The sequence below is a fragment of the Tachyglossus aculeatus genome, chromosome 5 (genome assembly GCF_015852505.1).
Source record: "Tachyglossus aculeatus isolate mTacAcu1 chromosome 5, mTacAcu1.pri, whole genome shotgun sequence".
Lineage (NCBI taxonomy): Eukaryota > Metazoa > Chordata > Mammalia > Monotremata > Tachyglossidae > Tachyglossus > Tachyglossus aculeatus.
The window spans coordinates 30,418,763-30,562,941 of record NC_052070.1 but is presented as its reverse complement, the minus strand read 5'-3'; the positions used below and the strand labels follow the sequence as shown (position 1 = coordinate 30,562,941).

General features: G+C 43.8%; 1 non-coding gene across 1 annotated transcript; it reads right to left on the bottom strand.

Annotated features, from left to right (window-relative positions):
* Positions 1–98,680: 98,680 nt before the first annotated feature.
* LOC119929164 lies at positions 98,681–98,818 on the bottom strand. Its single transcript, XR_005451302.1, has one exon. It is a non-coding gene; the product is annotated as a small nucleolar RNA SNORA7 (small nucleolar RNA).
* Positions 98,819–144,179: the final 45,361 nt, after the last annotated feature.

Here is a 144,179-nt window from a genome sequence, read left to right as displayed (position 1 = left end):
CAAGAACTGAACCTTGGGGAACCCCCACAGTAAGGGGATGGGAGGGGGAGGAGGAGCCTGCAAAAGAGACTGAGAATGAACGACCGGAGAGATAAGAGGAGAACCAGGAGAGGATGGAGTCTGTGAAGCCAAGGTTGGATAGCGTGTTGAGGAGAAGGGGGTGGTCCACAGTGTCGAGGGCAGCTGAGAGGTCGAGGAGGATTAGGATAGAGTATGAGCCATTGGATTTGGCAAGCAGGAGGTCATTGGTGACCTTTGAGAGGGCAGTTTCCGTGGAATGTAGGGGACGGAAGCCAGACTGGAGGGGGTCGAGGAGAGAGTTGGTGTTGAGGAATTAGAGGCAGCACGTGTAGACGACTCGTTCAAGGAGTTTGGAAAGGAATGGTATGAGGGAGATGGGACGATAACTAGAAGGTGAGGTGGGGTCAAGAAAGGGTTTTTTTAGGATGGGAGAGGCATGTGTATGTTTGAAGGCAGAGGGGAAGGAACCAGTGGAGAGTGAGCGGTTGAAGATGGAAGTTAAGGAGGGGAGAAGGGACAGAGTGAGAGATTTCATGAGATGAGAAGGGATGGGGTCAGAAGCAGAGGTGGCCGGAGTAGCACTTGAGAGGAGGGAGGAGAGCTCCTCTGAGGATACTGCTGAGAAGGATGGGAGAGTAGCAGAGAGTGTTGAGAGCCGGGGGGTTGGGAAGGGGGGGGAGTGACTTTGGGGAGGTCGGACCTGATGGATTTAATCCTCGGCCACTAACCTTCTCACTGTGCCTCGTTCTCACCTGTCGCACTGTCGACCCCCAGCCCACGTCCTCCCCCTGGCCTGGAATGCCCTCCCTCCTCACATCCACCAAGCTAGCTCTCTTCCTCCCTTCTGAGAGCTCACCTCCTCCAGGAGGCCTTCCCAGACTGAGCCTCCTCCTTCCTCTCCCCCTCCTCCCCCTTTCCATCCCCCCACCTTACCTCCTTCCCCTCCCCACAGCACCTGTATATGGGTATATATGTATATATGTTTGTACATATTTATTACTCTATTTTACTTGTACATATTTATTCTATTTATTTTGTTAATATGTTTTGTTTTGTTGTCTGTCTCCCCCTTCTAGACTGTGAACCTGCTGTTGGGTAGGGACCGTCTCTATATGTTGCCAACTTGTAGTTCCCAAGCGCTAAGTACAGTGCTTTGCACACAGTAAGCACTCAATAAATATGACAATCAATGAATGAATGAACACATATTTAGATGCTTATTATATCCCTATGGCTGAGAATTTAATAATAATGATGGTATTTGTTAAGTGCTTACTATGTGCCAAACATTGTTCTAAGCATTTATTTAGGAGGAATACAATTATACAATTTACTGAGAAGTTAGTGTAAATGCTCCACCTCTCCTCATGCCTAAAGATTTCCTTGAAGACATTCAATTGGCAGGAAACCTTCGAAGTCAGGGGATCGATGGTTAAGGCAGGAGGGGCTACAAACTTTTCCCGCTGCAAATTGAGTTGGAGTTTGCAAGTATTCCATGATTTTAAAAGATGACCAGGAAAACCACACATTCACTGTATTTTAGATCCAACTCCAGAAGACCAGCTTCACAACACCAGAGCAATAGACATATCTCTTTGCTATATCTACTTTGATTGTGAGCCCCATGTTTTGCCAGGGACTTTGTCCAACCTGATCAACTTGTAATAATAATAATGATAGCAATGGTATTTGTTAAGTGCTTACTTTAAGGTAATTGCATTGGACATAGTCCCTGTCTCACTCTGGGCTCACAGTCTTAATCCTAAATCACTTTACTTTTCTGACCCTCAGTTACCTCATCTGTAAAATGTGGATTTGGATTGCTCACAGAACCGGGACAAAGTCTACCCCAATTTGCTTATATCCACCCCAGTGCTTAGTACAGTGCCTGGCACATGATAAAGCTTAACAAATACCATTATTATGATTTTACAGTTAAGGTAACTGAGGCACAAGTAAGTTAAGTGACTTGCCCAAGGTCACACAACAGACAAGTGGTGGAGGTGGGATGAGAACCAAGGTCCTTCTGATTTCCAGGCCTGGTCTCTACCCACTAGGCAATCTCACTTCCCCGACCTCTTAGAACAGTGCTTGACACAGAGTAGATAAAAATAATAATAATAATGTTATTTATTAAGTGCTTACTATGTGCAAATCACTGTTCTAAATGCTGGGGAGGTTACAAGGTGATCAGGTTGTCCCATGGGGGGCTCAGAGTCTTAATCCCTATTTTGCAGATGAGGTAACTGAGGCACAGAGAAGTGAAATGCCTTGCCCAAAGTCACACAGCTGACAAGTGGTGGAGCCTGGATTTGAACCCATGATCTCTGACTCCAATGCCCATGATCTTCCCACTGAGCCATGCTGCTTCTCTAAGTAGATGCTTAACAAATACCATAATTATTGTGAATCATTGGTGTGCCTGGATATAGATCTGTACAATGTAAGTAGTGTGTCAATTCTCTCTTGTACTGATGGATGCACTGCAGGTTTGTACGAGACAGAGAGAATAAATCTCATTGTTCTACCTAGCCATGTGTTACAGGAAATACCTGGAATGCCCCACTTTTCCTCAACTCCCACTCCCTTCTGCATCACTCTGACTCACCCTCTTTGCTCTTCCCCCCCCCCAACCCCTCACCTCCCACTTATGTATATATCTGTAATTATATTTATTCATATTGATGCTTTTTTACTTGTACCGATCTCTGTCTCCAACCCCCAGACTGTGAACTTGTTGTGGGCAGGGATTGCCTATTGCTGTATTATACTTTCCCAGTGTTTAGCACTGTGCTTTGTGCACACAGTAAGCGCTCAATAAATACGACTGAGTGAATGAATACCTGCTCTTCAATGCATGTGTGTGAGCGTGTGTGTGCGCATGTGTGGGCGTGTGTGTGTTAAATGAAATCAAAACTGAATGAAATTCAATTTGTTGTCTACACATTGGGGGAAATAAAGGGTATTTCCAATTTCTTTACATGATGTCATAGTGCAGACCACTGTACTAAGTCCTGGGGAAAAAAATACATAGGTGGAAATTAAAAAGTCCCCATTTCTTGGGGAACTCCCATTCTAAAAATTAAAAGGGGGAAGAGAACTGGTGAAAGATCCATTAGGAGAGTTGAAGTGACAGACACAGAAGGAGGGATAAAAAAGACACTAAGATAACATGAAGACATGAACAGATATATAAAATTAAAACAAAGGTCAGTAGGAAACGGGGCAGGAGGATCAGAATGTCAGGCTCCTCACGGCTCAGAGTCCACTTTCACAATTGCAGCCACAGTGACTGTTACTGCAGCAGGTACTATAGTCTTTCTGGGGTTTTGTGAAGCTGGCATCAAGCTGTGGCCACTTGGTTCTACCACGGCATGACAGGAACAGGGACCCTAGAAATCATGATGTGGGATCACATATTCCTGGTGGATTCGCTCAGATGTCTGGTATAAAAAAGTTACACTGTGCAGGATTCAGCCAAGACTGAAAACTTCACAACCCCATTTAAAAAAAAAAAGACTTTGAACTTCTAGCAAACTTGGGTTGGGGAACTGTCTTCCAATCACAAATGACACGAGTATGTCTAGGCTCCAGGAATTACTGTAAATAAGCTGCTGCTGGAAGGAACTAGAATAATCGCTGATGGAAAGAAAGCACTCCAGGGCATCCTTTACGATACTTATTCGATATGATTCTCTTGGGGAAAACAAACTTGCCAATAAACATTTGATTAAAAAAAAGTGGTAATTGCATTTCCGTCAAACAAGCAGCTCCAGTAGTCCAAGTCCCAAAACACTAGCGGCACCGCAACAGCAGTTTTCTTTCATCTGATGGTCCAGGAGAGTGGCTTGTTGTGTATATGTCTCTCCATGCTTCTGTCTGAAGAGACATTTGTGAGCTTGCACAAGTTGTGGGAAGTGGCCTGTGTGGCTATTTCGAATAATAGAGCAAGTGCTCACTATGATGGATAGCTTCTGGACTGTAAGCTCGTTGTGGGCAGGGAATGTGTCTGCTTATTGTTGTGTTGTACTTCCCCAAGCACTTAGTACAGAGCTCTGCTCACAGAAAGCTCTCAATAAATACGATTGAATGAAAAAATGTTCTTCTGATTATTGTGACCTCTTGTTATATACCTTAATTTCACCTCCAATAATAATGATAATTATGGTACTTGTTAAGTGCTTACTATGTGCCAAGCATTGTTCTAAGCACTGGGGTGGATACAAGGTAATCAGGTTGTCCCAAGTGGGACTAACAGTCTTAATCCCCATTTTACAGATGAAGTAGCTGAGGCACAGAGAAGTTAAGTGACTTGCCCAAGATGACACAGCAGACAAGCGGTGGAGCCGGGATTAGAACCCATGACCTCTGACTCCCGAGCCTGTGCTCTTTCCACTGTCACACTGCTTCTCCCCTCCCCCTCTAACAAGGATGCTAAAAATATAAATTATGAAATGTGAAAACATTTTGAGTATTTTAATATGAATGCATGGATGTCCTTTGTTTTTGAAGAGATATTACTGATGATGACAGCCTAGCCACACAGGTGGATATAGTTGAAGAGATTAATAAGGACTGGCATGTCTTTCTGCACTGCATGAAAGGAAAGCTAGCTCCTTGCTGAGCTCATATGTTTGTCATATGCAAGGCCTGTCTCTTATGAACCTTCCTGCCTCTTAGCATCTGCTAAATACCTACATGAGGCCTTCGTTTCAGAGAGCAACCTCCGTTTGAAGATTCATTTCCAGTCTGGTCTGCTGTTGTGGTCTCCCTGCAGTTCACTGTTCTGTCACATTGTTTGACTGTTTGTTTCACTCCTATGTAATCTGTTTATTCTGCCCTTGGGCCCACCCCCTTTCAGTTCCCCACATTTCTTTGGTACCATATTATCATCCATTTTCTTATCATGGACCATCCAGTAAAGCTGTGTTGCTTCGAACATTGTTCTAAGCCGGTGCTGATTGTGTTTCAGGTTTTCATTGATGGAAATTCTGTCCTGCCTTTTGAGGTTCAGTATGGTTTGTAGGGGGGGGTCACTGGTAAAACAGCTCAAGTAGCAGCATGACCTAGTGGAGGTAAGCTCATTGTGGGGAGGAAATGTGTCTGTTTATTATTATAGTGTACTCTCTCAAATGCTTAGTACAGTACTTTGCACACAGTAAGTACCAAATAAATACGATTGAATGAATGAATGAATGAATGAATGAATGAATGAAAGAACATGGACATGGGAATCTGAGGACCATGAACACTAATCCTAACTCTGCCCTTTGCCTGCTGTATATTTTTGGGCAAGTTGCTTAACTTCTCTGGGCCTCAGTTTCCTCATCTGTAAAGTAGGAATTCATTACCTGTTCTTCCTCCTATCTAAATTGTGAGCCCCATTATGGAACAGGAATCATTCCCAACCCACTTAACTTGTCTCTATCCCAGTGCTTAGAACACTGCTTGAGGTATGGTAAGCATTCGATTTCCCAATTTTGCCCCACTTTGTCAATCTGCTGGTTCCATCCTGGTCTTTTGAATTCTGTTTTCTACTTCTTTCTCTTTTGGTGTTTTGTTGGTCAGTGCACTGCCCAGGTAGAAAGGTTGGTGACAGAGTTGAGTCCAGGGTCATAGGGAAGCAATGTGGCTCAGTGGAAAGAGCACGGGCTTAGGAGTCAGAGGTCATGGGTTCAAATTCCGGCTCTGCCACTTGTCAGCTGTGTGACTTTGGGCAAGTCACTTAACTTCTCTGTGCCTCAGTTACCTCATCAGTAAAAAGGGGATTAAGATTGTGAGCCACACATGGGGCAACTTGATCACCTTCTATCCTCCCAAGCACTTAGAACAGTGCTTTACACATAGTAAGTGCTTAACAAATACCAAAATTATTATTATTATTATCAATGGGAATTTTGGCTATGAATAGCATTTCCCCCTGCAGATGTGTACTCACTTTCAATTTTCTGCAGACTTAGTTCACAGAGCTGTGTTGAATCACAAAGCAATTTTTGATCACGTCCCTGTCGTATGTGACCGTGCATAGATATTGACATAGAGGAGTTTCTGCCCCATTGTATCTCAGACTTTTGATGACAAGTAACATATTGAGTTGGGTGAGTTTCCTAGTGAGTAAGAAGAGTCTTATGACTCCAGCTTCCAGGTCCCTTGATACATGCTCCTGCACTGTGGCCTAAAATAAGTGAAACAGGACAGGATCTACCATACAGCCCTGTTTCACCCCATGATGTGGTAGGGGAAGGGAAGACCTGCCCAGCTCTGATCAATTATATTTATTGAGCACTAATTGTGTGCACAGCTTTGAAGCAACCATACTGGCATGTGTCAGCCTATGAATCTTAGGGAATTGCTCAGTACACACAGCTGAAACTCCTAAACAGTTGCCGGTTCCCTGGTCTGTTGATAGTGTCAAACATTGTTGTACAGTCACAAGATGCACTACAGAGATCTTCAAATTGTTCCTTACACTTTTTTTTTTCTGTCTATCATGTTGCAAAGATCAAATCTGCTCTGCTGTGTCTGACCATCCAAGTTTACCAAGAGGCATAAATGACTGTCAGGTGATCCTATGCCTATCTTTGATGTGAGAATTCTTTGCTAACATTATTACAGCTTGTGTCCCACCAATGGAAAGCAACAAAGAAGAAAAAGAAAAATGTTATGAGGCTATGGATAGGTCCTTTGTGTCATCTGAGAAGCAGCATGGCCTAGTGGAAAGAGTGTGGGCTGGGAATCAGAGGACCTAGGTTCTAATCCTGGTTCTGCCAATTGTTTACTATGTGACCTTGGGCAAATCACAACTTTTCTGTGCCTCAGTTTTCTCAACTGTAAAATGGAGATCAAATACTTGTTTCCCCTCCTACTTAGACTGTGAGTCCCATGTGGAACAGAGACGGTCTCCTACATGATTTACTTATTTCTACCCCAATGCTTAGAACAACGCTAGACACGCAGATAGTGCTTAAAAATGCCTAATAATAATCATGTCAAGGAACAGCTTAATGCACAGATGGGTAGTATTGCTGAAACATGGAAAAAATTTCAGAACTCAAAGGATTGTAAAGGCTACTAACAATGACTTAATTATGCTGAGCAAATACACAAACATCAGCTCACAATCAATTCTATCTTCTAGTGTTCAAATCAGGGAAAGACTGAACAGTGTTGCTTCCAGAGTGGGCAGTGGGGGTTGGCACGGGGGTGCGGCAGGGAGACAATGAACAGAAGACAGCAGTGGTGGAGTGAAACGTAGTCATTGCAACTTTGCCCTCCTGCACTCCCTCAGCTCCCCACCTCTGTGGCTAAGGAACTCTGTCTGCCACCGATGTGATCTGTGCACACAGAGGTAGGCATTAAACTTGTTGCTCTGCCTCTCCGGATGCCCTACACATGAAGAAAGCACCTGGTAATTGCAACCCAGCCTCCCTGAGGGCAAAAGTCATTCCTGGGCCTCCTTGGCCTCTCTCTTCCATCACAACTAAGACAAATGTCGGCTCTGCACACCTTTGGGTCTCCCAGTATAGTTGAGGAACTATCTGCCTGCCCCTGGCACACTCTGGGCAGGATGGGCTGAGTATAAAAGCCGCTGCTTTGCCTTCTCGGCCCATCACCACCCCTAGAGCAGAACATATCATCCGGCATTTGCAACCTCCCAGCCCTGCATGCTCTCAGCCGCCCTCACAGTGGTAGATTAAATTGTTTTCCCTCCTTGCCACCCAGGCCTAGCACCAACTCCCCTCCGTGCCATCTAGGAGACCCCATCCTCTCCCGATTTCCACCATCGAGTAGTAATGAGAACATGAGGTCTCAGAGAACCTCTGGAAAGCTGGTGGTTATGTAGCTATTGCTGTGGACCCTGAATCGCCAGGAGAAATTCTGCTCATTCATTCATTCATTCAATCGTATTTATTGAGCGCTTACTGTGTGCAGAGCACTGTACTAAGCGCTTGGGAAGTACAAGTTGGCAACATATGGAGACGGTCCCTGCCCAACAGTGGGCTCAAAGTCTAGAAGGGGGAGACAGGGAACAAAACAAAACATATTAACAAAATAAAATAAATAGAATTAACATGTACAAATAAAATAGAGTAATAACTACGTACAAACATATATACATATATACAGTCGCTGTGGGGAGGGAAAGGAGGTAAGGTTGGGGGAATGGGGAGGGGGAACAGAGGGAGAGGAAGGAGGGGGCTCAGTCTGGGAAGGCCTCCTGGAGGAGGCCTGAGTCATATGCTCCCTGAGTCATAACTCCTCAATGACTTTGGTTTGTATTTGGCATATTATCAATTTGTCCTTGTCCCTAATGCTGTTTTATTCATTCATTCATTCAATCATATTTAAGTGCTTACTGTGTGCAGAGCACTGTACTAAGCACTTGGGAAATACAAGTCGGCAACATATAGAGACAGTCCCTACCCAACAACGGGCTCACAGTCTAGAAGGGGGAGACAGACAACAAAACAAAAACACGTAGACAGGTGTCATCAGAACAAATTTAATTAAAGCTAAATGCACATCATTAACAAAATAAATAGAATAGTAAATATGTACAAGTAAAATAAATAGGGTAATAAATCTGTGCAAACATATATACAGGTGCTGTGGGGAGGGGAAGGAGGTAGGGCGGGGGGATGGGGAGGAGGAGAGGAAAAAGGGGGCTCAGTCTGGGAAGGCCTCACCCCCAGTGTGTCAGTCTTCAGGCCTCACTACCCCCACCCCAGGTGAAGAAGAGTCGCTTGAGATCCGTGAGACACAGTGCCACCACTACTTAGCCTACCTCACTGTGGGCAGGGAATGTATCTGTTATATTGCTATATTGTACTTTCCCAAACACTTAGCCCTGTGCTCTGCACACAGTAAATGCTCAGTAAATACAATTGACTGACTACAGATCCCCCTCATACACACACATGGAAATCTACAGTCTCATCCTCATATCATTTGAAAGGACATAATAATAATGATAACAATAATGATAGTGATATTTGTGGTATTTTCTAGGTGGTTATTATGTGCCAAGCACTGGGGTAGATAATAAAAATAAGGGGTTCAGAGAGAGTCCCTTTCCCACTTGGGGATCCCAGTCTAAGGTCAGAGAGAACAGAGATCTTATCCTCAATTTTACATAAGAGGAAATTAAAACACAGAGAAATTGTGACTTGCCCAAGGTCATACAGCAGACAAGTGGTGGTGTCATGATTAAAACAAAGGTCCTCTGATTTCCAGGCCCATGCTCTTTCCAGTAGGTCATGCAGCTGCTCTTTAAACTAAGTTAATCTTAAATAAATACTAGGCAGGGCCTACTAAACCTGCAACCTGGGATACCTGCCTTCAAAACGCTGCCTTTCAATCCTGGTAAAATATTAAATCCACAATAAGGATTCAGATTCAAGGGTTCCAAAAAAAAAACCTGAGTTTCCCTTGAGAATCTAGAGATAGGTTTGAGAAACTAAAAGTGCTTCCTTATTTAATCTGTACTGTTCAATGCGTCATTCGAAGCTGTCGAGATGACTGTACGAGCCCAAGAGATAAACTGAGGGATGGATGTGACAGAAGGAGGAGATATGAAGAAATAGGTGCGACCGTTCTGAATTGGAGGGCTGCAAATCAATGCCGGGAGCCATTAATACAGCCCAGATTTCATGGCCTGAAGCGTAAACTGCTCCTTGTTATTCTAAATCAAAAAACGATCTACAACAGCAATTTCTAACCCCACATGAAATATCCACTAGGCTCTACCACTCCAAAGCCTATCATTAAAAGAAACTACTGACAAGTCTCTGCCCTCCAACTTTTCCAACTGGGTATTAAATGAAAAATACAAAAGACTTTTCAAATTACACATGGTCAGTAGGGGTACATTCGGAATTCTGGCATCTGGCTGTCCAGAAAAGGCAACTGGTAAGCTCAAAACTCCCCTTTTCAGAGCCAAAAACCACCTTGGGCACATGGGAAATTGTACACTTCTAGCTCCATCCCACAGGTGTCATATCACTCATCTCTTCGGGCCACTGCACACATTGGCTATGTTATGCTATTAAGCAAAGGCTCAAGCTAAAAGCTTCATATCTGGACTTCAAAAGACATGGCAGAACCATGATAGAAGCCTTTCGTTGCCTGCTGAGATCCCTGTCTTTGTTTGGTCTGGGCCTCTTTCTGGACTGACCATATTTGTACTGTCTTTCTCTCCTCCTCTAGATTGTGAGCTCGCGGTGGCCAGGAAATGTGACTGTTTATTGTTAGAATATACTCTCCCAAGTACTTAATACAGTGCCTTGCACACAGTAAGCACAACAATGAATGAATGAGTGTCCACATACAAGCAGGTCTGCCTTGCTTTCCTGATTCTGACCTTCTGTCCAAGAATGGCATCCCAGTATGTTCCACTTTGTTTATATTAGTTGGATAGGTGAACCCCAATTTTTTTTTTAAAAAAAGCAGATTCATATAAGATTTTTTGTTCTAGGCTTCTGGACTGCAGGGACCATGTCTACTCATCCTACACTCTTCCAAATTCTTAGTACAGTCCTTGGCTCTCAGTAAATGTTCAATGAAAAGCAGCATGGCTCAGTGGAAAGATCATGGGCTTGGGTGTCAGAGGTCATGGGTCCTAATCCCGGTTCTGTTGCTTGTCAGCTGTGTGACTTTGGGCAAGTCACTTAACTTCTCTGTGCCTCAGTTACCTCATCTGTAAAATGGGGATGAAGACTGTGAGACCCATGTGGGACAACCTGATCACCTTGCATCCCCCCAGCACTTAGAACAGTGCTTTGCACATAGTAAGTGCTGAACAAATATCATTATTATTATTATTATCATTAATAAATTCCATTGACTGATTGAGAAAATTAGTCTCTACCTTATATCTCCAACTACTATTTCATCACTTCTGTACCACCTAAGCACTTAAGTACATAAAAGTCCCTCTAAATTGCAAACTCTCTGAGGGCAGGGATAAGGAATGATGTCTACTAATCAAATTGTACTATCTGAAGCACTTGATAAAAGTATTCCAGCAGAGAAGGTGTTTCGAGTATATTCTATTGATTTTTTCCACTAAAAGCTTCAATTGCTCAAAGGTTTATACTGAACACTTACTGTGGTCTGAGCACTATACCCATCTTCCCATCCAAATTCTCTCCCCCAACTAATTGTCCCATCACTCAAGACACCACCACTATCCCCTTGTCTCATGAAGCCCAGAACTGTGGTATTATTTTTTGATTCACATTTCTCCTTCAATCCTCATATTTAGTCAGTCACCAAATCCTGCTTGTTCTAGCTTCACAACATCTCTAGATTCTTCCTTTATATACAAACTGCTCTGCACAGAGTAAGCACTCAATAAATGATTGAATGAATGAATGAATGAATGAACTGCTACCATGCTGGTCCAGGCACTTGTCATTTCCTGCCTTAACTACTTATTACCCTGAATCGGTCAATCCATTAATGGCATTTAGTGAGCACTTACTATGTCATATAGGTACTCCATTCAATCAAATGAAGACTAATCCAGAGTTAGTGGATACATTCCCTGTCTATAAAAAGCTCATGGTTTAGAGAAGTCAAACAATCAATCATATTTATTAAGCACCTACTGTGTGCAGAGCACTGTATTAAGTGCTTGGGAGAGTATAATTACAACAGCTGGTAAGCACATTCCCGGACCCAAACAGATTAACAGTCTAAAGGGGGAGATGGACATTCATCATACGAATATATTGGGTATATGCATGTAAGTGTCATGGGGCTGAGGGAGGGGTGAAAAAGGGTGAAAATCCAAGTTCGAGGGTGACAAAGAATGCAGTGGGAGAAGAGGAAATGAGGGCTTAGTCGGGGAAGCCCATTTGGAGGAGATGTGGTTTTAATAAGGTTTTGAAGGTGGGGAGAGTGATTATCTGACAGATATGAAGATGGAGGGCTTTTCAGGCCACAGGCAAGATGTGAGTGAGAGGCTGGTGGCAAGATTGCTAGCTAGCTAGATAGATGGGAAGCAGCATGGCCTAGTGTCAAGAGAACAGGCTTGGGAGTCAGAGGATGTGAGTTCTAATCCTGGCTCTGCCCTAATCCAGTTCTTCTGCTTGTTAGATGTGTGACCTTGGGCAAGTCACTTCACTTCTCTGTGCCTCAGTTACCTCATATGTAAAATGGGGATTAAGCCTGTGAGCCCCACGTGGACAACCTGATCACTTTGAATCCTCCTCAGCACTTAGAAGAGTGCTTAACAAATACCATTATTATTATCATTGTCTACTGTGTGAACTTGGACAAGTCCCTTAACTTATCTATGCCTCAGTTATCTCATCTGTAAAATGGGGACTAAGACTGTGAGCCCCATGTGGGGCAGGGATTTTGTCCAACCTGATTACCTTGTATCTACCTCAGCACTCAGAACAGTGCTTGGCACATAGTAAGTGCCTAACATACCGTAATTATTGTTGTTGTTAGACAAGATCGAGGCACAGTGAGTAGGATGGTGTTAGAGGAGGAAAGTGTGAAGGCTAAGTTGTAGTAGGAAATCAGGGAGATAAAGTAGGAGGGGGCAAGTGATAGAGTGCTTTAAAGACAATAGTAAGAAGTTTCTGTGATGTGGAGGTGGATGGGCAACCACTGAAGGTTCTTGAGATAGATTAGGTATTTAAATGTATTACTGATGGGGATATGGGAAATTATAAAGTAAATACTTAGGTTCTGTGGGGCTGGGAGTACTTTAAGTTCTTAAAGACTACAGATCCAAGGGCATAGGGAACATAGAAGGAAGGATGAATAGGAGAAATGAGGTCCTAGTCAATCAGAGAAAGCTTCATGGAGGAGGTGTGATTTTAATAGGGCTTTGAAGGTGAGGAGTGAAGTGGTCTGTCAAATATGAGGGGGTAATGAGTTCCAAGTCAGAGGGAGGAAATGGGAAAGAAGTTGAAGGTGAGACAGACAAGATCCTCTAGACTCTAAGCTCCTCTTGACTGTAAGCTCACTGTGGGCTGGGAATGTGTCTGTTACATCGTACTCTCCCAAGTTCTTATTACAGTGCTTTCTGCACACAGTAACTGCTCAAGAAATATGATTGATTAATTGATTGATTAATTGATTGATCTAAGTATAGTAAATAGTTTGGCACTGCAGGAGTGATATGTGCAGGCTGGATTGTACTAGGAAATCAGCAAGGTAAGATAAATGGGAGAGATCACTGAGTAACAAAGAAAGTGGTAGGAGTTTCTTTTTGATATGGAAGTTGATGGGCAAAAATTAGAGGTTTTGAGGGGCTGGGCTGATGTGGATTGAGCCCCTTTTTAAAAAGAACATGACCTGGTTAGTAGAGAGAAATATGGAGAGGGGAGGGGATAGGAGGCAAGAAGTTCAACAAAAAAGTATGTAGCAGAATAGAGCTTGGATGAGTTTGGTAGCCATTTGGGTGATGAGAAGGGTACATTCTGGAGATGTTAAGAAGGTATAACAAAGGATTTGGTTACAGATTGAATGTGTGGGCTGAATGAGAGAGATGAGTTGAGGATAATGCCAACGTTATGAGCATGTGAGATGAAGGGTTGTGGTGTTGTCTACAGTAATGTAAAGGGGTGGAAGGACAGGGTTTCTGTGGAAAGATGACAAGTTTTGTTTTGGATGTGTTGAATTTGAAGTATTTGTGAGATATCCAAGAAGAAATGTTCTAAAGGTAGGAAGAAATGTCCTGTCCTGGCTGAAATGCTAGATTTGTGAATAATCCATGTAAAGGTGGTAGAGTTGAAGCCATGTGATTGAATGAGTTCTTCAAACAGTTGGTTGTAGAAAATAGAAGGGAACCCGGAACTGAGCCTTGAGGGACTCCCACAGTTAGAGGGTGGGAGGCAGAGGAGGAGCTTGTGAAAGAGATTGAGAAGGAGCAACCATTGTGCAAGGAGGAGAACCAGCAGAGGAGAGTGTCAAGGTTAGATGATGTTTTCAGGAGAAGGGGATGGTCCCCAGTCTTGAAGGCAGCTAAAAGGGAAAGTAGGATTAAGATTTAATTCTCCTGTAGACTCTCTTCTCTGCAGTCCATACTTAACTCTGCTGCCTGGGTCATTTTTCTAAAAGATTGTACTTCACACATCACCACACTTCTCAAAAACTCCAGTGGATGCCTAACCATCTCCATAGCCAACAAAAACGCCAATCAATCACCTCTCCCACTACAACCCACCTACACACTTCGCTCCTCTCACACCCAACTCCTCTGTGTGCTTCGAGCTCATTGTTCTTGCCATCCACCCATTGTTCTCACCCTCCCTCCTCCCTAGAACTACCCCTTTATATCCAAACTACCATTCTCCTTATATCAAAGCCCTACCAGAATAATTTCCCTTCCAGGAAGCTTAACAAAGCTCTTATCTCCCCCACCCTATTTTCCCTCCACATTTCCTATAACTGCAGAAGAGTGACAGATGTCCTTGAAATTCTAGAGCTGGGGATCTCCAATCAGCTAGACTGAAGAACTCCTCCTATCTGGGCAAGTGACATTATGAGGGGCTGTGACTGGTTTTATTGTCCCTGGATGGAGTATGGATTCAAAACATTCATCCACTGAGAATGGTGAGCAATTCAGGGTCAAGGGGAGGACGGGGTTTGAGCTGCAGAACAAGGAAGCAGGCCAGGAGCCAGGAAGAAGAATCTAATAATAATAATGATGGTATTTGTTAAGCACTTACTTTGTGCAAAACACTGTTCTAAGTGCTGTATAATAATAATGATGGCATTTGTTACGTACTTACTATGTGTCAGGCACTGTTCTAAGCACCGGTGGGGGGGATACAAGGCAATCAGGTTATCCCAAATGAGGCTCACAGTCTTAATCCCCATTTTATAGAGGAGGTAACAGGCACAGAGAAGTGACTTGCCCAACATCACACAGCTGACAAGTGGCAGAGCCAGGATTTGAACCCATGACCTCTGACTCCGAAGCCCAGGCTCCTTCTACTGAGCCATGAATTTACTCACTGAGCATGCTGTTAACACTCTGGAAGGGGGCTCAAGCTCAAGGAGGCTGGAAAATATTTTTTGGGACATCTGATGAATATTAATCGATAACAGTGCTTTGCACATAGTAAGTGCTTAACAAATACCATCATAATTATTATTAATAAAAAAATTAATGATATTTATTGAACCATTGAAGCCTCGTGGATAGATCATGGGCCTGCGAGTCAGGAGGACTTCAGCTCTAATCCCAGCTGTGTCACTTGCCTGCTCTGAGAGCTTGGGCAAGTCACTTTACTTCTCTCTGCCTCAGTTACTTCATCTGCAAAATGGGGATGAAGACTGAGAGTCCCATGTGGGACAGGGACTGTGTCCAACCTGATTAGTGTATATATACCCCAGTACTTAGTACAGTGCCTAGCACATAGTAAGTACTTAAAAATACCATTAAAATCAAATGACCACAGTGTACTGTTTTAAGCACTTGGAAGAGTACCATATAGTAAGTAGACATAATCCCTGCCCTCAAGAAGCTTACAATATAGAGAAAGAGACAGAAAGGGGAAGCAACTGAGTAAAATAATAATAATAATGAAATCAGTTAAGCATTTGCTAAGTGCTCAGGACGATTCTAAACATTAGGATAGATACAAGTTAATTAGGTTGGATGCAATCCCTGTCCCACATGGGGTTCAAAACTTTAATCCCCTTTTTACAGATGAGGTAATTGAGGCCCAGAGAAGTGAAGTGACTTGCCCAAGGTCACAGAGCAGACAAGAATGGGATTAGAACCCATGACTTTCTAACTCCTAGGCCTGTGCTCTATCCACTATGCCATGCTGCTTCCAAAGATATGTGTGTAAGCGTGGAGGTGTCCAGGGGTGGAATAAGCACTTATTGTTTAGGCAACATGGACTCAAATACCTAGGTGATATGGAAGGTAGGGAAAATTGGGTGGGGAGATGAGAGATTAATCAGAGAAAGCTTCCTGAAGGAGATAGAATTTTAGTAGGGCTTTAAAGATGGGGAGAGTAGCGATCTTCCAGATATGAAGGGGTGGGAGTTCCGGGAAGGAGGGTGGGCATGACAAAAAGGTCAATGGAGAGAGACATGAGAAAAAGAAGAGACTTTCATTTTATAATGCAGTTAGTGGATTCTTTATGAGATCCAGGATGCTGGACCAAATAACCTGGCAAAGCCTTTTCTATCCCCAAGACTTTTTTATGCCTGAGGAAGGAAGGGCAGGATTGAGGGAAATCTCAAAAGGAAGCAAGCTGGCTGAGAAGGTAGAGCTTACAGACCACTGCTGCAGAGAGCTCCACCTCGGGGATAGAGCAGCCCAAGGTGGAGCAGCCATTGGAAGAAGGGTTCTCCTCTTGACAAAGATCTCAATGACGGGAGGCAGGTTCTACCATAGAAGGAGTCCCTGGGTAGACAAATGAAATTAGTTTTTAAAGATCTGTCTTGACCTGGACTCAAGACAGATGGGAGTGTTGGTCACCCATTGGGCTATTCAGTACACTTCCTCTTAGTGGTCATATGGCTCTGACAGGTGAACCCATTTTTGAAAATGAAGAAGATACAGACACATGTTTGGTGGTTGACAGAAAAGGATGAGATCAAATTATAGCCGATGTATTTGCAACTGGGTTGGAGTATGAGTTATTTTGGTATGAACCAAAATAGAACAACTGCACTCTAGAGAAATGAGAAAGGCCTGTTTTCCCCACAAGATGTTTTTCCCTCAATGGAGCTTAAACATAATTTTTTTCTTCCAACCAAAGCAGTTGTATTTATATAGAGTTGTCATACAGGGTCTGTTTCCTTTGGTTCTCCTATGAATACAAAATTACAAATGTTGTTGTCAAGCCATTCACATTTTCACAGTATGCAGCCAGTTTTTCGAACAGAGAATACTTAATTAATTTACTGATTAATGTGAGCGGGTTTTATGCTACTGCCATTTGACAGCTGTTTTGACAAAACTACCTTCCTCATTACAGAATTTCTACTTGTGAAAGGAAGCCGACCATAGTAAATGGGCTTATTGAATTATCCAACTCACTAATTATAAGTATAAAATGATTCAACCTGATATAATTTGATCAGGAAAAATCATTTATCTTTAGTAACTGTGTTAAATTGGATATTATTCTGCTAGATAGGTGCAATTTTGCAAGTGTCTGTAGTTGGGGAACTTTTTTTAATTTAGTTGAACACTGAGTTATGGCCTATTTTCTGATATTCACTTTGCTACCAAAAAGGTTAGTTACTGAGTAATTGCTCCACTGAGCCCAATTCGCTTATCGTTTAAGATGCCACACTTGGCTGTTTCAGAACAAAACACCACATAGGGGTGGATTATTTGCTATACCATTTAGTAAAGAACCAATTCTGAATTTATTTCCACCTTTTCATAAATTAATGGAACCACATTCAAACTCTTTCTGTCCAAGCCCAAGATATTTTAATTCAGAGCTGGGCACGTGTATTATCATGGAAATGCATTATTAGGGACCCCATCCCCAACCAGTGGAAAGGTTGAGATGTTCCATTCAATGAGAAAGCTTGTTATTAAGTTGTAATGAAGAACTCAACTTCAACGCAACTTTACAATTTATGGAGAGCTACTTGCTCCTGCCTAATCTTCTTTTGCGATTATCTTTGTGATCTGAAGAGTTAACCCTTACCCATTGAATCTATACCAGACCTTTGAACCAAAAATGCATATTACATGAGTGAGAATTAAATTCACAAATATCCTCACTGTTTAGTATTTCCTGACTGCCAGTTTCCTTGCTACCCTAAGATGTGGATTCCCCTTGTACGCTGGCCAGATTGTGCTCAGGTCTAAGTCAATCAATGGTATTTATTAAGTGAAGTGACTTGTCCAAGGTCACCCAGCAGGCCAGTGGCGGAGCCACACTGCTTCTCTAGATATATGGATCAAAATTGTGTCCAGGTTTTGTTCTATCTGATCTGACACTGACCTAATTCTAAAATGAAGAATAAAATCAGATAGGATTACGCTGGATTGAAATAAGGAAAAAAAAATAGTTCATCTTTTTCACAAATTATCCAATGCAATGCCTCTTCTTTTATTGAAAATATATCTGGTAAAATAGGCCAGGGAACAATTGTAGAGGGTAGCAGATGAGACACATTTCCTGTCTCCTCCTACAAAGTTATCTTACTCAAAAACAGTAAGCATTTATTTTATTTGTACATATTCTATTTATTTTATTAATATGTTTTGTTTTGTTGTCTGTCTCCCCCTTCTAGACTGTGAGCCCACTGTTGGGTAGGGATTGTCTCTATATGTTGCCAACTTGTACTTCCCAAGCACTTAGTACAGTGCTCTGCACACAGTAAGCGCTCAATAAATATGATTGAACGAATACAGAGTGCTATAACACCTCCCTCTTAGACTGTGAGCTCCCAAATGACACAGGAACTGCATCTGATCTGGTGATCTTGTCTCTACCTCAGCACTCCTATAGCGCTTGGTACATGATAAGCATTGTACAGGAACACTCTGGGCATGTCACTCTCCTCCTCAAAAATCTCCAGTGGCTGCCTGTCAACCTATGAATCAAGCAAAAACTCCTCACTCTCGGCTTCAAGGCACTCCATCACCTCACCCCCTCCTACCTCACCTCCCTTCTCCCCTTCTACAGCCCAGCCCACACCCTCTGCTTATTTTGACAGTTTGGACACCTGTCTACACGTTTTGTTTTGTTGTCCATCTCCCCCTTTTAGACTGTGAGCCTGTTGTTGGGTAGGGACCGTCTCTATTTGTTGCCAACTTGTACTTCCCAAGCGCTTAGTACAGTGCTCTGCACACAGTAAGTGTTCAATAAATACGATTGATTGAATGAATGAATGAATGAATTAGGAAATTGCACAATTATGAGACGCAGCATGGCATTGTGGATAGAGCACAGGCCTTGGAATCAGAAGGTCATGGGTTCTAATTCCGGCTCCTCCATGAGTCTGCTGTGTGACTGAGGGCAAGTCATTACACCCTCTCTGTGCCTCAGTTACCTCATCTGTAAAATAGAGATTGAGGCTGTGAGCCCCATGTGCAACAGTGACTGTGTCCAACTGAATTTAAGTTACCTCAGTTACCTCGTCTGTAAAATAGAGATTAAGACTGTGAGCCCCATGGGGAACAACCTGATTCCCTTGTCTCTACCTCAGTGCTTGGCACATAGTAAGCACTTTAATTCCATAATTATTATTTTTAATTATTATTTGCTTGTATCCACCCCAGCACTTAGCACAGTGCCTGGCACAGGGTAAGCATTTAATAAATACCATTATTATTATTATCATTATCATCACTTGGGAGAGTTCAATAGAGTACCTTGAATCTAGATACTATCCCTGTCCTCAAGGAAATTATCCTCCAGTATTCATAATGCATGTCCCTTATAGGCCCACGCATAAATTGAATTTATTATTCAAAGTGTTTCATAAAAATCTGCTGTGTGGCCCTGGGCTAAGGCCTCAACTACCTCATCTGTAAAATGGGAATAAAATGCCTGTTCTCCCATCCTCCTTGACTGTGATCCCCATGCCGGGCAGGAATTGTGTCCTATGTGATTATCTTGTATCTTCCCCTGAGCTTGGGAACATTGGAAGCACTTATTATCACTACTAATACTAATTTTAATGTTATGAGGCTAGTACCAGCCAATGGATTCCAGTTGTAACCAGGTATAGCCAGTATGCCTACTGTCATGCTAGAGTCTCCTGTAAACTTGTTATGGGCAGGGATCTTTTCTGCTAATTTGGTTGTATTGTACTCTCCAAGCCACGTTGTAGTGTTCTGCATATAGTAACTGCTCACTAAATGCTATTGACTGATTCACTGATTGTCAGAGAAAGGAGTCCTTACATTACCTGATGTCTGTGGTTAGGATTCAGTGGCCTCAGACAAAATAAGCGCTCAATAAATACGATTGAATGAATGAGCTAAACTGTGCATAAATCAATCGATTATTAGAGTAGTTACTGAACTCTTTCTCTGTGCACAATTGTATCATGCACTTGGAAGGATGCAGTTGGGTTAGCAGACATGATCCCTATCAACAAGGAGCTTCCAAACTGTGAATCAAGGGAATGGATCCACAGGAGTAGGTGGTCATGGGAGAAATAAAGCATCCCTGTCAATCATCTTACTCCACTGAGTCAAGCCCTAGTGCCCTCCTTTCTCCCAACCATCACTTTTGGGACACAAGGGGAGCAAGTGTGGAATGTTCCCTGCCTCCTCTTCTTGCCAAATATCCTGCCCTTCCCTGGAGGCTGCTGCCCTTGGGGAGGGAGGGAGGGGGTGGTTGCTGACTGTCCTATCTCTGGACCTCCAGGTAACAAATAGAGTAGGATTCTGATTTAAATGCCTTTTCCTTTCTCTTGAATACTACTCCCTATCTCCCCCAGGATCCTGTTTGCATTTCTGTTGGTGTCTCGGGTGCAAACACTTTTCTGGGGTCCTTTCCCCTCTTCTCTCAGGGTGTCTAAGGTCCTGCTTTCATCTTCTCTGAATTGTTCTCAAAGTATCTTTCGATTCCAAGGCAGATCTGCTGTCTTTCAACTTGATCACTTCACCCCTTGGGGTTATAAGAATAATAATAATGATTATAATTGTGCTGTTTGTTAAGCACTTACTGTGTGTCAAGCACTGTTCTAAGCTCTGGGGTAACTACAAGTTGTTCAGGTTGGACACAGTCCCCGTCCCACAATGGGCTCACAGTCTTAATCCCCATTTTTTCTCATTGGGGTAATTGAGGACCAGAGAAGTGAAGTGACTTGCGCCAAGTCACACAGCAGACACAAAGTCACACAGTAGTGGGGATGGGATTAGAATCCATGATCTTCCAGGCCCGTGCTCTATCCACTACATCATGCTGCTTCTCGGAATCTCTCTCTCTGGGCTCCTCATCTCTGGACCCCCATGTGGAGAACCTTTTTTCCCTGCCACCTGGCCATGCAGAATCACATCCCCAAAATTCAAGCCCCCAAGTGGCCCAGGGACTCTAGCCTTACCAGAACTCCTCTTCCCAGTATTTCCCTGTGATTGGCCGTTCTCAGGGTAAACACACCTCATAAATCTCTAGCACTAGCTCCACTGAACCTCCACTCAGGGAGGAGGTTCATGGAAGTGAGTTAGCCTCCTCTACTAACAATGTCTAGTTTCTCCTCCCCACTCCGTCTCAGGGTGGGGCTAGTTGTGTGATTGTCATGCCTGGCCCGGTGGAGGTTTCTGATCGAAGAACCAACTTGGGCATTCTGTGAAGTGGAATGCTCAGCAGAAATCCTAAAATAGAGCTGGATAGTTTGGGCAGCAAAAGACCATTAGCTCATTGTGAACAGGGAATGTGTCTGTTATACTGTACTCTCCCAAGAGCTCAGTATAGTGCTCTGCACACATTAATAATCATAATAATAATAATGGCATTTATTAAGCACTTACTATGTGCAAAGCACTGCTCTAAGCGCTGCGGAGGTTACAAGGTGATCAGGTTGTCCCTCGGGGGGGCTCACAGTCTTAATCCCCATTTTACAGATGAGGTAACTGAGGCACAGAGAAGTTAAGTGACTTGCCCAAAGTCACAATAAATATGATTGACAGATAGAACACTATGCTAAACCCTTGGTAAAGCACATTATATCAGAGTTGGTAGTCACTTTAGGCAGCAAACTACCCAGTGGAGGCTACTAAGGCTAATTTCCGATTTGCGGCACTGTGCCATATATATCTTGGCCATAAATGGGTCCTGTTCATTAAAGAAAAAATTCCATTTGATGCACCTCACAAGCACTGCAGCCCTGCTTTCTATATCTTAATCACTGTGCCTTATGTCCCAGTAGGTACATGACTGACAGGGGAGAGAAAAGCATGAACACTGCTGAGAAAATCAGTAGCCCAAAGTCAATTCTTTCACCAAGTCCTTGGTACTGATGTCTCAAGACTAAGGCTCAACCATCATATTCATCAGGAGAGTCTGTCAACAATCTCTGAGTATGTACAAAGCGAGAATTCAACATTAGTAATAAGTGAACAATAGTGCTAGAACCATCTAAAATCTGGTCCTAGAGATAAAAGATTTAGTCACGTTAACCCAAAACCTGAGTTAGCCAGCCAAATCTTAAGCAAAAGCATAAAAATATTGTGTTATGAACATCTACAATTGTTTACACTGATGCATACACACTCTCTCTGCACACACATACACACACACACACCACGGCCATGTTCCCACTCCCCACCCCCTAATCTGTGTTGGAGACAGCACCCATGTGCCTTTCTGTTATTTGGGAGGCAAAAGATAGTGCTAGTGATTATGATGTGACTGGCATATTGGCTAAAAAGTAACTTAGTGCTACTTACTTTTCAATCCTTTCAGATGCACTCTCCATTTTTTCCTCAATGCTACTCATTCATTTATCAAACTCTACCATGTTCATGAGGTTAACAGATTTGGAATACAGAGGAGGAACTTATCTGTCTACCTGCTCTACTGTATTCTCCTGAGTACTTAGAACAGTGCTCTGCAAACATAAAGCACTCAGAGAAAATTGATTGATTGCATAGCATTCTCTTTATTTGCTAGCTGTAGTTTTGCGGGTGCTAAAATGATTACAAAGCACTTGTGATTTAGATGCAGATTCACCTTCAAAGTCTACCTCTGGGCACTTGGTATTCACCCTACAGCACTCCTGTACATATCTATAATTTATTTATATTAAATAGCTGTTTCCTCTCTAGACTGCAAGTTCATTGTGGGCAGGGAGTGTGACTACCAATTCTGTTGTGTTGTACTCTCCTCAGGTCTTAGTACAGTGCTCTGCACACAATAAGCACTCAATATATACCACTGAATGACTGACTGATTGGTGCAGGTGTAGAGGCATCCATTGGTCACATACTTAGCTGGATTTGGGAACCCAGAGACTAAGGACTACCTGACTGTGAATTCAGCATGAAAGAGGCTGTGCTCCGATGAGCAGAGGGCTCTCCAAAAGAAGCCAGACCCAATATTGGTCTCTCTCAACTGACCATCAGATAGTCTAGTCTCAGTCAACGTGACTGTATGAATTCCATTTCCAGTTAGTTGAAAAGTAGCACTGGCTGTCTTCTGTGGGGATGTTTGCCATTGTAATCATTCAGTAGTATCCTGACCTTCTGTGATGCAATGGCTGTTTTTTCTACCTGTTAATTGATTTTCTCTTTGTTAATAATAATGATAATAATAGTGGTGTTTGTTAAGCACTTACTATGTGCCAGGTACTGTACTAAGGGCTGGTGTGGATACAAGCAAATTGGGTTGGACACAGTTCTTGTCCCACATGGGCTCCCAGTCTAGAGCCCCATTTTACAGATGAGGTAACTGAGGCATAGAGAAGTTAAGTGACTTGCCCAAGTTCACACAGCAGACAAGTGGCAGGGTCAGGATTAGACCCATGACCTTTGTTGTCACACTTCAAGATTAAGATTCATGAGGTGCAGCTGTGGTGAACCCGGTTTGAGTTTGGTGAGACAGGCAATGTTGAGAGCATTTTTCTAGCCCCTTTCCCATTTGTGGAAGCAATCTAATCCTATATAGGATTGTTCAGAAACCCAAGGAGTCAGTCAATGCCACTCTTGCTTCTTTGTGATTGGATGATCAATATTCTGCACCTCCTAATTGCATAAAATGAGTGTTTATAGGGAAAAGATCATATAGAAAGGTTTCTGATTTTGAAGTTATTCTCATCAAACCAGTCCTAGTGCTTTGTTCCCTCTGGCTTTAAACCTGTCTGATTGAGTTAGATGGGATTTTTTGTACCAACAGCACTACTCCAATTCTGTAGTGGTGTCCCTTGCAAATTTCTTTGTTCTCCAGGAGTTTGACATGCAGCTTCAGGAGAGTTTTGGATGACACTCTGTGTTGCATTGGCTGTATCATCAGTGAACTGAACAATGAACAGTATTTTTTGAATGCCTTCTGTGTGCAGAGCACTGTACAAACCCCTTGGGATAGTACAATAAAATTAATAGATATGACTCTTGCCCTTGATGATTTTACAATCTGGATGGGGAACCATGAAAGAGGTTACAGCTAGGAATAAGAAGAAAAGTGGAAATACAGATGAGTGAGTGCTTAAGAAGGAGATGAACAAAAGTGTTTTAGGGGATTGTGAGTATACGCTTCTGGTTGGCATATAGATTTGGGGTGATAAATGAGAAAACAGAAATGGAAAGAAGGAATAATTGACAGGGGCAGGCCTTCTGGAGATATGAGATTTCAGAATCAGTCAGTAGTATTTACTGAGCACTTACTATGTTTAAAGCACTCTACTAAGCACTTGAGAGAGTACAATATAACAGAGTTGGTAAACACATTCCCTGCCTACATCGAGTTTACAGTCTAGAGAGGGAGACCGACATTAATATAGATAAATAAGTTATGGATATATACCTGACTCCTGTGGGGCTGATGGAGGGGTGAACAAAGGGTGCAAGTACAAGGGTGACGCAGCAGGGAGTGAGAGAAGAAGAAATGACGGTTTATTTGATGAAGGCCTCTTGGAGGAGATATGCTACTAATAAGGCTTTCAAGGTGAGGGGAGTAATTGTCTGTTGGATATGAAGGGGGAGGGAGTTCCAGCCCAAAGGCAAGATGTGGGTGAGCTGTCAGTGGTGAGATAGATGAGATAGAGGTACAGTGAGTAGTTTGGCATTAGAGGAGTGATGAGTGTGGGCCAGGTTGTATGAGAAAATGAGGGACAAGGGGGAAATGAGGGTAGGAAGAGACAAGGTGATTTAGTGCTTTGAATTAATCAATTAGTAATATTTACTGAGTACTTACTGTGTGCAGATCACTGTAGTAAGCACTTGGGAGAGTACAATAGAAAAGCAATGTGGCTTAGTGGAAAGAGCACGGGCTTGGGGGTCAGAGGATGTGGACACTAATCCCTACTCCACCACTTGTCAGCTATATGACCTTGGGCAAGTCACTTAACTTCTCTGTGCCTCAGTTACCTCATCTGTAAAATGGGGATTAACTGTATGAGCCCCACGTGAGACAACCTGATTACCCTGTATCTACCCCAGTGCTAAGAACAGTGCTTGGCACATAGTAAGCACTTAAATACCATAATTGTTATTATTATTATTATCACAGAGTGTGCAGAGACATTACCTATCCACAATGAGCTTACATTCTAGAAGGATAGACAGAAATTGCTATGAATAAAGAAAGTACGCTATATAAAAATGATCCAGGCAGCAGAGTGAATTTATGGATTGAAATGGGGAGAGACAGGAGGCAGGGAGGTTAGCAAGGAGGCTGATGCAGTAATCAAAGCAGGATAATAATAATAATAGTAATGATGGCATTTGTTAAGGGCTTACTATGTACAAAGCACAGTTCTAAGAGCTGATAGAAATGCTCAGATTAACATGGTAGCAGTTTATATGGAGAGGTAAGAGCAGATGTTTGTGATGTTGTGATGGCTGAACAACAGAATTTAGTAAGAGATTCATTCATTCATTCAATCCTATTTATTGAGTGCTTTCTGTGTGCAGAGCACTGTACTAAGCACTTGGGAAGTACAAGTTGGCAACATAGAGAGACGGTCCCTACCCAACAGCGGGCTCACAGTCTAGAAATGTGTGGCTTGAATTATGAGACATGCATCAAGGACAATGCCAAGGTTATGGGCTTTTGAAACAGGGAGGAAGATGGTGCCATCTACAGTGATGGGAAAGTCAGGGGAAGGACAGGGTTTGGGTGGGAATATGAGGAGTTCTGTTTTGGACATTTTAAGTTGGAGGTGTCAGTGGGACATTCAAGTACAGATTTCCTGAAGGTAAGGGAAATATGAGAGTGGAAAGGAAAAAAAGGTCAGGGCTGGAGATGCAGATTTGAGAATCATCTGTGTAGAAATGGAAGATGAAACCATGGGAGCAAATGAGTTCTCCAAAGGAGTGGATGTAGATGGAGAACAGAAAGGGACCCAGAATTTAGCCTTGAGGGGCTTCCACAGTGAGAAGATGGGAGGACCCTTCAAAAAAGAATGAGATGAGCAGCCAGACAGATAGGAGGAGAACCAGGAGAGGACAGTGTCAGGGAAGTCAAGATTGGCTAATATTTCCAGGAGAATTGATAGGGTCAATGGTAGTTGGGTGGGTCAAGGAGGATTAGGATGGAGTAGAGGCCATTGGATTTGCCAAGAAGGAGACCATCAGTGATCCTGGTGTGGTTCTATTTTGGTGGAGTGAATGGGGTAGAAGACAGATTGGAGGAGAAGAAGTGGAGGCAACAGTTATAGACAACTCGCTCAAGGAGTTTAGAGAGAAATGTTAGGACGGAAATAGGGTGATACCTGAAGGGAATCAAGGGGTTAAGGGAGGTATTTTTAGGATAGGGTCTGCTAATTCAGTTGTACTGCATTCTCCCCAGCTCTTATTACAATGCTCTTCACATAGTAAGTGCTCGATAAACTGCTGATGAGCATGTTTGAAAGCAGTGGGGAAGAACCCTTTGGAGAGTGAGCAGTTGAAACGGTGTTCACAGAGTGAAGGAGAAAGGAAGCAAGTGTTTCGATAAGGTACACAGGGATGGGGTCAAAGGTGCAGGCAGAGGGTGTGGATTTTGAGAGGAGATGGGAAATCGCTTGAGGTCCTGCTGGGAAAGATGAGAGAATCAAAGGAGGGGCAGGAGGGGGAGACTGGAGAGGATGATAGGAGATTTTAGGAAGATTTAGCTTAATGGTGATCTTCAGAAGGGCTTTGATGAGAAAAGGGCTAAAAGTTCAGAAAAAGTCAGGAAATTAGTAGAGCACTCTATGAAGACTTCAGCCTTTCTGTTGGGCAGTGATAGAGTCTTTTTTTGGTATTTGTGCCAGACACTGTACTAAGTGCTGGGGTAGATACAAGCTAAACAGGTTGGACTCAGTCCATGTCCCGTATGAGAGTCATAGTCTTAATCTCCATTTTACACATGAGGTAACTGAGGCACAGTGAAGGTCAGTGACTGGTCCAAAGTCAGCGGACAAGTGGCAGAGTTGGGATTAGAATCCCGGTCCTTCTGATTCCCAGGTCCATGCTCTAGACCTTGGATGCTGCCAAGACATGTTTATCTTAGTCTGCAAGCTCAGAGAATGAGCTGATAGCTCTGTAAACTCTGAGTAGGGCATGAGGAAAGTCTAAAAGCAATAAGCACAGATTCTCTCCTCATTTTATCATGACCGTGAGAAAATGGATGAGGCCTTGGGATTACAAGCTACACAAACACACTCTGCAAGGGCAGGCAACACACCAAACAATGACTGACTCCAAACACTCCAACAGGGATTCCATGCATATCGAGCACGGCTTCAAATCTTTGAGGGGAAAGCTTGGAAATATGGAGGGGCAACTTATGCCTTTAAAAATTGCCAAGCAGAGGGTCACAACTAGTACCCGGGGGAAACTTTACCATGTCCAGAAACTAGTGATTCAGAAGAGCTCGGGGCAAACAGATAAAATAAAGGTTAAAAAACTCACAAAACTTAGAACTCTGAAGCCTGTGCAGTTGCATATTAATGATGACATCTGTTATCTACTGCCTAGAGTTGCCTTAACCATGGAAAGTTACATAACCGCTATCGAGGGATTAAAAAAGGCGCCCATTAATTTGTGATGGCAGCAATTAGCAGAGAGGATGTAACCCTTACTAGCATTCAAGCTGTCAGTTTCTGGCCATTTTTCATTTGGATTCTTCCTAAACTTGCACTGCTATTTACTTAAATTATCATATTCAAGCAGAAATAAGATTTCTTTATTGGGAGATATTCATCACTCCCCTCCTCCCTACCCTGCTCCAAATTCAAGCATCACAACAAGCCCTAGGAAAGATTTCTGATTCACCATTGACCATTCCTCCAAACCATCATTCCAATGTGTCTGCAGCAACCAGAAAGACCAGGCATTATCCAGAACCAATCCAACACTGCTATTGTTAGAGAGCTTATTGTGTGCAGAGTACTATACTAAGCACTTGAGAGAGTATGAAACAATTGATAAATAAATCAGTGACTCAATTAATGATATTTATTGAGAGTTTACTAGGTGCAGTGCACTGAACTAAGTACTTAGGACCTGGGTTCTGATGCTGGCTCCAAGTTACTATCACCATCATTATCATTCTTACATTTGTTAAGTGCTTACTAAGTGTTAAGCAGTGTTCTAAGCACTGGGGTAAATGCAAGTTAATCAGGTTGGACACAGGCACTTGTGTACTGTGTGACCTTGGGCACATAACTTTTCTGTGCCTCAGATTCCACATCTGCAAAATAGGGATTAAATTTTATACTTTCCTACTTAGCCTGGAAGTCCCATGTGGAACAGCGACCATGTAATAATAATAATAATGATAATAATAATAATAATATTTGTTAAGCACTTACTATGTGCCAGGCACTGATCTAAGCACTGGGGTAGATACAAGGTAATCAGGTTGTCCCATATGGGGCTCACAGTCTTAATCCCCATTTTACAGATAAGGGAACTGAGGCACAGAGAAAACAAGTGACTTGCCCAAAGTCACACAGCTGACAAGTGGCAGAACCGGGATTAGAACCAATGACCTCTGACTCCAAAGGCTATGCTCTTTCCACTAAGCCATACTACTTCCCTAACAGATTATTTTGCATATTGTACAAACAGATTATCTTGTACCTACCTGTTAACTGTATGAGGAGCACTGTGGTCTTGTGGAAATGGCACAGAACTAGGAGTCAGATGATTTGGGTTCTAATCCTGGCTCTGCACATTGCTTGCTGTGTGACCTTGGGAAAGTCACTTTGTTTCTTTGTGCCTCAGTCTCCTCATCTGTAAAATAGGATTTAATTACTTTCTTCTCCCCTTCTACTTAGACTGTGAGCCCCACGTGAGACAGGAGCTATGTCTGTCACAATTAACTTGTATCTACCCCAGTGTTAAGAACAGTACTAGTGCTTGGCACAAATTAAGTGCTTAATAAATACAATAATAAAATAATTATAGAAAACCACATTTTACCTACAACTGCAACAAACTGCTATCTGACCCTCTCCACATATACTAGAAAGGGCAAAATACACCAGGCACAGAGAAGGGTGATCAAAATAACCAGGGGATGGAGAAGCCTCCATTTAGGTATGGTTTTATGAAGCACTGTACTAAATTATCTGCGTTAGTACAGAGTCCCTGTACTAATGCTGTACTGTACTATACTAATACTGTACTGAACCTGTACTAAGGTTCTTCAATAAAACTCACAGTGAGTTTGGACATGATTAAGCTTTACAAATTCATAAAGGCCAGTGATGGGACAATCATAAATTTATTCTCTACATCCCACAGGACCAGGATAAGAGGAGCAAACATTGAAGTTGAGAAGTTAAAAACCAACAAAAGCAAACACTTCCCCTGGAGGGTGGTAAATACATGGCATTTGTTAATTCAGGAAGATGTGCAGGTCAGAAATTCCCAGTGGATTCCAGAGGAATATGGAATATAACTGCCAATCCATCCTGATTATCTTGTCTGTAAGCCAGCCCTTAGTACACTGCATGCTATATACTAAGCGCTTTCCAAATACCATTATTAATTAAATATGGATAATTTCAAGGATAAGTGTTCTACAGTTACTGGAAGGACAGTTGGGGTAGAAAGGGGAAAGTTACAGGTATTGGATGGTCCTTTCTTGACTGTGAAGTTTCAACCTCACCTGCTTTAATTCTGCCAGAAGCAGCACGTCCTAGTGGTAAGAACATGGGCTTGGAAGTCAGAGGATGTGGTTCTAACCCCAGCTTTGACACAGTTCTGCTGTGTGACCTTGGGTAAATCACTTCACTTCTCTGTCTCTCAATTACCTCATCCCTAAAACGAGGATTAAGACTGAGCCCCACGTGGGATGGGGACTGTGTCCAACCTGATTATCATCTATCTACCCCAGCACTTATAACAGTGCGTGGCACATAGTAAGTGCTTAATGTAATAATTCACATTATTATTCCACTCAACAACAACACTTCCCCAACTTTATTGACTTTCATACCCATTGCCTGCAGTAGCTGTTCCAGACACTTAACTCCATCTTCAACCCCAGGTGCTCTCTAACTCTAACCCCCTAACACTTTCCCCTATTGCCCTGGCCACATACTTTGTTGATAAAATAGAATGAAATCAGGCTTCATTTCCCCAAAATCCCTGCTGCTTCTCTCCAATTCCTCCTGCCACCTGTACCCTCTTTGACTCTCCCATCTTTCCAAATAGGATCTTAAGAGGAAATCTCACACCTCTTCTCTCTTCACTCATTTTATCTCCCAACTACTACTCCACTCCAAGCTCCTTGAGCAAGTTTTTTTTTTTTTTTACACCCATTGCCTCCTCTTTGTGTCCCCCAATTCTCTCCTTGTTCACCTCCAATCTGGTTTCTGCCCCTTTCACCCCACAGAAACTGCTCTAAGAACCCAAAGACTTTCTTCTTGAAAGTTTCAATGACTTCTACTCCATCTTAAATTTCCTTGACCCCTCAGCTTCCTTAGGCATTGTGGATTATCCCCTTCTCCTGGAAACATTATCCAACCTTGGCTTTACAGACACTGTCCTCCTATCTCCCTGACCACTCCTAAGTCTCTTTCACAGTCTTCTCCTCTGTTTCCCACCCTCTGACAGTAGAGGGGTGGTGGTGGTTGGTGGAGAGGGGGGGTCCCTCAAAAACTCAGTTCTGGCTTCCCTTCTATTCTGCAACTGCAGCCACTCTCTTGGATAACTCATTCACTCCCATGGCTTCAACTACCATCTCTACATGGATTTACCTCTTCAGCCCTGATCTACCTCCTTTCCTGCAGTCACGGACATCTCTATCTAGATGTCTCCTAAACACTATAAACTAAACATGACCAAAGCAGAACTCCTCATCTTCCATCTCAAGCCCCCATGCTTCTTCTATTTCTCCATCACTGTAGATAACACCACAATCCTTCCCATCTCAAAAGCCTGTAACCATAGCATTATCCTCAACTCATCTCCCTCATTTAACCAATATAGTCTATCTGTCACTAAATCCTGTAAGTTCTACCATCACGACATGGCTAAAATCTGCCTTTTCTTCTCCATCCAAACTGCTACCTTGATGATCCAAGAACTTATCATAGCCTACCATTACTACTGAATCAACCTCCTTGCTAACTTTCCTGCCTCCAGTCTCTCCCCATTCTGGCCTACACTTCACTCTGCTGCCTGAAACACTAAAAAAATTCAGTCCACATTTCCTCCCTCCTCAGGATCCTTCAATGATTTCCCATTCACCTCTGCATCAAATCCAACAGAAACTCCTTACCACAGCCTTTCAAGCCTCAATCAACTCACCGCCCCCCCCATCTACATCACCTTGCCGATTTCCCACTACAACCCATTCTGCATAATTTCTTTCCTCCAACACCAGTTTATTCACTATATTTCAGTATCATCCATTTCACCACCAATCTCCTGCCCGTATCCTCCTTCTGACCTGGAATTTTCAGCGCTTCTGTAAGTGACAGACCACCACTCTCTCCATCTTCAAAGCCTGATTAAAATCACATCTCCACCAAGAGGTGTTCTCTAATTAAGCACCCCCTCTCCCTTCTGCACTGTCTATGCATTTTGATCTGACCCCTTTTAGCAATGGATATTCGCCCCAATTCTTAATAAGATACTCGGTTCACCCAAGGTTGGGGCTATTCAAGAAGCCATTTCCTCCAGCTTGTAACCAACACACACCCACCCACCCACCCCAGTCCACAGGAAGACTGGACACCACCAGTGCTGCCTCCTCAGCCCTTGAGACTACCCCATAGTTACCCTTCATTTTGTTGATGTTTGAGACATTCCTTTCCATTTCTGCATGTCTCTCTTCTGTTCTTGCTCCCCTTTATTTCCTATGCTCCTTTATCCTCCTACACTGGACACTCCTTTCATCAACTTCAACGCAAGTATATTTCTTCACATCTTTATCTGAGTCTCATTCTCTTCCAACACCTCTCCCTTAACATGTCCTTCTCCATCCTGATGGTCTCCAGTGGCATTTTTCTCAATTCTGGTCAGAAAGCAATTCCTTTTAATCTATCAATGTTTTTTAGTGAGCACTTTACTGAGCACAATACAGCAGAATTAGCAGACACATTTCCTGCCCAGAACAACTTACAGTCCAGAAAGAATGTGTCCACCAATTTATATTTTTATATTGTACTCTCCCAAGTGCTTAGGACAATGCTCAGCACACAGTGAGTGCTCAATAAGTACAATTGATTTGCACTTTCCTTCTTTACTGAGTCTGGTACATGACCTCAAAGGGCTGCAAAAGAAATAAAAAAAAATCTACTAAATTCCAGGTGGTATCCATTAACCACAAGAAAAGGCTATGCCACCATTATGATCCCAGTCTCTAGATGCCTAAGCAAATCTTCTAGGAATGGAAGGGAACTCTGTGAGTTTAAGATTGGATTTAGGTTGATGGTTTCTTCTTGGAGTCAGCCCCCTTGAGTTCAGGACTGAGTAATCAAACTACTGCATGCATTCATGCTTGAAAGCACAACAGGAAAAGAAGAGCATTTCTTATAATGCCCTGGGACCTTTTCAGTTCAAGGTGCAAAATACCACCCAAATTCCTAGAGCACTTATCCAGGAACTTTTGCAAACCAATGTTGTCAGCAGCTGCAAAGAAAAACAAATCATTACCTGCTGGACCACTTTTGGAGACATTCACCATCAAGGCTGCATTTGCTGCTTTCCAATCTCAAGGGTATGGACTTCTATGAAGGTGGGGGACCAGGACACCTGATGAATACCTTCAAAGGCTGAAGAAGCAGAAAGTTAGCCACAGGACATCAGCAAAAAAGGAATCTGCATTAACAGTTCTGTCAGCAAAAACTCTGTACTGTACTGACAGACATAAACATGGTGTTTTTGCTCTGGTTTCATTTTAGTGGTACCTCCTTGAGATCAGGCATTGTCTCCATTTCTGGATCTACCAAGCTCACCAGAAGTACTAAATAGACTTGCTTTCTAGTAGGAATCACATAGGATGCAAGAATTCTCCGAATATGCAGGCCTAGTTGAAAAATGGAATCAGAGAAGGACTGTACATCCAATTTTCCCCACACTGCTACTTCAGCATTTCCACTGGGTACTCACCCCTATTCGTTCATTCAATTGTATTTATTGAAGGCTTACTCTGTGCAGAGAATTGTACTAAGGACTTGGGAAACTACAATATAGCAATAAAGATGATAGAACCCTTTGGATATAGATCTTTAATCTCTATTGCTTCCCCTCACTGTAAATTATTATACTGTCACCTTTGATTGACTGTCATCTCCTCAAAGGCAAGGACTGGGTCTCCAGTGCTATTTTATAATAATAACTGTGGCATTTGTTAAGCATTTTACTATGTGCCAGGCTCTGTACTAAGTGCTGGGGTGAAGGCAAGGAGGCCAGGTTGGACACAGTGCCAGTCTTATATAGGGCTCACAGTCTTAATCTCCATTTTATGTATGAGGCACAGAGAAGTGGTTTGCCCAAGGTCATATAGCTGACAAGTGGTGGGGTCAGAATTAGAATCCAGGTCCTTCTGATTCCCAGGCCTATGCTCTACCCACTAGTCCATACAGCTTCTCAGTACTTAGTACAGTGCTCTACCCAGATTTAGTAGTCAATAAATACTATTGATTAATTGACCTACTTGTTCCAGATTTTAATATGGATCTGAATTTTTAGAACTCTTGGAAAGAACAAGCCTCTTCAATTTCAGCTCTGAAAGTAAATAGCTTGTTTCCTTCTTCAAAGCTGTGGAGAGCATCTGTTATTCTGCATTCAAGTAGGAGCTCCACTACGCACAGCTGGAAGAGCTGAGCCCGTCTGGCTTATTTGTCTGACGGTTTAATAAAGGATGCTTTATGAACTTAAAGCAATTCTTATAACACCGGAGTATGGAGCAGACAGAAATCTGCTTTCTCTCATTGAGGGCTGCTGTCAGACTTGCAAACCGGCTCCAAGAGTTCCAAAAGGGCTCAATTTGGACATCCAGGCAGCTAGAACCAAACTTGCCTCTAGAGGAACTTCATGAGCCTTAGGTGTAGGCATAAAGCCATGTGACCCTCCAAACTCTCTCCAAGAAACTCCAATGATTTCTTTCTTGCTCCAAGTGTCACTTTCACAGCATTGCACTTACCCCAGTCCTCCCTTTGAAATCCTTATCATCTGTCTCTACTAACCACTCCAATTAGTAGTCTTAGTATCTACTGCCCCTCAAGCTACTTCTCCAACTTTCTGAACAATTTTGATCCCTTTCTTAAACTCCTTCTCCCTTTATCCATCCCTACATCGATCCTTAGGAATTTCAATATCAATATGGATATTCCTGACAACTCTTCCCTGTCTGCTTTCTCTCACGCCTCAACTCCAGTGACTTCCTGCTCCATCCCACCTCATCCAATCACCAACTTGGGCACACACAAGATTTCATCATCTCTAATCACTGTCCAATCTCTACCCTCATCAACTCTGAAATTCCTCTGACCTCAACCTCCACACCCACATTCTCTCCCCCACAGATGTTCCCCACAAATTCATTCAATCATATTTATTGAGTGCCTACTGTGTGCAGAGCACTGTACTAAGTGCTTGGGAAGTGCATGTCAGCAACATATAGAGATGGTCCCTACCCAACAACGGGCCCACAAATCTATCCTGTTCTCCAACAGAGACCCCCAATCTTTTGACCCCCCCCTCCAAATTTCTAGTCATTGTGCCCCCTTTAGACTCCATACCCACATTACCCTCTCTTGATTCACAAAGTAACTCCCTCAACACCATCCTCTCAGTGGAACTCACTCCCCTGTCCCTCTAATCAAATACCACCAAACTACAGTCCTGGATCACCTCCATAGTACACTTTCTTCACTCTGTGCTCAAGCTGTGAAGTGCTGTTTGCAGAAATCCAGATAACATGCTGATCTCAGCCATTACAAGCATCCTCACCTGTTTTTATTCTGTACTTTCCTCCACCTAGCAACATTACTTCTCCATCCTTATTGACTCTCATGCCCTTCACCAACACCAACTGATTCAGACATTTAACTCATCCTCAAACTCACCTACACCCCTACATTTTTCCCCTAATGACCCAGTCATGTACTTTATTGATAAAATTGAAACCATCAGGCATGATCTCCCCAGAATCACCCATGCTCCTCTCCAGTCTTTCCCTTTTTGTGCATCCTCTTTGACTCTCTCATCTTTCCCAGAAGTATCTCAAAAGTAGTTCTCTTGCCTCATCTCAAAATCTAATCTGGAGCCGGGATTAGAACCCATGATCTCTGACTCCCAAGCCCATGCCCTTTCCACTAAGCCACGCTGCTCTATCATACTGAAGGGTCTGGTCAACCAACCAGGACTCGAGGGATTACTTATCAAATCTGGCTTCTCTGAATTCAACAAAATCCTTAGGGTAACCTTCAACAGAATGGTCAGGACAGAGTTGAAAGTGCCTGGCCCACGCCTTTCTTATGAACAGAAAGCAGCGATCTAGCTGAAGGCTACAGGGACACCTCCATAGCAAAGAGATAAGTTTGATGGGCAGCGATTGAAGGAGAGTTTACTTTCCTTTACCAGTAGCTTAACACAGGCTATTCTAGGAAAGGCAGTCTTGATAGTCTTCTGCACATTAGGCAGAAACTCCTCACCCTCGGCTTCAAGGCTCTCCATCACCTCGCCCCCTCCTACCTCACCTCCCTTCTCTCCTTCTACAGCCCACCCCGCACCCTCCGCTCCTCTGCAGCTAATCTCCTCACCATGCCTCATTCTCTCCTGTCCCACCATCGACCCCCGGCCCACGTCCTCCCCCGGGCCTGGAATGCCCTCCCTCTGCCCATCCGCCAAGCTAGTTCTCTTCCTCCCTTCAAGGCCCTACTGAGAGCTCACATCCTTCAGGAGGCCTTCCCAGACTGAGCCCCTTCCTTCCTCTCCCCGTCTCCATCCCCTCATCTTACCTCCTTCCCTTCCCCACAACACCTGTATATATGTATATATGTTTGTACATATTTATTACTCTATTTATTTATTTATTTTACTTGTGCATATCTTTTCTATTTATTTTATTTTGTTAGTATGTTTGGTTTTGTTCTCTGTCTCCCCCTTCTAGACTGTGAGCCCACTGTTGGGTAGGGACTGTCTCTATATGTTGCCAACTTGTACTTCCCAAGCGCTTACTACAGTGCTCTGCACACAGTAAGCACTCAATAAATACGATTGATTGATTGAGCAGACAGATTCTGTATGAGACAAATGTGTTAGTGATAGGGTGACAATGGCAATCACATATCCATCTTTTCACAAGCATGAGCAGGTTGCCACAACCGATTGTGTCATCTTCTATAACCTCTGCATATAGAAAATGCCAAACAAAGGAATTTGGATGTGATGATTAAACAAACTGAAGTTGATCGTAATGCATTCAATCTTAGAAGTCGCTTAAAAAAATAATAATGGATGCAAAAATAACCATCTCAAATGTGAGGGTGTTTTCACAATGTCTGAAGGGCTAAAAGGAGCAGAGATGACAGCTATTTATCTTAAAGCTCCACCTCCACAGCCAATTCCATTTAAAGCTTAATGATGTTCTCTCCAAAACGAAGAACTCTGAAGAAAAAAGAGTGATGCTATCCTCTTGTTTTCTCCATTGCAGACGTTTGTGACTTTGCAGCAGTTTCTAGGAATACAGGAGGGCTGAGATCTTGAGATGCATCAAATTACTTTTGGAAATAATGACTTGTTGCCATGGAAACCTATAACCCCATAGCATACAGTCGTTATTGCCAGATCTCATCTCAAGCCCAAAATGACCAACATCAGAGATGTTAAAACAGCAGCTTGGATGCCAGGATCAGGATAAACCTCAAAGTCCTGTTTTTTCTTCAAACTTAAATAAACTGCCATGGAATGAATAACTTTTGATCTTTCCTGCGAGTTATTTCAGAGAATCCCATCAGCTATGGACATTTTTTTATTTTTACATAACCGATATGTAGATCTGCCCACCCATCTGAAATATATACAGGTCTCGCCTACTGATTTTTTCGGGGGGTGGATGGGCCATTTCCTGTGAAGCCAATAAACTCAGTGAAACATGAAGTTGGGTCCATGCACGAGGTTGCTGTTCATTCATTCAATCATATTTATTGAGCACTTACTGTGTGCAGAGCACTGTACTAAGCACTTGGGAAGTACAACTTGGCAACAGAGACGGTCCCTACCCAACAACGGGCTCAAAGTCTAGAAGGGGGAGACAGACAACAAAACAAAACACGTAGACAGGTGTCCAAGTCATCAGAACAAATAGAATTACAGCTATATGCACATCATTAACAAAACGAATAGAATAGTAAATATGTACAAGTAAAACAGTCTAATAAATCTATTCAACTATAAATCTATAAATCTATAAACTAAAAATCTATTTAAATCTATTTAAAGAATTTGTTTATTAAGTAGTAGTGCTGTTGAAGAGGAGGAAGATGCTCGTCTTCCCAGCACCAGCTCGTCATGTGAGAAACTAATTCCTGGAGAGAGAAAGTAGTCGGTGTCTATCTGGCACACAAAGATATGAGCAGTGGGGCAGTTGATTGTCTTGTCTTATGCTGTCAAGTGGTCTCCAACCCATACAGCAACTCCAAGGACATATCTCTCCCAGAACAGCCCACTTCCATCTGCAATAATTCTGGTAGTGAATCCTTAGAGTTTTCTTGGTAAAAATATGGAAGTGGTTTACCACTGCCTTCTTCTGCAGTCACCTTGAGTTTCCACCCTCAACTCTCTCCCACACCACTGCTGCCCAGCGCAGGGGAGTTTTGATTTGTAGCTGATTGCCTTCCACTCACTAGCCACTGGCCACACTAGGAATGGAATGGATATGCCTCTGCTTGACTCTCCCTCCCGTAGTCATACTGGTAGAGTACTGGAAATCAATTGTATTTATTGAGCGCTTACTATGTGCAGAGCACTGTACTAAGCACTTGGGAAGTACAAATTGGCAACATATAGAGACAGTCCCTACCCAACAGTGGGCTCACAGTCTAAAAGACTCTCCAGGTGTAATCCTGAGAAGGGTCAGTTGATTGTAGGGGAAACCCATTCTGACCTTCCTAATCAGGAACCATAATTCTTCCCATCCACCTTCTCCACTAGACAAGTTAAGCCAGATTCATCAGTGGAGAAGCAGAGTTGTCAGTCAGTTAGTCAATAGTATTTACTGAGCTCTTACTGTGTAGAAAGTACCATACTAAGTGCTTGGGAGAGTATAACAGACATGCTCCTTTCCTACAACAAGCTTACAGTCTAAAGGACTCCCTTTAAAGTCATGACAGAGATGCATCAGCAGAGAAGCTAATCTCAGTTGAGATGTGCTATTATTCCCGTTTTTGCAAGTGTCCCTAATCAACATAATTGGGGAAGTATTTTGTTGTATCAGGAAGTGACTTAAGAGTTCAATTTAATCAAAGTTTTTGGTCTAAGCAGGTTGCCTAAGTTCCTTTAATGGAGAATGTGAAGCTGTCAGAAATTAAACTTGGGAATCCTAGATAGCTAAAAGGCATGATGAGGTCTGGATCATGAGCATGGACAGTGGAGATGGGTTTGTGGAGAAGCCAGAGAGGGAACCCTGGGCAAGTGACTTAATTTATCTGGGCCTCAGTTACCTCATCTATAAAATGGGGATTAAGAATGTGAGCCTCATGTGGGACATGGACTGTGCTCAACCTGATTATCTTGTCTCTACCCCAGCACTTAGAACCATTCCTGGCACATAGAAAGCTTAACAAATACCATTAATTTAAAAAAAAAACCCAACAGTCAAACGAACAAAAAGACTGCCCTCCCCTTCCCGGAGAGCATTGTCAGGGTAACGGTACTCCTCCTATTTCAGTCTAATGAGCCTGCTGAGCCAGAGTCGAGGTTACCTAGTCACACCTGCACTCCAATCCATATGTCACTCTGCTGCCTCGATCATTTTCCTACAAAAAAATGTAGGAAACATAGACATGTTTCCCCATTCATCAAGAAACTCCAGTGGTTGCCCATCGACTGCCACATCAAACAAAAACTCTTCACCATTGGCTATAAAGCACTCAATCACCGTGCCCCCTCCTTGCTACTCAACTACTACAACCCAGCAGGCACATTTCACTCCTCTAATGCTAACTTTCTCACTGTGCCACTATCTCATCTATCTCGCTGCCGACCCCTTGCCCACCTCCCTCCTCTGGCCTGGAACGCCATCCTCAAATTTGACCGTCAATTACTCTTCCTGCCTTCAAAGCTTTATTGAGGGCACATCTCCTCCAAGAGGCCTTCTCTGACTAAGGCCCACTTTCTTCTTCTCCCACTCCCCTTCTGCACTGCCCTGACATGCTCTCTTTGTTCATCACCCCTCACATACCCATAGCATTTATGTACATATCTGTAATTTATTTATATAATAAATTATATATTATATATAATATATATGTAGAATATATATTATATATTAACCGGTGTTGATACAATGCCTGTCTCTCCCCCTGCCCCCAGACTGCTAGCTCACTTGCCCAAAGTCACACAGCTGACAAGTGGCAGAGCCGGGATTAGAACCTCTGAGTCCCAAGTCCATGCTTTCCACTGAGCCATGCAGCTTCTCTTGTACACAGCAAACACTCAAATACAATTGAAGGAATGAATATTGACCATCAATGATATGAGGCTGTCAGCAGGGGGCTCTTAAGGTCTACACCTTGAGTGACTCCTGGAGGACAGCCTCCATAAACACACACACACACACACACACACACACACACACACACTCCCCCAACATTGTAAGCAGAGTACGTGTCTACCAACTCTGTTATACTGTATTCTCCAAAGTGCTTAATACAGTGTTCTGCACACAGTAAGTGCTCAGTAAACACCACTGACACACATAGGCACATATTCATTCAATTGTATTTACTGAGCACTTACTGCATGCAGAGCACTGTACTAAGCACTTGGGAAAGTACAATTCAACAAAAAACGGTGACATTCCCTGCCACACATAACGGTACTCTCTCAGTGCACACTACAGCACTCTATGAACAGTGAGCACTTAGCAAACACTATTACTACTAAATAAAGCGTGGCATAGGAAAGGGAGCCACACACTCCTTCCTGGGTCTGATGAGAACCCAGGTGTTGGATCCCTTTACAACCGGCTCACTCAATACACAAGTCCCTAAACCTTCCTTACCTCATGCTATAGCCCACCGGCAGCAGGCAAACAATTTGCAAGTGAAGAGAGTTTGTAGATTATGCGAATGCAAGACTTCTGATTAATCTTTTAGGAATTCTTGGAAGCCCCTATCTCAGTGATCACATGCTAAATCTGGCAAATTGGGCTCTGTAGCACCATTCCAAATGGAGTAATTTATTGGAGAAACAATTTCCATGACAATCGGACCCATGCTGCACCTCCAGGACCAGCTCACTCTGGCCTCAGACCTCCCAGCTGCAAATGATTCTGTTTCTTGGCGGCTGGGATGGCCCTGAAGCTGCTTTGGGCCTCGGATGGTGCTGGCAGGCGTGGAAGAGTGTGGAGAGGGTAGGAGAGGTAGGGCTAGCACTTGGGGCCTTGCAGCAGACAGAGTGAAACCTGGGGACAGAAGCTCTGAGTTTCAGTGGAAGCCCATATTATCTCTGCTTGTACCACCCACTCCAGCTACTACTCCATCAGTGAAATCATAGCTATTGAGTACTTACTGTGCGCAGAGCACACTTGGGAGAGTACTCCATAACAATGAACAGACACATTCCTTGCCCACAATGAGCTTACAGTGTAGTGTCATCTACCGACCCCCAGACCTCCTCCTTCAACTTTCTGAAACATTCTGATCCCTTTCCTACATCCCCTCTCTCTTTATCCAACCCTACGTTGATCTTTGGGGACCGCAATACCCCTGTGGATGTTCCCAACAACGTTCCCACTGCCCACTTCTTCTCACTCTTCAACTCCAATGACCTTCCGCTCCACCCCACTTCTTCCACTCACCAACTTGAGCACATATTTCATCTCATTACCTCTAGTCACTGTACAATCTCTACCCTCACCAACTCTGCAATCCCTCTATCAAACCACAACCTCACCTGCCTTCTCTCCCACATATTCCCTCCCCATGAATCTGTCCTGTTCCTCCACAAAGACCCCCAATCTTTTAAGCACCAATTTTCTAAAGTTGTCATGCCCCATTTGCTCTCCATCCTCAAACTACCTTCCCATGATCTAGTGGCTAGAACATGGGCCTGGGAATCAGAAGGACCTGGGTTCTAATCCTAGCTCTGCCACTTGTCTGCTGTGTGAATTTAGGCAAATCACTTCACTTCTCTGTGCCTCAGTTACCTCATCTACTCCTGGCTCCGCTACTTGTCTGCTGTGTGACCTCAGACAAGCTACTTAACTTTCTGTGCCTGTGTCCTCATATGTAAAATGGGGAATAAAACTGTGAGCCCCTCGTGGGACATAACTGTCCCAGTGCTTACCACAAAGTAAGTGCTTAACAAATACCATCATTATTATTATTACAAAATGGGGATTAAGTTCACATGGGACATGGACACTGTCCAACCTGATTTGCTGGTATCCACCCCAGTGCTTAAATACAGTGCCTTGCACATAGTAAGTGCTTAAATGTCACAATTATTATAATGATAATAACCTCAACACCACCCTTTCAGTTGAACTCAGGTCCCTTGCTTCCCTGTCTCTCCAGTCTCATTTGACTAATCTGCAGCCCAGAATCACCTCTACAGTACATTTCCTCTGCTCCTGTGCTCATGCTTGTGGAGTGCTACTATTGGAATCTAGACACCTGCCTGACCTCATCTATCTCAAATTCATCATGTGATTTAATTCATCCCGTGCTTTAATTCATCCCTCCCCTCCACCCAGCAGCACTATTCCTCCATCCTTATTAACTCTCAGGCTCATTGCCCACACCAGTTTTTCCAAGTTTTAACTCCCTCTTCAAACCCCCTCTCCATCTCATTCCCCTAATGACCTAGCCATATACTTTATTAATAAAATTTAAACCATCAAGTTTGATCTCCCTAAAATATCCCTTGTCCCTCTCCCTTCTGCAACACCTTGACTTGCTCCCCTTTTTCACCACCATCCCCCACCCAAAGCCCCACTGCACTTAGGTTCATATCCATAATTTATATATTTATAAGAATGCCTGCCTCCCCTTCTAGATCATAAGCTCACTGTGGGCAGGGAACATGCTGATCGAAGCACTCATCATATCCCACCTTGACTACTGCATCACAGTCTTCTTGCTGAGTACCCTACTTCCTGTTTCTCCCCATTCCAGTCCATACTTCACTGTACTGTCAGGGTCATTTTTCTACAAAAACGTTCAGTCAATATTTTCCCTCTCCTCAAGAACCTCCAGTGGTTGCCCATCCACCTCCATGACAAACTCCTTATCACGGGCTATAAAGCACTCAATCATCTAGCACACTCCTCTCTTACTTCCCTAATTCCTACTTCACACTTCACTCCTCAAATGTCAAGTTTATTTCAATCTCAAACAACCCCTCACCCACATCCTGCCTCTGGCCTAGAACTATCTCCCCTGTTATATCTGACAGACAAACACTCTCTCCACCTTCAAAGTCTTACTTAATCACATCTCCTTCAAGAGGCATTATTCAATTCAGCCCTCTTTCCCTGCTGCTTCTCCCTTCTTTGACTATCAATGAAGGGGACTGTATTCCTTTAAGGAGGCCTCACATTTGTCCAGTGGTTTTATGGGACTTGGAATTCCAACAGCTTCAGGACAATCCCAAGGCTTTTTCCCCTGATGCCCTGCAGATAGCAATCTGTCATGTGTGTTTGCAATAAATAGTAGTGTGGCCTAGTGGATAGAGCACCGGCGTGGGAGTCAAAAGGACCTGGGGTCTAATGCCAGTTCCATCACTTGTCATTTGTGTGACCTTGGGCAAGTCACAACTTATCTGTACCTCAGTTATCTCATCAGTAAAATGGGGACTAATGCTGTGAGCCCCATGTGGGACATGAACAGTGTCCAACTGGATTAGCTCATATCTCCCTCAGGGCTTAAAACAGTAGTTGACCTATAGTATCAGCTGCTTTGCACATAGTAAGGACTTAATAAATGCCATTATTATTATTAACAAATACCATCATCATTATTATTGCTACTGCTGCTACCACTACAAGTACTACTACTACTGCTATTAGTACTACTATACTAGTAGTACTACTACTACTGCTGCTGTTACTATTACATCATAAAGTTCCAAACCCTAGGACATACCCTTGCTGATCAACCAATAGCTTCAGAGAAGCAATGTGGCTTAGTGGAAAGAGCCTGGGCTTGGAAGTCAGAGGTTATGGGTTCTAATCCCAACTCCACCACTTGTCAGCTGTGTGACTTTGGGCAAGTCACTTAACTTCTCTGGACCTCAGTTACCTCATCTGTCAAATGGGGATGAAAACTGTGAGCCCCACGTGGGACAACCTGATCACCTTGTATCAATCCCAGCGCTTAGAACAGTGCTAGGCACATAGTAAATGCTTAACAAATACCATCATTATTATCATTATAATTTACTGAACACCTACTTAGTGCATGGCACTGTACTAAACAACTGGGAGAGGATAACAGAAGTACTATGTTTCCTGCCCTTAGGGACCTTTAGTCTAATGGTGTAGACAAAAAAATATATATAGCACTCCCTGCTAAAATCTACAGCACCTCATTTCATGTTTAAAGTGTCACTCTTTAACAAATGACTCCTCAGTTCCAAACAACCACTACCCTTTATAGTTCTGCTAAAAAAAGCTATCACTGTCTGATTGCCAAATTAAAAACATCTCTCCAAAGCCTACTCAAAGTCCGTAACAGAGGGAGGGAAAGTTCAGGTTAACATTGCCTTTCTCCTTTCCAAATCTCTCCCTGCCTTGACAGGCTTCTTTCTTTTCAGCCATTTATAAATAAACCATTCTAGCATTGTGCTATTACATTTCATAAAGAGCAAAAAGAATGCATTATAGATATGGTCAGGACAAGTTAGAGACATTCCCTATCACGTTCAGTTGATTTCAGAGATATCTTAAATTAAAGCCATTAAAGATTTATTAAGCCACATGTGCATCTCCCTGTTGGTCCTGAGAGAATAATTCAATAGTTTGGAGTTGCCAAAATGGCTGTTTCATGTCTAAGCCAGGATGCTTTTGGACTGGTGCCCAAGTTTCCTTTTTATTCTGAAAAAGGAAGGCTTCTCCCTCCAGCGGTGGGGAGAGTGAAATCCATGAACAAACGTCGATCCTGGGTAAAACAGAGATGCCCAGACCAGCAAGCTCTACAGGTACCACTTCAAAGGAGTGGCAGCCATCTGACGCTGTACCAGAATAGGTTGTATATGTCCTGGGAGTGAAATGGAAGTTTCTAAGATCAGGAACTGAACCAATCTTTATCGGTTTCTAGGTTTATAGCTCCCTGACTTGTTGGGTAGGCATTAGACTCAGAAGCGTTCACTTCATGTGATTGAAATTTGGGTGGCATGGTTGTCCACTACTGAGTTTGGGCTGAATCTACTGACTTTCCTATGTCCAATGCAATCCAAAGAAGATGTGTCATCACAAGCTTGTGGCAGGACCCAATCAAAAGCTCTGTAAAGGCTGGGGAGCTACACCAGATTCCCAATCCAGATAATGACCAAGATTAGGATTTAATCAATACTACTAACTGGAAAGAATGACAACAAAAATATCAATCCTGGGGTATTCAAGATGTCACAGAGATTCCAAGCTTAAGGGCCAAGCTTAATGATCTCATTAGCAGACTTTAGTCACCTTTGGTTTGTTGCATCCTGTCTTTAGCTCCTTTCTAGTCTGTAAAATCCTTGCGGGCAGGGAATGTGACTACCAACTTTGTTGTATTCTCCATAGTGCTTAGTACAGTGCTCTGCACACAATAAGCACTCAGTAAATACTACTGATTAAGATAGTGCTTGTGGAAGTGGCTGAAAAATGGATTCAGATTAAAATGGAAATTCTCACTCTATCGGGTATGATCAGCCCTTTCACTCTATTAGACATGCTCACCCTAGCTTCCCTTTTAGTTCGGGTAGAGCTTAAGCAGTGAGAAATACAAGAGGAATTATTCTTATGGTGTGTCTTGGAAAACAGGAAATATCACCAAACACAGCATCATAGAAAGCCTTAACAGAATTTCCTCTCCCTAAAGAGACCTCACCCATTTCCCCATTCGCCCCCACTAACCGGGAGGAAAAAGGGAGGAACTTTCGCACTATTGTCAGGGAGTCAGTCTCCTCCCAAAATGTGCCAATAGCTTCTGGGAAGTGTAGGAAGCCAGCCCTTTTGCCCCATGGGATTTGAAGTCCCCACTTGCTTCCTTAGAACTCTTTTGCCAGGCCTGTTTTGAGTGGCTATGAAGCTTATCATTTCAGTAGTGATTTTGTCGTCTCACAGAGTTCACACACTCAGGGAATTTCTTGGCAACACTGACCTGAATATACGACCAATGAATTCTGTTACCAAGGCAGTGCACTGTTAAGTGGTAGTAGTATTTATTAAGTGCTTACTGTGTGCAAAGCACTGCACTAAGTACTAGGAAAGAATGCACAGGTGGTAATGAGGCATGATACCTGTCCTCAAGGGGGTCTAATCTTCTAGATCAAGACCTAACACATAAGACATATCCAGGTTTTTATGGAAATTCATTAACGACACAAATACATCATACTCAACAACAAATGGTCGGGCGATACAACCAACAGTGAGCTTTGGTATGCAGTAAGCTCACCAGCATTAAATGATGCTGAGAGCAATACAGCTTTCCTGAAATGGGAGGAGAATGGATGATAGCAGCTGCTGTATGGTGAACTGGAAGGAGGCAGATGCAAGCCGATGTGGAAAAATTAAAAAAAAATTTTTTTTAAAAGTCAGCATGGTTTTCACAGTGAGAAATAGCAATGGACTGCTAGTAGACCATGACATCAGATAGTCCAGCCTAGTAAGCCGCAATCAAATGAGCAGTAGTGTGGCCTAGTGGATAGAGTCAGAAGGACCTGGGTTCTAATCCTGACTGCCACTTGTCTGTCGTGTGACCTTGGTCAAGTCACTTATTTCTTTGCCCCTCAGTTGCCACCTCTGCAAAATTGGGATTTAGATTGTGAGCCCCATGTGGGACATGGACTGTGTGCAACCTGATTAGCTTGTATCTACTCCAGTACATAGTACAGTGCCTGGAACCTAGTAAGCACTTAACAAACACCATTCAAGAAAAAAAAAAAAATCAGGAGAAAAGCAAAGACTGAAGACCAGGCTGCCACGAGGCAAGCTCAGAGACAATAATTGGATCAGCATGGGACACAACCATCAGCACAGGAGGATCAATCTTCAAGGGCAAGCTAGTCACACATTGATCTTTTCAGCCTCACTCACATTTCTTCAATATTTTCCGCTTTGAATGTAAAAGACAATTATATATACCTGAATTGTAAACATAGTTATCATAATCATGATAATAATAATATTTGCTAAATACTATGTGTAAAGAACTGTATAGAGAAGCAGCATGGCTCAGTGGAAAGAGCCTGGGCTTGGGAGTCAGAGGTCGTGGGTTCTAATCCCAGCTCCACCACTTGTCAGGTGTCAGAGTTTGGGCAAGTCACTTCACCTCTCTGTGCTCAGTTACCTCATCTGTCAAATGGCGATTTAGACTTTAAGCACCATGTGGGACAACCTGATCACCTTGCATCCCCCCCAGTGCTTAGGACAGTGCTTTGCATATAGTAAGCGCTAAACAAATACCATCATCATTATTATTATTAAAGACTGAGGTTGATATGGTTATCAATGAATAAATCATATCTATTGGACACTTACTGTGTGCAGACTGTACTAAGCTCTCAGGAGAGTAAAATATAACAGAGCTGGAAGACACATTCCCTGCCCACAGCAAACTCACAGTGTAGAGGGGGAGACAGATACCAACACAAACTACAGATATGTATATAAGTGCTGTGGAACGGATGGAGGGGTGAAGACTGATCCCCATGTGGGACAACCTAATTGCCTTGTATCTACCGTGGCGCTTAGAACAGGGCTTGGCACATAGTAAGTGCTTAAGAAATACCAACATTATTATTATTATTATTATTATTATTAAATGGAGCAAATCCAAGTGCAAGGGTGAGGCAGAGGGGAGTGGGAGAAGAGGAAATGATGACTCAGGGAAGGCCTCTTGGAGGAGATGTGTCTTCAAAAAGTCTTTGAAGGTGAGCAGAGTACTCATCTGTCAGGTATGAATATGGAGGACATTCAGGCCAGAGGTAGGATGTAGGCAAGAGGTCAGCAGTGAGATAGATGAGATCAAGGTAAAGTGAGTAGGATGGCATTAAAGAAACAAAGTGTGTGAGCTAGATTTTAATAAGAAATCAGGGAGATAAAGTAGGAGGGGCAAGGTGACTAAGTGCTTTAAAGTGTTTAATGCAGAGGGTCATCTATCTCTCATCCACTTCCTGCCTCTGGCCTGGAATGCCATCCCTTTTCATATCTAATAGACAATTACTCTCCTCACCTTCAAAGCCTTATTAAAGCTACATCTCCTCCAAGAAGCCTTCCCTGACTAAACCCTCATTTCCCTTTTCCCCACTCCCTTCTGCATCACCCTGACTTGCTCCCTTTATTCACCACTCCCTCCCCTCAGCCCCACAACACTAATGTATATATTTGTAATTTATTTATATTAATGTCTATCTCGCCCTCTAGATAGTTCATTTTGGGCAGGAAATGTGTCTGGTATATTGTTGAACTTTCCCAAGTGCTTAGTACAGTGCTCTGCACATAATAAGAGCTCAATAAATATGATTGATTGATGCGGATGGGCAACCCCTGGAGGTTCTTGAGGAGTAGGGAAAAACATGGACCGAACGTTTTTGTAGAAATATGATCAAGGCAGCAAAGTGAAGTATCGACTGGAGTGGAGAGATACAGGAGGCAGGAAGGTCAGCAATGAGGCTGACGCAATAATCAAGGTGGGCTAGAATATGTTCTTGGAATAAAGTGGTAGCTGCTTGGATGGTGAGAAAAGGGTAGAGTTTAAAGATTTATAAAGGTTGAACCAACAGGAACTGGTGATAGATTACGTGGGTTGAATGAGAAAGAGATGAACCAAGGATAACAATGAGGTTACAGGCTTGTGTGACCAGGAGGATGGTGGTGTTATCAATCAATTGTATTTATTGAGCACTTACTGTGTGCAGAGCACTGTACTAAGCGCTTGGGAAGTACAAGTTGGCAACATATAGAGACAGTCCCTACCCAACAGTGGGCTCACAGTCTAGAAGGGGGAGACAGAGAACAAAACCAAACATATTAACAAAATAAAATAGAATAGATATGTACAAGATAGAGTAATAAATATGTACAAACATATATACATATATACAGGTGCTGTGGGGAAGAGGAGGAGGTAAGATGGGGGGGATGGAGAGGGGGACGAGTGGGAGAGGAAGGAAGGGGCTCAGTCTGGGAAGGCCTCCTGGAGGAAGTGAGCTCTCAGTAGGGCCTTGAAGGGAGGAAGAGAGCTAGCTTGGTGGATGGGCAGAGGGAGGGCATTCCAGGCCCGGGGGATGACGTGGGCGGGGGGTCGATGGCGGGACAGGTGAGAACGAGGCACGGTGAGGAGATTAGCGGCAGAGGAGCGGAGGGTGCGGGCTGGGCTGTAGAAGGAGGGAAGGGAGGTGAGGTAGGAGGGGGCGAGGTAATGGACAGCCTTGAAGCCGAGGGTGAGGAGTCAAGTTCCCAACACTTGAGTCACCGGCAGTGTGATGGGGAAGACACCACCTCCATTAATGGATGAAACTGGGGCTTCACAGCATATTCTTTGTTGGTGATGAGGTTGATGCAAGCCTGAACTCGAGCATGAGCACCTTCTCCAAGTACTTCTTACAGTGACAGGAAAATCAGGGTAGACAGGGTTTGAGTGGGAAGATATGAGCTCTCTCTGAGGAGGGGTAGGCGCAGAGGGAGAGGGAGGTGGGAATTTCCATGAGTCTTGGGAGGAAGATTGAATGAATGAATCCATACTGACCACAGACACACAGGTTTTTCTCTGCTGTTCCAACAAATTGTCCCAGGCTCTGAACCAGTGACTGCAGCAGGAGAACCAGGAAAACATTTTCCCTCCACTGACTTGGCTCATTTTCCCAGGCTGATCCCCGTGGCAGGTGGGGAGAGAAGCCACTACTGCCACCCCACCACCAGTGCCACACTTGGGACAATGGGAGGGGCTGGACTTTCCCAGCAGGATATGGAGAGCTTTGGAGGGTTTGTGCTGCCCAAAGTGTTTCTCCCCACAGGGAAAGCAGAGGAGATGGAATGAGATGGTTTATGTTTGTTTTCTTTTTATTTAAACAACTGACCAACAAAAAAGACCCCTGGGGCCAGCAGAGGTCCAGGACAGGGGCAAGAGGAGTACTGTGGACATTGCCCAGCCTACTGGGGCCACGTTTGGGAGGCGGGTACTACACTGATGTCTGACTGCATCATATGACAGGAGGGTAAGGGGTAGGCAGTGCCATGTTGGGTCATAGTTCAACCCCGTCACCTCAGAATTACTGGAATTGATAGGCCACCCAGACACATTTGTTAGCCAACTAAACGCCTATTATACAAATCAGATTCAATGTGATCATATCAGGCACAATCCTTATCTCATGAGGATCACAGTCTAAGGTAGAGAGCAAAGATGTATTGAATCTCCATTTTACAGGTGAGGGAACCGAGGCACAGAAAAGTAACTTGCCCAAGGTCACACAGCAAGCAAGTAGCAGAGCTGGGATTAGAACCCAGGTCCCCTTACTCCCAGGTCCACGCTCTCTCTACTGAGCCTCAGTGCGTCTCACTAGGCCATGCTGTTTCTGTGCAGAGCAAACCTGATCTTTGCAGCATGGCATATAAGCAAAATCGGACAAGAGAGTATGGGTCCTGCAAAGGACTTTTTAGCCAAACTCACATGCAGGGGGGTGATCCGTCGGCTCTCCCGCCTGAGCCAGGAAGGGTAAGTCTAACAGCCCAGATCTCAGACTTAGCTTTGCACTGTCCCTTTCCCAGAAGCGGGCTGGCTGTTAGCAGTGTGAAATCATACTTGGATGTAGTTCCAAAGATGTTAAATATTGACCAGTCAAAAGACCAAAATAGACAGCCAGTACCCATGGGCTTGACAGGCGCTAGGTTTAGTTGAAAACTATTAGGCAGTAGAAAATTCAGAGGATGAAGTTATTGAAGGAATAATCACCCCAGCGCAGGAAGATGATGGCTCAGGGCCAGATCAAGGGTGGGAAATTAGAAGATATCAATATTTACCACAGAAGATAATTTAAGTTTTCTATGCTGTATAGGAAAAACCTTTTAAATATTAACAAAGAACAGGATCAAAATTGTCTGCATCAATAGGAAGTCCACCATCATCCATACTGCTAGGTAATTTGGCAAGGGGGAAAACCAAGAATAACAATGTGATTCCATGTCTCTTGATGAATGCTGACGTCCAAACACACATGGATGTTTTCCAGCTACTTTTTCTTTCTCTTGTTATACTGTATTCATTCATACTTTTTGAGCATTTACTGTGTGCACATCACTGTACTAAGTGCTTGTGAGAGTACAATACAACAATAAACAGACACATTCCCTGCACACAACAAGCTTATATTGTATTCTCCCAAGTGCTTAGTATAGTGCTCTGCACACAGTAAGTGCTCAGTAAATATGATCAATTGATTGATTCTCTGTGCCTGATTTCAAGGTGTTGCGGGTGCACAGTGTGACAAAACAATTCTAAAAATCCCAGGCGACAGTCTGTAAAGAAGTCCCAGTAAAAGTCCAAGTCACTGGGTGGAGAGGAGGCAGAGAGCATGGCTTAACTACCAGTTCTGGAATGTGCAAGCTCCTTGTGAGGTCACCCTCGGGCTTGGTGGCTGACTGGTAAATTGGGCAAGTTATTCTTCTCTTGCAGGCTCCAGATCACCCACCATCTGACTGAGACTGTGAGCCCCACATGGGACAGAGACTGTGTCCAACCTGATTTTCTTGCATACACCACAGCACTTAGTACAGCGCCTTGCACATAGTAAGTGCTTAACAAATACCACAATTATTATTATCATCTGTCTTGAAAGCAGGGTACCAATGATCACTGATACATCAAGAAGCACTGATAAGCTCACTCCTGCCCGACTCACTAGTTTTCATTTCCCCCTGGAGTGTCCCAGCTCAGCTGGGGTGGCCCTGACTCTGTTTAGATCCTGTAAGACCTGGTAACACCAGATTTCAGGGCTTGGGCTGACAGCAGGCTACCTTGCCCAGGGTCTACTGCCTTTCACTTGGGGCTCTCTTTGTCCTGGAGAATGCAGGGAGCTAGTTGCAAAAATCAATGGGACTAGGACTGGAAATGAGCTCCAAGGGCATGGCTCTACCTGGTCTTTCCTCCCCTCTCCTCCAGCAAACAAACTCTGCAGAGGGAGGAAATTTAGAAAGACTTCCATGCTCACTCAGCATCAGAGGGAGCGGGACTTGGAGGCAGGTGGCAAGGACTGACATCTGATGCCAGCACTACTCCATCCACTTTGATGTGGCTCATGTCCAGTGGCCACTTTGGGAAGGTATATTTCAGACATCATCTTCCTCGTTTTTCAAGTGGTAGCCATATTGGTAGACTCAAGGGTGTGACTGACTTCTGAACAGGTGGCTCAAGACATGCATCTCTGGGAGGGAAATTGCTCTCCTGGCCCCAGAGTGGCAACACTTAGAGCCCCTGAATTAATCCTAGCACTGCCTGACCTCCAGCCTGGATTCTGCCTTTGGGAAATATTCTCTTCTTTTGGACTAAAAACTTCTCCTGGGTTTCTCAGACCTTTGGTTCTATAGCCCATGCTATGCCAAGTTTCCTTGCCCAATTCTGTGCCCAAGTAGGAATCACATGCGACAGAGGAACATTCATTTTTACAGAGCTACTTCTGTTGATCCTCTCCAAATTCTGGAAGTGCAGGAGGGCAAGTTGTTGTTCTCATTTTAAACATAGAAATCTAAAGTACATGCTGGCCACACATGTTAGTGGCAGAGACAGGAATGGAAAGTCCCTGACTTGGAGGTTAATATTCTGTAGCTGCTTCCATATGAACAAAAATTGAAATGCACAAACAGGAATGTAAATAGTCATTTATGCTGGGAACCTCTCAGGGTTTCAACTAGATAGCATTTTACTCACCCATCATTTAGTGCAGTGCTCTGCACACATTAAAAGCACAATAAATACAGTTGACTGACTAATCCCCAAACAATCAATTGGATTTATTGAAGCTTACTGTACTAAATGCTCAGGAGAGTACAATTCAACAGAGTGGGTAAACGTGTTCCCAGACCACAAGGAGCTTACAGTTTAGATGGGAAGAGGAGAATATAAATATAAAATATGAATCACACATATGTATGTAAATGCTGTGGAGCTGAGGGTGGGATAAATATCAAGTGCTTAAAGGGTATAAATCCAAGTACCAGGGTGGCACAGAAGGGAAAGGGAGTGTGGGAAGTGAGGGCTTATTTGGGGAAGGTTTAGGAGATGTGATATTAGTAAGACTTTGAAGGTGGAGAGAGTGATGGTCTATTGGATATGAAGGGGGAAAAGAATTCCAGACCAGAGGCAGGACATGGGCAAGTGGTCAAGGATGACATGATCAGATCAAGGTGCAGAGAAATTTCTGGCATTAGACGCTTGAGGTGAGGGGACTGGGTTGTAGTACAAAATCAGGAAGGAAAGATAGGAGGAGGTAAGCTGACTGACTACTTTAAAGTCAATGGTAAAGAGTTTCTGTTTGATGTGCAGATGGATGGACAACCACTGAAAGTCCTAATGGAGTGGAGAGGTGCAGACAGAATTTTTTTTAGAAAAATGATTAGAGAGAAGTATGGACTGGAGTGGGGAGAGTCAGTCAGTCCATCAGTCAATCATATTTATTGAGAGCTTACTGTCTGCAGAACACTATACTAAGCACTTGGGAGAGTACAATGTTGTGGTGAGCCCACAACAAGCTGCCTTATTAGTGACTGTGATCCCATGAACAGCAACAAGGAAGAGACTCGCAAAGGCACTGATATGCTCTACTCGAGGCAGGTGATTGTGGGCCTTTGGAGGTGGAGCATAGAGGGAGGCGTGGCCTTCCTCCCTTCCCCCCATTCTACCCAGTAACAGACCTGGACCAATCAGTGACTGTCACATAGAGCCACAAATGAGACACCTAAGGCAGATAAAAGGCCGTTGTTTTGAATCGTGAGGAGGCACACACAGAGGGACAGCAGCACGCAGAGTAATAATAATGATAATAATAATAATAATAATAATGGTATTTGTTAAGCGCTTACTATGTGCAAAGCACTGTTCTAAGCGCTGGGGAGGATACAAGGTGATCAGGTTGTCCCACGTGGGACTCACAATCTTAAACCCCATTTTACAGATGAGGTAACTGAGGCCCAGAGAAGTTAAGTGACTTGCCCAGAGTCACACAGCTGAGAAGCAGCAGAGCCGGGATTTGAACCCATGACCTCTGACTCCCAAACCCGTGCTCTTTCCACTGAGCCATGCTGCTTGGCATTTGGTAAGCACTTACTATGTGCAAAGCACTGTTTTAAGCGCTGGGGAGGATATAAAGTGATCAGGTTGTCCCATGTGGGGCTCACAGTCTTAATCCCCATTTTACAGATGAGATAACAGGCACAGAGAAGTTAAGTGACTTCCCCAAAGTCACATAGCTGACAAATGGCAGAGCCAGGATTTCAACCCGTGCCCTCTGACCCCCAAGCCCATGCTCTTTCCATTGAGCCACGCTGCTTCTCTAAGTAGTTAGCTGACACACTCAGAAGCCGCAAAAGGCAACAGAACTTGGAAGCTTAAAGAAGCAGCACTGGCAGAACAGGCTCCTTTGACCACGGACTGGTATTGGACCCTTAGTGGAATGAGTGAGTGTGTGTATGTGTCACTCCCTTGAACGCTGGTAAAACTAAGTAAAAAACTTTTCACAATAACCTTGGTGATCAGAGGTGTTGTTTGGCTTCTACTGCACGTCACCGAGGCTCCCCTGATCCAGGAAGGTCCTGGTTGGTACAAACCAAGGGCTTGCAACAGATAGACACTTTCCCTGCCCACAACAAGTTTACAGTCTAGAGGACCTTACAATCTAGGAGGCAGGGAGGCCAGTAAGGAGGTTGATGCAGTATTCAAGGTGAAATAGGATAAGTGCTTAGATTATCTTAGTAGCAGTTTGTGTCGAGAGAAAAGAGCAGATTTTAGTGATTTTGTGAAGATAGAACTGACAGGATCTGATGAGAGACTGAATATGTGAATGAGATAAATTATTGAGCATAATGCCAAAATTACTGGCTTGTGAGACAGGGAGGATAGTGATACTGTCTACAGTGAAGGGAAAGACAAGGGGAGGATGTGTTACAGTGGGTTGATGAGGAGCTCTGTTTTGAGCACATTAAGTGTGAAGTGTCAGTGGGACATCCAAGTAGAGATGTTTGAATGCAGGAGGAAATGTGAGACTGCAGAGAGGGATTGAGATCAAATTTGGAGAAGTAGACTTGGGAATCACCTACATACAGATGGTAGTTGAAATCATGGGAGCGAATAAGTTCCCTAAGGGAGTGGGTGTATATGGAGAATAGAAGGGGACCCAGAACTGAGCCTTGAGAGACTCCACAGTTAGAGTGGGAGGTAGAAGAGGAGTTTTGTGAAAGGCACAGAGAATGAGCAGCCAGACAGATAGAAAAAGAACTAGGGGAAGACAGTGTCACTGAAGCAAAGGTTAGACAATGTTCTTAGAAGTAGACGCTAGACCTAACCCTAACTACTTACTTTGATCGGTCAGCTAGGAAGTGGGTTGGAAGGAGTAAAAATTGTGGTCCCAGAGGGGTGGAAAGAATGGCCTGATAGGAGTGAAAACCTAGAGAGTTGAAGGACATGAAACCAGAAGAGAGGAAGCATTTGAAGATGAAAACTGGGAAAACAACAAAGGAAGAAAAGCAGGCTAAAGGGAACAAGATTTAGGGAGATGGTTAGACTGCTAAATTAGAAGAGCAAGCTTGAAGTCCGGAAATAGAATGCAGAGGGTTGTAGAGGAAACAGTACACTTCCAAAACCATTTTTGAGGATACACATATACTTCCCAACATTCCATAAACAAAAGCCCACTTTCAATTCTTCACTGTCTAGACCCCTGGGGTCGTCATCATCATCCTCGTTTCCCACAGACGTGGATTTATTTCAGTAATCAAAAGGGTTAAGTGATGTTAGTTCCTTGTGGGCAGGGAATATGTCTAGCAAATTCATTATACTGCACTCTCCTGAGTGCTTAGTACAGTGCTCTGCACCTGTCAAACACTTAAAAAACAAGACACTGATTAACTAAATAAGAATAATTTCAATAGTCCCCTTCCATAACTGAGGTGGTAATCATGAAATGCATTGTCATTAATATCAATCTGCGTTTTAGGTCTTCTTGGGTCAAAAATACTAAGCCAAGTGGCCCTTGCCTTGCTACTCTCCTTTACCGCTAACACAAACTTGGGCTTAATGGGGAGTCAAGAATCCTATTATTCAAGGCATCTAAATCAATAGCATGTAGACAGAGGTTAATGATGTGAGGGAGCTTTTTCAAATCCATTTACTGACAGCTCTCCTCCCTCTGGGCTCCAGTGATTGGGAACTCATCCTCTACAGCACACAGAGTTACAAAGGATGCATGTAGATGCCTGTTCCTTGAGACTTGATTTCATCCCCTCCTGCTTGCGACCATTTGTCAGTTTGGGTAAAGTTCTCTCCCAAAGCCGCTCTCTGAAGCCAAGCTAATCAAGGGCTAATTAAAGGAAGTACACGGAAGACATGAACACTGGGAACCTGGGGTAATTGGCTATAAAACTGGCATGGCAGAAACGTCACTTTCTCTGCTCCTCCTGATTAGACTCTAACTAGAAAACCAATATTGAGCGGCACGCCAAGGGGCTCTGGGATTGGGGCAGACTCTCTGTAGAACGGATGGCCTTGTTCTGACTGGAGAAAAGAACACAATTTAATTCCACGTGAATCTTCCAGCCTGGTCCTGAGCAACATGGACATCCTATCCCCCTGTCCCTGGAGCCTGCATTCAAAGAAAAGAAGACACTTAGAACAACCTGAAGACACCAAGGAACATGAGGCAATCAGAGTTGTCTGGCAAGTGTGCCATAACTGAGCCATAGGGATTCCGAAGAGTTTTCATCTTTCTAGACTGAAAGCATATTCCTTCTGAGAAGCAACATGGAGTGTGGCCTACTGGATAGAACAACAGCCTGAGAGCCAGAGGGTCTGGGTTCTAATCCTGGCTCTGCCTCATGTCTGCTGTGTGACCTTGGGCAACTCACTTAACTTTTCTGTTCTTCAGTTACCTCATCTGGGGATTAAGTCTGTGAGTCCCACATGGGACTTGGATTATGTCTAAATTTATTAGCTTGTATCTACCCCAGCTCTTTGCACAGTGCCTAGCACAGAGTAAGACCTTAACACCACTAAAAAGAAGAAAAAAAAGACATGAAATCCCCACTCAGGCACATTCCACTTTACAAAAGTCCAGTTATATCATTTTATTTGTCCTGTCAATAGCTTATCTTCTGTACCTGCTATGGCACCGCTCTTGAGAAGCAGCGTGGCTCAGTGGAAAGAGCATGGGCTTTGGAGTCAGAGGTCATGGGTTCAAATTCCAGCTCTGCCAATTGCCAGCTGTGTGACTTTGGGCAAGTCATTTCACTTCTCTGTGCCTCAGTTACCTCATCTGTAAAATGGGGATGAAGACTGTGAGTCCCCCGTGGGACAACCTGATCACCTTGTAACCTCCCCAGTGCTTAGAACAGTGCTTTGCACATAATAAGCATTTAATAAAATGTTATCACTACTATTATTATTATTATATGTAGCTGATCCTGATACTATGAGGTAGCCCTCACTCGGCTTTGGAGCACTGCTGTAGAATCATCATTATAGACTGAGCACTAGCATTACACGAAGCGCTGTACGAGTCCCTTGGGAATACGCAGAAAAATCATTTAGAGAGGGTCTGTCTCGGGGTGGTAGTAATCTAAAAGGGAAAACACTCACAGAAGCATCTTAAAATGATAAAATTATAATTTCAAAGAGAAAATTCAAATTACAACCATTAAACAGGCAAAATAAGGGCTGCTCTTTGAATGCATTCAGAATAGCACAATCAGTCCCTGCAATCTGAGAAGCAGCGTGGTTCAGTGGAAAGAGCCCGGACTTAGGAGTCAGAGCTCATGAGTTTTCATCCCAACTCCACCACTTGTCAGCTGTGTGACTTTGGGGCAGTCACTTCACTTCTCTGTACCTCAGTTCCCTCATCTGTAAAATGGGGATGAAGACGGTGAGCCCCACATGTGACAACCTGATCACCTTGTATCCCCCCTGCACTTAGAACAGCGCTTCACACATAGTAAGCACTTAACAAATACCATCATCATTATTATTAGACTAAGCAATGATGTAAAGTTGCCAAAAGCCTCGCTGTGGCTTCACCCACCCCCTGGTCTGTCACCAAGAGAGGCATACCATGGTACTACTGAATTTCAAAGGTATCACTACCATTATCAGGCTCAAGAGGAAAGGGGAGAAGAAAAAAAAAAATCAACAAATTTCTCTGCTCTCCATCGCAGGCCAGACTGCCCATGCAACTACTGAAGAGCTTTCTTCAACAAGCCATTAGAATTAAATAGTGGCTTTAGATAGTACTAGAGTGAATGCAAATAACAATAATAATAATGCTGATAATAGCAATAACAATGACTGGCATTCGTTGAGTTCTTACTGTTTGTCAAGCACTGTATGAAGCTCTAGTACAGATACAAGATCTTCAGGTCCCACTTGAGGCTCACAGTGAAAGTAGGACAGGGAAAAGGTATTAAATCCTCATTTTGCAGAAGAGGGAACTGAGGAACAGAGAAGTTATGTGACTTGCCCAAGGTCGTATAGCAGATCCTTACCAATGACTTTAGAGAATTCAATCACCTTGCCCTTTCCTACCTTACCTTCCTGATTTCCTACTACAACCCAGCCTGAACACTTTACTTCTCTGTTACCCTTCTCATTGTACCTCCATCTCATCTAAAATCTCCCCTATCCTGTCGCCCACATTCTGCTTCTGGTCTTCATACCCAACAGACAATCGTTCCCTGAGCCTTCAAAGTATATCTCCTCCAAGAGACTTCCCTGACTAAGCCCTCATTTCCTCTTCTCCCAGCCCTTCTGTGTCACCTCTGAACTTGTGTTTGCTTTGTTCACTCTTTCCTCATCCGCACAGCACTTATGTATTTATCTGCAATGCATTTATTTATATTAATGTCTCTATCCCCCTCCAAACTGTAAACTAATTCTGTGCAGGGAATGTGTTCATCAACCTTTTTGTATTGTACTCTCCCAAGAGCTCAGTACAATGCTCTACACCCAGAAAGTACTCATTCATTCATTCAATCGTATTTATTGAGCACTTACTGTGTGCAGACACTGTACTAAGCACTTGGGAGAGTACAAGTTGGCAACATATAGAGACAGTCCCTACCCAACAGTGGGCTCACAGTCTAGAAGCATCTGTTACATGCTTACTATGGATCAAGAACCATAATAAGCTCTGAGGTAGAGCTCAGTAAATATGATTAATTGCTAGGTAATTGGTGGAGCCAATATTAGAATCTAGATTACCTGACTCTTTCCACTAGGCCATGCTGTTTCCACATTTGATTGGTGGACTGCATTGCCATGTTGGGGAAGAGCCAGGAACCCAAGACCTCAAAGTCATTTGACATGATTAATAATAATACTAATAGTGGTATTTGTTAAGTGCTAAGTGCTAATGACTGTTCTAAGCACTGTGGTAGATACGAGGTAATCAGGTTGGACACAGTCCCTGGCCCACATGGAGCTCACAGTCTTGATCCCCATTTTAAAGATGAAGTAACTGAAGCACCTCATCTTTAAAATGGGGATCAAGACTATGAAGATGAATGGAGAGTAAAGATTGGAGAAATATAAACAACCTTCGTTACGTTGATGATACTACTCTACTAGCAGAAAGTGAAAAAGATGTGAAGGGCTTATTATTAAAAGTTACGGAACGGAGTAAAAAGATGAGCCTACATTTGAGTGTCAAGAAAACAAAGATCATGATGACTGGAAGTTGAAAATTTTTCTCTCCTGGGATTGATAATCAATAATAAAGGAACAAGTTGTCAAGAAATGTGCTGAATGTTAATGTTAAGAAGACTTGCTATTAAGAGGCTGGGAAGTCATGAATTGTGCTGATGTAACAATTGCCACAAAAATGCAAATTGTCAATTCTATGGTGTTTCCAGTGACAATGTATGTATCCAAAAGCTGGACAGAGAAAAAACAGGATTGAAAAAGCATTGATTCTTTTGAAATGTGTTGGAGAAGGCTTTTGCAAATATCATGGACTGCCTGAAAAAACAAACAAATGGATTTTGGAGCAAATTAAGCCAAAGTGGACTTTGGAAGGCAGAATGACTCGATTTAGATTAGCATATTTTGGACACAATCAGGAGGACTAATTCACTGGAGAAGACACTAATGCTAGGAAAAGTCCAGGGAAAACGTGGAAGAGGCAATACAGCAGCTAGATGGTAGAGACCATAACAACAATAATGGAAGAACTGTTAGAAAGCTTATGGATTATCATCATCATCATCATCAATCGTATTTATTGAGCGCTTACTATGTGCAGAGCACTGTACTAAGCGCTTGGTAAGTACAAATTGGCAACATATAGAGACAGTCCCTACCCAACAGTGGGCTCACAGTCTAAAAGGGGGAGACAGAGAACAAAACCAAACATACTAACAAAATAAAATAAATAGTATAGATATGTACAAGTAAAATAAATAAATAAATAGAGTAATAAATATGTACAAACATATATACATATATACAGGTGCTGTGGGGAGGGGAAGGGAAGGAGGTAAGATGGGGGGGATGGAGAGGGGGACGAGGGGGAGAGGAAGGAAGGGGCTCAGTCTGGGAAGGCCTCCTGGAGGAGGTGAGCTCTCAGCAGGGCCTTGAAGGGAGGAAGAGAGCTAGCTTGGCGGATGGGCAGAGGGAGGGCATTCCAGGCCCAGGGGATGACGTGGGCCGGGGGTCGATTGCGGGACAGGCGAGACCGCGGTACGGTGAGGAGATTAGTGGCGGAGGAGCGGAGGGTGCGGGCTGGGCTGTAGAAGGAGAGAAGGGAGGTGAGGTAGGAGGGGGCGAGGTGATGGAGAGCCTTGAAGCCCAGGGTGAGGAGTTTCTGCCTGATGCACAGATTGATTGGTAGCCACTGGAGATTTTTGAGGAGGGGAGTAATATGCACAGAGCGTTTCTGGACAAAGATAAATCTGGGCAGCAGCATGAAGTATGGATTGAAGTGGAGAGAGACACGAGGATGGGAGATCAGAGAGAAGGCTGGTGCAGTAGTCCAGACGGGATAGGATGAGAGCTTGAATGAGCAGGGTAGCAGTTTGGATGGAGAGGAAAGGGCGGATCTTGGCAATGTTGCGGAGCTGAGACCAGCAGGTTTTGGTGACGGCTTGGATGTGAGGGGTGAATGAGAGAGCGGAGTCGAGGATGACACCAAGTTTGCGGGCTTGTGAGATGGGAAGGATGGTAGTGCCGTCAACAGAGATGGAAAAGTCAGGGAGAGGACAAGGTTTGGGAGGGAAGACAAGGAGTTCAGTCTTCGACATGTTGAGCTTTAGGTGGCGGGAAGACATCCAGATGGAGATGTCCTGAAGGCAGGAGGAGATGCGAGCCTGGAGAGAGGGGGAGAGAGCAGGGGCAGAGATGTAGATCTGGGTGTCATCAGCGTAGAGATGATAGTTGAAGCCGTGGGAGCGAATGAGGTCACCAAGGGAGTGCATGTAGATTGAGAACGGAAGGGGACCAAGCACTGAACCTTGGGGAACCCCCACAGTAAGAGGATGGGAGGGGGAGGAAGAGCCTGCAAAAGAGACTGAGAAACTCGGGGGGTCGCGTAACTATGCTTTCCATAAGACAGAACGCTCTGGAGAAAATATATCCATAGAGTCGCTATGAATAGGAAACAACTCGACAGCACTTAATAAACTGAAGCCCAGAAAAGTTAAGTGACTTGTCCCAAGTCACACAGCAGACGTGGCAGAGCCAGGTTTAGAACCCACATCCTCTAACTCCCAGTGCCAGTCTCCTTCCACTTGACCATGCTGACTAGCAGCTCTGGGAGATTTTGGATATGCCCGATTGCCCTGAGATGGTTGTTGATCAGGACTTTAAGTCGAGTCTATCATGATACACCCTGTGATGCCATCGCCTACTTTTATCATTGCTACTGTTTTATTGCTTCTGCATCTCAATTGTTAACCCCCCGCGGTACTGTCACTCACCCTGCTGACCTCACCATGAACTTTCAGTTCCCTTGCTCCCAACTGCCATTCCCATTCCTCACCTTCCCCTTCCCCTCTCCCACCCAGCTGTTTCCCTCCCTCTCACCCACCAAGACCGCTCCCCCTCAACCCCTACCAAGGATTCCTCTGTACCAGCGCAGGTCCTCCCCTTCTCCCCGCCCCCACCCCATCCCAGTTCTCCTTTCCCATCGCCACCCCCCTTCCCACTCTCCCCGCCCAGGCCCCCGCCAACTCATCCCAATCCAAACCCTCCCCACCCCTCGCACCCTTCCCCCTCCCTCCCCTCCCTCGACAGCTGATGCCAAGTGTGGCCTCTGGAACCCCCGCTCCGTTTTAAGTAAGATCCCTTTCATCCTGGACCTTTTCCTTTCCAGTTCTCTACTCCTCCTCGCCCTAACTGAAACATGGCTGTCGCCGGACGACACGGTCTCTTCTGCTGCTCTCTGCAGTGCAGGCCTCTTCTTCTCCCACTCCCCCAGACTCACCGGAAAAGGAGAAGGTGTCGGTTTCCTTCTCGCCCTCCAATGTCGCTTTCGCACTATCCCTCCTCCCCCTTCCCTTTCCTTCCTTTGAAGCCCACATTATTCGCCTCTACCACCCCCTCCAGATTCTTGTAGCTGTCATCTACCGCCCTCCGGGCCCCACTTCCAACTTCTTTAACGACTTTGACCCCTTCCTCACATTCCTTCTCTCCTTCTCCATGCCCACTCTGATCCTCGGAGACTTCAATATCCACATGGATATCCCTAACGACTCCTCTGCCGCCCGCCTTCTATCTCTCCGTGACGCTGCCAACCTCTTCCTCCACCCCACCTCACCCACTCACCAACTTGGTCATACCCTCGACCTCATCATCTCCTACCGCTGCACTGTGTCCACCCTCAACAACTCTGTGATCCCTCTCTCTGATCATAATCTTCTCACCTGCCTCCTCACTCACACTCCTTTCCCCTGTAAATCCGTATTACTCCCTCACAGAGATCTCCGCTCTCTGGACCCCACCCATCTTTCAGAGCGCCACACACCCCACCTCGCCGCCCTCTCCTCTCTACCCAGTCTTGATGATCAGATTACTGCTCTCAACTCTGCCCTTTCTACTCAGCTAGACTCACTCGCTCCCCTTTCCCTTCGCCGCTCTCGCACCACTAACCCACAGCCCTGGATCACTGCCACTGTCCGCCTCCTTCGCTCTTATGCTCGAGCTGCCGAACGCTGCTGGCGAAAGTCTAAACACCATGCCAACCTCGTTCACTTCAAGTTTATCCTTTCCTGCCTTAACTCAGCCCTCTCTTCTGCCAGACAAAACTATTTCTCCTCCCTTATTGACACCCATGCCCATCACCCCCGCCAGCTCTTCCGTACATTCAACTCCCTTCTCAGGCCCCCGGTTCCTCCCCCTCCTCCTTCCCTCACCCCCAACGATCTGGCCTCCTACTTCATTAACAAAATTAAATCCATCAGGTCCGACCTCCCCAAAGTCTCTTCCCCCCTTTCTCCAACCCCCCGGCTCTCAACACTCTCTGCTACTCTCCCATCCTTCCCAGCGGTATCCTCAGAGGAACTCTCCTCCCTCCTCTCAAGTGCTACTCCGGCCACCTGTGCTTCTGACCCCATTCCCTCTCATCTTATGAAATCTCTCGCTCCATCCCTTCTCCCCTCCTTAACTTCCATCTTCAACCGCTCACTCTCCACTGGTTCCTTCCCCTCTGCCTTCAAACATGCCCATGTCTCTCCCATCCTAAAAAAACCCTCTCTTGACCCCACCTCACCTTCTAGTTATCGTCCCATATCCCTCCTACCATTCCTTTCCAAACTCCTTGAACGAGTTGTCTACACACGCTGCCTAGAATTCCTCAACAACAACTCTCTCCTCGACCCCCTCCAGTCTGGCTTCCGTCCCCTTCATTCCACGGAAACTGCGCTCTCAAAGGTCACCAATGACCTCCTGCTTGCCAAATCCAACGGCTCATACTCTGTCCTAATCCTCCTCGACCTCTCAGCTGCCTTTGACACTGTGGACCACCCCCTTCTCCTCCACACGTTATCTGACCTTGGCTTCACAGACTCCGTCCTCTCCTGGTTCTCCTCTTATATCTCCGGTCGTTCTTTCTCAGTCTCTTTTGCAGGCTCCTCCTCCCCCTCCCATCCTCTTACTGTGGGGGTTCCCCAAGGTTCAGTGCTTGGTCCCCTTCTGTTCTCAATATACACTCACTCCCTTAGTGACCTCATTCGCTCCCACGGCTTCAACTATCATCTCTACGCTGATGACACCCAGATCTACATCTCTGCCCCTGCTCTCTCCCCCTCCCTCCAGGCTCGCATCTCCTCCTGCCTTCAGGACATCTCCATCTGGATGTCCACCCGCCACCTAAAGCTCAACATGTCGAAGACTGAGCTCCTTGTCTTCCCTCCCAAACCTTGTCCTCTCCCTGACTTTCCCATCTCTGTTGACGGCACTACCATCCTTCCCGTCTCACAAGCCCGCAACCTTGGTGTCATCCTCGACTCCGCTCTCTCGTTCACCCCTCACATCCAAGCCGTCACCAAAACCTGCCGGTCTCAGCTCCGCAACATTGCCAAGATCCGCCCTTTCCTCTCCATCCAAACTGCTACCCTGCTCATTCAAGCTCTCATCCTATCCCGTCTGGACTACTGCACTAGCCTTCTCTCTGATCTCCCATCCTCGTGTCTCTCTCCACTTCAATCCATACTTCATGCTGCTGCCCGGATTATCTTTGTCCAGAAATGCTCTGGACATATTACTCCCCTCCTCAAAAACCTCCAATGGCTACCGATCAATCTGCGCATCAGGCAGAAACTCCTCACCCTGGGCTTCAAGGCTGTCCATCACCTCGCCCCCTCCTACCTCACCTCCCTTCTCTCCTTCTACTGCCCAGCCCGCACCCTCCGCTCCTCCACCACTAATCTCCTCACTGTACCTCGCTCTCGCCTGTCCCGCCATCGACCCCCGGCCCACGTCATCCCCCGGGCCTGGAATGCCCTCCCTCTGCCCATCCGCCAAGCTAGCTCTCTTCCTCCCTTCAAGGCCCTGCTGAGAGCTCACCTCCTCCAGGAGGCCTTCCCAGACTGAGCCCCTTCTTTCCTCTCCCCCTCGTCCCCCTCTCCATCCCCCCGTCTTACCTCCTTCCCTTCCCCACAGCACCTGTATATATGGTTGTACATATTTATTACTCTATTTATTTATTTATTTATTTTACTTGTACATTTCTATCCTACTTATTTTATTTTGTTGGTATGTTTGGTTCTGTTCTCTGTCTCCCCCTTTTAGACTGTGAGCCCACTGTTGGGTAGGGATTGTCTCTATGTGATGCCAATTTGTACTTCCCAAGCGCTTAGTACAGTGCTCTGCACATAGTAAGCGCTCAATAAATACGATTGATTGATTGATTGATTACTAAATCTGAGACCCCTTCTTCCACCAGTTGTGGATTGGGTCCAGTCTTTTTCAATGTAATCTAGGGAGCTAAGGAGGTCATTCCAACTGGCCACATTGCTCAGGAGAGGGAAAGGGGACCCAGGAGGTGGGACCCACTAAATGTCCTTCCCTGTTAAGGTTCAATAGCACAGCAACTCATGCCAAATTAAGCATTAACTTGGATCTGAGCCAATCATACTTATAGCTCCTTGGGAGCAGGGAACTGTGTTTACCAACTTTGTTGTAATCTCCTAAATGCTTAGTACAGTGCTCTGCACATGCTAAATGTGCAATAAATATCATTAATATCTGTGGTATTTGTTACATGCTTACTATGGATCAAGAACCACAATAAGCTCTGAGGTAGATGCAAAACAATCAGGCAGGACACATCCTCTGTCCACCATGGGGTTTACAGTCAAATGGGGAGGGAGAACAGGGCTTTAATCCCTTAATTTATAGTGGAGGTAACAAACACAGAAAAGTTAAGTGCCCAAGGTCACACAGCAGGCCAGGGAAAGAGCTGTGATTATTTAGAATGCAGGTCCTCTGACTCCAGGGCCTGGGCTCTTTCTATTAGGCCAGGCTGTTCAGGAAAGGACATAGAGGGGCCAGGTATTTGTAGAGAAAGACTCTTAACCACTTTGAGCCAGAAGGTTTGGAGCCAGCCAAATTCCTTGATCCAGCCCCAGTTGGGGTGTGGCAGATGCTCCTCAAAAGCTCTTCCTGTCTTCAGGAAGACACCTGGGCTTCAGACAAGAGATCATGACTGATAGGGGTACAAGAACATGGGGTTTGCCAAGCAAATACTCTCAAATATTGTCCAACCCTAGAAGGAAAGAACCGGAGGATTTTAAGACCCAGCCGAGGTTAAATGGGTCTGGAGACTCTAAAGTGAGGAGTCCGGGAACTATTTTGGCTGGATTTAGGGCTGAGGTCCCCAGGAAATGTCACAGAGTCTGTGCTTGAGGCTGCAACAACTAGTTTTTATGGTTTCTATCAGTTATCAGCTGTAGAGCTCAGCATTTTTCTCTACCTTTCACAGTAATAGTGGGATTTTTGTTCTTTGGCAGAGTGGCACAACAGTCTAATGGAAAGAGCATGGGTCTAGGAATTAGAATAATAATAACAATAATTTTGGTATTTGTTAAATGCTTACTATGTGCCAAGCACTGTTCTAAGTGCTGGGGGAGATACAAGGTAATCAGGTTGTCCCACGTGGGGCTCACAGTCTTAATCCCCATTTTACAGATGAGGTAACTGAGGCACAGAGAAGTCAAGTGACTTGCCCAAAGTCACAAAACTGATGTGACAGAGCTGGGATTCAAACCCATGACCTCTGAAGACTTGGATTTTAGACACAGCTTTGCCGCTGATCTGCTGTGTGCATTTACACAAGTTAGTTACCCACTCTGAGCCTCAGTTTCTTATCTGAAAACTGGAGATGAGATATCTGCTCTGAATGAATGTTCTCCCAGCATCTTAGACTTTGAGCCCTATGTGGAGCAGAAACCATATCTGACCAGATTATTTGTGCCCATTACACTGTTAAGCACAATGCTTGGTACCTAAGTAAATGCTAAATAACTTCCATTTTCTATAAATCCCCCTTTGGAGGGGAAGCAGCTGAGATCTCTGAAGGCATATGATGCTGTTGTCACACTCTGGGAATGCTACATGCACATAATGGAATGGAATAGGAAGCAGAGTGGCCTATTGGAAAAACCGTGGGCCTAGGTGTCAGAAGACCTGGGTTCTAATCCCATTCTGTCACTTGTCTACTGTGTGACCTTAGTCAAGTCACTTCACTTCTCTGTGCCTCAATCACCTAGTCTGTTAAAATGGGGATTAAGACTGTGACCCCCCCTTTAGGAATGGATTGTGTCCAACTTGATTATCTTGAATCTACTCTAGTGCTTATTACAGTACCTGGCACATAATAAGCACTTAATAAATACCAATGGGGGAAAAAAAAAAACAGAGAGAGATACAGAGTCAAGTATCCCAGGGTGCCTAACCTGATCATGCTAATGAATTAGTTGTATTTATTGAGCATGTAGTGTGTACATACAAAGCATAGTGGACATAACACTGTATGAAGTGCTTGGGAAAGCACAGTTGAGTTGGAAAACATGATTCCCCATCCTCAAGGAGCTATCAATCATGCAACATTTTAGGGAACAAATTATTCAGGGAACAGGACCATGGTGGCAGTTGGCATGGTGGCAGCAGGACTACTGGGCGGCCTTGGGCAAATTACAACTTCACTGGGCATTATTTTCGACATTTGTAAAATGGGGCTGTGATATTTGTTCTCCCTAGTTCTGAAAATACTGAAAATCCCCAGCACTTTGTATGCAGTAACTCTATAGTAAGTGCTTTAAATTTATGATTAAAAAAACCCAGGATAAAGAAGGCTGGGGAAAGCTAACAATCATCTTCAAGCCATGAAAGATGCTAACCCAGATGGGGTGTCCACCTGTTCTTCATCTCCAGGTGTCAGAGACAAGGTCTGATTCCATCCCAGAGGATAATTTGGGTAGACAGAAAGATAATTTCCTGACAGTGAGCAGTGCAAAACCTCAAGTGAGTTACCACAGAATGCCGAGGGCTTTTCTCCTTCAGAGTCCTAAAAAGATCAGGATGATTTTCATCTCTGGATCAGTTCAGAATGATCTACCTTCGGTGGTTACAGGAACATACCCTTCCACTCCTTGGATCCTCAACATGGGCTATGGTCAGACAACTGCGGACCCCAGGATAATGAATAAACAGAGGGACATAGTGTGATGACCAGTTCTACTGATCCCCAAACTAAGGAGGAGGAGGAGGAAGCCAGGAGAGTTACTTTGTGGAGTTACATACCTGAGGGAAGTGTAAAAGACTTAGCTGAAACAATTAGCTGGGGAAGCAGCATGGCCTATTGACAAGAGCACAGGCTTGGGAGTCAGAGGATATGGATTCGACACTGCTCCCCTGCTTGCCTGCTGTGTGATCTTGGGCAAGTTATGGCTTCTCAGTGTTCCAGGTCTCTCTTCCGTAAAATGGAGATTAACACTGTGAGCCCCACGTGAGACAACCTGATTACCTTGTATCTACCCCAGTGCTTAGAACAGTGTTTGGCATATACTAAGCGCTTAACAAATACCATAATTATTATTATTACGGTGCTCTACACACAGTAAGTACTTAATGAATATGATTGAATTAGAGAGAAGGCTTGAGGTGGAAGCAAAGGGGCCACATTGGGAGAGAAGAACTTTGGCCATCTCGAGGTGGGGGCAGTGAACTGTGTGCCTGGAAGAGCAGGACATAGGATGAGCTTGTACTGTGGGCACTGAATGGACAAACGAGACAATGCTCTGCACATAGTAAGTGCTCAATAAATACCACTGATTGATAGGGAAGGATCGGAGAGGATCCCTGGAGGTTTGAAGTCCAGCAGATAGGACTGGCAGAAATGAGACCACGCCCCTGAGGTGGAGAAGAATGTGAGCCCCAAGATGCTGACAGGGAAGTACAGAAGGTCCCGGGGAGGTGACGTTGTGGATCCAGGAAACACTGCTTGAACTGGATTTATTTTCATTTGTTTCCTCATTAAGTACTTATTTAACATTGCTGAGATTTCAGACCTTGGTGTCTGCCTGTAGTAGTGGCTGAAGGAAAAGCTGTGGGAAGCTGCAAGAGTGGGAAGGAGTCCTTTGTCCATCAGCTTCCTACAGCTAATCCCCTGGAGGGGAATTGTAGGCTAGTCTCCAATGACCTCTTTGCCCTGGGGGAGATGCTTGGGTTCAGTCAAGTGGTGGCACCGATAGAGGTGCTGCGACTTGGGGACCACTGAGCAGAATAACCCCAAACCTACATTAGAACAGGAGCCAGGGACTGTACTAAGTGTTGAGGTACTGTAGCTTGCTATGGGCAGGGAACGTATCTCTTAGTGGTTATATTGTACTCTCCCAAGCTCTTAGTACAGTGCTCTGTACACAGTAAGTGCTCAATAAATAGGACTGAAGTGAAGGGAGTGCTGCTGATCTTTAGGACCCAGTGGAGACTATCCAGCGTAGGGCACTCCTAAAGTGACCCCAGGATTTAGGGCTGAGAACCTCTGGTAATGTCACATATACAAAGGACACTCCCTGGAGGTGAGTCAGGCATTTGAATGGAAAAATAGCATTTCTGATCACTTGTGGGCAGCTGAGTGCTGGGTTAAGTCCATTGTACAATGCAGCTCCATTCTGTAGACTGACTCCCTAGTGTTTGGAGAGAATTACTGCTCTTTCCACAGAGCCTAATTTACTATCTGAGTCCTTCGGGCTCCATGGGTACTGGGCTGGGTTTTCTCAACCACTCAGGCTGCTGGCTCCCTTACTCTGTATTCATTTCTGGCCTCAAAATATCATGAATCACGCTCTATTTAAAGTCAATGCACCTAACACTGCCACCACTTCAAAGTAATGCCACTGGATCTTTAAGGGGAAGAACTGGAATTTTATGAACATTTTGAAGAGAAGTTGGATTGTATGTCACATTTTATGTTCTATTCTGAAACAAAGGGCCCCCTATCAATGGTAAAGGAACGCTTCAGTGAGTTGCTGTTTCTATTGACCTTTACCGAAGCTTCTTACATACTTGACTCTCTTTCATGTGTGCATCCCACAGGAAGGAATGGAAGGAGATAACAATTTGGATTTAATGAAGTTAATACCTTTGAAAAAGCACATTGCCCAGGTGCAGTGTTTGATTTAACTGTGGCCTGAGGAGCCAAACTCGAAGTGTGGGAAGTTCTGTATGAAAAAGAAAAAAAAAAAAAGAAACAAAACAGCTAAGGTCTGAAACCCCTTTAAAACTCTTTTCAAGGGATAATCTACTTAGAAAGAAATGTATTGGAGAAACCTCATAGGGAAATATGGATTACAGCCACACTATCCTAGTGGAGACTCTGGTCCATCACCCAGTTTCTAGTCACGTTGTTTTTTTCATTCATTCAGTTGTACTTCCCAAGCGCTTAGTACAGTGCTCTGCATACAGTAAGCCCTCAATAAATATGACTGAATGAATGAATTGTATTTGAATGCTTACTGTGTGCAGAGCACTGTACTAAGAGCTTGGGAAGTACAAGTTGGCAACATATAGAGACGGTCCCTACCCAATAATGGGCTCACAGTCTAGAAGGGGGAGACAGACAACAAAAAATTAAGTCCTCCCAACTTATCAGGGAGTTGAGGGTGCTCCCTCCTTACAATTTCTTTTTTCATTTGCAAGGTGCTGGCTGGTTACTGTTTCTTTAGAAACAATTTTTGATTGTGGGTTATTTTTTCCTGCCTCTTGGCCACACTGCTTTCCCTCCGCTCCCACCACTTTCCTATTTACCCCCATAGGTTTAACACCTTGCTCCAGGTCACAAAGCACTCTGGGTGGTAGGAAGACTATGGCTTGGGTCAGAGATTATCACATCAGGTACTGTAACATTCCTTTTTTCTGAGTTATTTTTTTCCCTTTTCTCTCTCTCTTTTGATCTCTTCTTTTTCTCTCTCTTTTTTGATCTCTTCCCCTTTTTAACATGCCTCCTCTGTCTCCTGAGCCTCCTCCTTTCCTCTTACCAAGACCTTTCTGTTCTCCTGCTAGATCATTAGCTCCCTGAGGGTCTTCTCCCAAATATGCAGTGTTTTGCTCATAGTATATGCTTAAATACATTAGATTGATTTATCTTTTTGTTTGTCCTGTCAGTTATAAGAGATTGTGTCCAATCTGATTGAAATATATTGACCCCAGTTTTTAGTACAGTACTTGACACACAGTGAGCACCTAAATGCCACAAATGACGATGATGATGGCAAATAGTAATGGCAACATTGTCACATCTAAGATTTTAGCACATCTTCATCTAGGGCAAGCACATCCTCCTAGTGCGACAACCATGACATCACCAGATAGGTCTCCCTTTGGCTTAACACTTTCACACTCACACTGGAGCCTGAAACCCAAAAGGCCCCTTGGGTAGCAGTCCCCTGGGTCCTATTTCTAACAGCACCCTCAGACTTCGTTTTAACCGCTTTTCCCCCACTCCTTGGATTTGCCTCATTCATGCCAGTCCTGGTGAGAGGACCTTGTAAACACTCTGATTTATTTATTCAATCATATTTATTGAGCACTTGAAGGCTAGTGTGGACTGTGAACTACATTTAACTTGCAATTCTACTTTGTTAAAGTGGAGACTCTCTACCAAAGCTCACATTAATCTTTCAAGAACCAGACTAATTAGGAATTTCATTGTCCCATTCTGATGAAGCTGACATATAATTACTTCAATCATAAAAAGGTACATTTAAAAAAAATTAGAATTCAAAACTACACCTCCCCAGGGGACTCTGAAGTGAGATATTTGCTTTTAAATATGTTTTGTGTGTGTGAATTTAATGTATCAGATGTAAGAATAGTTAAATTGGGGCAGGAGAGTTAAGGTGCTTTATGCATTTTGATAGCTTCATAACTTTCCCTTCTAATCACTGGAGGAAAAGCCAGAGTCATTGGTGCTTGGCAAATTGCCATGCATTTGACTTTAATTCAGTGGTCTCCAGTGGAGCATGTGGTTTAAGATAACTAAGTTCCAACAGGGACATGTATTGGCTGTCATCTGCTCTACACCCCTCCCTACCCCATAACACTTGTATAAATATGAGAAGAAAAAGCTGAGGGGGGCTCGAGCAATGAAATCATTGTAGTATTTCTTAAGGGCTTGCAAAGAGCCAATCACAGTGCTAAGCACTGGGGGAGACACTAGATAACCTAGTTGAACACAGGCCCTCTCCCATATATGAAATCAGTCTAGAGGGAAGGGAAAGTGGGTGTTTAAGCATACGGTTGAGAGAATGTACAAGCCCAATCTCTATTTTTAAAGAGGAGAAAATGAATGGGTATTACTTGGGACATAGAAGGGAGTTAAGGAAGATAATTAATGGTATTCATTGAGTACTTAGCATGTGCAGAGCACTGTTCTACAAGCTTGGAAGAGTACAACAGCCCACCATGAGCTTACATTCTAGTCAGAGGGACAAACATTAAAATAAATTATGGATGTGTGTACATAAATGCTGCTGGGCTCTCCAGATCAGCTGCTGCAGCTTCAGACTTTCTTGAATGCCCTAGTCCCCCTGTGTCTCCTCAGTCCCCTTCATCTGGTTGCCCCACCCTTGATCCCTTTACCCCACTACACTCCTCCGCATATGCCAGTCATCCTTCCATGGGGATGGGTTTGAGGATCAATGCAGTGAGGGTGTGAAACTGGAATCAGAAACGCTGAACCATGAAAAATTTACTCCAAGTGGTGAATTGAATGTCCCTTTCAGATTTACACATAGTTATATACAGGCAGTGAATTGAACTTCCCTCTCAGGAGGATTGAACTTATTTTGGTTTGGCACCCTGTGCACTACGATGCCCTGCATCCATTCAAGTTTTGTTTTGTTGTCTGTCTCCACCTTCTAGACTGTGAGCCCGTTGTTGGGTAGGGACTGTCTCTATATGTTACCAACTTGTACTTCCCAAGCATTTAGTACAGTGCTCTGCACACAGTAAGTGCTCAATAAATATAATTGAATGAATTCAAGTCTCTTAACCCCCATTTTACAGATGAGGTACCTGAGGCACCAAAAAGTGAGAAATATGAGACCCCAGAAGGGAGAGATCAGGGCTGGAGATGTAGATTTGCATAGAGATGGTAGTCTCTCACATAATCATATTCAGTCTCATCAAATAGTGTAAATTCTACCTTCACAACCTCTCTAAAATCCACCCATTTCTATTTCGCCAAACTACAACTACACTGACTCAAACACTTATCATAACCTACCTTGGCTACTTCATCAGCCTCATTGCTTCCTATCTCTCCCAAATCCAGTCCATACTTTGCTTTATGGGCCAGATCATTTTTCTGAAAAAAAAAAGTATCCATCCCCCACTTCTCAAGAACCTCCAGTGGATTCCCATCCATCTTTTCATTAAACAGAAACTCCTTACCATCACCTTTAAAGCCCTCAATCAGCTTGCCTCCTTCTACTTTACATCACTGCACTGCAGCCCAGCCCAAACAATACATTCCTCTAGAGACAACTTTCTCACTGTGGCCCAATTCTGTCTAACTTGCCACTGCCTGGCTTAGTGGAAAGAGCACGGGTTTGGGAGTCAGAGGTTGTGGGTTCTAATCCTGGCTCTGCTACTTATCAGCTGTGTGACTTTGGGCAAGTCACTTAACATCTCTGTGCCTCAGTTACATCATCTGTAAAATGGGGATTAAAACTGTGAGCCCAGGTGGGATAACCTGATTACCTCTCATATTTATCCCACTGCTTAGCACATAACAAACACTTAAATACCATCTTTATAAGAAGCAGCGTGGCTTAGTGGAAACAGCATGGGCTTGGGAGTTAGAGGACGCAGGTTCTAATACCAGCTCCACCATTTGTCAGCTGTGTGACTTCTCTGTGCCTCAGTTACCTCATCTGTTAAATGGGGATGAAGACTGTGAGCTCCTCATGGGACAACCTGATAACCTTAGAGCTTAGAACAGTCTTTGCATAAAATAAGTGCTCAACAAATACCATCATTATTATTACATCCTCCCTCTGTCCTGGAACTTCCTCCCCTTCCATTTGTGTCAGACCACCACGCTCTCTTACTGTGGTCATACCTCACCTCTAAGAGGCCTTCCCCAGTTAAGCCAACCCTTTGATCCCTGGTTCCCTCTCCCTTCTGTTTCCTCTTAGCATTTGAATCTCTGACCTATATGCATTTGGTTTTTGCCCCACAGAATTTATATATATATGTGTATATATATAAATTATATATCTGTATCAATATCTGTCTCCCCCTGTAGACTGTAAGCTCACCACATTAAGGAAACCTGCCTACCAACTTTCTTTTATTGTACTTTCCCCAAACACTTAAGTGCCTACTGTAATAACTGTGATATTTGTTAAGTGCTTCCTTGGTGCTAGGCACTGTACTAAGCACTCGAGTAGATAGCAGATAACCGGGTTGGATGTGCCAATCACTGTTCTAAGTTCCAGGATAGATGTAAGGTAATCAGGTTGGATACAGTCCCTGTCCCACATGGGGCTCACAATTTTAATCCTCATTTTACAGATGAGGTAACAGGCCCAGAGAATTTAAACTTCTTGCCCAAGGTTACATGAGACATGTGGCAGAGCCGGGATTAGAACACAGGTCCTTTTGACTCCCAGGCCTGTGGTCTATCCACTAAGCCATTCTGCTTCCCTTAGTACAGTACTCTTCACACATAAAGAACTCAATAAATGCCATTGATTGATTGATCTCCGAGCACAAATCCAAGTGCAAGGTCAACACAGAGAGAGTAGGTGAAATTAGGTCTTAGGGAAGGCCCTAAAAGGCTTTGAAGGTGGGGAGAGTGGAAGTCTGTCATGTCTGAGGTGGAGGTTTGAGGGAGTTCCAGGTCTGAGGGAGGTCATGGACAAGGGCTTGGCAGTGAGATAAACAAGACAGAGGTACACTGAGTAAGTTAGCATGAGAGGAACAGAGTGAGAATGCTGGGTTGTACTTGGAAATCAACAAGGTAAAGTAGGATGAGGCAAAAAGGGCTTCAGAAATGATGGTAAGGACTTTCTGTTTGATGAGGAGATGGATGGGCAATCACTAGAGGTTCTTGAGTGGGGAGGCATGGACTGAATATTTTAGAAAAATGATTCAGGCAGCAGAGTAACGTAAGGACTGGAGTGGGTAGCGTCAGGAGGCAGGGAGATCGGGGAAGAGGTTGATGCTGTAGTCAAGGCAGGAGATAAGTGCTTGGCTTGGCACAGTAGCAGTTTGGGTGGGGAGGAAAGAGTGGATTTGGTCAATATTGAGAACGTAGAACAGACAGTATTTGGCAACACATTGAATGTGTGGGTTGAATGAGGCATTTCATTCTTTCAATTATATTTATTGAGTGCTTAACGTGTACAAAGCACTGTACTAAGTGCTTGGCAGAATATAATAAACAGACACATTCCCTGACCATAATGAGCTTACAGTCTAGAGGGTTAGGGTGGCCAGCCACAGGGGAAGGGGCTGGACTCCTGGCCGGGAGGCCAGAACATCCCTCTCCACGCCATGCTTGGCCCTAGATCTGGAGTCCGGCTGCCACAGAAACCCCCATCATTTGGACCAGGCTGGCAGATGAGTCCTCTGGAGCTGACCCTTCCAGGATCAGACATCCCTGACTCCTGGCTCCCACCAGCCCCCATGACACTCACTCTAGGTGATTAGTACAGTGCTCTGCACACAGAAAGCGCTCAATAAATACAATTGAATGAATACAAGCATGCTGGTGTTGTCTACAGTGATGAGAAAGACACACACTTATATAAGAGCACAGGTTTTGGGTGTCAGAGGACATGGGTTCTAATCCTGCCTCCGCCACTTGTATGTTTTGTGGCCTTAGGCAAGCCACAACTTCTCTGTGGCTCAGTTATCTCATCTGTAAAATGGGGATTAAGATTGTGAGCCCCTCGTGGGACAACTTGATTACATTATATCTACCCCAGCGCTTAGAATAGTGCTTGGCACATAGTAAGTGCTTAAATATTATTATTATTATTATTATTATTATTATGAGCCAGTCACTTTTCTAAGCACTGGGGTAGATAGAAGACAATCAGTTTGAACACAGACCCTGCCCCACATGAAGCTTAAAGCATTAGTTCCCATTTTGCAGATGAGGGAATTGAGGCACAGAGAAGTTAAGTGACTTACCCTAAGTCATTCACGTGGCAAGTGGTAAGGCAGGGATTAGAACACAAGTCCTTTGTCACCCAGGCCCATGCTCTATCGACTAGGCCATGTTGCTTCTTGACAGACAATTACTCTCCCCCCACCTTCAAAGCCTTTTTGAGGGCACATCTCCTCCAAGAGGCTTTCCCAGACTAAGCCCCACTTTTCCTCATTTCCCATTCCCTTCTGCATCACCCTGACTCACTCCCTTTGCTCTCCCCCACCACCCCAGCCCAGCCCCACAGCATTTAAAATACACCTCTCTAATCTTATTTGTATCGATGTCTGTCTCCCACTCCTGTCCCCCCAAGACTGTGAGCTTATTGTGGGCAGGGAATGTCACTCTGTTGTACTCTACTTTCCCAAGCACTTAATACAGTGCTCTGCACAGAGTTAGTGCTTAATAATTATGATTGAATGAATTAATTAATTCAATCAGATACACTAGTGCAGAAGCCAGGCACTGAGCTCAGCCAGCGGTATCCCGAGGTACCATTAGAGCTTTGGAGGTCCAGGACCTTTCCTCGACCCCAATCTTCCCAGCCCTGCACTTCCCACATGTGAAATTCCTGCTCTGCACCACCTTCCTATATACCTTAAGACGGTTCACCTGTCTCTGAAAATTCAGCTGGGCAAAACATGATTTTTTTCTACTTTATTAAAGTCATTTCCAATTGAAACACTCACCTGACATTTTTTAAAAAGCAAATTCAATTTATGACTGGCACGGCAAATACTTTGGGAGTATTACTGACACTTCCAGGGATTTAATTTCCCCTTGGAAAAATATATCAGCATGACACAGTTTGGGAAGGACAGCAGTTCAATTATGCCAAAGGGGAAGAGTTTCTGAAGAACCAGGACATCTCAACTTGAAAGCTGAGTGACAGAACCCATTCAGAGGCCATTTTTCATGCCCAAGGACAGAATTACAAGTACAGCTGCCCCAAGGATGTGCTCTAGAACAGGGCAAGTCCTTCACTATTTGCAGACCAGAGCACTTTGGTTGCCCCAGAGGGGAGCAGTCTTCAGCTGGGGGGAAAAGTAGGAGGGGAGAAGGGACCATAACTTTTAAAAGTAGACATGGCCACCATGTTTTCCCTTCAGAAAGTTCCAATCTATTTCCATCCCTTGAAAAGTCAGGTTCTGCCCCAGGACCCTGGAGAAAACACCTGCAGACATTGTTCCTATATACCTGCTCCCGGCCTGGCACAGGGCCTTACTCGGTGAGGGATTCAAGGCAATTGGTTTATTCCCATCCTAGATCTATTGAGAGGGCACCAGTCCAAATGCAAGATGGTGCCCATTGTCATTTACCACTAAGCAAAGAGGAGCTCCAATACCCCTGCCATAATGATCACACACACTCCCGCTTTTATGAGCTCCAATCATATTCCAAGTCTTGCAGTAGACTCCAGAAGACGATACTATTTTCATTTACTTTTTTCACAAGGATGTGCCAAGTGTTAAAAAGTGGCAAGAGCGTGGGCTTTGGAGTCAGAGGTCATGGGTTCAAATCCCAGCTCTGCCAAACTGTCAGCTATGTGACTTTGGGCAAGTCACTTAACTTCTCTGTGCCTCAGTTACCTTATCTGTAAAATGGGGATTAAAACTGTGAGCCCCTCCGGGACAACCTGATCACCTTGTAACCTCCCCAGCACATAGTAAAGTGCTTAATAAATGCCATCATTAGTCTTATTAAATGATCTCAAAGCCCTTACAGCAAAGTGCTACAAATCTGCTGACATTAAGCCTGAAGGAAACTGTGTTCATGTGCCACTTTACACCTGAGAAGCCCTACACATCACAGAAGTTCTCATCGGCATCTTAGAGCAATCACCCAAATCTGCTCCTTATGCAATAATGCCGTTCAATGATGTACTGATAAAGACATAGAAAAGAGAATCAAAACATGCAGCCTGGATTTAGGCAGATGGCAGGACAGAGAAAGGTGATAATGCAGAATCAAGATCCATACCAAGGTGAAGCTTCATTCATTTATTCAATCATATTTATCGAGCACTTACTGTGTGCAAAGCACTGCACTAAGCACTTGGACGAGTACAACAATAAACTGACATTCCCTGACCACAATGAGCTTACAGTCTAGAAGGGATAATTATGGTATTTGCTAAGCACTTGCTTAGTGTAGGAGGCACTGTACTAAGTTTTGGTGTGGATACAAGCAAATCGGGTTGGACACATTCCCCCTCCCATGTGGGATTCAAAGTCTCAAGCCTCACTTTACAGATGAAGTAACAGGCACAGGGAAATGAAGTGACTTCCCCAAAGTCACAGAGCAGACAAGTGGCCGAGCTGGGATTAGAATCCATGACCTTCAGACTCCCAGAGTCATGATCTATCCACTATGCCATTTACAAAGAGGTAGAAGATACACCCTGTCTAGAAACTACCATCAATCCATTGTATTTATGAGTGCTTACTTACTGCAGTTCTCTTTCAGGGTCACACCTGGAGAGTTTCCAGTAGTCCACCAGTCTTGACTATGGGTGGGAGAGTCAGAGGCCTACCCATTCCTAGCTTGGGCAATGGCTAACCAGTGGAAGGCAGTCTGCTACCAATTAAAACTCACCTGTGCTGGGAAGCCACAGCATGGGGGATCATCGAGGGTGGAAATTCAAGTTTACTGCATTGGAAGGAGACAGTGGTAAATCACTTCTGTATTTTTAAACCAAGAAAACATTATGGACCCCCACCAGAACGATGGCAGATGGAGGTGGGGAGTTCTGGGAGAGACGTGTCCATGGCATCACTACGGGTCACAGATGACTCGACAGCATAAGACAAGACCTAATGCAGACCACTGCTCTAACAGCTTGTGAGAGTACAATATAGTAGAGGTGGTAGACTTCATCCCTGATCAGAAAGGGATTTTCATATCCCATGATTCCTGAGGTTTTGAGGACCCTTGGCTAGAAGATGGATCTTGATTACTGGGACCACAAGAGTCTAATGACTCAGACTACAGAATCTTTTTAAAGCTCTGAGACACACACCACCCCCCCTACAAACTTCATCATCCCATTGCATCTCCACTACTCAATTTTTTCATCATTATGAGAAAAAGGCAGGTAAGTGCCAGGCTCTGGCCCATAATGGCTCGACTAGAAGAGCTTGGGAAAAGTTATTAGAATCAATCATATTTATCAAGCACTTACGGTGTGCAAAGCACTGTACTAAGCACTTGGAAGAGTGCAATACAACAGAGTTGAGAGGCACATTCCCTGCCCATATAGAGCTCAAAGCCTAGAGGATAAACTCACAGTGGGAACTTACTAATTTAGTATCATTTTGTGGGGTGTCTTGTTAGAAGGATGGGCCAGAGCAAGACTTTAAATATGTTTTCTGCAAATGGCAATGTTGATAGAATGCTTGTTGGTATCTAGTCTGCTCCAGGGGGAGCAGATGTCTACAGGGCTTTCACTCCATTGAGAGGATTCCCTGTCTTTCAGAGGAGCTTCTGTGAACTTTCACACCAGAAATGACTAGTGGTCTTCGCTGACAAGCAAAAAGTGAGTTCAGCCATATTCATTTAATGGTATTTATTCAATCATATTTGAGCGCTTACCGTGTGCCGAGCATTGTACTAAGTGCTTGGAAGGTACAATTCAGCAATAGAGACAATCCCTGCCCACAACAGGCTTACAGTCTAGAAGTCATACCTTCCCTCGTCCTTTGTAGGAAGCAAAATCCTCAGCCCTATAAATAAAAACAAATGCTCCTAATAGAGTGCAAACTCCCTGTGGACAGAGAATTTACCTCATGTTTCTATTGTACTTTCCTAAGTACATAGTACAGCACACTAGACTCAGTAGGACCACCAGCCGGCCAGTGGTATTTGAGTGCTTACTGTACTTAATGAAGCAGTGTGGCCTAGTGGATAGAGCATGGGCCTGGGAGTTGGAGGACCTGGGTTCCAATCCTGGCTCCACCACTGGTCTGCCATGTGACCTTGGGCACTCAACTTCTCTGTGCCTCAGTTACCTCGTCTGTAAAATGGGAATTAAGAACGCTTGCCCCATGTGGGATAGGGACAGTGTCTGACCTGATAAGCTCGTATCTACCCCAGGGCTTAGAACAGTGCTCGACACATAGTAATTGCTTAACAAATATTAATAATAGCAACAACTATGGTATTTAAGTGCTTACTATGTGCCAGGCACTGTATTAAGTGCTGGGGTGGATACAAAGAAATAGGGTCCACCCCACATGGGGCTCACAGTCTTAATCCCCATTTTATAGATAACAGGCACAGAGAAGTGAAGTGACTTGCCCAAGGCCACACAGCAGACAAGTGGCAGAGCTGCAATTAGAACCCATGACCTTCTGACTCCCAGGCTTGTGCTGTAGCCACCATGCCATGCCACTACTATTATTACTATTAGCAACATCATTCTTATTCTTACTACGGTAAGCAGAGCACTACAGTAAATGTTTGGGAGCTGACAAAAGAGGAAACTACTTCCAGTGTATTTAGGGGTTCAGGAAGCCTTTCCAGTTGCTTTGTCCTTCAGTGGAAGTTTCAGGGGAGTAGGGCCAATTTTTTCTTACTCCCCCACAAAGAGAAGGGCCCATAGACTTCTAACTGTAGCTTCCAACCTTTTCCTCCAGTGAAATCCTATCAATTCCCTTTTCTGCAGCCAATTAAAAGAGAAAAAAAAATCCATGTGTTCAGTTTTATTTTAGAAACTCACAAAATCCTACCATCTGCTGGTTTGAATTGCAGATGAACTATCCTGGGCAGCTAAATAATGGCCGAGCAGTTTCCATTGACAGATGGTGCTAATATTTCTATAATGGCTAAATTTTTTCATAACCCTGCACTTCCCCATCTAGAAATCTATGCTGCGTGCCTAGGGAATTCAATGGCCCTCCCCAGGTGGTGGAAAACAAAGCAACTCTTTGGGGTACTCTCATTCAGGGATGTGGCCTGGTTTTCATTCCCTACTTCCAGGCCAAGCATCTGTTATTCTCCACCACTGCCCTCTGGACTGCGGCTGAAGTTACACATGTTGAACACATTTGGTTCGTGCCTGCTATGAACTTGTTCATTCATTCGTATTTGAGCGCGTGCTGTGTGCAGAGCACTGTACTAAGCGCTTGGGAAACTACAATACAGCAAGAGACAATCCCTGCCTACACTGAACTCACAGTCTAGAAGGGAGACAGATATCGTTACAAATAAAGACATCAATATAGATAAATAAAAATTACAGATATATACATAAGTGTTGTGGGGTGGTGAGGGGGGAGAGCAAAGTGAGCAAGTCTGAGCGACACAGAAGGGAGTGAGAGATGATGAAAAGTGGGGCTTAATCTGGGAAGGCCTCTTGGAGGAGATTTGCCTTCAATAAGGCTTTGAAGTGGAGGAGAGATTGTCTGTCGGATTTGAGGAGGGAGGGACTCCTAGGTTTGTGCTCTATCCACTACAACATGCTTCTTCTCTGGTTGTCCCAAACAACTTCTCACTTGGTTTAATGGTAAGAACATAGTATTGAGAGACTAGGGTTCTAATCCTTGTTCGGCCACCTGTCTGCTGGGGGCAAGTCACAACCTCTCTGGGCCTCAGTTTCTTCCTCTGAAAAGTGGGAGTAAGATACCCCATCTTCCTCCCTCAGACGCGGAACACCCTGTGGGACAGGGACTTTGTTCTTTTACCTACCCCAGTATTTAGCATAATGCTTGTGAGCCCACTGTTGGGTAGGGACTGTCTCTATATGTTGCCAACTTGTACTTCCCAAGCGCTTAGTACAGTGCTCTGCACACAGTAAGTGCTCAATAAATATGCTTGATGACAGGGAGTGCTTCTGAGTGCCACATTCTAGTTGAAAACTGGGAGTTAATTGCTAAGGGTAGATCTTTGTGGTGCCCTGCTAGAAAGAAGGGAGTTGCTCTTTTTGAATAAAAGCTCTGAGTAGGAAAAGAGATACTAGGAGGGAAGAAAGAAAATAGTGCCAAGTGCTACAAACATTAAGCATGACAAGGGATGATCTTTTTCTGTGCCTAATGTGGCCGGAACTGTGGATCCCTCATTGGCCTTTTCAGACAGACAGAAACACACACATCCTCACCACCACCACCCCACATAAGTGACTTTGATGATGGTGGTATTTGTTAAATGCATACTATATGCCAAGCACTGTTCTAAACACTGGGGTAGATAAAAGATAATCAGGTTGTCCCACATGGGGCTGACAATCTTCATTCCCATTGTACAGATGAGGTAACAGGCACAGAGAAGTTAAGTGGCTTGCTCAAGGTCACAGCAGACAAGTGGTGGAGCCAGAATTAGAACCCACACTGCTTCTTACACCATCAATGGTGTCTGACTACAAAGAACATATATGCATATATACACACACTTAATGAGCATCGACATGAGAAAAATTAGTTCAAATCCCGGCTCTGCCAATTGTCAGCTGTGTGACTTTGGGCAAGTCACTTAACTTCTCTGTGCCTCAGTTACCTCATCTGTAAAATGGGAATTAAGACTGTGAGCCCCCTGTGGGGCAATCGGGAACACCTTGTAAACTTCCCAGCACATAGAATAGTGCTTTGCATATAGTAAGTGCTTAATATCATTATTATTATTGTTATTAGTAAAAGTTGTACATTCTTCAACTTTATCCTGGTAGCAGCCTCAGCCTATGAGATCCTAGGGTCACTAGTTTCACCCCTGGGCAGAAGGACTTGGTGACAGTAGCATGGCAACAGCATCAATACAAGTCAAATAACAAGTAACGATTTGTTTCCCTATCTAGGCTGTAAGTTCGCTGTGAGCAGGGACCATGGCTACCAACTCTGTTATATGGTACTCTCCCACAAATTTTTTTTAAATGGTATTTGTTAAGTGCCTACTATGTGCCAAGTACTATACTGGGGTAGATACAAGCAAATCAGGTTGGACACAGTCTATGTCCCACAAGGGGCTCACAATCTTAATCCCCATTTTATAGATGAAGTAGTTGAGGCACAGAAAAGTTAAGTGACTTGCCCAAGGTCACAGCAGCCAGGTGGTAGAGCTGGGATTAGAATTCCTCTTCTTATGATTCCCAGGCCCTTCCTCTATCCACCATGCCGTGCAGCTTCTTAGTACAGTGCTTTGCACATTGTAAACATTCAAATACCATCAATTGATTTATTCTGTTATGACTTTGGAAGTTATTTGCAACATTTCAAACATGCCAAGACAGCCAACATATGCTAATAAGGTAAAATAGTAGCTAGGCAAATGGCCAAAAACGTTGATATCCTTTCCATACAAGCTAACAGCTTTGAAAGAAACACTTTGAAGGTATAGCAAGTGAAGCCTTTCATATGTACTAGGAAAGGAGGAGAAAAATAAAAAAATCAAGCAATATTGGTTAATATCTAGAGGGCTGTGGGGAAGCACTTCTCAGGAACTGAAGTGTTGAAACAAGGAATGGATCTAAAGACATGACCTACAATCATTTTCAATCACCTCCTCTTCCACTCCATCCACCTACTTTGCAATTGAATTTATGACATCTAAGACAGAAGATTCTGACAAAGCACAAATCATGCCAGCATTTGTGGTCAGATGGTCTGCTAAGTTGCTAATTCCATTTCATTTCCCAAAGTGAACCTTTGCCTTTTTAAAAAAAAAATAATCTTGTCCAGGAACAACTAAAGAGCTGCGGTCAATGACTTCAGTCCCAACACCAGAGAACGGCAACTCTGATTACAACCGCCCCCCTGCCACACACACACACTGCTTGATTTTCAGTTAACTCATTTATACTTTATCAGCCTAGACACACCCCCTTAGTTTCAGACCATCAAGTTAAGGATGTATTATTCAGGAAGCACTGGTTTGTCAAGTATCCAATTCTCCTTTTAATCTGACTATTAGTAACACATTTTATTAATAGAATGTAAAAAGAAATGCATTGAAATAATTCCTCTTGGAATAGGGATAAAAATACTTGGCTTTTTTTTTTAAATCTAGCAAGAAGATGAAAGTGGGTTTTGGTATTCGATTAGTAATGGGAGAGGAGGTGGTGAGAGAAGAATTTCCAAATTTGGTTACTCATTACACACACCCTACTCCAATCCCTCAGGACTTAAAGATGTTTCTGCCATGCCATTGTCTGTCACCCGTGTCCCTCCACCCAGTAGTGTCAGCTCTTTTCCCAAAGGTGACCCTAGTGGATAGAAAGCCATAGTCTTAGAGGCTAAACTGCTGGCAGGATAAAGTTGGAGAAATGCAGGAGTTAAGAATGGTCCTGGGTTGGGTTTCTATTATGGAGAGTAGGTATCAAGATGCAGGAAAGGATTTCATGTATCCCTGCCTTTCTCCCATTCCTTCAGCCTTCCCCCTCTAGACAGTAAACTCCTGGTGGGCAGGGCCCACGGTTAATAACTCTGCTGTATTGTACTTAGGCAAGCAGTGTGGCATAGTGGATAGAACACAGGCCTGGGAGTCGGTAGGTCATGGGTTCAAATCCCTGCTCCACCAATTGTCAGCTGTGTGACTTTGGGCAAATCACTTCACTTCTCTGGGTCTCAGTTACCTTATCAGTAAAATGGGGATTAAGACTGTGAGCCCTTTGGGGGAAAGGGACTGTTTCCAACCAATTTGCTTGTATCTACCCCAGCATTTTGAACACAGTAAACACTTGGGTGCCATTATTATTTACTCTCCCAAAAGCTTAGAACAGTGCTCTGCACACAATAAGTGCTCAATAAAATACCATTGATTCAGCCACATTTCAACCACCACTCCTAGCCAAGGTGCTGGGAGAAATCTGCATTTTTGAGGTGGCTTCTGTCTCCCAGTCTTTCATACCTCACTATGCTATTTCACCTGGTCCCTGGAGGCTGTGGCTTTAGGGTGTGTAAAGTGCTACCTGAGTGCTGAGTTAACTGACGCAATGGCATGACAAGGAAAAGTGTGAACACTGGGCCAGAGGCAAGAGAGGGTCAAGAGCAAGAGCTGGTTTGTTATGGAGGAGCAAAGAGTAGGAGTTTGTGTCCAGCAGGATAACAGAAAGGAGAGAGGTAAGAGGGAGACAGAGGAGACCTGTCAATCATGTCTGTCAGGCCAACAATGGAAGCCAACTTTGGGGAAAAAGGATAGCCTATTAGAAAGAGCACAGACTTGAGAAACAGAGGACCTGTGTTCAAATCCTGCCTCTGCCACTTGCCTACTTGAGCAAGTCAATTACTTCTGTGCCTCAGTATCCTCATCTGCAAAATGAAAAAAAATACCTATTCACTTTACCCTTTATAACATGATCCCCACACAGGACAAGGACTATGTCCATCCAGATTATCTTGTAACTTCGCCAGGGCTCAGTACAGTGCTTAATATCAAATCATTATATAATAATAATAATAATAATAATAATAGTATTTGTTAAGCACTTACTATGTGCCAAGCACTGTTCTAAGCATTGGGGTAGATAACCAGGTTGTCCCATGTGGGACTCACAGTCAGTCCCCATTTTACAGATGAAGTACCAGGCTCAGAGAAGTTAAGTGACTTGCCCAAAGTCACACAGCTGACAAGTGGTAGAGCCGGGATTCAAACCCACTACCTTTGACTCCCAAGCCTGTGCTCTTTCCACTAAGCCACGCTGCTTCTCAATGATCTAGTCATTCAATCATATTTACTGAGTGCTTACTGTGTACAGAGCACTGTACTAAGCACTTGGAAAGCACCGTACGGCAACAGAGAGAGACAATCCCTACCCAACAATGGGCTCACAGTCTAGAAGGGGGAGACAGACAACAAAACAAGTATACAGGCAGTAACTATAAAAATTACAGTTATCATCATCATTGATAGTGGAGAGAGCGTGTGTCGGAGTCAGAGGACCTAGGTTCTAACTCTGGTCTACCACTTGTCTGCTGTGTGACCTTGGGCAAATCATTTAACTTTCCTGTGCCTCAGTTTATCTGTAAAATGATAAATACCTTTTTTTCCCCTCCTTTTTAGACTGCAAGCATATTGGGCAAGGACTGGGTCTGAGCTTTTTCCTCTCCCCCTCCCCCCACCCTACCTCCTTCCCCTCCCCACAGCACCTGTATACATGTTTGGACAGATTTATTACTCTATTTGTTTTACTTGTCCATATTTACTATTCTATTTTGTCAATGATGTGCATCTAGCTTTACTTCTATTTATTCTGATGACTTGACACCTGATCACATGTTTTGTTTTGTTGTCTGTCTCCCCCTTCTAGACTGTGAGCCCGTTGTTGGGTAGGGACCATCTCTATATGTTGCCAACTTGTACATCCCAAGTGCTTAGTACAGTGCTCTGCACACAGTAAGTGCTCAATAAACACGATTGAATGAATGAATGAGTGACCTGATTAATCTGTATGTACCCTAGAACAGATAGTAAGTGCTTAACAAGTATCACAAGGATTATCATTAGGTTGAATAACATTTCCAGGAGAAGGGGATGGTCAACGGTGGCAAAGGCAGCTAAGAGGTTGAGTAGGACTAATTTGTATTTGGCAATAAGGAGATCATCAGTAACCACTGAGAAGGTGGTTTCTGAGGAGTGAAGGGGACGGAAGCCAGATTGGAGGGGAGGAATTTGAGACAGCAGGTATAGACAACTCACTCAAGGAACTGGGAGAAAAGTGGTAGGAAGGAGATGAGACGATAACTGGAGGGAGCTGTGGGGTCCCAGCCCAGGTTGCAGGGTGTTAGAACAATCCCCAGGAGGTGAACATACAGATGATCTCACTGTTACCCCCCAAAATCACCGGATGGTTGGACTGTTGCTGCCCGTGGATACCACGGAGCAGTCTGGCCCCAACCCACTCAAAGCCCAGGGTGGAAGCACGTTGTATAGGCAGATAGGAAAAGAAAGAAGTGCTAAACTATCTGTCTGCTCTGGCACCAATCCAGACCTGCAGTCCTGGGGAGTCTGCAGCTCTGTGGGCAGCTGGGCAGGTTTGACAGGAAATTGATTTGGCCCTCCTACAGTCACAGCCCCTTCCTAGGCTGGGGTGCCAAGGCCAGAGAGTACTGAGGCAGGCAATCAATGGGCCATAAGTAGCCCCGTGGGCTCCATGCGGGGCTTGAAAGATACAGAGGTTGCTCTGGGGTGAGGCGGGGGGCAGTGGACAACCTAGGTTCTGCTGCTCCTTGAGCCGGAATAATCAGCATCAGGCTGTGAGGTTGAATTGGAGTCTCACTGCTGCCACCCCCACAGGACTGATGTACACATCCTGAATAATGGTAATAATAATGATGGTATTTGTTAAGCGCTTACTGTGTGCAAAGCACTGTTCTAAGTGTGGTGGGGGTGAAGATACAAGGTGATCAGGTTGTCTGACGTGGGGATCACAGTCTTCATTCCCATTTTACATATGAGAGAACTGAGGCTCTGAGAAGTGACTTGCCCAAGGTCACACAGCAGACATGTGGCAGAGTGGGATTCGAACCCATGACCTCTGACTCCAGAGCCTGTGCTCTTACCACTGAGCCATGCTGAATGATATCTGGTTGCTGTCATTACCTGCTATTTATCATCTGACATTTATTCATTCAATTGTGTTTATTGAGCACTTACTATGTGCAGAGCACTGTACTAAGCACTTGGAAAGTACAATTTGGCAACAAAAATAGAGAATCCCTACCCAACAATGGGCTCACAGTTCTCCCCATTAGATTGTAAACTCCTTGTGGGAGGGTGGGGACCATGTCTCCCAAATCTACTGTACCCTCACAAGTGCTTCATACAGTGCTTTGCACACAATGTGCATGAAATGCCTTACTTCTATTTCTCCTCAACCTCCAAGAACAACCAGGCACCTTCTGGACTTTGACTTAGAATGGGGAGAGTAAGGCCAATCTGAACTTCCACCCCACTTAGGACTTTCCCAAATTTCAAAAAAATAATAATAATAATAATAATAACAATTTTTTCAAGGACAAAAAAGTTTCATATTTGGAAGTGTCTGAAGTGATCCTGTTTTTCCTGAGGAAAAGGCTGTGTCTGGAAAGAAGCCCATCCTGCCTTGGGAAGGGACTTATAGTGTTTGTGATCATCTTGGATCTGATGGCTCATGGAAGATGGTCTACTATGTGTCACAGAGACTCCTGTTTTCTTTTACAAAGAGTTGGCTCTGAGACAATCTGTACCTTGATAAACCATCTTGTTTTATGCTGTGGAGTTGTCTCCAACCCATAGTGAAGTCTGTAAGACTGTTGTGGGCTGGGAATGTCATGGTTTATGGTTATATTGCACTTTCCCAAGCACTTAGTACAATGCTCTGCAAACAGTAGCAGCATGGCTAAGTGGAAAGAGCACGGGCTTTGGAGTCAGAGGTCATGGGTTCAAGTCCCAGCTCTGCCAATTGTCAGCTGTGGCTTTGGGCAAGTCACTTCACTGTGCCTCAATTACCTCTACTGTAAAATGGGGTTTAAGACTGTGAGCCCCCCGTGGGACAACCTAATCACCTTGTAAGCTCCCCAGCACTTAGAACAGTGCTTTGCACATAGTAAGTGCTTAATAAATGCCATCATCATTATTACAGTAAGCACTCAATAAATATGATTGAATGAATGAATGACTACAATGACAAATAAAGTGCCTGCCCGTAACAAGCTCAGAGTCTTGGGCAGGGATTAGAATGCAGCTCCTTTGATTCCCAGGCTCAGTGCATTTTCCACAGGGCCATACCTCTTCCCTCCAAATTAAGATCAAGTATATGACGCATATCTACACAACACTTGTGGCTGTGTAGAAATAGCTAATGTAATAGTCTTCAGTTTGTTTTTCAAGTTTTCTGTAAACAGTTTTCTTAGAACTTATTACTGTTCAGTGAAATAGTCATTAGAAAAAAAAAAACCAAGGGGCTAACACCTTGGAGTTATTCTTGCCCCATAGTGTGTAATCTGGCCTGATCACAGAAACAATTTGATACTGCAACTAATTAGAAACACTCGTCCCTGAAATTCATGCTTTACTATCAGATAAACAAGGGCTTGGTTCAACACAAATTTAACTATGGCAAGTTTAAGTGTATTTTTCCTCAACTTAGAACTACCTCCCTACTAAACTTCACTGTATCATCCCTCTTCTTTCTTTAGAGTCTTCCTAATTACACATACCATGAGTCCCACAGCCCCCACATTGTCACTATCATCAGAATAGACATCAGCTGGCCCAGCCCCATAGAAAATAAGTGCCTGGGAAGATAATCTGAACCAACAATCCCTCCTTACCAGACCAGTTGCTCTGTTCCTCTCCTCTCTGCAGAATGGGTCAGTCCCTCCCCCTCAGAAACCTTATATAGGTAAGGGTGGGGACCAGAAGTCTCTGGGGTCTTAAAGGGCCTCTCATCCCCTTTTAGAGTTAGAAATTCCTGGGGAAGAGAACAGGTTGCTTGTTTTATGCTATTGAGTCGTTTCTGACTCATAGTGATGCCATCAATGTATCTCTCTCAGAATGCTCCACCTCCATCTGCAATCATTCTAGTAGTGGATCCTTAGAGTTTTCTTGGTCAAAATATGGAAGTGGTTTACCATTGCCTCCTTCCACGCAGTAAACTCGAGTCTCCACCCCTGACTCTCTCCTATGACTTTGCTGCCCAGCAGGGGGAACTTTGACTCTTAGCATTCATTCATTCAATCGTATTTATTGAGCGCTTACTGTGTGCAGAACACTGTACTATGCACTTGGGAAGTACAAGTTGGCAATATGTAGAGATGGTCCCTACCCAACAACGGGCTCACAGTCTAGAAGGGGTTGGCCTTCCACTTGTTAGCCACTGCCCAAGCTAGAAATGGAATGGATATGCTTCTGCTTGACTCTCCCTCCCATAGTCAAGACTGGTAGAGTACTTGAAATTCTCCAGATGTGACCCTGAGCTGGCTCAAGTTGCAAGGGAAGAAGTTATATAACCAAAATAATTGTGGTATATGTGAAGGCCTTCCTAAGTGGCAAGCACTAAACTAAGTGCTGGGGTAAATGTAATGCAAACAGACTAGATCCAGTCCCTGCCACATTTAGGGCTCATAGTCTTAGCGTGAACAGGTATTTAATTCATTCATTCATTCAATCGTATTTATGGAGCGCTTACTGTGTGCAGAGCACTGTACTAAGACCTTGGGAAGTACAAATTGGCAACATATAGAGACGGTCTGTACCCAACAACGGGCTCACAGTCTAGAAGGGGGAGTCAGACAACAAAACAAAACATGTGGACAGGTGTCAAGTTGTTAGGACAAATAGACAAATCCCCATTTCCCAGATGAGGAAACAGAGGCACAAAGAAGTAAAGTGATTTAACCAAAGTCACCCAGCAGATATGAGGCAGAGATGGGCTTAGAACCTAGGTCTCCTGATTTCCAGTCCTATGTATCTTTTTTTACTAAGCCACGCTTCTCCACCAGCTGGGAAGGGACTGTAACTCTTTTTGAGCTCTAGTGCCACTTGGGAAGCTCTGCCTTTGTAGGTATGGTTTATGGTGAGGGTGTATGTTGACAAGGAAAATAAAAATAATAGTAACAGTAAAGCATTTACTATATGCCAAGCACTGTACTGAGGACTGGATACCTCAATACCACAAAGAGGTGGTTGTAGAGGAAGTTTGATTATCCAACTGTAGCCAAAAGATTGTAAATTCATCAAGGACAGGGATCATTGTCTACCAACTCCATTTCGTTCTCCCAGGTACTTACTATGGCGTGCTGCATATGGTAAGTGCTCAATAAACTACCATTGATTGGAAAGCTATCATCATCCAGGTTTTCCTTTTATACAAATTTTTCCTAATTTACATTCTGTCTCCTAGGTCTTCTGGTGATTTTTTGTTTTGTTTTTAATGATATTTGTTAAATGCTTACCCCATTTTAAGCTCTGTTCTAAGCACTAGGGTGGATAGACGGCAATCAGGTGGGACACAGTCTAAGTAGGAGGGAGAGCAGGAATTCAATCCCCATTTTATGATGAAGCACCTGAGGAGCTAAGGAAGTTAGGTGACTTACCCAAGGTCACACAGAGGCAATTGGCCGAGCTGGTATTAAAACCCAGGCTCGTGCTCTTTCTACTAGGCCACACTGTTTCTCCCTAATTATCCAGATGGGGTTTGACATTAATAACAAACCTACTCTGCTAATTTCCTTTGTCAGGGAGGAGTCTGGAAGACTGTGAGCTAAATTACTTTTTATGCAGCTTCTTCCCTCCTAATTGCATTGTCCTGGGGATGGGTAACTGAATGAACCAAAATTCATTTTCTTCTCCTTCAAACTGGTTTGCTATAGAGGCTTTTAGGAACTTTTCTAACTTCTACCCCCTCCTTCACTCCTGGACAGCTACATACCTCTCTGAGTAAGTAACTAAGAAAATTAAGGTTCTTAAGGAGTTTTAGGGATTTTTAAAGATTTCTGTCTCCTTGTTGTAGTGTTCCAGGGTACTTTATTAAACATTCCAGGCAAGCAGGCTGGCCATTGGAAAGAGCCTGGCCACAGGACTGGGAGGCAGGACACCTGGATTCTAATCCCAAATTTGCAACTGGCATGCTGTGTGACCTTAGGCAAAGCACCTAACCGTTCTGGGCCTCATTTTATTTCATTCATAACCTTAGGTACACAATCTCTGTACCCCTATACCTTCCTGGTATGTTGGAAGGACAGAATGAGATACTGTGTGAATGTTTTACAAAAATAAAAGTATGTTACAAATAGGAGGAATAATAATAAATATCATCATCATTAGCATCGTTATAATCACATTCCTGTTATGTCAAGGGCAACACCTGCAGAAATAATTGCACAGTTCAATGCATGGGGAAAAACACATTCTTGTTAGTGAGCAACTTGTTAGGCACAATCTGCTGAAAGTGTGCAAACTGCTTTTTTATTAATAGCCTATTCACGTGTTTTCTGAATTCTAACTGTAACCTAATTAAAAATGTTTCCTCTTTGTAAGGGGCCCAGGGGCCTGCTTCATCTGGTTCTTGTGCTTCCTGTGGCATTGATTATTCATTAAGTGCTCATGTGGAATGATGATGTAGATAATGAGTTACTCCTAATTAATGGAGAGACCCAGTCCCCACCCACAAGGAGAGTGCCATCAAGGTATCAGGGGCAACGATGGTTTTGGAAGATCCTTTTTTTTTTTGTAGAAAATCCTACTGGGGCTTGAATGGGCCTAGGTTTCTCCTCAGCCTGAGTCCCAAGGGGGCTGAGGGTGACATCTCCAGAATGGCTTAGTGAATAGAGCACAGGCCTGGGAGGCAAGAAGGTCATGAGTTCTAATCCCAGCTCTATTGCTTGTCTACTATGTGACCTTGGGCCAGTCACTTTCACTTCTCTGGCTCTCAGTTACCTCATCTGTAAATCGAGGATTGAAACTGGGAGCCCCACTTGGGACAGGGACTGTGTCCAACCTGATTTGCTTGTATCCTCCCCAGCACTTAGTACAGTGCCTGAGACAAGTAAACACTTAACAAATACTACAGTTATTATTATCTCCACCCTGGGAAGTCTGGCAGTGTCTCTGGCCTCCAGACAGGTCCGTGCCTCCAGAAGGCTAAAGTCAGCACACGGTCTGAGCTGAGGCTGCAGTTCACCCCTGCTGTTCTCCCACACTGGCTTGTCCCTCTCAGTGGCCCACGGAAGCCTCCTTTGTCCCCCAGCCTGCCCTTTACCCACTGCTGAATACAGTCTGGTAGCAGAAGGAGGAGGGGTCGCCCAGGACCACCAATCCCTCAGAGACACCTGTAGGCCAGGGAGTGTGGGTTCTAATCCCAGCTCTGCCACTTGTCTGCCATGTGACTTTGGACAAGTCACTTCACTTCTCTGGGCCTCAGTTCCCTCATCTGTAAAACGGGGATGAAGACTGTGAGCCCTATTTGGGACAGGGACTCTGTCCAATCTGATTAGTATGTATTCACCCCAGCACTTAGTACAGTGCTGGGCACATAGTAAGCACTTAACAAATACCATAATTATTAATTATTATTATAGACACAGACACATATATGCATACAAACACCCACAGACAATTTCATTTGTACACAGATACACATAGGCACAGTCATGCACACACACACAACCATACTTATGTGCGTAGATACATACAACCATAGGTCCAGCTCCTCTGACTTCTAGGCCTGTATCCTTCCACTCCTTCTAAAATAAATAGATAACCAAGGACTAGGGAGAAGATGGTCATTTCACTGTGGAAAATCATGCGGGAAGCAGTGTGACCTAGTGGAAAGGACAGAGTCCTGGAAGTCAGAGGGCCTTTGTTTAAATCTAGGCTCTGCCAAAATCTGCTGTGTGACCTCACGAAAGTCACTTAACTTCTCTGTGCCTCACTTAACTCATCTATAAAATGGGAATTTAGACTGTGAGTCCGATGCAGGACACAGACAGTGTCCAATCTGATTAACTTGTATCTGTTCCAGCACTTGACTACAGTGCCTGGAACATAATAAGTGCTTAATAATTATCATTAAAAAACAAGCAAACAAAAAAAGATTCAAATTCCTGGTGATAATAAAACATTGATACATAATTCCATCAGGCTTGGCCGAGTTGCTATCACGGCCCATGAATCCACGTTGAAGGACAGCTCACAGAACAGGTTGACGGGCTCACCTGTAAACTCATTATAGGCAGGGAACGTGTCTGTTTATTGTCACATTTTACTCTCCCAAGCACTTAGAACAGTGGTCTACACACAGTAAGCACTCAATAAATACGACTGACTGACTGACCGACTTCCTCTTGAGAGGCTTCTCATCTTCAGTGGCTTTCCTTGGATATTGGATTTGCAACCAGGCAGTTCTTAGTCCCTGGCCTCCCAAATCTTTGTACAGGCCTAGAACAGGGAGAACTCAGTGACAGCATGAAGCTCTGTGTTGGCAGTGAAGGTGCTGGATTTGCAATGAGGCAACTCTAAACCTCTCAAGGCCCCTGAAGGAATTCCTTAGAGGATATATAACCAAGGTTTTATGAAACATACCACAAAGCAATATGGTATCTCAGGAAACCTCTTCATGGAAACCAGTTCCTTCCATCAATGATGGAAGGAAGAATCTGCCTACAAAATGAGATTGAGAAACCCTGCTCCTGCCACATGTCCAAACCAGTTGTGCTTATTAAATCAATCAGTTAATCAGTGAGATTTACTAAGAATTTACCTTGTGCAGAGCATTGTACTGAAGTGCTTGGGAGAGTAGGGTAGATTTAGGGAGCACAATCCCTGCCCTCCAGAACCTTAAAATTGAGCAGCGGAGAATGACACTAAGTCCTTGGTAGATCAGTAGGGAAGCCATTCCTCTAGTGTTATATTGGCATGTCTGGTTTTCAGCTGGCCTGTTCCCTGTCTGGTACAAATACAGAACCATAAATCTTTATGCCTGCCATTTTTGTGCTTTGAGTGTGTGGCCTGCATCCTTTTCTGCCTCTGAGTCCTGGGGCTTAGTAGTGGTTGCCCCTGTTCATTGGGACCTGGCTTGAGAATGCAATAAGAAAAATGAATGTTAATAGTGGTATTTGTTAACCCTTACTTTGTGCCAAGTGCTGTCCTAAGCACTGGGGTAGATCCAAGGTAATCAGATCAGTCTCTGCCCCACACAGAGCTCACAGTCAAAGAGGGAAAATAATAATAATAGTAATAATTATGGTATCTGTTAAGTGCTCACTCTGTGCTGTGAAGGGGAAAACAAGCATTGAACCTCCATTTTACAGGTAAGAAAGCAAGCACAGGGAAGTTTAGTGACTTTCCCAAGGTCACACTGCATGTAAGTAATAATGATGGTATTTGTCCAGTGCTTACTATGCATCAAGCACTGTTCTAAACATTGGGATAGATATAAATTAATCAAGTTGAACACAGTTCCTGTCCCACAGAGAGCTCACAACCTTCATCCCCATTTTACAGATGAGATAACTGAGGCACAGGGAAATTAAGTGACTTGTCCAAAGTCACACAGCACACAAAGGGTGGAGCAGAGATTGGAACCCAGGTCCTTCTGACTCTCAGACCTGTGCTCTATACACTAAGCCATGACGCTTCCCTGGTGAAGCTGGGATTACAACCCAGGTGTTCTGACTCCAAAGTCCATACACTTCCCATTAGGCCACACAGCTTTGAGTGTGTTCTCAAATGAACTGTTCTAGAGGTCTCAGGTGGAATTCATTACACTAAATCATTACATTGTGCTGATTGCCCAGGTTCTAATCCCAGCTGTCCCCCTACCTAGCTCCCCAATTTTGCCTGTTATGTGACCTTGGGTAAGCCACTTAACTAATCTATGCATCAGTTTCTTCAACTGTAAAATGGGGATCAATACACCCTCCCCGTTAAGTTGAATCCTATGTGGGCCAGGTAGTGTTCAACCTGATAGGATTGTTTCTATCCCAGTGTTCAGCATAGTGCTTGCACATCATATAATAGGCATTTAACAATTAGCACAATTATTCATTTTATTTTTCATCAATTTGGACTTCATTCCCCTCTCGATTTAGCAATTCATTTTCTTATTTTGGTACTGTGGGTGGAACTATAAATGCCTCACTTTGGATAATAAACCCAAAGTTTTCCAGCCAAATTATGACAAAAAAACTGTTTTGCAGTCTGCATTATCACCCAGCTGCAGGCATTACTACATTCAGTTTCTCAGAGTTGTACCAAAATCATTGCTATATTTGGTGTGCCACCCAAGAAATACAGCTAAAGAATCATGCTGATTTTAAACTCTGTCAGAAATTAAGAGGATAACCAGCCAACAAAGAGCAGCAAAGAAGCATTGTTTCCAAATTTCTAAAGAGCCCAACTCCCTTCCACAACAAATTAACCCTCCTCCTTCTCACTCACATTTACTCCTAGGAATCAATAAATCATTCAGACAATCAATGGTATTTTTGAGCACTTAATAATAATAATAATAATAATAATAGTAATTATTATTATTATTATTATTATAGTATTTGTTAAGCACTTAATATGTCCAGTCACTTTATTAAGCACTGAGGTAGATACAAGCAAATTGGGTTGGACACAGTCCCTATGCCATTTGGGGCTCACAGTCTCAATCCCCATTTTACAGATGAGGTCACTGAGGCCTAGAGTAGTAAAGTGACTTGTCCAAGGTCATACGGCAGACACGTGGCAGAGCCAGGATCAGAACACATGACCTTTGACTCCCAGGACCACGCTCTATCCATTATGTCATGCTGCTTCTCCTGCACTTATTGTGTGCACAGCACTGCACATAGTGATTGGAAAAGTACAGTATAATAGAGTTGGTAGACATAACAATAATAATGATAGCATTTGTTAAGCGCTTACTATGCACAAAGCACTGTTCTAAGCGCTGTGGGGGGATACAAGGTTATCAGGTTATCCCACGTGGGGCTCACAGTCTTAATCCCCATTTTACGATGAGGTAACTGAGGCTCAGGGAAGTTAAGTGACTTGCCCAAGGTCACACAGCAGACATGTCGTGGAGCCAGGATTCAAACCCATGACATCTGACTCCAAAGCCCGTGCTCTTTCCACTGAGCCACGCTGCTTTTCTGCCCTTCCCACAAGGAGCTTACAGTCTAGAAGGGGAGACAGACATTTAAATAAATTACAGATAGGGGATGTGACAGGATATAAAGATATGTACATAAGGCTGGGAGTGGAGTGAATATCAGGTGCTTAAGGGGTAAAGATTCACATGCCTAGGTGATGAAGGGAAGGTGAATAGGGGAAATGAGGGCTTAATTAGGGAAGGTCCCATAGAGATCTTAGAGCTTTGAAGGTGGGGAAGGTGGTATCTGTCAGATAAGAAGGGGGAGGGAAGGAGGCTATGTGTAAGGAGTTGGCTGTGAGACAAATGAGATTGAGGTACAGTGAGCAGGTTGGAAATAGAGGAATAAAGTGTAGGGGATGGGTTACAGTAGGAGATCAACAATGTGAAGAATCTAAGATAGGAGTGGGACAGCTGATTGAGTGCCTTAAAGACTATCTCAGGGAATTTCTGTTTATCTTGGAGGTGGGTGGACAACCATTGGAGGTTTTTGAGGAGTGGGGAGATGTGGACTGATTTTTTTTTTTCTTGTTCAAAATGATCCAGGCAGCAGAGAAAACTTAGGACTGGATTGGGGAGAAACAGGACATTGAGTGGTCAGCAAGGAGGCTGATACAATAATCAAGACAGGATACGATAAGGGTTCAGATCAGCGAGGAAGTAGTTTGGATGGAGAAGAAGAGGCTGATTCTAGAGGTGTTGTAAAAGTACTCCTCCCTCTCTGCATCAAATGGAAACTTCTGACCCTAGACTTTGAAGCACCCAATCGAGATTCTCTCCTTATTTATTGTCACTGTTCTCCTACTACACCCCTGCTTATAGGGTGCGCTCCTCTAATTCCAACCTACTTATTATGATCCTCTTTTTCAACTCTCACCATTGACCTCTTGTTATGCCCTTCCTCCTGTTTGGAACTCCCTCCCCCTTCATATCCTTTGTATCCAGTAGACCACTACATCTTCCATCGTCAAACCCCTAATAAAATCGTATCTTTTCCAAGAAACCTTCCCTGACTAATCTCTCATCTCCCCACCCAATTTCTCCCTGAACTGTACATGTTGCCAACATGTACTTCCCAAGCAGTTAGTACAGTGCTCTGCACACAGTAAGTGCTCAATAAATATGAGCCGGGGTTATCCACCCCCGCGCTTAGTACAGTGCCTGGCACAAAGTAAGCACTTAATAAAAACTACAATTATTATTATTTTTATTCTTAGCATGCTACATTTAGGTCATCCTGCAGGAACGGGTTTCTAAGTTGCTTCCCAGGGATATTTCCAGCAGCACATTTCCTCTGTGAAAAACCCCCTAAGAAAATTCAAAAAATGGTATTTGTATTAGTTCAGTACGTGCTGTATGCCAACCACTGTAGACTGGACTAGATAAATGGTAATCAAGTCATAGAGAGTCCTTGTCACAATTGGAGTTTACAGTCCAAAAGGGAGGGGGAACAGATATTCTCCCTCTACAGAGAAGCAGTGTGGATCAGTGGAAAGAGCACGGGTTTTGGAGTCAGAGGTCATAGGTTCAAATCCCAGCTCCACCAATTGTCAGCTGTGTGATTTTGGGCATGTCACTTAACTTCTCTGGGCCTCAGTTACCTCATCTGTAAAATGGGGATTAAGACTGTGAGCCCCCCTTGGGACAACCAGCCCATTGTTGGGTAGGGACTGTGTCTATATGTTGCCAACCTGTACTTTCCAAGTGCTTGATACAGTGCTCTGCACACCATAAGTGCTCAATAAATACGATTGAATGAATCACCTTGTAACCTCCCCAGCACTTAGAACAGTGATTTGCACATAGTAAATTCTTAATAAATGTTATTATAATTATTATTATTATATTGAATCCCCATTTTATAGATGAGGGAACTGAGGTGCAGAGAAGTTAAGTGCCTTGTTCTAGATCACACAGCAGACAAGAAGCAGAGTCTAGTTTAGCACCCAAGTCCACTGACTCCCAGCAAATTTCACTTTACTGAATCATTCACTCCCTTCCCCATAGGAGATCATGTAGAAGAGCAGTGCTCCTATCTGCCCAATTCTCACAGCCCCCAGAATTTGAATCTCCAAATTGAATGTCTTATGCTGTCGAGTCATCTCTGACCCCTAGCGACTCTATCTCTCCCAGAACTCCCCACGTCCATCTGCAATCATTCTGGTAGTGTAACCATAGAGTTTCCTTGGTAAAAACGTGGAAGTCATTTATCATTGACTCCTTCCACACAGTAAACTTAAGTATCCACTGCTGCTGCTGTCGCAGTCACTGCTGCCCAGCACAGGTGAGTTTTGACTTGTAGCAGATTGCCTTCCATCCTCTAGGCACTGGCCAACCTAGGAATGGAATGGCTATGCCCCTGCTTGACTCTCCCTCCCATAGTTGAGACTGGTAGAGTACTGGAAACTCTCCTGTTGCAATACTTAGAGGGAACCACGGAAATTTTTATGTGAAAATTTACCCTTATCCCTTCCTTTACTGGGATAGAAGGGAACTCAACAATACCATCTTGAAGAAAAAAACCAGTGTAGTGGAGTGGAAAGATCATGGCACTGGGAGTTAATAGATCCAGTTCTAGTCCTAACTATGCCACTGACCTGCTGGATGATCTTGGGCAAGTCTTCTACCCTGCCTGTACCTCAATTTTCCCAACTGAAGATAATGTATCTGCTCTCCCACTCTATTTAATTATGTGCTCCATGTGAGGAAGAGTTCAATTCTGCTCTGATTGTCTTGTTTCTACCCCAGCTCTTAGCCTAATAACTATCTCATAACAAGTATTTAAGAGAGTATAATTAGATTAATTAAAAGGATGCAGAATCAATGGCATTATTGAGAGTTTACAGTGTGCATAGCACTGCACTAAGCAGTTGGGCAAACACCATATAATAGAGTTGTTAGACACAATCATTTCCATTAGGGTGGTGACATTAAAATTAATTACAGATAGGGGAAATGGCAGACTACAAGGTTATGTACCTAAATGTCGTGGGGCTCAGGGTGGGGTGAATATCAAGTGCTTAAGGAACAAGGATACACAAGGAACACTCCAAAATCATTATAGCTAATTTCACTTCATAGCAGTACATGTGATAACCATTTTTATGGGGAAATTTTAAATCTACACTGGAAAAAATATTACATAGCCCCAGTTGTTCAAGATTCTATATGTTCTCTTCATGCAAATCTATCAAATGTTTTCACAAAAAACTAGAAGCTCCAGGAGAGGAAAAGCCATTTTCCCCCACCAGGGAATGTATTGAAAAGGGTCGTTAAATGCTTTCCTCCTTTCTGAAAGAAATGTCTTTCTCAATTAATAAATTAATTAGAATAATGTATAGTATTTATTGAGCACCTACTGTGAATAGATCACTATACTAAGTGCCTAGGAATTTTCAGAACAGCAGCATGCCTCAGTGGAAAGAGCATGGGCTTGGGAGCCAGAGGTCATGCATTCTAATCCTGGCTCCACCACTTGTCAGCTCTGTGACTTTGGGCAAGTCACTGAACTTCTCTGTTCCTAAATTACCTCATCTATAAAATGGGGATTAAGACTGTGAGCTCCAGTGGAACAACCTGATCACCTTGTATCCCCCCAGTGCTTAGAACAGAGCTTCGCATATAGTAAGTGCTTAACAAATGCCATTATTATTATGATAGTAGACAAGGTCGCTGCCTTAAGGGACCTTAAATTTTAGTAGGGGAAATGGGAGGGGCAGGGAACAGGCACTAAAATAGATTACATATAGGAGGAAGGAGGAAAAGGGAATATGCACCTGTGTTCGTGCTTACCCAAGATTTGTACATAAATTCTTCAGAAGCCTGTTAGTACCAAAGAGGACTAAATGGTGCAGACATACTGAAATGAAAAGTGGGGGCTGTAAAGTGGAGAGATTAAAAATTAATCTTAGAAGGCCTCCTGGAGGCATTGTGATTTCAGAAGAGCTGAGATCTGTTAGACATGGAGAGGGAAAAAGTGTGAGGCAAAAGAAAGGATTGAGCAAGAGATTACTGGTGGAAAAGACAAGAAGGTGAGCAGGGAGGATGTGAACTTGAAAGGACAAAGTGAGAGTCATAGGGTAGTGGGAAAAGAGAGGGGATAAGTAGTGGAGAGAGGCAGAAAGGGCAGTGAGAAGGCTGATGAAGTAATCACACCTTGTTATAAGTTTATACCCAGCAAGGTGGTCATTTGGATGGAGAGGAAGGGCAAACTAGAAAAATTGCATATAGGACCTCGCTGCAGGCTGAATATCTCCTCCTCAAAAAGCAATAGACGTACAATCTCTCCCCTCATAAATGTGAGGGACAGGGTCTGTGTATAATTCCCACCTGTGCACTATTTCCCAGCACCTAATGCAGCACTCCACACAGAGCGAGCACTACATAAATACTGTCATTAAAAGTGGGATATAGAGGAGGGTCATTTTTCTGGTGAAAAAAACAAAGAGAAAGATAATAAGGTTGGACACGGTTTCCCGAGTGACCAGCTCTCCAGAAGGTGGTCTAAACCTTAAGCCCTGGCCCAGTCTCACCTCTATGAAGCAGACTGCTAGCCCAGATCCAGATGTCCAGCTTGAGTGATTGCCCTTCCGCTCCCGAAGCAAGGACAGACGGTGATGCATAACCTAAATGTATCTTTCTACAGAGGCACTGGGAATACGGAAAGACCTCTCCCCTGAGCAGCCTTGACAGAGACAATAAAACCATGAAGACCTTTGCTTCCGGCTTCCACAGCCCTCCCATGTCCGCCAAATACTAAAAGATCTGCCTCTCCGGAGACGGCAGCCACAGAGATGAAAGGAGAGGCACTTGAAAACCACTGTTGGCTTTGCTAAAGGCTGCCAAGGTGTTTCTTCTCATCCTTTGTAGTGCCGGAGAGCCTTTTACCTGCCCAACCCCTTTTCTTCCAGTTTTGTGTTCCTAAAGCAATAAATGTTCTTTGCCTTGCAGAGAAGCCAAAGCGGCAGAAAGCCAAAGCTGCTGCTGATTTTCCTTTAGCCTCAGATCTGAGGCTCTTATCAGGACTTCAATTCCCACATCTAGGAAAGGAGAACCAGCAGGAGGTAACAACTTTCTTCCAACTACCAACCAATCAATCACTTAGTCAATCCATGGCATTTATTGAGTGCATTACTAAGCACTTGGGAGAGTATAGGACAATAGACTCAATGGACATGACCACTGCCTTCAAGCAGCTTACAGAACTGTGGAAAGTGTTTCCCTTGAGACCCATGGAGGAATGTTTTCTGGATCCCTGTGGATAATAATAATAATAATAATAATAGCATTTGTTAAACACTTAATATGTGCCATGCACTGTTCTAAGAACTGGGGTAAATCAAGGTAATCAGGTTGAACACAGTCCCTGTCCCACATGGAGCTCACAGTCCTAATTCCCATTTTACAGATGAGGTAATTGAGGCACAGAGAAATTAAGTGACTTGCCCAAGGTCACAGAGCAGACACGTAGTGGAACTGTGCTTCTTTAGTACCCTCTGCATCCTAGAGATGGAATTGCTGATCCACTTTTAGAGCAGTGGCTTGTCTAAATGCACAAACTGCACCTTTGTCAATCCCAGTGTCTCCCCAGAGTGTGGCAACAGTGGGAAGAATTTCCAACTTCTAAAAGTGCTTCCAGGAGAGCCTCTGAGGCCACAGACAAGGCTTCTGGTCAAATACCCTGGACAGAATAACAGATGATAATTAAGGTATTTGTTAAGCACTTACTATGGGCCAAGCACTTTACTGAGTGCTGGGATAGATATGAGATAATCAGGTAGGACACAGTCTCTGCCCCATATGCGTCTCAAATAGTCTGAGAGGGAAAACCGATATTTCATCCCCATTTTACAGATGAGGAAACTGAGGTACCGAGAAGTTAAGTGACTTGCCAAGGTCACACAGTAGGCAAATGATGGAACTGTTAGAACCCAGGTCCCCTAGCTCCCAGGCATATTCTCTCCACTAAGCCATGCTGCTTCCCAATGTGATATCAAGATTTCCAAGTAACTTCTGTATAGTGAACTGAAAACCCAGGGTGCCAGAATTATTATTATTATAATTAGTAGGAGGAGGAGAACGAGGAGAAGGACTATCATCATCACCATCATCATCATCGTCATTATCATCAATATTAGGCCAAACTACTCCTTCACTGTCATTTTCTAATATGCTCCTGGATTGTACTCTCCCAAGAGCTTAGTATAGTGCTCTATAATCAATATTTGCTCAATAAATGCCACTGATTGAGTGATTTGTAAAAATGGCCTCTCTGTCCAGCCATCTGCAGCTCCTATTTTTCAAAGGAGAAAGTCCAGGCCTCTCAGTCCTTTTCTGCCCAATCTCCATGCCCACATTCTCAACCTTCCTATATTTTTAAGCAATAGTTATTGATAGCACCACTTCAGATGCCCCTTGGCATATAACCCCCTGTATCTGGTGGTTTGTTTGTATTGTGTTTTCATTTAATATTTATATTAAGATTCCTGTCTCACAGTAGGCAAAAACTGTGCCTTTTTCATGGTATAAAGCTGTGTCAGCAATCCCTGAAACTGAAAGCAGAAATAGAATAAAAACAATAGAAGACTTGGTAGTTCTTAAGGAATGGCTTGTAAATTCAGATTTAAGGCTTCCTTCTTTCCCCTGGGACATTTAGGACCCCTAGAGACTGGGATCTTTTGAGGCTAAGGGCATTTTGCATGCAGTGTCACCAGCGGCGATAATCTTTTTATTAGAGTGTAAACTCCTCGTGGGCAAGAATATGTCCTTTCCGTATTGAATTTCCCCAAGTGCTTAGGGCATGCACTGCATTCAGTAGATGATCAATAAATATCATTAATATCAATTCATAATTCATCTAGAGTATTTATTGAGCACATACTGCATGCAAAGCACTGAACTGTTTGGGAGCATAGAACTTGGAGATACAAGATACTTGGAGAAGCAGAGTGGTTAAGTGGAAAGATTCCTGGGCTTGGGAGTCAGAGGTCACGAGTTCTAATCCCACTTCTGCCACTTGTCAGCTATGTGACTTTGGGCAAGTCACTTAACTTCTCTGGGCCTCAGTTCCCTCATCTGTAAAATGGGGATGAAGTCTGTGAGCCCTAAGTGGGACATCCTGATTACCTTGTATCTACCCCCGGGCTTAGAACAGTGCTTTTCACATAGTAAGTGTTTAACAAAATGCCGTCATTATTATTATTATTATTATTATTACAATCGTTACTTTCAAGGGCTATTACTTGGAAAGCCAGGACTGTCTCTGACCCATGGCATCAGAGATCAGAGAAAACCCTGGGGCATCTTTTAGACTGTGAGCCCACTGTTGGGTAGGGACTGTCTCTATATGTTGCCGACTTGTACTTCCCAAGCGCTTAGTACAGTGCTCTGCACACAGTAAGCGCTCAATAAATACGATTGATGATGATGATGATGATTGATTGATCTAGACTTCCACTCACCACCCAGAATGTTTAAAGTTAGTGTATTCCTCGATATTCAGGATGATTTGCTGCCACTCTCCTTTGTCCTTAACCTTCCCCAAGAGGTATAGGATTATCTACTAGACTGTGAGACCGTTGTTGGGTAGGGACGGTCTCTATCTGTTGCCAAATTGTACTTTACCAAGAGGAAGCAGCGTGGGTCAGTGGAAAGAGCACGTGCTTGGGAGTCAGAGGTCATGGGTTCTAATCCCAGCTCTGCCACTTGTCAGCTTTGTGACTTTAGGCAAGTCACTTAACTTCTCTTTTCCTCAGTTACCTCATCTTTAAAATGGGGATGAAGACTGTGAGCCCCACGTGGGGCAACCTGATCACCTTGTATCCTCCCCAACACTTAGAACAGTGCTTTGCACATAGTAAGCACTTAACAAATGCCATTATTATTATTACTTTCCAAGCACTTAGTACAGTGCTTTGCACACGGTAAGCGCTCAATAAATACGATTGAATGAATGAATTTCAGAGTTTCACTAAGCAGACCTGCTCTCCGCAGAGGCAGCATGTGAGGTTGGAAGAGATCCCTCTAGACTGTAAGCACGTTGTGGTCAGGAAATGTGCCTGTTTATTGTTGCATTGTACTCTCCCAAATGCTTAGTACAGTGCACTCAATAAATAGGATTGAATGAATTAATTTCCTATTGCTTATCTTGCACCCCAAGATAACTGACCTCTCCTTTTGCACATGAAAGTGATACAGATAATTTACTTATTTGCATAAAATAGTAGTGGTGGTATCTGTTGTGTGCCCAGTATGCTGTACTAAACACTTGGGAAAGTGTAATAGAAGCATGAGACACTTCCCTTTCCACAAGGAACTTACACTCCTAATGGAGACAGACATAAAAATGTTTCAAATAGAGTAACTGGAATGAATATATTCGCTGAATACACAATTACACATAGATACATAATGCTGAGGGAGGGTATAAATAAGTATAGAGTTGGCTGATGGATTGATGTGGAAGCTTACTGGTAATCTGAACCATGAAGAAAGGAAAAATTCCTGAACTTGATGTTCTTCCCTCTAAGATCTGCATATACCCAATCAGATATTTCATCATCAATCAGAATGTAATGTCAGCACTAAATTCTGCTATCTAGAAGCACACTAGCCAGATCAAAACGGGACACAAAATTTCACCAGATTGAAAAAGGGATGAACATAAAATAGAAACCAAAGGTAATTGAATAAACTTAAATTCAGGCTATTGATTTGGGGATAAATGCAAATTTTGAACTGTGCATTGCAGTTACTTTAGTTCTCCTCAAGTACAGAGGACAACTACTGCAAACTCGACTGCAAACCCCACAGTAGCAAAAAAGAGCAAAGGGAGCAAGTCAGGGCAATGCAGAAGGAAGTTTTATTTATATTAATGTCTGTCTCCCCCTCTAGACTGTGAGGTCATTGTGGGAAGGGAATGTGTCCGATGTTATATTGTACTCTCACAAATGCTTAGTATTTGAGGCACAGTAAGTGTTCAATAAATATGATTATTAATAATTAATAATAATAAATCACAACTTTTCTGTGCCTCAGATTCCTCATCTGTAAAACAGGGTTTCAAAACCTATTCTCCCTTCTACTTAGACTGTGAACCTCAACTGGGATAGGGACTGTGTCCTACTTAATTAACTTGTATCTACCCAAGATTTTAGAACAATGCTTGGCACAGATCAGGCACTTAAATACAGTTGTTGTTGTTTTTGTTATTATTATTATCATTATATGTAAATAAGCTTCAAACAATACCACTGTTTGTATGCAATATATAAAGCACAACATTTATCAGTGCTTCTAACATTCAACATATTAAGCATCCTTTTTTCTTACTTGCAAACTGTTAGTAACTTTGGCTAATTTTAAACCATGAATCTCTATTTAAGGAAAATGATGGGTTTATTTATCAACATCAGTTAATGAACTAATATTAAGTAATAACAGCTTTAGTAACATGCCCTTTTGATTGGTCTGTTTCCAACATTTCAACTTCCAGGGCAAACTGTGGTTTGGGGGCTCATTTTCACATCTTCCTGCCCTTTCTTTGAAATAACTGGGAGATGGGTTGCTATGGTAACACGCTTCCTGTCAACATACAGCTCCGTTGAAAACTTTATGAGTTTAGTGAATTTGGGAATCCTTAGTAAACCTGTAGTTCCACCAATAGGCATGCTACTGGAATCTGTTAGTCAAACCTAGAATATGCATGCCCACTATTTCCAATGTTTTTGTCTCTTGATTTGTTAGGAATTAGTCAGAAAGACTTATATTTGTCTTGAGGGGAGGTATACTTGAATTGTAGAAACTGTTACCTAAAAAATGGAAAGTGATCTCCTCTCTTTAGAACAGGTCAGGGTGGGATTTGCAATAGTCTTTGCTCTTCTTGTTCATTCATTCAATTGTATTTATTGAGAGCTTACTGTGTGCAAAGCACTGTACTAAGCACTTGGGTTATAATGTAGACTACTATTTTTCTCAAGGGCATGGGGGAAACAACTATAAAGCTAACAAAGTACCCATACCTGGGAATCAGAGGACCTGGACTTTAATTCCACCCTGCCAAATTCACTTAACTTTGCTATGCCTCAGTTACCTCATCTGGAAAATGGGAATTCAATACTGGTTCTCCTGTCAACTTAGCCTGTGAACTCCATGTATGACTTGATGATCTTATATCTCCCCCAGCATTTAGTATAGTGCTTGGCAATATTAAGCGCTTACTGATTACCATAATTATTCCTTAAACTCGTGTGTGCAGAAATGTGTCTGTTTGTTATACTGTACTCTACCAAGCACTTAGGATAGTACTTTGCACATAGTAAGCACTCAATTTATACAATTGAATGACCGAATGAGCTTTGGTACACCTGACAGTTCAGCCAATAGCAATCAGAGAAAGCCTCAAAACCCAATCTAGACTCAGCTATCATGTCGCCAGCATTAATGCTTCTGATGATCAACAAGTGGAAAAGGGGAGAAAATAGGACTTTTTTTCGAAAGTGGTCACAAGGTGAAAACAAATAATCATCTTTCTACCTCATAGCTAACCTCTCTCCCAAGTGCTTTGTATAATGCTCTGCACACAGTAAGCACTCAATAAATACGACTGAATGAATGAACCTCACTGATTTGCTACTACAACACAGCCCACACACTCCATTCCTCTAATATCAACCTACTCTATATACTTCGTTCTCATCTATCCTACCACCTTGACCATGTTCTCCCTCTGGTCTGAAACTCCCTCTCCATTCATATCCAACAGTCTACCACTCTCCCCACTTTCAAAACTCTCCTAAAATCATCATCAATCATATTTATTGAGCGCTTACCGTTTGCAGAGCACTGTACTAAGCGCTTGGGAAGTACAAAATCATATCTCCTCCTTCCCAAAGACCTTCATTTCTCCAATCTGTCCTCCCCTTTATGTCCACTATGCACTTGGTTGTTTATCCCTTAAGCCCTGTGTTACACAAATCCCACAGTATTTATGTAAATATTTTAACACTCTAGTTAATTTCCCTTATCTATATTCTAATGTGTGTTTCCCACAGAAGACTGGAAGCCCCTTGTGGGCAGGCCTAACAATTCTGTTCTTCTGTATTTTCCCAAGCACTTAGCACAGTGCTCTGCACACAGTAAACACTTAATAAATATCACCGATTGATTGATTCAACCTAACATTGCTTAAGTAACTGAAATTAATGAAAAAATAAGGGCCTTAAAACAGGGCAGTTTCTTTAAGCCTACTCCTTCCCTGTCTTCTTTATGATCTAGCTGGTTTAGGAGGAAAAGGAAAGGGAGGCTTATTTGCAGTTATCCAATTTTATTGCAATTTGGGACTATCTCTTGAGCTGATAGATCTGTAAAATGATTTCTCTTTATCCAGTTGTCCTTTCTCTCCTTTTCTCCTCATCCCCACTAACCCAGCATAAACTCCTGAGTTCCAAGTAAGTTATTGGACAAGGAATCTGAAGCCACTCAAGAATTCTCCATACTTTATTTTTCCCTTTTCTCAAATGGGGGCACCTCGGCCTGCCCATTCCAACCTCAGAATTAGGATCTATTCTCAAACAAACCCAGGCATGATGACTGAGATCTTCAGGAAAGTGTCAATAATCCATACCCATCCCTCACTTGTTCCACTTTCCCTATTCCTTGTGTCTCTTGTGTCTTGTAGCCTCTCTGCACCCCACTCTCTTTGATCCTTCCAAGTGAACCTTCTAACTGTGCCTTGCTTTCGACACTCTTGCCTTCATCCCCTTGCTCTCCCTGTTTCCTAAAATCTGTCAGATCACAGCTCTCACATATTCAAAGCCTTTCTTGAAAGCCCATGTCCTCTAGCATGCCTTCAATCATTAATTCCCAGAATTCCACATTATATAAACCCATCGACCACTACTCTCACTTATACACTTATTTATACTCATCCTACGTCTCTCCAGTTGTACATTTACTCCTTTATTTTGATTGCTCCCTTGGTAAATTTGTTCATATTTGCCTCTCTGGCAAGCTTACAAGCTCCTTGTGATCAGGGATGCGTCACTTCTTTGTTTTGTACTTCCCAAGTGCTTAGTCGAGTGCATTGCACTTAGCAGGCATTCAGTTCCTTAGCTGTCCCCCACTATAGTTCTCCTTTTTCCTGTAAAACAGACTGGTTGTGTCAGTGGATCCCAGCACTCCCGTTAAACCAGACTATCTTTACAAACAGCAGCTCTTTTTCTATTTCCAATTAATCTATCAATGGTATCTATTGAGTACTTAGTCAATTGAATTTACTGAGTGCTTACTATGTGCAGAGCACTAGTACTAAGTGCTTGGGAGAGTACAATATAACAATATAGCAGACACATTCCCTGCCCAAAACAGGCTTACAATCTAGAGGGGGAGACAGACATTAATATAAATCAATAAATTACAGATATGTACATAAGTGTTTGTGGGGCTGGGGGTGATGAATGAAGGGAGCAAGTCAGGGAAATGCCGAAGGGAGAGGGAGAAAGGAGAAAGGAGAAAGGAAAGGAAGGGTTTAGTCAGGGAAGGGCTCCTGGAGGAGATGTGCCTTCAATAAGGTTTTAAAGTGGGAGAGAGTAATTGTCTGTTGGATATGTGGAGGGATGGCATTCCAGACCAGAGGCAGGATGTGGGCAAGATGGATGAGATCAAAGTACAGTGAGAAGGTTAGCACTAGACAAGAGAAGTGTAAGGGCTGGGTTGTAGTAGAAGAATAGCAAGGTGAGGTGAGGGGGCAAGGTGATTAACTGCTTTAAAGCCAATGGTGAGGAGTTTCTGTTTAATGTGGAGTTGGATGGGCAACCACTGGAGTGCAGAATACTGTACTAAGCACTTGGGAGAGTACAGCATAATAGAGTTGGGAAATATGATGCCTGCCCTTAAGGAGCTTACAGTCAAAGTGGCATCCACATGGGCATCACTATCATCGCTGCCCCCTCTCCCCACTTCCTATCATGAGAAGCAGCGTGGCTCAGTGGAAAGAGCATGGGCTTTGGAGTCAGAGATCATGGGTTCAAATCCCAGCTCTGCCACTTGTCACCTGTGTGACTTTGGGCAAGTCACTTAACTTCTCTGTGCCTCAGTTCCCTCATCTGTAAAATGGGGAGTAAGACTGTGAGCCCCACGTGGGACAACCTGATCACCTTATAACCTTCCCAGCACTTAGAACAGTGCTTTGTACATAGTAAATGCTTAATAAATGTCATCATTATTATTATGTCCAGCCAGCTTCCAGGTCCACCTCTTTGCCTGGGCCAAAACTGCAGGCAAACCTCATGGAGAAGAATGAGGGTGGGAGCTGGTTAGTAGGCAGGAGGGGCGGAGGCTTGGAAGGGAACCGACCTGGTAGCCGAGCTTCTCTGCCTCTTTGGGTTTTCATTGTGTTGGAACTTGGCCGGGGACCTGATGGTTCCTCAGCCCCTCAGGCCTCACGGAAGTGAGCTGCTTCTTGGGCCCTTGGCTCTTGGTTCAAATGTCTCACTGGAACCTGGCAGGAGGAATGGGCCAGGTTTGAGGAAGCAGCATGGCCTAGTGGAAAGAGACCAGGCCTGGGAGTCAAAGCAGGCAGGGAATGTGTCTGTTGTGCTGTACTCTCCCAAGCACTTAGTATAGTGCCCTGAACACTGTAATTGCTCAATAAATATAATTGATGGATTGATTCCAAGCTACAGCCCTCTCTTGGAACAATGTATGACTTCAAAGTTTCTAGATCTGTGCTGTGGCTTCAGCAGCTGGCTTAATTCCCAAGTATTTGGGGGAACAGTGAATAAAGATGAAGAGTGACACTAAAGTTCCTAACTGGAGATTCTGGCCTGTTCACCATTTTGATATCTGAGCTCCCTCCTCCCCCATTCACCCACTTGCTGGGGTACAGTGTGGTGATATGCCCTGGCAATTACCAAATTCAGCTCCAGTTCCCTTTCCTTCTTGAAGATGGTGATTCTAGTGGAATCTTTGGGTGGCATTTTCTCAGTGTTTCATAGGTTGAGGAGAGATCTGGGAAGAAGCCTGAGAATTATGTACTCTCCCTGCTTGTAGTTTTCTACATAAATGCCAACAGGGTTTAGTGCTTTTCCATTTTTAATGGTTTTAAGTGAATGATGACTTTCTCAGAAGTCAGAGTTAAGGACACTGTATCCACATTTTGGCCAGGTTTTTATGCTTTGAAGGGGCCTCCTCTTTATAGATGAAAGACAGATTCAGGAGTCCATTGTACGTCTCCTCTGCCATCTGTGTAAGAGACCCTGCTTGGAAAGAAGATGGTTCTATTCAGCAGTGTCACAGTGATATGTATGGCACCATAAAACATATGATACACACATATACACTTTCATTCATTCATTCACTCACATTTATTGAGCATTTGTGTGCAGAGCACTGTACTAAGTTCTTGGGAAAGTACAGCAGTAAAGAGTGACATGATCCCGCCCACAGTGAGCTCACACTCTAGAGTTGGGGAGACAGACAACAATACAAATAAACAGATATCAATATGAATAAATAAAATTACAGATACAAACATAAGTGCTGTGGAGCAGGGAGTTGGGGAAGAGCAGAAGGAGCAAGTCAGGGTGATGCAGAAGGGAGTGGAAGATGAGGAAAAGTGGGGCTTAGTTTGGGAAGGCCTCTTGGAGGTGATGTGCCTTCCGTAAGGCTTTGAAGGAGGGTAGAGTAATTGTCTGGTGGATTTGAGGAGGGAGGGCATTCCAGGACAGAGGTAGGAGGCGGGCCAGGGGTAGGTGGCAAGACAGGGGAGAACAAGGCAGAGTGAGAAGGTTAGCACCAGAGGAGCAGAGTATGCTGACTGGGTTGTAGAAGGAGAGACGGGAGGTGAAGTAGAATGGAGCAAGGTGATGGAGTGCTTTAAAGCCAATTGTGAGGAGTTTTTGTTTGATATGGATGTGGGTAGGCAACTACTGGAGATTTTTGAGGAGTGGAGTGACATATCCTGAATGTTTCTTTAGAAAGATGATATGGGCAGTGGAGTGAAGTATGGACTGTAGTGGGGAGAGGCAGGAGATTGGGAGGTCAGCAGGTGAAATAATCTAGCTGGGAAAATGAACTCCATGAAAATGGTTGTGTCTTTTTCATTTCCAATCACTAATCCATATCTCAGGTATCCCACTGAAATGAATAGTTTAGAGCATCACTGAAATCTCTGTTTAGTTTTGGGAAAAAAATGACTAAATGTTTCAACAGCTAATTAACCGTCCCAATCAATGGTGCGTTTTAACTGGTCCATCCATCATTCTGTTAACACTAATAGAATATTAAATATGCTGGATCGATTTTTGGGTTGTGAATTGGAGCTGACTCTCACTGACAGACAACAGTGGCATCATTTGTGAGTGTGAAATGATGTGTATATACAACTCTGAGGATGTAGGTCACAGAAGCAGTGTACACGTCAGCCTAAAATGTCACCATGCTGAATCAAAAAACAACACTCAGAAATTAATCACTCTACGTCCTCATGGGTACTCTTTTTTCCTGAGGAATTCAGCATGAGTCCCATGTGGATGGGGACTGTGTCTGATCTGATTGTACCGGATCTACCACAGTTCCTAGCACAGAGCTTGGCACAGAGTAAAGTTGTGGATGAATACCACAATTATTACCATCATAAACTTTTGATTTTCAACCCCAATCCTAACCTAACTCTAATCCTTCAGGAAGCAGGCAGTCGAGGTAATGACATTTCTTAAGCATTGCTAATGGGCCAAGCACTAGTTGAGGGCCACTGTTCCACATCTTTCCCTTTGACAGATAGAGCAAGTGAGACCTTAGCATAGTTATGCTCTGCAAACTCCTCAGAATCTTGGAACCAAAGGGAGCCCTGCTCCCAGGGTGAGGATCTAAGGTTTAGGCTAAGCTGCAAAAAGTTAATTGATTATTTAGCCATAGTCCTAAATGTGAGGGGGAGGGGGCAGGTGATGTACAATCCAGAATTCCAAGATTGGCAGTGTCACCTGGTGGAAAGAGCTTGAGCCAGGGAGTCAGAGGACCTGAATTCTAATCCTGATTCTGCCGCTTTCTTGCTGTGTGAGCTTGGCAAATTATTTAGATTATCTGGGCCTCAGTTTCCTCATCTGTAAAATGAGGACACAAAAAACCTATCTTCCCTTTCCCTTAGATTGTCACCCCCCATTGGGAGAGGAACCTGATCGACCTCAGCACTTCATTAACAAAATAAATAGAATAGTAAATATGTACAAGTAAAATATAGTAATAAATCTGCACAAACATATATACAAGTGCTGTGGGGAAGGGAAGGTGGTAGGGTGGGAAGAATGAGGAGGAGGAGAGGAAAAAGGGGTCTCAGTCTGGGAAGGCCTCCTGTAGGAGGTGAGCTCTCAGTAGTGCTTTGAAGGGAGGAAGAGAGCTAGCTTAGCAGATGTGCGGAGGGAGGGTATTCCAGGCCAGGGGGAGGATGTGGGCTGGGGGTCAACAGTGGGACAGGCAAGAATTAGGTATAGTGAGGTGGTTAGTGGCAGAGGAGCGGAGGGTGTGGGCTGGGCTGTAGAAGTAGAGAAGGGAGGTGAGGTAGGAGGGGGCGAGGTGATGGAGAGCCTTGAAGCCGAGAGTGAGGAGTTTTTGCTTGATGCATAGGTTGGTACATACTAAGTACTTAACAAAAATCATCATCATCACTATCAGTAGTAGTAATAGTAATAATCTATAGAATCAATCAATCAATCAATCGATCGTATTTATTGAGCGCTTACTATGTGCAGAGCACTGTACTAAGCGCTTGGGAAGTACAAATTGGCATCACACAGAGATAGTCCCTGCCCAACAGTGGGCTCACAGTCTAAAAGAATAACATCCAAATCTTACAGCTATTTGAGCCAGATTCTTGACTGACACCTTTGAGATGGAATTTCAACCCTGGATATAACCCAAGCCATGGCTGAATGTGTTACAAATTTGGGGTGTTAGTTTTCAGTAGTTTCCCGAGCGCATGGCCACTGATGGAGTCAAGTACATTTTGTGAGGACTTCAGACACCACCTAGCTCCTGGGCCTGCCTCTACGCTGTAAGCTCCTTGTGGACAGGGAATGTGTCTATTACTGTACTTTCTTTACTCTCCCAAGTGCATAGTACAGTTCTCTGCACACAGTAATTTCTCAAATACAATTGACTGACTGACTGACATTTGGTAGAGTGCATTGTACTAGACTCTTGGTAAGTACAAAATAAAGAAGTGACACAATCCCTACCCACAAAGTGTTTATATTTAATTGTGAAGGCAAACATGATCATATTTACAAATAGCATTGTAAAGATTTGACCATCGATTGAATATGGGAGTTGAAAGACTGTGAAGAGTAGAAAAGCTTCACTATTCTCTGTGGGTCAACCTAACTATGGAGACAGTATTAATAGTCATAATATTAATAGAAGCAGTGTGGCTTAGTGAGTAGAGCATGGGCCTGGGATTCAGAAAGACCTGGGTTCTAATCCAGCTCCTCCACGGGTCTGTTGTGTGACTTTGGGCAAGTCACAACTCTTTTGGGCAAGTTACTTAACTTTTCTGGGCCTCAGTTAGCTCATCTATAAAATGAGGAATATGAGTGTGAGCTACATGGGGACAGGAACTAGGTCCAACCTGATTAACTTGTGTCTACCCCAATGCTTAGAACAGTGTTTGGCCCATATTAAGAGTTTAACAAGTACCATAATCATTAATAGCACTTGCTGAGTATACACTAGAGGTCATGCACTGTATTAATAACAATAATAATAATGGCATTTATTAAGCACTTACTATGTGCAAAGCACTGTTCTAAGCAATGGGGAGGTTACAAGGTGATCAGATTGTCCCACAGAGGGGCTCACAGTCTTAATCCCCATTTTACAGATGAGGTAACTGATGCATAGAGAAGTTGTGACTTGTCCGAAGTATTAAGTGGTTTCCTCTCCCCCTCGTCCCCCTCTCCATCCCCCCCATCTTACCTCCTTCTCTTCCCCACAGCACCTGTATATATGTATATATGTTTGTACATATTTATTACTCTATTTATTTATTTATTTTACTTGTACATATCTATTCTATTTATTTTATTTTGTTAGTATGTTTGGTTTTGCTCTCTGTCTCCCCCTTTTAGACTGTGAGCCCACTATTGGGTAGGGACTGTCTCTATATGTTGCCAACTTGTACTTCCCAAGTGCTTAGTACAGTGCTCTGCACACAGTAAGCGCTCAATAAATACGATTGATGATGATGATGATGATGGTTAAGTACAAAACAAAAAAATAAACAAATTCCCTGTCCATAATGAGCTTTCACTCTAATCGGGAAATGAGACCTACAAATATTTATAATCAAATTGATAATCAAATTTGCAATTGAATACATGTGTGTATATATATACATGAGTTGAGATTGGGGGTTAATAAGAACTAAGTGTTAGAGATGGTTGACTTTCTTATGGTATTTGTTAAGTACTTCCTATGTGCTGGGGTAGAGACAAGTATATCAAGTAGACACAGTCCATGGTCTCATATGGGGCTCACAGTCTTAATCTCCATTTTGCAGATGAGGTAACTGAGGCACGAGAAGTACCCAAGGGCACTCTGCAGACAAATGGCAGAGCCGGGATTAGAACCCAGATCTTTCTGACTCCTAGGCCCGTGCTCTATCCATTAGGCCATGCTACTTTTCATGGGTTAATACAACATGGAATGTTGAGAATTAACCAAGTCCATACGTGGATCGATTAACCAGGGATACATAAAAGACTCCAGTTGGGTTTGGGGGAGCATAGCCTGGTATCGCTTCACCCTTGGCAACTTATCACCTTTATTCTGCAAGATGGGCATCCATAAATATCCCATTTGTCAGGGTCATGATGGGCTACAAGATGGGGCATCAGGTGCTTTGCTATGAGAAACTGTTACTTCAGAGTAGTTCTCATTAAACAAGCTTTAGTGTCTTTCTAACTCTTGTCAAGTCAGCTACCAGTAGTAGATATGGTTAGGGGCTTTCTCTTACTTTTCACTTACAAAGTTTGCTTGATTTTATTACCTTTATTTCTGCTTTCACCCAAGTGTTCATTAGGCTTGACTAATTAGCTCTCTGTCCCTCTCTCATTCCTTCTCTCCTCTCTCCTCTCAGCATCCCTATCTGTCCTGACCCTCGACATTTCAATTCTTGGTTTGCTTTGCAAATTCTCGGTAATTAGAGGATTTCAATTCTTCATGCTAATGAAACTGCTCGGAGAGTTGGCCCAGAGACTGTTGAATGACAGGAGTGGGATTCGAATGGACCTCTCCAAGGGCAGAGTAATCCTCCGGGATATTCTCCTTGCTTCCTGTTGCCATTGTCCTGGTGACTCTCAGAGGGAATCGTGGCAAAGTCGAGGCTTTCTGGATCACAGTTCATTCATTCATTCATTCAATCGTATTTATGAGCACTTACTGTATGTAGAACACTGTACTAAGCACTTAGGAAGTACAAGTTGGCAACATATAGAGACGATCCCTACCCAACAACAGGCTCAGAGAACAACCGAAAATGTTTCAGATAGGAACCATTTTTGTCTTAGAAAGTCAATCAATCAAGTAAGTTCGCCCTGTAAACTTTAAGCATTGTTGTAGGCAGGTAATGTATCTACCATCTCTGTTATGTTGTACTCTCCTAGGAGATTAGTACAGTGGAGTGCACACAGTAAGCACTCCATAAATACCATTGATTGATTGAATGAAGAATGTTGATTATTTACTCTGCACTGAGAACTGAACTAAACACTCAGGAGAGTACAGTAGAATTAGTAGCTTTGATCCCTGCACTCAAAAAAGCTGATAAACTATCAGAGAAACAGACTAAGGTAAACTACAGGTGGCAGGAAGCAACATAGTTTAAATATCTGTAACCAAAATACTACTAGGGAGAATTTAGAGGCGAAGTACCTTAGTGAGAAGTTGATACAAAAATGCTGAATTGGAAGTACCAGGTGGGTAATGGAGAGTTAATCAAGGAAGGCTTCTTGGAGGAGATAGGATTTTTGGAAGGGCTTGGAAGATTCGGAGTGTTGTGGTCTGCCGGATATGGAAGGGGAGGGGATTCCAGGCACGACAGAGGGCATAGCAAGAGGTCAGTGGTGAGAAAGATGAGAATGAGGCCCAATCAATGGTATTTATTGAGTGTTAACTATGTGCAGAGCACTGTGCTAAGAACTTGGGAGAGTAAAATAAGACAGAACTAGCAGACAGGTTTCCTGCCTATGATGAGCTTACATATAGTCTAGGGGATGAGCTTTCCCACTAAGTAAATTGGTTTTAAAGGGGTAAAGCTGGGAGGGAAGAGAATGGAAGCAGGGAAGTCAGCAAGGAAGATGGTGTAGAGAAACTGAAAAACTTGCCCATCTTTACCCAGTAAGATAAGGGACAATGTAAGAATGCAACAGTATAAGTAGCTAAACTATTTATCAAGTGTTTACTCTGTGTAGAACACTGTATTAAGGCCTAGGAAAGAATGCACAAATGGGAATTAGACAAGGCCGCTGTCTCTCTAGGGGCTTACAGTCAAAAGATGAAAAGGTAGAAAGGAGACTGGTGTTAGACACATAGGAGAGATGAAACAAAACATTAAGGCAGCATAAAGACGAAAAGAAAGATCAGTAGGGAACTGAGGCAGGAGGAGCAGAATACCAGGCTCCTTGTCACTCAGAGCTCAGTCACAACTGTGCGCACAATGCCCACTAGCAGTAGCCACCACAATCCTCCCGTGATTTTGTGGAATCAATGCTAGGCTGCAACCCAGTGGAGACAGCACAGGTGTTGGAGTCAGAAGGACCTGGCTTTTAATACCAGCTCTGCAACTTAATGATAATAATAATTTTGGTATTTGTTAAGTGCTTACTATGTGCCGAGCACTGTTCTAAGCACTGGGGGAGATACACAGTCATCAGGTTGTCCCACATGGGGCTCACAGTCTTAATCCCCATTTTCCAAATGAGGTAACTGAGGCACAGAGAAGCTAAGTGACTTGCCCAAAGCCACACAGCTGATAAGTGGCAGAGCCAGGATTAGAACCCATGACCTCTGACTCCCAAGTCCATGCTCTTTCCACTGATCCATGCTGTGTGACCTTAAGCCAGTCACTTCACTTCTCTGTGCCTCAGTTACCTCATCTGTGAAATGGGGATTAAGACTGTGAGGCCCATGTGGGACAGGGACTGTGTCCAACACTATTTGCTTGTATCCACCCCAGTGCTTTGAACAGGGCCTGACACATAGTAAGCACTTAACAAATACCACGATTGCTATTATTATTTTCTTTTCCCATGAGATCAGGAAAGAGACTTATCAGTGATGCAAATGGGAGCTGCTGCCAAATTCCGGGGAGGCAGTGTGGCAGCATGGAAGAAGAGGAATGGAAACAGACATGCTATTTCCTTCATATAATCGAGGGCAGCTGTCTCGCACTGGAGGAAATTGTGACTTTTAGACTGTGAGCCCCTTTTAGACTGTGAGCCCACTGTTGGGTAGGCACTGTCTCTATATGTTGCCAACTTGTACTTCCCAAGCGCTTAGTACAGTGCTCTGCACACAGTAAGTGCTCAATAAATACAATTGATTGATTGAATGATTGACTATATTTTTTCACAAAGCTAAGCTACTTGGAGGGCTATGTGGATGCTATGTGAAGTCTACAGTGGCTTCAGGATGTCTTCAAACACATATCGGATTATCATCAATGTCCAGAGTCACCCCATTCCTCAGGGGACAGGCTTGGGAGAAGCTTCCTTAGACCGGGAAGGGGATGGGTACTCACCCACCCACACATCCACCCCGGCCCAACCCCACCCTTCTGCTTCAGATATGGCCCAAGGCCAGCAGGAGGTGGAAAATGATTCCAATTCCCCCCCGATGGCTCTGCTACAGGCATAGCACTCTTTCTCTGCTTAAATTTATCTTGAACCGAGAACCTAACCTGTCATATGAGAAGAATCAATCCACCTCCTGCTTTCTGGTTCAATCTCCAGATGTAATTATATCAGCTTTTCCTAGAAATGCAAATATTTCTAAATAGAATTATTCTACACACTGCAGAACAGAAATGTGAACACGACTGAAACTGATGCCCTTTGTCCAAAATAAGCCTAAACCCCTGCTTCTTGATGGCCCAAATCCTTGCAGCTAGTTTCAGCTCCTAAGACTTGGAGTTAACAACTACTGTTTATTAATACTACTCTTACTACTATATATAATACTACTATATACTACTATAATAATAATTATAATAATAGTAATGGCATTTAAGTGCTTACTATATGCCAAGCTCTGTACTATTTGCTGGAGAAGAAAGCAGCATGGCCTAGTGGATAGAACACAGATCTGAGAGTCAGAAAGATCTGGCTTCTACTGCCTGCTCCTCAGCTTGTCTGCTGTGTAACCCTGGCAGTCGCTTAACTTCTCTGTGCCTATGTTCCCTCATCTGTAAAATGGAGATGAAGGCTGTGAGCTTTCCGTGGAACAGGGACTGTAACCGACACAATTACCCCATACCTACCTCAGTGTTTAGAATAGTGTCTGGCACATAGTAAATGCTTAACAAATACTATTATTATTATTATTATTCAGTATAAGTAGTCTCTGTTCATCATGAAACTCAGTCTAAAGGGGAGGAAAAAAGGTTTTAAACTCTGGAAAAATAAATGAAAAACATCTGTTTTAAATCATGCAAGCAATTTGGAGGAAGGGGAAGGATTCTGAGAGATGACACAGCCAGGCTTGGTTATTAATTGGCCTGGCTATCTGTCCTGATTGACAAGAGCTTCCCAGGAATATTGTTTTTTATTTGTGCTCATTTTCTTTTGGTTTCTAAGAATTTGCAATGTATATGTGTTCTCTGTTGACAAGACACCATGAGGTCAGAATCAAACTACTCATTTTGTTCTCCTTGAGGAGTCTTTTTTCCTCTGCCCCGCTTCTGGGGACAATTCACCAGTTTCTATGATACAGTCATTCAGCTCCTGATGGGTTGCTCAACTATTGGCTGGAATAATTTATGATAAGGTTGTAAAGATAACAGTTTCCCAGGAACTGTGGTTTTTCCTTATTCCTAGTAGCATCATCAATTTGATGGGGTCTTTGTTTTCCCAGAGGGGATACACAATAAGGGGCAGGGATGAGAGTAGACCAAAAGCTGAAAAGGCAATCTATCGATCAAATAGGAATGCTCTAGTCACGATTCCCTAGGGGCCTGAAGGTGAATTGATGACAGGGGGCTTCATAAACATCCATCTCGCTAGGAGGGACAATTCCTGAAAATATTAGATAGGACTGCCCCGTGCAGTCTTCAAATAGAAATAAATCTCTCCAGTGTGGAAATATTTCAAAAAAAGCAATACTCTGTGTCCATGATAAGGTCCTCTTTACTATATTATTTCTTCTTGCCAATGATACATAGTGCCCCCACATAGATAGTGCCTGCTCCCCAACCCTCCAATTACAGAGAAAGCAGCATGGCCTAGAGGATAGAGCACAGGCCTGGGAGTCTGAAGGTCATGGGTTCTAATCCTGCCTCCTGCCTCCTATGTGACTTTGGGCAAATTGCTTCACTTCTCTGGGCCTCAGTTACCTCATCTGTAAAATGGTGATTGAGGCTGTGAACCCCATGTGGGTCAGGGACTGTGTCCAACCCGATTTGCTTGTATCCACCCCAGTGCTTAGTACAATGCCTGGCACAAACTAAATGCTTAACAAAATACCATATTTATTATTACCCCCTCATCCCTACAGCACTTATGTACCTATTCATAATTCATTTATTTGCATCAATCTCTGTCTTCGTCTCTAGACTGTAAGCTCCTTGTGGGCAGGAAACATGCCTACCAACTCTGTTGTACTGTACTCTCCCAATTTCTTAGTACAGAGCTCTGCACAGAGTAAGTACTCAATAAATACCATTTATTGATTGACTGATTGGCACTTCATCTGTCTGAGGTAACTGAGATGGGTCACTCCATGTTTGTTTTCACCTCCAATTTGACTTCATCCACAGAATGTGGGAACAAAGCTAAAGACCTTGAAAATTAAAATTTATGAATTCTTTAGGAACAAGGGACTAGGTGTTACTGGGAAAGAAACAGGTTTTCGGGAATCAGTGAGGTCTAATCAGGCCTGAGAGTCAGAAGGACTTGGCTTCTAATCCCAGCTCTACCACTTGAATTCTGTGTGACCTTGGGCAAGTCACTTCACTTCTCTGGTCCTCAGTTACCTCATCTGTAAAATGGATATTAAGACTGTGAGCCCCATGTAGGACAGGAACTGTGTCCAAGCCAATCAGCTTATATCTACCCTGGGGCTTATTACAGTTCCTAGGCCCATAGTAAGCACTTTACAAATATCATACAAAAAAGGAATACATTATGAGTAAGTAGAAGGACAATGCTAAAGTCCGATTCCAATACTCAGCTAGGATCTGTGGAAACAGGAAAATCCACCACACACTAAGAGGGATTACGTGAAAATCTTTACCCACTCCAAGACAATGGACCCAAGAAGAACTCATTTACCCTGATGCTTCTCCCAGAAAAACTCATTTAGATGAGAGTTACTAGCTAAAACTATTTGCATTAGGTATCAATTGTTTCCTTCGAATTAATCAGAGAGGGGTCCAATCAGAGAAAAGGAGAGTTGACTGGCCATCAGAAGAAAGAGGGAAATGGTATATAAAAATGAGGGAGAAAGATGAGAATCTTTCAGTTTTCAGACAAAAAGTCTGTCCTAAGTACTGTAATAAGTGCTTGGGAAGATACAGTGAAATCAGTAGGAATGATTCCTGCCCTCTTGTCTTATGCTGTCGAGTCGTTTCTGACCCATAGCGACACCGCAGATGCAGCTCTCCCAGAAAGCCCTGCTCTCCATCTGCAATTGTTCTGATAGTGTATCCATAGAGTTTTCTTGGTAAAAATACAGAAGTGGTTTACCATTACCTCCTTCCACACAGTAAACTTGAGTCTCCACCCTCAACTGTCTTCCATGCTGCTGCTGCACAGCACAGGTGAGTTTTGATGTGTAGCAGATTGCCTTCCACTTGCTAGCCTCTGCCCAAGCTAGGAATGGAATGGGTAGGCCTCTCCTTGACTCTCCCGCCTGTAGCCGAGACTGGGAGAGTACTGGAAAGTACTCCAAGTGCAACCCTTAGAGGGGTTCTACCCTCTTAGGGACTTACAATCCAGCAGGAGAGACAGGTATTAAAGTACATTACAGATTTGAGGAGGCAATAGAGTATAAAGACAAGCACACAAGGTACATGGGGGAGGGGAGTGATTACCCAAGTGCTTGGATGAGGAGAATGTATTGAAGTAGCTGTTGGGGGATGGGTGTTATAGGGATAGCAGATGAGAGATTAATCATGGAAAGCCTCCTGGAAGAGATGTGATGTCAGGAGGTCTTTGAAGATAATAATAATAATAATAATAATAATAATAATAATAATAATAATAATGGTATTTGTTAAGTGCTTACTATGTGCAAAGCACTGTACTAAGTGCTGGGGAGGTTACAAGATGATCAGGTTATCCCACGTGGGGCTCACAGTTTTAATCCCCATTTTACAGATGAGGTAACTGAGGCACAGAGAAGTTAAGTGACTTGCCCAAAGTCACACAGCTGACAGTTGCCGAAGCTGGGATTTGAACCCATGACCTCTGATTCCAAAGCCCATGCTCTTTCCACTGAGCCATGCTGCTTCTCCAAGATGAGGGAAGCAGTGGTCTCCTTTTGGACTTGACATTAAGGGACCAAGAATGCCATCAGCCTCATCAACCAGTGATGATGCAAGATACAAAAATGGACTGCCCAAGAGAGAGACCCACAAGGGAAATCCATAAACTTTGAAAAAATGTAACACTTTTGTAACTGTGGTAACAGAGACTGATAAAAGACTAGAGTAAGTGGTTGTAATGGTATTTCTGTTTTATACTGTTTTTACAACCAGGAATTGCATCTATCAACGTGGACTGCATATAAAATCTATATATATATAATCTATATAATATAATCTAATATATAGATTATTATATTATATACATAATATATAATATATATATTAAAGCTGGCTATAGTCTAGCCAGGGTTGTTTTTGTTTATGGAACAATAGGGACCCAGATTTTGGGACATGCTATTGTAGATTCTATCCTGGCACACAGTACACTGCTTGGAGCATAGTAAGTGTTTAACCAACACCAGTATTTTTAAAAAAATCTTTATAGATAAAGATATAAATACATAGGTGGGGAAAAAGGGAACAGTTCAAAACTGTTAGCAATTAGAACAACACCAATGATGTTCTCAATCCTCCACTCTCCTTTGTCCCTGAAGACTCTGTCTCACTCCAGAAAGAGGCTTTTCCTACCATAATTCTCCTTCATAGCTGGACAGGTATATTTGGGGATGATATGCACAGAGGTGGTAGTTGAATCCAGGGGAGGAAATGAGTTCTCCAAGGGAGTGGTGTAGATAGGGAACAGAAGGGACCCAGAACGGAGCCTTGAGGTTCTCCCACTGTTAGAGGGAGGGTGGTGGAGGAGGAGACCATGAAAACACTGAGAAAGAGAGGTCTAAAAATTTCTCGGTCCTTTCAGATCAGGCAATGGGGTTGGTAATCCATGTATTTCAGTGACCCTGACTTTCAACCTAGATAAGTGACTACAAAATGCCTCACTGCTACCATGGTGAAAGCGAGAAGCAGAGTGGTCTAGTTGACAGAGTGTGAGCCTGAAAGCCATAAGGACCTGGGTTCTAATTCTGACTCCACCACTTGTCTGTTGTGTGACCTTGGGCAAGTGTTTCAACTTCTCTATGCCTCAGTTCCCTTGTCTGTAAAATGGGGATTAAGACTGTGAGCACTTTGTGGGACAGGAACTGTGTCCAACCAAGTTATCTAGGATCTACCCCAGTGCATAGAACAGTGCCTGGCACATAGTGCATACCAAATACTATAATTATTTGGACATAAAAAACTGGTAAGCCATTCTCCCATGAAACCACATATTGATTATGTCTCAGGGCTGTATATATGTATATATGTTTGTACATATTTATTACTCTATTTATTTTTTTATTTATCTTACTTGTACATATCTATTCTATTTATTTTATTTTGTTAGTATGTTTGGTTTTGTTCTCTGTCTCCCCCTTCTAGACTGTGAGCCCACTCTTGGGTAGGGACTGTCTCTATATGTTGCCAACTTGTACTTCCCAAGCGCTTAGTACTGTGCTCTGCACATAGTAAGCACTCAATAAATATGATTGATTGATTGATTGATTGATTGGGGTGGGGGTGGGGGTGGTGTCAGACAGGGATCTGTAGAACGGGAGTCATGTGCAGTCCTCTTTCCTTTTTTTGGTTGGTCAGGGAAGGAAAACAATTTCAGATTATTAGCTAACACATTTCTAACCATGTGTTGAAAGCCTGTTTTTCACTAATTGTGTTAAGCAGGCAAATTTGGGTGGAAATGAAAAGCCAGATCCAATTTTCTTTTCTTATAGCTGGTATTTAAGGTGGTTGGAGGTCTTCCATGCGAGAGAAAAAACTTCAACTTTAATATATCATGTTCAAAAGAACCCCACAGTGTAGCATAGGAAATTCCCTATAAGCCTAAGGCGGATACGTTTGAGAGAGTTTTCGACTAAAAGACGAAAGGTCAAAAATTCACCTTTTAGCCTTGTCTATCTGGGTTAGAACTAAATGGAAGATTTAATTCATAAGGTGCAGTAAAAGGGGTGTTTGTGGTTGTATTAGCAATATCCAATTCTTGGAACTGCTCATAACTGGTGTTAGAAAGAAGCAGCAAAGGGGATTCGGCTGGATTTGCAGACTGTACAGATATTAAAATAGAAGATGGACATCTCTCAATGCCAGAGCTCTCTTTGCCAGGCCCAGGTCCTTAGATTGGCTGCCACAACCCCATATTAACCCACTGCATGCTAAGGTAGTCTTCTACCTTCCACAACCTAGGGCCCCCCAGAGCCAAGAGGAATCTGAGAAGAACACCCCCTTCCCATGGCCCACAATCAGTACCTCAGAGTCTCTCGGGCCCATTGCTCTGAACAGCCAAATGACCTCAGCCTTCGAATGAATTTTGGGATACGTGGTGGGTTTGGCAAGCTCACTGTGGAAAGGGTACCTGTCTGCCCACACTGTTGCACTGTATTCTCCCAAGCACTAATACAGTGCTCTGCATACTGTAAGCACTAAATAAATGCCATTTATTTATTGATTGATCCAGAAAGAACCCTTTACAGCACCTCTCCCCTTTAAATTGTCTTCTCTCTGGGGTTCTGGACCAATCAGTCAATCAATAGTATTTATTGAGTGCTTACTCTGTACAGAGCACTTATCTAAGCATTATATATATATATATATATAATATATATGTATATGTATATCTCCCACCACTCTAGACTATAAGCTTGTTGTGGGAAGGGATTATGTTAATTATATTGTTGTCGCATTCTCCCAAGCGCTTAGTGCAGTGCCCTGCACACAGAAAGCTCTCAGTAAATATGATTGATTGATTAGGAGAGTAAAACAGAGCTAGTAGACATGACGAGATTAATTTCCCAGTGCCCTATGCAGTGTAAATGCATTAACCATCTCTAGCATTTATGTTACAAACCCATCTTTAGCCCTCATGCATATATATTTTCAATTGTACATTCAATTATTGATTTTGTTGTACCTATTTTTACATTGTTCTTTCCCGTTAGACTGTAAGCACCTTATGAGCAGCGAATACATCACTTCTTACTTCTGTACTCTTCAAGCACTGACTACAGTGTATTGCAGCAAATGGGCACTTGATAAATACCAGTGTGATTGGGAAAGAACCATTTGCCAGGAAGGTGAACCAGACATTTTGTTTTGGGTTCCATGTTGGAGCATTCTTTAGAAGAGATAAAAGTTTTTTTCTTCAGATACTAAAAAGCGGTCTCCATTTGCAGGGGTAACCAGTGGTGTATCACTTAGGTAGGGACCGTCTCTATATGTTGTCAACTTGTACTTCCCAACCACTTAGTACAGTGCTCTGCACACAATAAGCTCTCAATAAATATGATTAAATGAATGAATGAACTATTTGGTGCACTGGTGGGCTGAACCAATCTGCTCAGCTCTCTCCAAGATCAGTGATTTGTTGTTACTAATTTGTTGACCATGTTTTGCTGTCCCCATTTTCTTCCTAAGGAATCCACCTGTGGGAGTCACTTTTTACAAATAATGGGACCCTTTAACAGGGATAGGTCTGAGAGAGGAATGCAGGTACTCACTGCACAGCTGCATCAAAGTCAATTAAATCAGAGATAGCAAGAGCCTTCTGGGGCCCAAGGATCTTATCTGAGTGTCTATCCCTGTCACTATTTCACAGCAGTTTAGATCTGGAGCTGTGTAGAAGGGGATCTAAGCATCAAACTGCCTCTCAGACTGAAGTGTTTACAAACCAGTATAAAAAAAAAAATTGCAAAAGCATGCAAGCATTCCTCTCAAGATGAGAAAATCAATCAATCAATCAATCAATCGTATTTATTGAGCGCTTACTATGTGCAGAGCACTGTACTAAGCGCTTGGGAAGTGCAAATTGGCAACACATAGAGACAGTCCCTACCCAACAGTGGGCTCACAGTCTAAAAGGGGGAGACAGAGAACAGAACCAAACATACCAACAAAATAAAATAGGATAGAAATGTACAAGTAAAATAAATAAATAAATAAATAAATAAATAGAGTAATAAATATGTACAACCATATATACATATATACAGGTGCTGTGGGGAAGGGAAGGAGGTAAGATGGGGGGATGGAGAGGGGGACGAGGGGGAGAGGAAGGAAAGGGCTCAGTCTGGGAAGGCCTCCTGGAGGAGGTGAGCTCTCAGCAGGGCCTTGAAGGGAGGAAGAGAGCTAGCTTGGCGGAGGGGCAGAGGGAGGGCATTCCAGGCCCGGGGGATGACGTGGGCCGGGGGTCGATGGCGGGAGAGGCGAGAACGAGGTACAGTGAGGAGATTAGCGGTGGAGGAGCGGAGGTTGCAGGCTGGGCAGTAGAAGGAGAGAAGGGAGGTGAGGTAGGAGGGGGCGAGGTGATGGACAGCCTTGAAGCCCAGGGTGAGGAGTTTCTGCCTGATGCGCAGATTGATTGGTAGCCACTGGAGGTTTTTGAGGAGGGGAGTAATATGCCCAGAGCGTTTCTGGACAAAGATAATCCGGGCAGCAGCATGAAGTATGGATTGAAGTGGAGAGAGACACGAGGATGGGAGATCAGAGAGAAGGCTGGTGCAGTAGTCCAGACGGGATAGGATGAGAGCTTGAATGAGCAGGGTAGCGGTTTGGATGGAGAGGAAAGGGCGGATCTTGGCAATGTTGCGGAGCTGAGACCGGCAGGTTTTGGTGACGGCTTGGATGTGAGGGGTGAATGAGAGAGCGGAGTCGAGGATGACACCAAGGTTGCGGGCTTGTGAGACGGGAAGGATGGTAGTGCCGTCAACAGAGATGGGAAAGTCAGGGAGAGGACAAGGTTTGGGAGGGAAGACAAGGAGCTCAGTCTTTGACATGTTGAGCTTTAGGTGGCGGGCGGACATCCAGATGGAGATGTCCTGAAGGCAGGAGGAGATGCGCACCTGGAGGGAGGGGGAGAGAGCAGGGGCAGAGATGTAGATCTGGGTGTCATCAGCGTAGAGATGATAGTTGAAGCCGTGGGAGCGAATGAGGTCACCAAGGGAGTGAGTGTAGATTGAGAACAGAAGGGGACCAAGCACTGAACCTTGGGGAACCCCCACAGTAAGGGGATGGGAGGGGGAGGAGGAGCCTGCAAAAGAGACTGAGAAAGAACAACCAGAGAGATAAGAGGAGAACCAGGAGAGGACGGAGTCTGTGAAGCCAAGGTCAGATAGCGTGTTGAGGAGAAGGGGGTGGTCCACAGTGTCAAAGGCAGCTGAGAGGTCGAGGAGGATTAGGACAGAATATGAGCCGTTGGATTTGTCAAGCAGGAGGTCATTGGTGACCAATTGTTGGCCATGGGTGACCAGAAAAGCCAAAGGGATTGGAGCTCACTTCTTGTCCTAAAAGACCCCTGGTATCTCTACGCCTATAAAGAGTGTGCTCTCAGGTGGTAACCAGTGGAAACAGTGCCTTTCTCCAGAGAGTTTCATTAAGAAACACAATCAAATGACAGTCAGAACTTTCTTCCAAAAGAAAGTTGAGAGGAACTGGTAAGATGGGGCAGGGCAAAAATGATTTCTTAAGAGCATAAGGCTCCCAGGATAATGTGAGCTCCTTGTGGACAGTTATCATGTCTACCAACTTACAGAAGCAACATGGCTTATTGGAAAGAGCACGGGCTTGGGAGTCAGAGAACGTGGGTTCTGATACAGCTCTGCCACTTATCTGCTTTGTGACCTTGGGCAAGCCACTTAACTTCTCTGTGCCTCAGTTACCCCATCTGTAAAATGGGGATTAAAACTGTGAGCCCCACGTTGGACAATCTGATTATTCTGTATCTACTCCTGTGCTTAGAGCAGTGCTTTGCACATAGTAAGCACTTAACAAATACCATTATTATTATTATTATTATTATATCATACTTTCACAAACAAGACAGAGCTCTGTTCATGGTAATAAATTCCACCGATTAACTGAGGTGGACTCACATAGGTCCAAACAAGGATAAAGGGCTCTTTGGATTTGAAATACTTGAATAATTCAAACCAACCTTTATCTAATTCTGGACTTGAAATGTCTCCCCTTTTCCTAAACCCCATACACACAGAGCAGCCTCTTAGCCAATGCATAGTAATTATTTACAGTATTTGTCTAATTTTTATTCTGGTTTGGATGCTGAGGTATATATAAGATGATCAGATTGGGACCTATCCAATAATCAGATATTGTTTTATTTTCTTTCAAATGGCTTTTCCTGAATCTCAGGGACGGAGTAAAGGTTGTCCTTTTATTCATTCATTCATTCATTCACTCATTCAATCGTATTTATTGAGCACTTACTGTGTGCCAAGCTCTGTACTAAGCGTTTGGGAGAATACAATATAAAAACATTTTCTGCCCACAGTGAGCCTACAGTCTAGAGGGGGAGACAGACATTAATATAAATAAATAAATTACAGATATGAACATAAGTGCTGTGGAGCTGGGAGGAAGGATGAATACAGTGAGCAAGTCTGGATGATGCAGAAGTGGGTGGGAGAAGAGGAAAGGAGGGCTTAGTCAAAGAAGACCTCTTGGAGGAGATGTGCCTTCAATAAGGCTTTGAATGGGTGAGAGTAATTGTCTGTCAGATTTGAGGAGGGAGGGTGTTCCAGGATAGAGGTAGGACGTGGGCAAGGGGTTGATGGCGTGATGGATGAGATCAAGGTACAGTGAGAAACTTCGCATTAGAGCAGTGAAGTATGTAGCCTGGGTTGTAGTAGGAGAGTAGCAAGGTGAGGTAGGAGAGGGCAGGGTGATGGAAGCCAATGAAGAGGAGTTTTTGTTTGATGTGGAGGTGATTGGGCAACCACTGGAGTTTCTTGAGGAGTGGGGAAACATGGCCTAAATGTTTCTGTAACAAAATGATCCTCACACAATGGGATGGGCACTCTGGAATGGTGAGTGGTTTCAGTTGAGAGTCTTTTGGAGCCACCCTGTCAATCAACCAATAATAACAATTATGTTTTTATTAAGTACTTACTTTGTGCCAATCACTGGGGTCATTCATTCATTCATTCATTCAATCGTATTTATTGAGCGCTTACTGTGTTCAGAGCACTGTACTAAGTGCTTGGGAAGTACAAGTTGGCAACATATAGAGACGGTCCCTACCCAAAAACGGGCTCACAGTCTAGAAGGGGGGCTCACAGATCGATACAAGATAATTGGACTGAATACAATCCCCATCCCAAATAGGGTTCAAGTCTAAGAGGAAAAGAGAATAGACATTTTAACCCCATTTTACAGATAAGGAAATTGAGGCACAAGAAGTTAAGTGAATTGCCCAATGTCTCTCAGTAGGAAAGTGGCAGAGGTGGGATTAAAATCCAAGTCTCCTGACTCTAAATCTTGTTCTCTTTGCAGTGCAGCAGTATTAATCGGGTGCTTACTATGTGCAGAGCACTGTTCTAAGCATGTGGAAGAGCACAGTTATTAGAGGCTGCGACCAGATTGCAATTTGCATAAGAGACATTTGTTTGGGTAATGAATGTGTATGGGCATTCTACCTGAACTACCAATGCCTAGATGAAGGAGCTGAGCTAGTCAATCACATTTATTGAGCACTTACTGTGTGCAGAGCACTACACTAAGTGCTTGAGAGAATACAATATAAGAATAAACAGGCACATTCCCTGCCCACTATATCCCAACATGACACTGCACCCCCTGTGATTGACATGTTGTCATAGACTGTAAGCTTGTTGTAGGCAGGGAATGTGTCTGTTACATTGTTGCGTTGTACCCTCCCAAGTGCTTAGTACAGTATTCTGCTCACAGTAAGCGCTCAATAAATACTATTGATTTACTGATATGAATCAATCTAATGTCAGCCCAGTGCCCAGCTACCGTATGCATCCTCTGCAGACAGTCCGCTCCCCAGCCGCACCAGAGACTCCATCTCCCCCACCCATCTTGGAGCTCCTCTCTGTGCCCTGAAGGGGTGGCAATCCTGTCTCAGGTGGGTATGATCCCTCTGGAGGAGCTGGGACAGAGCAGCTTTGGTTGGCACCCATTGCAAAGTCTTCAGCAGAGGAAATAGCATGAGTCCACCTTCAGGGCGCAGTCCACCCCAGATCCCATTGTGCCCATCAGGGCCATTGTTGTCGGCCTGAGTCCCTTCCTTCAGGGCTTCACAGATTGTCCTGCCTCCCTCTCCCTCTTCCCCGTTGGAAGATTGGGTGGCTGTTTTTTTAAACTATGAAGACAATTGGACAGGAACCACTGCTCCTATTACAGTAATTCTCCTACAACAACCCAATCCACACACTACACACCTCTAATGCCAATCTTCTCACTGTACCTCAATCTCATCTATCTCACCCCTGACCTCTAGCCCATGTCCTACCTCTGGCCTGGAATGCCCTCTCTCTTCATATTCTACAGACAATTACTCTCCCCACTTTCAAAGCCTTATTGAAGGCACGTCTTCTCCAAGGGGTCTTCCCTGGATAAGCCCTCCCTCCCTCTTCTCCTACTCCCTTCTTTGATGCCTTGACTTGCTCCCTTGAGATTTCACCAACTTCGGACATTGCTATCAATTTCAATTTTTAGCTTGAGATTTTCATCCAACTGTTGATGAATGCATATTCTTCTATTCACCTACAGCCAACTAACTTACCCACTTTTCTATTCACTGCCATTCTAGGAACAAAGTCAGATTTCAGAAGCCATAAAGGGAGACAGGTTGGAAAATAGACAAATGGGTTAAGTGAAGGGTGTTGACGTCCACAGAGATAATTAAATTTCTAAAAAAAAAAAATGGAAAGCAAATTTTGGGCCTGGACTCACACTCAAAGAAAAAAAAGAATGAAATTTTGAAATGATTGATAAGAAAATCAGGTTTGTTGTGCAGATGTTCCTGCCATCTTTGAACGATTTAAAAAGTCAATTATGGAAAATAATTCACTTTTACTTTAGATTTCATCAACTTCAGACAATGCTATCAATTCCAATTTTTAGCTTCTAAGGGAAAAGTCATAGCAAATAAACCCATGAGACATTTCAGCTGATCTCTGAGCTCTTATAATTAGAAGAGATATCAGCTCCTCAAGAACAGGTTTCCTTCAGTGAAACCAGTCACATTGGTCTTGTACGTATTTACTATTTACTATTCTATTTATTTTATTTTGTTAATATGTTTTGTTTTGTTGTCTGTCTCCCCTTTCTAGACTGTGAGTCCACTGTTGGGTAGGGACCGTCTCTATATGTCGCCAACTTGTACTTCCCAAGTGCTTAGTACAGTGCTCTGCACACAGTAAGCACTCAATAAATACGACTGAATGAATGAATGAATGAATGAATGGTCTTTTGGGTAAGGGGCAGGGTGAGTGACACTATGAGTCCCCTGACAGTGTATCTACAGTGTGTAAATCTGAGTGTAAGAGTGTGTGTGTATGTAAAGACATTTGTGTGTTTGGGAGTGATTGTGCCCATGTGAAGTTGTGTGTGTGTGTGTGTGTGTGTGTGTGTGTGTGTGTGTGTATGAATGAAGTGTCTATGTCTGAGAATCCATGTCTGTGAAAGTGTGTGCCTGTGTCTGTCAGTCTCTCTGTCTCATTCTCTTAATCCCTACCCACCTTGCCCTAGGAGGGATTCATTCCGGACTGTTATATTGTCACATTTTACGCTCCCAAGTACTTAGTACAGTGCTCTGCACACAATAAATTGAATGAATTCAATAAATACAATTGAATGAATGAATGAATGAATGAATGGACTGTTGTCCCTGCTAGGCTAGAGAGAAGTAGGGGCGGGGCTCACGGGAGAGGGATCTGAAGGAGACTGTCTCTCTTCCTCTGGTCCAGTCTGACCATCCAGTTGTTCATCCAGGACTGACATCCAGTCGGAAGTCCAAGGTGCTCCACTCCCAAGGCCATCTGGATAAGTCTGCTCTGGTCTCCTCTTGCTGGCTTGTCCTAACTTGTTATGGGTCACAATTTGGATGAGTCGCTTGGCCAAACTCATAGGTCATGGCGAAGGGCCTGGCAGCCTGAACCATTAGCTCTTAACTGGGCTGAGACCATACAGCTTGTAGAAGCAGCGTGGCTTAATGGATAGAGCATGGGCCTGGGAGTCAGAAGGTTGTGGGTTCTAATCCCAGATCTGCCACTTATCTGTTGTGTGTCCTTGGGCAAGTCACTTTGCTTCTCTGGGCTTCAGTCACCTCTAATGCAAAATGGGGATTAAGACTGCGAGCCTCACATGGGACAGGGACTGTGTCCAACCCGATTTGCCTGTATCCACCCTGGCACGTATTACAGTGCCTGACACATAAGCTCTTAACAAATAGCACAATTATTACTATTATTATTATCTGGAGATGAACTGCAATGTCCGCAGTATGGGATGAGGAACTGGCTTCCCCAGGTTGGTGCAGGGGAAAGGGGCAGACCCACTGCTCTGTCAGCCTCTCATCTCCCCATTTCCTACCTCATCACATCAGCCGCCTTCCTCTTACTGGAACACATCTATAAGATCAGCAGTTGCCTGGAGTTCCTACCTGAAAAATCAATCAATAAATCAATTGCATTAAAAGAGTATTAAGTGCTTGGGAGAGTACAATACAATTGAGTTGGTGTCCCAAGGTGAACTGGGGTACCCACAATCTCTAGGTCAAACTCTCTCTCGTGACTGCCCAAGACAACGAGGCAGAATTTGAAAGTTCGGGTGGGAAACTGTCCCCGTAACTGAAACCACTAGATAGACATTCTAGGCAAGGAATACAGAGGGTGTCCCTCACCCCCGTGACAATCAAATAAATTTTGGAGGGGGCGGAGGGGGTGGACAGGGCAGAGATTGGACAAGAGGTGGTGGGAAGCTGGAATGGCCTGGGAATGCAGGTAATAAATACATGACACCTCTGATCTTTGGGGCAATGGACAAGGATTTGCAGCAGTTGCTCACATGTTGCCCCTGCCCAGAATGTGGATGTCCGCTCTGTCTGCACTAAGTGAGGGACTGTGGGATGGGTGAGTGTTTCACTAAGCATTCTTGGGTGGCAGCTAGGTGCTTCACTGCAGGAGGGTAACGCATAAGTGAATTTCTCCCGAGTGTGAAGTGTTCGTGGGTGAAAGCTAGGTGCTTTGCAACATGAGAGCAACGTATGAGAATATTCCTCCTGATAGGGAAGAGCAAATGTTATTTAATTATTTAATATTCCTCCCAAAAGAGAAAGTTCAATCACCATAGCCAAATCATTAATCATATTTCTCCCAAAAGGGAAGTTCAATTAGCCATGTCCAAAATAATCAAATAATTACATCCTTACCAAGAAGGACATTCAATTCACCAGGCGGAATAAATTTCAAACGGCTCAGTCCTTGACTCTGGACTCTTTCTCTCACAGCACTGATTCCTGAACTGGTTCCAGGGTGACTGGTGACAGTTGGTAGACATGATCTGCCCTCAAGGAGCTTACACCCTAGAGGAAGAAACTGGCAGAGAGCTCTGGGCAGAAGCAAGGGGTACCATGGGAATGATCTGGTGAAAGTGTTCCACATCTCCTGGTGGCGGGATTGAAGTGACTGTCTGTGGTACTGCACAACCGCAGAATGGAGCTAGAGAAAACATTAGTACCGTGTTTACACATTGCCTTCTTCACAGGTGCCATAAAATCCACAGGCACAACTAGCTGACAAGGTGTTACTTGGTGGGGGTTATTTGCTTGTAAATTATAAATGAAGCAAAGGACATTTGCCACTTCCCATCTCACCCATAAACCTTGAAAGTTTCATGCAGTCCATCAAGAAGGCAAACACACGGGTCAGCAAAATGCCTCAAGGATTCCAGGATTTGTCAGAGAGCTGTTGACTCCATTCCCTTTATTTCCTAAAATATTTATTTCCATTTTCTTTATGCCTGTGCTGTTGTTATCTGGACTGGCAAGCAGAGGAGATTTCCAGGGTTAAGAAATTTGTTAACATACTCAGAGAAGAAGCCCCGGGGCAGGTGAATGAATTCAGGGAACCTCAGACTGGCCAGCTTGGGGTATCTGTCACCCTAAACCTTTCCTGACAGGGATTTGAACCACAAGCTAATGAGAAATGGACAGGTAGGCTGATGTTCTTCCCAGAAGTGATACAGGGTAACAGGACAGAGGGTAAGCCTTGCATAACAGACAGAGATCAGCGGAGTTCTCCACCAGCAAATTACCTGGAGGATTCATCTCCTCAGGCTTAGTGTCCATCTCAGTCATAATAAAGCATAATCAATCATCAATTGATGGTATTAAGTGCTTACTCTGCACAAAGCACTGTGCCAAGCACTTGGCTGAGTACAATAGATTGAGGAGACACAATCTCGGCCCTCAAAGAACTTACAATCTCTTCCTCTGCTCCTGCCCAGAATGCCCTGCTGGTTTCCCCCTCTTGAGAGTAAGCTCCTCGATGGCAGATCATTTCTACCAACTGTCACCTGTCACCTGGGGACAGGTTCGGGAATCAGAGGCCAGAGGGGGTTAGGCCATACAAAATTTATTCTGTGCTGTGAACTGAACTTCCGTTTAGGTAAGGATAGAATTATTTAATTATTTTGGATGTTGGAAACTGAACTTTCCTTTTGGGAGGAATATGGTTATTTAATTATTTGGTAATAATTGTAGCATTTGTTAAGTTCTTACCAAACCCAGAGTTACAAGGTAATCAGATCAAGCACTTAGTACAGTGCTCTGCACACAGTAAGCACTCAATAAATACAATTGAATGAATCAGGCACAGTCCCTGTCCCACATATGGCTCACAGTCTAAGGGGAGGGAGGAGAGGTATTTGATTCCCATTTTGCAGATAAACAAAATGAGAGCCAGAGAAGTTAACTGACTTGCCCAAGGTCACACAGCAGACAAATGGTGGAGCCAGGATTAGGACCAAGGTCCTTTGACTCCCAGGCCCATGTTCTTTCCATTAGGAGACACAGTTTCTCATAGTTGTCGTTCTACCTGCCATGGGTTCACAGTCTAAGAGAGGTAGAGTCAAGTAATCTATCCCCATTTCACAGATGAGGGAATTGAGGCTGAGATCACTTCAGTGACTTGCCCAAGGTCAAAAATTAGGTCAGTGTCAGGGCTTAATACAGTGCTCTTCACACAGTAAGTGCTCAATAAATACAATTGACTGACTGACTGGAAGTACAACCTAAGTATACTGACTCACAGTCCCAACCACTAATATTTTAGTCACCTAAGCAGGGATTTTCATCAAGAAGATCTTAGTGCTTTGCTACCCCAATAAACAAGGGAAATTGCAATTTTACTTAGCTTTAGTACCCTCTACTTGGAGGGAATTAAAAGCTAAAGGTAGCAAAAGGGATGGGATCTCTACTCTTTTTTTCCCTCAGTCTGTTCTCTTCTAAGAAAAAAAGAGGGAACCAAACAGCATGTATGTATGACTGGGGAAAATGTCAGATTAATCTATTAGTTAACCATGGTGGGATACCTCTCTCTGGTCTCTGGTTAGAAAGATTATTCAAAGCTAGAGCCAAAGGTTCAGGTGCTGGGGAGAAGAAAGATTTGTCTGGCTACTTCAGGCAACAACTACTGCACTTTCTTCAAGGCCAATAGGGCCATGGTTGCCCTGTCCTGAAGCCATTGCTAAACCACAGGAGACAAATATTTCTTTTTCATTACTGGATTTGAAGGGGATTTCCTCAGAAACAATGATGGAGCTGTGGTCGATTCAATTTTTTGTGCTGCTGAATACCAAACCTTCCATCTACTGCCACCAGCACTTATATCCTGTTTAATATGACTTTTATTACTAAGTCGAAGCAGTGCCCAGGTCTAGTTCTTAAATGGAATGAAAACCTATTCTGAAAAAGAATTCTAGCCTGAAAGCCAGGTAGCAGAAACAGCAGTGTCAGTCTCCCCTGATAAATTGTAACCAGTCAATTAATCAATTATATTTTTTGAGCACTTACTATGTGCAGAGTACTACACTGTTTAGGAGAGTGCAGTATAGCAGAGTTGGTAAACACGTTCCCTGCCTACAACAAGCTTACAGTGTAGAGGAGGAGACAGCCATTAATAATAATCACTGTGGCACTTGTTAAGTACTTACTACGAGCCAGGCACTGTTCTACGCACTGGGTGAGAGTCATTCATTCATTCAGTTGTATTTATTGAGCGCTTACGTGTTCAGGGCACTGTACAAAGCACTTGGAAAGTACAATTCAGCAACAAATAGAGAGAATCCCTGCCCAACAATGGGCTCACAGTCTAGTAGGTAGAAGATAGATACAAGCAAATAGGGTTGGACACAGTCCTTGTCCCACACGGGGCTCATGGTCTTTATCCTCATTTTCCAAATGAGGTAAATGAGATCCACAGAAGTTGAGTGACTTGCCCAAGGTCACACAGCAGACAAATGGTGGAGCCAGGAGATTAGAATTCAGATCCTTCCAACTTCCAGGCCTGTGTTCTATCCACCAGGCTACGCTGCTTTGGATCTGTACATAAGTGCTGTGGGGATGAAGGAGGGTGCAAATAATAATAATAATAATAATGATGATGGCATTTATTAAGCACTTACTATGTGCAAAGCACTGTTCTAAGTGCTGGTCCAAGTGCAAAGGTGACACAGAAGGGGGTGGAAGAAGAGGAAATGAAGGACCAAGTCAGGGAAGGCCTCCTGGAGGGGATGTCCTTTTAATAAGGCTTTGAATGTGGGGAGAGTAATTGTTGATTATGAAGAGCGAGGATGCTCCAGGCCAGAGGCAGTTTGTGGGAGAGAGGTCGGCAACAAGATGATGAGTTCAAGGTACAGTGAGTAGGTTAGCATTAGAGTGAAGCATGAAGACTGGGTTCTTACCTTATAGGTAAGGTAAAAAGGGACAAGGTGACTGAGTGATTTAAACCTATGGTAAGGAGTTTCTGTTTGATGTGGAGATGCGTGGGCAACCACAGAAGGTTCTTGAAGAGTGGGGAAACATGGACTGAATGGTTTTGTAGAAAAATAATACAGTCAGCAAAGTGAAATATGGACTGAAGTCCAGAGAGATTGCAGTAGTCAAAGGTGGGAAAGGATAGGTGCTTGGATTAACATGGTAGCAGTTTGGATGGAGAGGAAAGGGCAGTGTGGCTCAGTGAAAAGAGCACAGGCTTTGGAGTCAGAGGCCATGGGCTCAAATCCTGGCTCTGTCAATTGTCAGCTGTGTGACTTTGAGCAAGCCACTTAACTTCTCTGGGCCTCAGATACTTCATCTGTAAAATGGGGACTAAGACTGTGAGCCCCACATGGGACAACCTGATAACCTTGTAACCTCCCCAGCACTTAGAACAGTGCTTTGCACATAGTAAGCACTTAATAAATGCCGTTATTATTATTATTATTATTATTATTATTAAAGGGTAGATTTTAGCGATATTATGAGGGTTCAGCAGACAGAATTTCATGATGAACTGAATATGTGGGTTGAATGAGAGATGTGTCGAGGATAACAATAAGGTTATAGGCTTGTGAGTCAGGGAGACTCGTGGTGCTGTCCGTAGTGAAGAGAAAGTCTCAGGGAGAACAGAGTTTGAGTGAGATGAGGAGTTCTGTTTTGGACACAAAAGTTTGAAGTTTGAAGTTTGAGGTGTCAGCAGGTCATCCAAGCAAGATGTCCTCAGGGCAGGAGGAATTAGGTTAGAGATGTAGATTTGGGAATCATCTGCATAGCGATAGTAGTTGAAGCTTTGGGAGTGAATGAGTTGTCCAAGGGAGTGGGGGTAGATGGAGAATAGAGGGGATCCAGAACTGAGCCTCGAGGGATCCTACAGTTAGGGTTGGGAGGCAGAGGAGGAGTCCGCAAGAGATTGAGATTAAGCGGCCAGAGAGATAGGAGAAGAACCAGGAGAAGACAGTAATAATAATAATAATAATAATAATAATGGCATTTTCTAAGTGCTGGGGTAGATGTAAGGTAATCAGGTTGTCCCATATGGGACTCAGAGTCTTAATCCCCATTTTACAGATGAGGTAACTGAGGCACAGAGAAGTTAAGTGGCTTGCCAAAGGTCACATAGCAGACAAGTGTCAACCCTGGGATGTCACCAGAGCCCCAGGGCATGGGGAGGGGAAGAGTGGGGGTCTGGGAGAGGTGAGCAGGGTGGGGTCAGCAGACGGGTGGTGGTGGAAGCAGGGGTCAGATAATCCTAGGGTAGCGATGGGACCCTTCCCCTCCTGTCCCCTCTCCTCCTGTGCCCCTGGGCCCCTGTCATCTCCCCTCTCCCTGCTGCCCCAGGAGAAAACCTACTACAGCAGAGTCCACTAGGCCCAGGCCAGTGCCCTGGGGAACTGGGGGGCTCCAAACAGGGGGACTCAGGGAATGCCCAGGAAGAAGAGGGGAACAGGGAAAGGGGGTCAGAGAAGGAGGAGGAGGAGGAGGAGGAGGAGATGGGAGTGGGGCAGGGGCCTGGCTCAGTCTGCATGTGGTCAGTTTCCCCAGTGACCACTAACAAGCTCCGGGCTTTCCTGCACGTGCTCGGGCCCACCCCTGCCAAACCCAGCCCCAGCCTCAGCCCCTGGGCTAACCGGTTCTGAATTCACTAACCAGGCCCCAATTATTTCTGTGTCTGGGGACTTTCTCTTCCTAGAAGCCCGGCCGGGCCAGGCTGGGCCAGGCCTGGATAGGGAATCCAGGACAGGCTGCAGTGGTCCCGGGCGGGACAGGGGCAAGGTCAGGAGTAGGAGAGAAGCCAAGGTGGATAATGTTTCCATGGAAAAGGAGGTGTCCAGTAGTGTTGAAAGCAGTTGAGAGGTCAAGTAGGATTAGGATAGAGTAGGGGTTGTTGGATTTGGCAAAGGGGCAATCATTGGTGACATTTGAGAGGGCAGCTTTGGTAGACTAAAGGGGGCAGAAGCCAGATTGGAGGGAGTCAAGGAGAGAATTGGAGGAGAGTAAGTGGAGGCAGCAGGTTTGGACAACTTGCTCAGGGAGTTTGGAGAGGAATAGTAGGAGGGAGATGGGGTGATAACTCTAGGGAACCAAGGAGTCAAGGGAGGTTTTTTTAGGATAGGAGAGACATGAGCAGGTTTGCAAGCAGTGGGGAAGAAGCAACTGGAGAATGAACAGCTGAAGATGGCAGTCAGAGAGGGAAGAATGGAGTGGGTAAGTGCTTTGATAAGGTGCAAAGGGATGGGATCAGATGGGCAGGTGGAGGAGGTGGGGGTGGAGGTAAGAGAACTCATCTTGAGATATTGCAGGGAAAGGCAGGAGAATTGAAGAAGGGGGAAGAAGAGGGAGGGACTGGAGAGGAGCAGGAAAGCTTATAAAGGAGAGCACACCTGATGGTTTCAATTTTCTCAATAAAATATGTGGCCAGGTCATTAGAGGCAAGAGATCGGGGTGGGTGGGACAGGGTGTTGGAGGAGGGAGTTAAACACTTAAAACAACTGGAGAGGGTAGTGGGCAAGGAAGTCAATAAGGATGGAGATATAATGATGCCAGGGAGAGGAGAGGGCCGAGTTAAAACAGGCATGGGTGAACTTCTAGTGGACATTGTCGGCCTGTTATCTGAATTTCCTTCAGCAGCACTCTGTGGCACATGCACAGGAGAGGTGCGAGCAACTGTGGAGGTGAGCCAGGGCTGTGGAATAGTGGTACGAGATCAAGCAAGAGATAAGGGAAAGAGAGAGTTGAGTTCAGTTGACAGGGTGGTGTTGAGGGCATCAGTGTGTTTGCCAAGAGAAGGGCATTTGGGTATGGATACATGATGACAAGAAAAGTGGATGACTTCTTGAGGACAGGGATGACCTCTACTATTTCTATTATACCACCCCAGGGGTTAGTATAGTGCTTTGCACACAGTGGGCCTTCAATAAATGCTATTGCTTTATTGCTTGATCAACTGAACAGCATTTGAAAATTAATCCATATTCATTCATTCAGTCATATTTATTGAGCGCTTACTGTGTGCAGAGCACTTACTAAGCACTTGGGAAGTACAAGCTGGCAACATATGGAGATGGTCCCTACCCAATAAGGGCTCACAGTGTAGAAGAGGAACAGACAACTAAAATGGCAGGATCCAGAAGGAAATAAGCATGCAGAAATTTAATCCTTCACTATTTTGAAACTTGCTTTCTTGAATGAATGGAGCGGGTATTTTTCAAAGATGTAATGTCATTTTCTTTCTGTATCATGTTTCTCATGAGGGCATATAATCAACCCACTCCATCAATCTTTGCCAATTCTTGGAGCAGTCATTAGTGAAATGTCACCTTCTGAGTTCTTCCCACTATGAGCAAAGACAGATTCAGCTTAGCAAAATATAAACCAAAGATGGCCCTGTCACCTGAGTAAAAGACTAAAACAATGATTACCTGAGCCAGGATACATCAAGAGATTTTTGTCTTTTCTCTTTTCAGCCTCTTCACACTTTTCTTTTTCCTTCCCAACCCTCTCCTTCTCTTCCCAATCTGACCACTCCTATCGGCTCCCTGCTCCCCTTTCCTCAGCCTATCAACTTCTGAGCTGGTTTTAATGTAGGCTGTTTGATTTCCACTCTGAAGCAGTGACCCCATCCACTTCAGCTGCTTGAACAGCATGGTGGTTGTGGTGTGCACTTCAAGCAGTTGTTTCTCCACCTAATAACAATAATAATAATAGTATATATTATGCTGTAGGCATTAATGTAGAAACAAGAAAATCAGATTGGGAACAGTTCTTGTTCCACATGGGGTTCACAGTTAGAGAGGGAGGGAGAACAAGTACTTCATCCATTGTTTTCATATGCGGAAACTGTGGCTCAGAGAGGTTAGCTGAGTCCTCAAGTCACACAGTAAATAAGAGTCGGGGCTAATATTCAGGTCTCTTGCCTTCCAGTCCCATGCTCTTTCTCAAACCAAAGCTCCATTAGCATACCAGTAAAAGGGGTCTGGACAAACTATTTTATAACCAAGACGACTATTAGTCCAAAAGCTTCTTTGCTGAGTATGGAAAAACTCATTAACTCTATTTCCACGTTTTTTTTTTAATGCAAGTAATGCCTTATTGGAAATTCAAACAAAAAAAAAAGCATTTCCATTGAGAAATCCATACAAGGAGGAGGCCAGCATGTATAACATAGCCGTTAATATCCAAATAATTGGCTACAGCATACTTGACATAGGATTGGACCTATTCAATAAACGGTATTACCAGTCAATAAATGACATTTATTCAATGCTTACTGGGTGCAGAGCACCCTACTAAGCACTTGGGAAAGTACAATGCAACAGAGTTGGTAGACATGTTCTCTGCCGGAAAGGAGCTTACAGTCTATAGGGGGAGACAGACATTTATATAAGTGAATCAATTATGGACATGTACCTAACTGCTGTGGGGCTCAGGGTGCGGTGAATACCAAGTGCCTAGGCAATGCAGAAGGGAGAGGAAGTAGGGTAAAAGATGACAATCACGGAAAGCCTCTTTGAGGAGATAAGGCTTTCATCCTGCTTTAATAAGGCTTTGAAGGTGGGGAGAGTCATGGTCTGGTGTATATGGAGCGGGAGGGAGTTCCAGACCAAAGGGAGGATGTGGGAAAGGGGTCAACCATGAGATAGAGGAGTTCAAGACACAGTGGGCAAGCTGGAACTAAAGGAGCTAAGTGTGTAGATTGGGCACATTGTTGGATAGGGGTTATCTCTATTTGTTGCCAAATTGTACTTTCCAAGCACTTAGTACAGTGCTCTGCACACAGTAAGCACTCAATAAATACAACTGAATGAATGAATGAATCTTCTAGACTGAGCCCGTTGTGGGCAGGGATTGTCTCTATTTGTTGCTGAATTGTACTTTCCAAACATTTTGTACAATGCTCTGCACACAGTAAGCACTTAATAAATACCCCCCTTCTCCTCAACACGCTATCCAACCTTGGCTTCACAGACTCCATCCTCTCCTAGTTCTCCTCTTATGTCTCTGGCCGTTCATTCTCAGTCTCTTTTGTGAGTTCCTCCTCCCCCTCCCATCCTCTTACTGTAGGGTTTCCTCAAGGGTCAGTTCTTGGTCCCCTTCTGTTCTCTATCTACACTCACTCCTTTGGTGAACACATTCGCTCCCACAGCTTCAACTATCATCTCTACGCTGATGACACCCAAATCTACATATCTGCCCCTGCTCTCTCTCCCTCCCTTCAGGCTCGTGTCTCCTCCTGCCTTCAAGACATCTCCATCTGGATGTCTGCCCGCCATCTAAAACTCAGTATGTCCAAGACTGAACTCCTTATCTTCCCTCCCAAACCCTGCCCTCTCCCTGACTTTCCCATCACTGTAGATGGCACTACCATTCTTCCCATCTCACAAGCCCGCAACCTTGGTGTCATCCTTGACTTTGCTCTCTCATTCACCCCTCACATCCAATCTGTCACCAAAACCTGCCAGTCTCACCTCCACAACATCGCCAAGATCTGCCCTTTCCTCTCCATCCAAACTGCTACCCTGCTGGTTCAATCCCTCATCCTATCCCGACTGAATTACTGCATCAGCCTCCTCTCTGATCTCCTATCCTCCTGTCCCTTCCCACTTCAGTATATACTTCATGCCGCTGCCTGGATCATCTCTGGTAGAAATGCTCTGGGCATGTTATTCACCTCCTCAAAAGTCTCCCATGGCTACCAGTCAACCTATGCATCAGGCAAAAACTCCTCACTCTCGGCTTCAAGGCTCTCCATCACCTCGCCCTCTCCTACCTCACCTCCCTTCTTTCCTTCTACAGCCCAGCCCGCACCCTCTGCTCCTCTGCCGCTAACCTCCTCAATGTGCCTCGTTCTTGCCTGTCCCGCCATTGACCCCCGGCCCACGTCCTCCCCCTGGCCTGGAATGCCCTCCCTCCGCACATCCACCAAGCTAGCTCTCTTCCTCTCTTCAAAGCCCTACTGAGAGCTCCGCTCCTCCAGGAGGCCTTCCCAGACTGAACCCCCCCGCCTCACCCCCCCGCCCTACCTCCTTCCCCTCCCCACAACACCTGTAGATATGTTTGTACAGATTTATTACTCTATTTATTTTACTTATACATATTTACTATTCTATTTATTTTATTTTGTTAATATGTTTTGTTTTGTTGTCTGTCTCTCCCTTCTAGACTGTGAGCCCATTGTTGGGTAGGGACCGTCTCTATATGATGCCAACTTGTACTTCCCAAGCGCTTAGTACAGTGCTCTGCACACAGTAAGTGCTCAATAAATACAATGGAATGAATGAAAGACAACTGAATGAATGAATGAATAAGATCCCCTGGAAAATTATAAAAATAAATCTTGAAGGTATTCATACAGAATTTACTACATGTCAAAGATTTAGGGAGCTCAAGATCATCAGATCAGGCAGAGTCCCTGAGGACTCATTATCTAAGAGGGAGAGAAGGTATTTTATCCCCATTTTTAAAGAATAATAATAGTAATAATAATAATGATGGTATTTGTTAAGCACTTACTATGTGCAAAGCACTGTTCTAAGCACTGGGGAGATTACAACGTGATCAGGTTGTCCCACGGGGAGCTCACAGTTTTAATGCCCACTTTCCAGACGAGGTAACAGAGAAGTTAAGCGACTTGCCCAAAGTCACACAGCTGACAGTTGGCAGAGCAGGGATTTAAACCCATGACTTCTGACTCCAAAGCCCATGCTCTTTCCATTGAGCCGTGCTGCTTTCTAGATTAAACTAAGGCACAGAAAGGTTAAATGATTTCCTCAAGGCCTGCTCATAGCAGGGCATTGGTATAGCTGGAGTTCAAAACAAGGTCTTATGACTCCTAATCCTATGCTCTTTCCATGAGCCCACATTCTCTCCTTGAGGGATAATCTAGTAAAATCCAGAAAGAGGCAAAATACAGTTAATCCAGGAAAAACAAACTGACCACTTTGTAGAGAGTATTATCAGACTTGCAGCAAAAAATAAACATTAACATCCCACTTTGCCACAAGAGGAGATGTTATTTAGCCCAGTGTTTCTATGCTTCATTGTACTTGACTAGAATTGGCTATGTGGTTAAATTACTTGTCTGAGTTCCCAATTACTCACTCACATCAATGATATGGGCCGAATATTTCTAGCACTTTCTAAATTCCCTCTCTCAGTGATAGAGGAGAAATCTCATTTTCATAAAATAGTCTGAATTAAA